General features: G+C 37.5%; 13 protein-coding genes across 24 annotated transcripts; 6 read left to right on the top strand and 7 right to left on the bottom strand.

Annotated features, from left to right (window-relative positions):
• Positions 1-75: 75 nt before the first annotated feature.
• LOC120766166 (xanthine dehydrogenase-like) lies at positions 76-4,571 on the top strand. The gene is made up of 7 exons (XM_040091513.1): positions 76-277; positions 352-524; positions 620-1,360; positions 1,421-1,654; positions 1,712-2,156; positions 2,215-3,567; positions 3,672-4,571. The coding sequence occupies exons 1-7, from the start codon at positions 238-240 to the stop codon at positions 4,475-4,477; spliced, it is 3,792 nt and encodes a 1,263-aa protein (XP_039947447.1). The 5' UTR covers positions 76-237; the 3' UTR covers positions 4,478-4,571.
• A 43,356-nt stretch (positions 4,572-47,927) lies between these two features.
• Positions 47,928-49,313, bottom strand: LOC120782343 (E3 ubiquitin-protein ligase RNF113A). The gene is made up of 3 exons (XM_040114576.1): positions 49,094-49,313; positions 48,315-49,029; positions 47,928-48,250 (listed from the first exon to the last, which is right to left on the bottom strand). Exons 1-3 carry the CDS (start codon positions 49,188-49,190, stop codon positions 48,079-48,081), a joined length of 984 nt encoding a protein of 327 aa, XP_039970510.1. The 5' UTR covers positions 49,191-49,313; the 3' UTR covers positions 47,928-48,078.
• A 204-nt stretch (positions 49,314-49,517) lies between these two features.
• Positions 49,518-50,818, top strand: LOC120782344 (S-formylglutathione hydrolase). Its single transcript, XM_040114577.1, has 2 exons — positions 49,518-49,679; positions 49,749-50,818. The coding sequence occupies exons 1-2, from the start codon at positions 49,628-49,630 to the stop codon at positions 50,612-50,614; spliced, it is 918 nt and encodes a 305-aa protein (XP_039970511.1). The 5' UTR covers positions 49,518-49,627; the 3' UTR covers positions 50,615-50,818.
• A 1,017-nt stretch (positions 50,819-51,835) lies between these two features.
• LOC120766205 (sodium-coupled monocarboxylate transporter 2-like) lies at positions 51,836-69,553 on the top strand. Of its 3 annotated transcripts, none has more exons than XM_040091574.1 (10): positions 51,836-51,889; positions 64,897-65,056; positions 65,902-66,019; positions 66,164-66,231; positions 66,339-66,490; positions 67,399-67,539; positions 67,610-67,718; positions 67,778-68,158; positions 68,233-68,390; positions 68,851-69,553. In XM_040091574.1, exons 2-10 carry the CDS (start codon positions 64,979-64,981, stop codon positions 69,218-69,220), a joined length of 1,575 nt encoding a protein of 524 aa, XP_039947508.1. In that variant the 5' UTR covers positions 51,836-51,889; positions 64,897-64,978; the 3' UTR covers positions 69,221-69,553. The 3 variants fall into 3 exon arrangements, with proteins under 3 accessions (XP_039947508.1, XP_039947507.1, XP_039947506.1); XM_040091573.1 differs by lacking the exon at positions 51,836-51,889 and adding an exon at positions 54,872-55,170; XM_040091572.1 differs by lacking the exon at positions 51,836-51,889 and adding an exon at positions 62,931-63,370.
• A 1,370-nt stretch (positions 69,554-70,923) lies between these two features.
• Positions 70,924-74,426, bottom strand: LOC120774930 (nucleolar and coiled-body phosphoprotein 1). The gene is made up of 4 exons (XM_040104810.1): positions 73,824-74,426; positions 72,314-72,652; positions 71,384-72,254; positions 70,924-71,312 (listed from the first exon to the last, which is right to left on the bottom strand). The coding sequence occupies exons 1-4, from the start codon at positions 74,076-74,078 to the stop codon at positions 71,242-71,244; spliced, it is 1,536 nt and encodes a 511-aa protein (XP_039960744.1). The 5' UTR covers positions 74,079-74,426; the 3' UTR covers positions 70,924-71,241.
• A 460-nt stretch (positions 74,427-74,886) lies between these two features.
• LOC120774939 (deoxyhypusine hydroxylase) lies at positions 74,887-76,141 on the top strand. Its single transcript, XM_040104821.1, has one exon. It carries the CDS (start codon positions 75,055-75,057, stop codon positions 75,955-75,957), a length of 903 nt encoding a protein of 300 aa, XP_039960755.1. The 5' UTR covers positions 74,887-75,054; the 3' UTR covers positions 75,958-76,141.
• Positions 76,142-76,549: 408 nt separating this feature from the next.
• LOC120778593 (nucleoside diphosphate kinase) lies at positions 76,550-77,418 on the top strand. Its single transcript, XM_040110468.1, has 2 exons — positions 76,550-76,753; positions 76,981-77,418. The coding sequence occupies exons 1-2, from the start codon at positions 76,580-76,582 to the stop codon at positions 77,311-77,313; spliced, it is 507 nt and encodes a 168-aa protein (XP_039966402.1). The 5' UTR covers positions 76,550-76,579; the 3' UTR covers positions 77,314-77,418.
• A 2-nt stretch (positions 77,419-77,420) lies between these two features.
• Positions 77,421-78,316, bottom strand: LOC120778585. Its single transcript, XM_040110455.1, has one exon. The coding sequence runs from the start codon at positions 78,297-78,299 to the stop codon at positions 77,514-77,516; it is 786 nt and encodes a 261-aa protein (XP_039966389.1). The 5' UTR covers positions 78,300-78,316; the 3' UTR covers positions 77,421-77,513.
• LOC120778603 (tubulin-specific chaperone A) lies at positions 78,309-79,001 on the bottom strand. Its single transcript, XM_040110480.1, has 2 exons — positions 78,605-79,001; positions 78,309-78,535 (listed from the first exon to the last, which is right to left on the bottom strand). The coding sequence occupies exons 1-2, from the start codon at positions 78,811-78,813 to the stop codon at positions 78,406-78,408; spliced, it is 339 nt and encodes a 112-aa protein (XP_039966414.1). The 5' UTR covers positions 78,814-79,001; the 3' UTR covers positions 78,309-78,405.
• A 2,010-nt stretch (positions 79,002-81,011) lies between these two features.
• On the bottom strand, positions 81,012-89,251 carry LOC120766448 (elongation factor 1-alpha 2). 6 transcript variants are annotated; one of them, XM_040091958.1, is made up of 5 exons: positions 89,163-89,251; positions 85,328-85,409; positions 84,092-85,010; positions 83,356-83,561; positions 81,012-83,278 (listed from the first exon to the last, which is right to left on the bottom strand). In XM_040091958.1, exons 3-5 carry the CDS (start codon positions 84,912-84,914, stop codon positions 82,919-82,921), a joined length of 1,389 nt encoding a protein of 462 aa, XP_039947892.1. In that variant the 5' UTR covers positions 84,915-85,010; positions 85,328-85,409; positions 89,163-89,251; the 3' UTR covers positions 81,012-82,918. The 6 variants fall into 6 exon arrangements, with proteins under 6 accessions (XP_039947892.1, XP_039947891.1, XP_039947890.1 ...); XM_040091957.1 differs by lacking the exon at positions 89,163-89,251 and adding an exon at positions 85,826-85,929 and having other exon boundaries at positions 84,092-85,015; XM_040091956.1 differs by lacking the exon at positions 89,163-89,251 and adding an exon at positions 85,826-85,929.
• Positions 89,252-89,904: 653 nt separating this feature from the next.
• Positions 89,905-90,807, bottom strand: LOC120779843 (nucleolar protein 16). 2 transcript variants are annotated; one of them, XM_040112210.1, is made up of 3 exons: positions 90,607-90,807; positions 90,283-90,536; positions 89,905-90,215 (listed from the first exon to the last, which is right to left on the bottom strand). In XM_040112210.1, the coding sequence occupies exons 1-3, from the start codon at positions 90,702-90,704 to the stop codon at positions 89,968-89,970; spliced, it is 600 nt and encodes a 199-aa protein (XP_039968144.1). In that variant the 5' UTR covers positions 90,705-90,807; the 3' UTR covers positions 89,905-89,967. The 2 variants fall into 2 exon arrangements, with proteins under 2 accessions (XP_039968144.1, XP_039968141.1); XM_040112207.1 differs by having other exon boundaries at positions 89,905-90,208; positions 90,276-90,536; positions 90,607-90,805.
• Positions 90,808-91,018: 211 nt separating this feature from the next.
• Positions 91,019-92,769, top strand: LOC120766534 (cleavage stimulation factor subunit 1). The gene is made up of 3 exons (XM_040092105.1): positions 91,019-91,278; positions 91,335-92,199; positions 92,359-92,769. Exons 1-3 carry the CDS (start codon positions 91,205-91,207, stop codon positions 92,695-92,697), a joined length of 1,278 nt encoding a protein of 425 aa, XP_039948039.1. The 5' UTR covers positions 91,019-91,204; the 3' UTR covers positions 92,698-92,769.
• An 843-nt stretch (positions 92,770-93,612) lies between these two features.
• LOC120768024 (protein tramtrack, beta isoform) lies at positions 93,613-140,131 on the bottom strand. 4 transcript variants are annotated; one of them, XM_040094508.1, is made up of 8 exons: positions 139,942-140,131; positions 138,359-138,564; positions 105,041-105,519; positions 104,404-104,934; positions 104,228-104,329; positions 103,920-104,007; positions 95,991-97,642; positions 93,613-93,640 (listed from the first exon to the last, which is right to left on the bottom strand). In XM_040094508.1, the coding sequence occupies exons 3-8, from the start codon at positions 105,182-105,184 to the stop codon at positions 93,620-93,622; spliced, it is 2,538 nt and encodes an 845-aa protein (XP_039950442.1). In that variant the 5' UTR covers positions 105,185-105,519; positions 138,359-138,564; positions 139,942-140,131; the 3' UTR covers positions 93,613-93,619. The 4 variants fall into 4 exon arrangements, with proteins under 4 accessions (XP_039950442.1, XP_039950433.1, XP_039950453.1 ...); XM_040094499.1 differs by lacking the exons at positions 138,359-138,564; positions 139,942-140,131 and adding an exon at positions 114,519-115,147; XM_040094519.1 differs by lacking the exons at positions 138,359-138,564; positions 139,942-140,131 and adding an exon at positions 112,884-112,972.
• Positions 140,132-143,334: the final 3,203 nt, after the last annotated feature.

Raw genomic sequence — 143,334 nt, 5'->3', positions numbered from 1 at the left:
TCGCGCCGATCGTATTGTGGCTGATAGCGATATATACGCGAGAGCGCCTGCTAGTCGCTCACCTAACGGCGAACAGTGCAGTTTGTCTCAACTAGTAGCGCTGCTTGAAAAAAGCTAACCACACAAAAAATTAAAAAAAAACTTAATTCTCCACTGCTTCAGCTTTCATCGCCTACTTCGCTTTGTGTGGAAATATTTTGACGCTAAACTGATTTGTTATTCGAATTCGGCTCTCAAATGACTACCAGTTTCGTTATCAATGGGACGCCTTATGATGGTAAGTTAGCGCAATGGCTTGTCTCTAGTTGGCTGCATTAAGCGGAGCTTTCGATTCTGTTTGGGCCGTTACAGTTGATTTGAGCAGCTTGCCGGTTGACATAACGCTGAACACCTTCCTGCGCGAGCATGCCCAGCTGACAGGAACGAAATTCATGTGCCTGGAGGGCGGCTGTGGCGTTTGTATCTGCGTCGTTAGAGGCAAGCATCCGGCGAGCGGCGAAACACGCACTTGGGCCGTCAACTCGGTAAGTGGATTCTGAGTGCACATTTGTACTTAGGTATATAAACACATATGTATGTATGTACTTTGCTGAATGCATTTGCCTACACTCGTTTGCAGTGCTTGACTCTGCTGAATACCTGTACGGATTGGCAAATCACCACCATCGAGGGCATTGGCAACAAACGCGATGGCTATCACCCGATTCAAAAGCGCTTGGCCAAACTGAATGGCTCTCAGTGTGGCTTTTGCTCGCCGGCCATGGTAATGAATATGTATGGATTGCTTGAATCTAAGGGCGGTAAGGTCATTTTGGAGGAAGTGGAGAACTCGTTTGGTGGCAACATTTGCCGCTGCACCGGTTATCGACCGATATTGGATGCCATGAAATCATTTGCCATCGATAGCAATACTAGGGTAGAGGGCGGCTGCTGCGACGACATTGAAGATTTCGAATTTGTCATTTGCCCAATGGCGGGTAGGCAGTGTGTGAGCAAGTGTGGCAAACCCCTAACTATGCTGGCTTATGAAAATGGCACTTATTGGTATTGGCCACATACACTTGCCGATGTTTTCCACGCGCTAGGTCAAGTGGGCAACGATCAGTACATGTTGGTGGGAGGAAATACCGCACATGGCGTCTACAGACGATCCCCGGACATCAAGCATTTCATCGACTTGCATGCGGTGCCGGAGTTAAAGCGGCATTCCATTGTCGGCGAAAAACTTACACTAGGTGGCAATTTGAGTCTCAACGAAGCAATTGAGATTTTCCAAAAGATTTCACAACGTCCCGGTTTCGAGTATTGCCAGCAATTGTGGCAGCATTTCGACATGATCGCTCATGTACCTGTGCGGAATGTGAGTGCCTAATTAGGCTTCGAAATACTAAACTCGTATTAACCGAGCACTATTTTACAGACAGGAACACTTGCCGGCAATATCAGTATTAAAAAGGCTCATCCGGAGTTCCCCTCAGACGTTTTCCTTACCTTCGAGGCACTCAATGCTCAGATTGTTATACAGGAGCTTTCAGCGCAGCCGAAGACCATATCCATACTGGACTATCTGAAATTGCCGTTTAATAAGGCGGTCATTCTTGCATTTGAGCTGAGAGCATATCTAAAGGGCCGATTCATTTACCACACTTACAAAGTAATTTAGTGCCTTAATTGAGTACTCATTATTCTACTTAATACGTATTAATTTCAGATCACACCGCGTGCACAAAATGCACACGCATTTGTAAATGCCGCATTTTTGCTCGATATGGACGTGACTTCTTGGGGCATAGTCAACGCCGCGCGCATTTGTTTCGGTAACATCAGTCCGGATTTCGTGCACGCCACTGCCACCGAAGCATACTTGGTAGGACAAAACTTATTTGATAAGGAGGTTATGGCCAAGATATTTGTGAGTTTAAATAACGAAGTGCAGCCTGATGATGTATTACCGGAGCCTTCACCGACCTACAGAAGAGCATTGGTATGTGGACTCTTTTACAAAACAATTCTAAAGCTTGCGCCAGCGGAGAAGGTAAGACCTGAGTACAGAAGTGGAGCGGACATATTAAGGCGACCGCTTTCATCCGGCACACAAACCTTCGAGACAATAGAGAAAAATTATCCGATCACACAGCCGGTGCAGAAACTTGATGGTATAGAAAATTACTTACACTTGATTTTATTCGTCAAAATAACAATTATTTTATTTAGCCTTGATTCAGTGTTCTGGAGAAGCCTTTTATATGGATGACACACTCACAAATTCACACGCCGTCTACTGTGCATTCGCTAATGCCACCAGAGTGGGTGCTCACATTGAACAGATCGACGCATCGGAAGCCTTGGATATGTCGGGCGTCATAGCCTTTTACACCGCTAAGGATATACCCGGCAACAATAGTTTTTGTGATGCGGCATTTCAATATGAACCCGAAGAAATATTCTGCAGTGATGTAGTTAAATACTATGATCAGCCATTAGGCGTTGTTGTCGCCCAGACTAGTGACATAGCCAAACTTGCGGCCACAAAGGTTAAGGTCATTTATAGCAATCGTCCAAAGACAACAATTCTTCCTACAATGACACACGTTTTTGAGGCAGACGCCAAGGAGCGGATCAAAGCAAGGACGGCTTCTCACTTGAATGACATACAACTCTCAGATCAGCCAGATATATCAGCGAGAGGTATTTTCGAAATGGGTGGGCAATATCATTTTACAATGGAGCCTCAAACCACCGTAGCTGTCCCATTTGAGGATGGGTTGCAAATTTGGAGCGCCACGCAATGGATGGACCAAACACAATGTGTCATTGCAAAAATGTTGGCGATTTCAGCTAATGCTGTGCAATTGAAGGTGCGCCGGCTCGGTGGTGCGTATGGCGCTAAAATCTCACGTGGTAACCAGGTCGCTTGTGCGGCCTCTCTAGCTGCGTACAAACTCAACCGACCAGCACGTTTCGTACAGTCCATTGAGTCGATGATGAATTCAAATGGCAAGCGTTGGGGTTGCCGCTCCGACTACGAGTTCCACATTAAAAATAATGGTAAGATTGTAGGCTTCACGAATACATATTACGAGGATGCAGGATGTACAACAAATGAGAATCCTATTGAGGATCTTACACCTTTAACAGCGAGAAATTGTTATGACCTCAACGACTCAAATTCAAGAGTGTCCGGACAGGCAGTCATCACCGATGCACCCAGTTCAGCCTGGTGTCGGGCACCAGGCTCAACAGAGGGAATAGCAATGATAGAAAATATGTTGGAGCACATGGCATTCGAGGCGAACTTAGATCCTGCGGACGTCCGACGGGTCAACTTAAAGCCGGGGAATAAAATGGTGGAACTATTACCGCGGTTTTTACAATCGACAGAGTACCAACAACGCCGAAAAGAAATCGCTGCATTCAATGATAGTAATCGTTGGGTTAAACGTGGACTTGGTCTAGCGATAATGGAGTATCCTGTCGATTTAGTTGGACAGTACGCTGCAACTGTAGCCATATATCATGTGGACGGAACGGTGGTCATAGCACACGGCGGTATCGAGATGGGACAAGGTGATTGAACACACACACACACATACACAGTTATATATACATATATATATATATACATATTTATTTAACCTAAACATAACGAATAACATTGCAATATTCTTTAGGTATGAACACGAAAATAGCGCAAGTTGCTGCGCACACACTTGGCATACCATTATCATTTGTAAAGCTCGAATACAGCGACACCATCAATGGCGCAAACTCAATCGTGACAGGTGGTTCATTGGGCAGTGAGAGCGTTTGTTACGCCGTACGCAAAGCTTGCGATACACTCAATGAGCGCTTGAAACCGGTAAGAGATGCACTCGGCAAAAACGCTAGTTGGCAAAAAGTAGTGACCGAAGCCTATGCTAGAACCATAAACATGATTGCCAGCGAACATTATAAGCAAGGCGATATGAAGAACTACTTCGTTTACGGTCTAGGATTAACTGAAATTAAGTTAGACATTTTAACCGGCAATCATTTAATTAAACGTGTGGACCTATTGGAAGATGCTGGTGAAAGTCTAAGCCCTTATATAGATGTTGGACAAGTTGAGGGCGCATTTGTTATGCTACTTGGTTACTGGTTAACGGAGCACTTGGTGTACGAACGTGAAACTGGACGACTAGTAACTAATCGTACCTGGACATACAAACCGCCCGGTGCAAAGGACATACCCATTGACTTCCGCATCGAACTGCTACAGAAGAATCCCAACCCTGCTGGCTTTATGCGTTCCAAAACTACTGGCGAGCCTCCAGCCTGTCTAGCAGTGAGCTCTATATTTGCCATACAGCACGCTCTGCAATCTGCTCGACAAGACGCTGGTATTCAGCATGAGTGGGTACGCTTAGGAGCGCCAACAACGCCAGAGACAATCGTCATGAATTCCGGCACTGACACGAGGACGTTTTCGTTGGAATAGTTTTTATCGTTTTAATCGAAATTTATCATAATATTTCTGCACATACATATATCCCAAATAAATGCAACAATCTAAAATATATGGCACTAATAGAGCCGCGTGTCATAGTCCTTATACTTCTTCTTTACTGGCCTAGACACCGCCTGAAGGGTTGAGTCGAGATTGCCTCAATTATCAATTTAATGGGCTGCTTGAATTCAGTCAAATTTCTAGGTTTTCTTTTGTTCACCTCTTGCTTGACATAACCCGACAAACAAAAGTCGAGGGCAGTGAGCTCTGGTGACCCTGGGGCCAGCGGAAAATGAAGTTTCTTAATATTAATTTGATTTCAAATATTCGTTGAAGCTTCACAATAAGCCGTCTAGCTATGTATGTACGTGTGCAGTTGCTTCATCTTGCTGGAACCAAACGCTATTGTAAGAGACACGTCTTCGACGCAGTTCTTAATAAAAAAAGCTCTGCAACCACTTTAAATCACGTTGCTTATTGACAGTTACTGTTACACCATTTTCTTCAAAGAAGTATGGCCCGACAATGCACCTGGATGAAACTGCGCACTGACTCAGTTCCATCGAGTGAATTAAATCTGGATTGGACTCACTCCATATATGATAGTTTTTCTTGTTAACATTTTCATTTAAATCAAAATGGGCCTCATCAGATTCCAAATTTGTGATCATTATATTTATGAAGTTATTGCCTTCTTCGGGCATTTCAATCATTTTGTGCCAACATTCCAGACGAATAGCTAATCTAAAGGCTTTAACCGGCTTTTTATTTGAACTTTGTACGAAAACAGGTTTAAGTCATCATATTTATCCATTGTAATTACCGTCTGCTAATTTCAAGTTGCGAGTCGAAACTCTTGAATGTGGCGGTCCAACAGCAGCGATTGCTTCTTGAACACGAACAGACGGGTCTCTAAGATATGGCCTTCTTATGATACTTCCAGCTTCGACAAGCATGTTTATCAACCTCATAATGGTCCAACCACACGGGGCTGCTGCCAAAATCTGCTGTGAATTCCCTTTGAACGGAAATGACGGGTCACAAAGCATGCTACCGCTGCACTATCAAATCCCTCTTTTCGGTATACCAAACTTCCATCTTAAAAAAATCTTAATAATAACCTGCCAAAAAAAAAACGTAAGTTGTGTTGTAATGTGATTCAATTATCTTTGAGTAAAATTCTTGCGCCACCCTGTACGCATGCAGTCGGAATTGTTGAGTCAAGTCTGCGTGGCAATTGGCAATGACGGAAGTGTGTCTTGCAAAACAACTCGTTACCATTAATTAGTGGTACCACGTAAAACTTATTTAGTTTTACTTACGAGCATTTTGACACCTTAAACATGTACGTTCGTAAAACCGTAGTCGGTCGGTATAATTATAAATAGATTCCAGCGTACAAAAAAAATAAGAAACTAAAACAGAAATATAGAAATTTAAGGCACATAAGATCCCTATCAGCTATGGTTAGTTGCCAAGCGGAATGGTGCACGGTTTCAAAGAGTAGGAAGCTTTAGGGGATGCAGTAACCAGTTATGGGAATACACTCTGTTTAGGAATAATTCTTACAGATTTAGGCAGCTATGTAAACGCCAAACCATTCCAACAAAGACTGATTATTCAAAAAATCTATTCATTTGCTTAATTGTGTTGGTTTTCTTCCCCTAGTTCAGAAGGAGACGACTCATTACATAAGTTATTGATTCCAAAACAATTAAGCAGCATTTCAACACACTAGTATTTTGATGGATTGTAGTATTCGGTTCATATGGATATCTTCTATTTTTAGATTGCTACCTTTAACCTTGTAGACATCCTCGTCATTTCGACATCCTTAGTCTTATTCGCGTAGTTGAGTTACTAAACGAATCTTCACTATGTACAGAATTCACATTTGGAACCCGTGCTTTTTATTTACGCTGCAGTTATTAAATCACCATTGCCTGACGGGGTCGTATGAGTCTATCGCTGGGCTCAATACTTCTACGCCTCTCAAAAATGCAAGGTATTATTTTCAATAATAATGAATATAGACAAAAACTACAAAATTAATAATGACAGTGTTTAACCTTTTTAGTTCCAATCTAATGCAGCTGGTGCTCGTTCCCTCAACATGCTTCGTGCAGCACTAAAGGGGGTTATAAACCGCATCATAATGCCGCAAAAGCATAAGGGAGCGCTGTGGTAGCGGTGAATGCAGAAAAGTTTTCCCATTATTATGTACAGCAAACTTTATGTTGCACAACAACGCGCGCTACTGCTAACAGAAGCGCACACCGACCCGCGAGCGGAGCACGGAACTCAGTAAGAGTTTAGTGGCGCGCACCTTGCGCAATATGTTTTCGCTTTGCTCTTTTCAGTGATTTTCTGAGCAATTTTCTTTTACTGCGTATATGTTCATACATATATATCTTATATATATATACATATGTACCTATATATTCATATATGTATATATATATTTACATATGTATGTATGCTCCTTCGTCACTTCGACACTTTATTTCTGTTCGGAAAATTGCGGTGTTTTTAAACTACATAGCATTGCGTAATTCGCGGAGAAAGATAAACACTAACAACATTAACCGTTGCAGCCACTGTTGCAACAAAGATTGGCTGCTTTGGATATGCAACTAGCTCCCGCTGTTTAAAAATCATACTAGGGCTGTTACAAAAATCCTAAAAAAAAGTCAGCCATTTACTCAAATGGGCAAACCCACTTTTACTGCGCTCCGGATCCCTTAAGAACTGGTACTTGTATTAATTATGAGAACGCGGTGAGTGTATGCGACACTTATTAGCGCTTTCGGACCATATCCACAGTTGCTCATAGGATACTAGAACTTGCACCAATCTGTCTGCTAACAATCTGCATAAACATCAACATCAACTGTTAAATAGTTTTTGGGTCACGGGGTTTACTAACGGCCTACTTAGGGTGAGTGGTGCTTCCAAAGCATTTGCATAAACATAAAGCTTTTCGTTTCACTGACATTGCTCTGCATTTCGCTTTTCTTTCACCATATTTAGTACGCACCGTCATGTCATCATGTCTAACTGAGAACCCATACGCTGCCTACCCAACTCAACTACATGAACGCTTCAGCATTGCTCTACGGAGTCGCGGACCTACAAACACTTTCATTGGCAATCTGCCAGGTGCGTAGTGCCCGTTTGCCTGTACTTTCGATCGCAGCGTAACTGCGTTTCTTTAAATTATTACCGCTATGCAGGAATAGCATAAAAAAAGAACGCCAATAACCGGTAGAAACGAAAATCGTTGCATATGCCACTTAACTTAAAATGCTCGGATGCGCAGAGAAAATCAGGAAGACGAAAAAGGGAAGTTGGAAGCCAGAAAGTGACGTAAATGCGTTTAAACAGGTAAATTGCTTTAGTTGTACGCTGTCAACGAGACCACCTGCAATCATCGCTGGCGTCCTAACGCCCGCCTTGCTTCCACCAGCGCCAGGCATTGCGCTCTTAGTCGCTCCCTTTTCAACGCTTTACCTCTTACAACTATTTTTACTGTTACGCGTAGCTGCTTGGTTGCCGTTCGTTCGTACGCATCGTTGTCTTTTCACTTTTATGGCTGTGTTCCCCCAGTTTATATTTCCGTTATGTTTAAAGTTGTTACGCTTTTTCACGCCTTTGATGTCGTAAGCTCCCGCACAACGTTAGTGGTGGTTGGTGTTTGGTGATGGTGTATGCTCTGCTAGCTTGTGATTTCACTTTATTTAATTTAATATTATAAAATTGGCAAGTTGCAAATGTTACCTGGACTCATCACCACTCCCAGGTCCTCCCCCAAAATTTCCTCAAACGTTTTCCACTGTTTCATTCCAAGCCACGCATACACCAGTTTGGTCCTTTGCGATATCAGATGTACTTCAATTGCTAAGTCCAAGAGGAGTAGTCATTCTTTAGGATACCTGCGCTTGACGTGAATTTTAACAGACTCTGCGGCTTCACTCGACTTCCTCCGGTGTATCATGCCATAGGGACCCCAGATGCTTGCAGCGCAGTCTTGCCAATGCGGGACAAGTACACAAGAGATGTTCTATTGTTTCCTTGGTACCCTGCTGTAGACATTTTTTGCAATCTTCTCGCTCTGTCAGCCCCATCCTGCGGGCGTGTGTCGCCACCAGACAGTGACCAGTTAGTATCTCCATAATGTTCCTACAGTCTCTTCTATTGACTGGCAATAGGATCGTCTACAGTATACATGACTTTTGCAGTTTTGCACCCATCGTTCCATCGGGTTTTGATTTTCTTTACCGTTAATGCTTATTAGAGCAAATACTGTTGAAATTGAGTTAATTACCGTCCCACTTAGTCTTTGCTAGGACACAAAGGGTCGCCGGGAACGAACAGTCTACGAGCTTGTCCGTTTTACAGCTGTGGTATTACCAGAACTCTGTATTGCGGTTGGTTCTCATACGATAAAGGAGCTGCTCCGTAAGGAGGAGAGAGTATTCAGAGATAGACATTTCCGGCTATTCGTGGCATTTTGCACTGAGCAGGCTCAAGAAGCCTTAGTTTAAGCATTAGTAGTGCCTCTTGTAAAGACTGTGACTTTTGCGACATGCAGCCGGAAACTTGCGAGCAGCTGATTCTAAACTGCACAACAGTCTGTAGACGCATCATCAAGTCCTTTGCTATATATTCAGACAGGGATCACATCGCGGCATAATACTGGAATTTATCAGACTGCTGAGCCTATGTGAGTCTGTGTGGCAGAGGGCAATGAAAGCCTCAATTTATTTCCATCCATCTATGAATACATGTTGTAATTCTTAATTACATCATCCAGCATACGTAATACTACACCATCATAAATTATTTAAAGTAAACGTATACTTTTCATAGTCCTGGAAATACCTTTTCATTCCTTCCTTATCTTCATTCACTGCATGTTCATCAAAACATTTTATTTATATCAAAGCCCTTCTAATGAAATCAATTCCAACGACAACAGCCAATTAAATAAGCAGCTTTTAGTTAGGGATTTGCCACAGTTTCGTTTTACATACATATTTATGTCGTCAACTTCAAGTCGAAGACTATTTATGCTTCTTAGGTATGTCTAATATGTATGTATATGTATGTATGTCTGTATGTATATATAGGTATATCAAATGTGTGAATCGTAATTATAAACTGTCGATGGAGAAGCCGCATAGTTTACAAGGGAAATATGTATAAAGATGGATTAGTATTATGCCGTTATTTCTCCAGATGACGGCAGAGAGCTTTAATTAAAATTTACCGTGAAAAGCAACAAATCTTTTTAGACAAAAAACGATAACACAAAACCAATAAAATGTACGGCTTTACACATACAAGCATTTTGATTAACATTACATATCGACTTACTACTCAGAGAGGCACTAGTATGTACATATGTATATACTATATGTATGCATGGATAAGCACTCATAGAAAATTTAGGGAAATGTAATGTTGCCGCGCTGCTTAATGACTCACTCTTAGTGCCGAGAAGCAATAACAAAGGCTACCCACTCCCCGATTTGCAGTGCGTTAGCCTTGCTGATGTAAAGCGCATCGTAATCTAGTCAACAGAATGTCATACGGCACTATCTGTAGGTCACTTACGCCGCAACAACTCGCAGCCGAACGAAATCTAAAAGAACAAAAAACCAATCAAACAACAACTAACAACCATTACATCAAGCTCAAAATTAAAGCCGAATATCTCGGCAAGCAACGGTACAAGAAAGTCAGCCATCAGCCAAATCAAAGTTCATCATCGAACAGCTACCGGCCGGCCAGTTAACGGCAGCTACAAAGCCGACAAAGTTGTGCAAATATCTCGAGCTAAGCTTTATTAAATCAACAAAATAAACGAGTATTTGGAGTGAAAGCTCACTCAATCGATAAAAGTATGGGTAGAAGGTGCTCAATTGGAAGTGGCACTGGAAATTTCCATGCAGAGAAAATTATTTTGTTAAGAAGTACGCACAATCTGTGAGTTGGAGAGAAATATGCTTGCGTTCCACAATCTACGAGCACTAGCATACTCAGTTCTTCTGTAGCAATATAGAGAGCGCTAACGCTCAGAATATACATATGATGACCTTTTCTTCTCTGCTCTGGAAGCACCATAATATACATTGTATATGATCCACATTTCATATTGCTCTGCTTTTCCTTTGATATACTTGTTTTATATAATTTTGTTATTGTTTTGAGAAAGCCTTTACGCTGCACTGCAACAGTGGTTTTTCCTTTCTCTTGCATCTGCTATGCTTTCAAAGTGGAACGGGCGTTAGTTGCTTTCAGCGCTGGCTGTCCTCAAGTGCCAGTGGTGTCCTTGCTTCCTTAATGAATCACTCAGCTGTCGCTTTGACAGTCATTAATTAATATAATTAGCCTTTTCGCTGCCTTTGTTTTAGTTATTATTATTAGTTGCTTTCTTTTGCCCGTGTCACTTTCGCCACTTTCGACACTTTCTTTTCAACACCTCATCAACGTTTATCATCATACCGAAAATAGACAGAAAATTTTTACCAATAAAGATAAACAAGTAGGAGAACAAGTAAAGTAAGAGTAAAAGTCAGCTTTAATCATCCAAGGTGACAGTAACTCGTACGCTGTCGTGAGTTACGAGCCTGATATCCTTAATTTTAAAAAGACTTTTCGCCAACATTCTTTAATATGGTTGAAATTCACCTGCGTTTTTATGTATGTCTATCCATAAAATCATATACTACATATGTACCTATGGGTATAATTTTCACCGATCGCCTTACTTTAAATTTCTCTTGTGGTAAGCTTTCATTTTGTTTATTTGTTCCTTCTCTTGCCTTCAGTTTTTTTGTGATTCTCCATTTTTCGCACGCACTGTGCTCTCGCCGCCTTTCCCTGACTGATTACATCTATCGCAAGCTGTACTATATGCTGTTTGTTATCTTATTAAGTGTCGTTGTACTCTTTTTTGTTTTCGTTTACTGGTTAATCCAAGCGTGCGCCCCTATGGATGTACCTGGCATCAATGAAAACAGCCAGCACTCGCTCCCACCAACCAAACAAGCAAGCGCACATCCAACGGTGACCGTTCGGCCAACAAGCCGGGTAAATATCCCACTGCGGCATCATTGTGTCTCGACTTGTTTGCAACACCGTACGCACTCGGTGGCACCTACGCAGCTTGACACATGTACGCACTCACGTTAATTGCCATGCTTGTCATTTGCTCGTCAATTTGCATTTAAATTACAAAATTTCCAACCACTTTCGTTTACGACATTAACGAAATGCCATTTATTTTCGGTTACCCTTGCCCCAGTTGTTCATAATACTCCAACACTAAATTCGAAACTAGAATTTAGTGTATCAAAAAAAGCAACACAATTTCATCAGAGACGTCACTTCAAAATAATTCAAATTCGCCATCAACAACGTTGCGAATCCATATGACGAGTGATATATCCAGTTTAGGGCGAACCCCTGTCAGCAATATGTACATATCAACTACGAAAATAGAAATACATATATCCATTTGTAGGGTATTTACAAGACTAACACTAAAAATAGCAAATGCGTCCAATGGATTTTGCTAAAGCCCCATTTCGCATTCACCTGACCCCGTTATGTTAGGTTTGGTTAGGTAAATCGGGTGATTACTCGGCCACGAATAATAGCAACTAGACAGTTAAAGAGGATTGTCCGTTGCCCGAACTCGAACCGTCGCATACCGACAAAACGCCTAGAACTTGTCACAAATTTAATCCGTATCAATTTGCCTTGGTGGAGAAAGTGTTTAGATATTTCCATATCATTGCAACGTTGACAAGTTGCGTCTCCCAAAATCTGTAGCCTCTCCGCACGAGTACAAAAGGGACAGTGTCCAGTTACGAAGCCTGTGATTGTGGCGATGTGAATCTTGCTAATCAATCACCTTTTATGTTCCACTCTGAACCAGAACGCTTTCGCAATCGCTCGTTGCTTACCAACGCTTGCTAAGCTCTTGTGAAACCCAGAAAAGGCAAGGGAACCCAGCTCTTTCCAATCCTGATGGAATTTGAGTATGATTGACTTTCTTGCAAGCTCAACGGCTGTAGAATTTCTGACGATTCTGCTGTGGCCAGACAACTTGAAAAGTTTAATATGAAAGTAGCTTGATGCCAATGCTACTGAGGTCATGCACATCTTGGCTAGCTTTGAGCTCACTGTCGGCGAACAGCTATGCAGAACTTTGTGGATGCTTACCCCACAAAAAGAACTCACACTTTGGAAAAGTACATGGCTGCCACTTCTCATTGAAAGACACTACAGTGACAGTCTGAAACAAAAGTTGATTGAGAGCTCCAGGCAGAAGTTTCTTCCTATAATATTCACCTTGAGCTTTGATCTATACGTGAAAAACCATATTGTGCATCCTCTACAGCAACGCCTCCCACCAACATACTTTTCTCTCAGAGATATGTGGGCGGAGAAGATGCGGCTAAGACAAGGTTTCGCGGCGCAGTGGTACTAGTTATCAGAAATGCAGTCGAAGTGAGAGAGGATTTCGGAATGTCTCTCTTTGGGATCTTTAATGTGCCCAGTTTATCGGAGTCTATTAAGAACTTTCGCAGTAATGCATCTGCCGGCTATGTCCATGTAAAATTATTGGCATTGCTGCCTTGATAAAATTACAAGAGAAATTACAAGATCGTCTTCATTGATATGTGGCACGGTGAGCCGGTAGATTAAGAGCTCGAGCGTCAATTATTATGTGCAGAGCTCGAATTTTTGTAACTGATCGGATCCACTTCATTTTAAGGTTATCCAAAGTCATTATGGGGTGCATATTTTTGATATTTTCGCCCATAGCAGTTTGGCCGTATCGCACACAAATGACGAATGGAATGACACTTACGAATATTATGCGCAAATTAAAACTTCTAACTATTTTGCATATTTTTTAGTAATTTTTGTATAGGCTTCACACTACTTCAAGTTAGCTATCCTTTAAATGCTCCGTCCACTTAACTGTTGCGTAACCAATTCCTTCATAATTAACTAGAAAGCATTTTTGCGTCGAAATATATCGGAAAAATGTCACAAATATCTCAACAATTAACATAAATTTTCCTATTCACCCCAACAGCTTTCCTACAGCCGCCACAAGAATTGTCAGACAACAAAGTATTTTAAAGCATCGAGTAAACCGCCAGAAGGTTAGGAGTGCGAAAAGCAAGCAATTGGGCGGAGTCCCTCAAGCAATCAGACACCGGCAATATGCCAATTCACGCCGTTGCGCTTAGAGACTTGCCACAGCGGGGTGATTTTATCGAAATAATTGAAATGAATGAACTTTTCATCAAATTTGCTACATTCTTGTGCAAAGTTATGAGCTCCAGCAAACGCTTTGACTCTGTCGGCAGCGCAGGAAGCAGCACAGGCAGCAGCAAATAAGAATACCAACACACAGCCACACATACTTTGAATTGCACAGAAACAATGAAATGAGTTGCAAGCATTTCATTTCATTTCATTTAAGTAAACTTTCGCGCCAATACGAAATATCACTCAACGAAACATGCAGCCTTCAAAACCAGCCATTAACACTGAAATCGTAGCATTCCGACTTGCCACACGCACAAATTTCGCAAATTTATTCATATGAAATGGCAGCCGTGCTTTTTCACAGCCATTAGTCACCGACAAATTACCGCCAAGCATTCCGCACGCCAACACCAGCGCTGCAGACTACCGTTATTTACAGCATACTTGATAAGACCCTATTGTTGTTGCTGGCCGTACAGAAATAATATACCGCTAAACGATTTCATCCAGCTGTGGCTAGAGTTGTTATTCCTTCAGCGTAAATTGATTGACATGCGCCCGCATTGGACGCTCGATTCAGGAGCAGTTTGCTTCGACATAACAAGTCAGCGAGGTGGCAGTTCTAATTAACGAGAATGCGTGAACTATTTAATTTGAAATTTGTTTGTCAGATAATGTGTTTAATAATTAATTTTTTCGGAGTGGAACAAACAAATAAGGCACAACTAAATTTAAGCGAAACGGTACACAGCAAAAACTGGAGGTTGGGAGTAGAAGTATACACGCGATATGAGTCGAAGACGACATAAGCTGAACTATGTCAATCTTGTCGTATAACTCGTACAGCTCGTTCCATCGACTGCGCTATTCGCCGCGGCCAATGCGCAAAGGATCATAAATCTTCCGCAAAACCTTTCTCTCGAAAACTAGAAAGTTTCACTCATCAATTGTTGTCATCGTCCCTGCCTCTGCACCATATAGCAGGACGGGAATAATGAGTGACTTATAGAGTTTAGTCTTTGTTCGTCGAGAGAGGACTTTACTTCTCATTTGCCTACACAGTCCGAAGTAGCACCTCTTGGCAATAGTTATCGATGCTGACGTTTTTGTTGGTGTTAACACTGGTTCCAAGATAGACGAAATTAACTACGAATTCAAAGTTATGACTCTCAACAGTGATATGACAGCCAAGTCGATAGTGCGACGACTGTTTGTTTTATGACAGGAGATATTATGTCTTGCCCTCGTTCACTTAGCTTTATTTACTAGATAACATAAAATCTCTTAAATCCTTGATATTCTTCAACCTGTGGACAGGGTATAGTAGTTTTGGATTGTCTTTGATAGGAAGCTTTCATGGAAGTCAAACATCAAGGAGAGAGTGAGCAAGACATCAGTCTCCTTATACTGTATATAGGTGGAATTGTTGCCAAGGGGAGTTCTACCTCTGCCTCTATGCAACCGTAGTTAAGCCAATATATTTGCTGTCTGGTGGAAGGCCCTCGGAACAACCACGCCAGCTAAGCAGCTGGGACGTGTTCAATGAGGGGCCCTTATCGGCATCTGTTCCGCACATCTTAAGCAGCTCCATTTTCAGACTACCAGACCACTGTAGCGTCTTTCAAGTGGAGGTGACTGCCGTCATTCACTCCGATAGATGAGCGGCTATACTGGCTACGAGCTCGCTAACTGTGCACTCTAAACTAATCAAGAAGTACACAGCTTCGTAAATAATAGCATCATGATTCTTGCATTTTAGATTTGTACGGAATTACCAGTAACTGCTAAACTGTTGAGCATGATAGACATCCTTACCTCAATTTCATCAAAATAGAAGTGAGTCGATTTTCCGATGTCCCCTCCCATTCTAGCGCTGGACCAATGGACCTTCTGTGAGCTCGGCAAGTACCGGCCAACAACCACAACTTTTGCGACTGCGAGATTCCACCCAGATAGCCAAAGTGCGCCATAAGACATCTTCCGAACTACTTAATCTCGATGCAACTGTAGGTGTTCTGACTGAACCCGGCTTTTGCCAAACTGAGGTTGAAATATCACAGGAGACACATCTTCAGCGAAGCTACTGAAGTGGAGATCTATGAAGTGATGACTTTTCCGAGTTTATGGGTAACACAAAGGACATACATTTGTCTATGTGAGATCCATCGTTTAGAATCAACCCTACGACCTAACCTAACATATCCTAATCCCAATTATTCCAAAAGCAGAAAAAAACGTTACCTTCGGCGACACGGAAGGTATAATATCCTTCACAGGTGCATTTCTATTTGGTATTAAAAATAGATATTCAAAAATCTTTGTCAATATGTTCGGTGATTGTAGCCTTGTTTCCAAAAATCCAAATGTCAGCTTTTTTGGGCAGAAAAGGGTGTGTATAAAATTTTAGATTTTTCGTATATAATATAAAGGCAGATGGACGACTCTGCTTGCCAGCTTTATCATTTATACATATGTATGTATATATTATATATTATTCCTCATAGAATCTCCGCCAAACACAACCGATTTCAGGGAAAGAAAACCAAGCTTAGCTCAAATAAATCTTACTGAACCGGCTCTCCAAAGACAGTATATCTTCAATAAAGTCCTTTACTTCATGATTGGGATTCTGTATGTAAAAAATATTTATTATAATTAATTTTACTTTGGTCTCTCTGCTTCAGTTCTTTTGAATTATGATCCCAAGCGTTCCAAAATACCGCAAATTATTTACGAGATTCTATAGAATACGAAGTGTGCGCCAATATCACATCTAATTAATTATAATTAATAATACCAAACACTCGCGATTGTGGGTCTTTTGTCAAAGCAACGTTTAAATTCAAACTTTTGCACAATAGCGGTCGACAATTTGCCCAAAATAACTTCGTCTCACCTCTGCACAGTCGGCATCATGCCCGGCACACTGCGCAGAGAATTTAATGCCATTGTTGAGACGCCTGCCACAAATGTCGACACTGCTAGGGCGCATTATTGATTTGTATACATATTTATTTTGCTGCCTTTGTTTGCCTAACTTTTTTGGGAACCAAATTATGGCGCCAGCCGTAAACTCACAAGCAGGCACCCAAGCACTTTTGCGAAATTTAACAAAAGCAAAGAAAATTAAATGAGTTCCCGAGCAGGCAATGACCCCTTCTGCTTTTTTTTAAGTAACACTTGAGACTTGATTTCAGATTTCTGTGGAAAGCACCGATTAGAAATTCAATGAAGCACAACAACTGCCAACTGAGTCATTGCGCTATAGCATTTTGCCGCCTGCTCCGGTTAGCAGCCACGCAGCCAGAAAATGTTTGTATATTGTTGCCGTCTTTTACTGTTGTTGATTTCGTGTGCTATGCAAATTCTATATTCAATTGTCACATTACATTTCCGAAACGTCACAGAACTTATTCACCGCCTTAATTCATTATTTCCTGCAGTAATTAAAAGGCCTTAAAGTATTAGGAACAGTTTTAAAGTCACAAAAGTGGCTATTAAAGCCATACAAGGAGTATGTAACAAATAAACGGAAATGTAACGGTTTGTGCAGCGTAGTAAAATTCAAATTCTGATTTTCGTGCGTTATAACTGTAAATTTATTGAGGCGTGCTGAGTACTTATGATGGGTAAACAGCTTCCCAGTTTACCACTTTGCCTTGCTTATTGCGCAACTTTTGAATTAAGAAATATAAACTATAATATAAATGTATTTATTAGCGGTTTGTTTGAATGTATTAATACAATAATATACTGAGAAAAGGCACTTAAGGGGTTATATCCACTTCAGAATTTTAATATATCGAATAGTCATATTTTTCAGAATATACTCCGCCAATTTGAAGTTGACGCATATTTGAAAGAATTTTTTAACTTAATGTAATCGAATCACAAAACTGTAAACGTCTTTTTTCGCTTTTTTCGCTGTTTAACGCTGTTTTCGGAGTTGGTGAGCAAAACTTCTCCGAGACGGCTGGACCGAACGTCTTGAAGTTTTCACATGACCTTCTTAGATATACTACATATTTGTTGTTTTTAAAGCCGGCATGGACGCGCCGCCAAAGTTTTTAATGTACATACATATATGCCAAACCGCTTAAGCTGAATCCACCAAACATGCTTAAAAGAAACCAGCCCTTCCTTACACAGTGTGATTATGGTTAAAATCGGGTAATAACCACACCCACCCCCATATAACGGCTATTTTCAAAACTACTAAAATTGAGATAACTCACTGAATAAATGTGCCACAAGCTTTAAATTTCACAAATAGGATGGTAGAGAAAAAACTTTTAGGAGCAGGTGTGAAAATTAGATAATAGACCACGCCTATCTTTACGTGAAATCAGATAGCTCATCCATTACTGAACCAATTTCAACCAAATTTGTTGTGTGAAATTATCCAAACATTCCAAGCACACACTGTGAAAATGGGCGAATCGTATAACAAAAACAAATCTAACATCAAAGATGTCATGGGCATCAAACTATGCAAAAGTAGGCAGAAGTATGTCCTTACTACCAAAAATTGTTGAAATCGGACTATAACTTTTCAAGAACCCAGTCACTAAATATGGGTACCCCAGTGCATTTAGCTCATATGCATATACCGAAGGCATTGGTATGAGCTCTTGTATAGAAATTTGGGGAAAATATCCACTTTCGTCTCCTGTTACCATTCGCTTCAGAAATAGTTCGATTTCATTTCGTTTCAGCAAAGAGTCGCAGATGAAAACTCAGTCCATTAAATTTTTCACAGACAATTCATGTGGTACCCAAACATCGAGCTTTTTTTTTGAAGCCAATCATTTTTAAATGGTTCAAAACTGTTTGATGATGAATGTTAAGTTCTTTAACGATGCCATGGCTGCTTATGTGACGGTCCTGGCCAATTTTTCCCATTATTGCATCGACTTTTTCAACGATAGGCTGACCAGAGCGAAGTGTATCTTTCACATTGAAATTTCCAGAACGGAAGCGAGCGAACCATTGTTGTGCTACACGAACTGATACAGCATTGCCTCCGTAAACTTCGCAAAATTCATTGGTGACATTCTTCCCTTTTTTGTACAAAAATTTCAAAATATAACGAATTTCTTCATTATTTTCACTCACTTTTGAGCAGCTGTAACTTTTTTCAACTTGCCCAAATTTAATTTTTTTTGTTTTTTTTGGTTAAAAGAAGCTTAAAATCTCACCTTTCCAACACTATATGGTATGACACAATGTGATTGGTAGCGCTGGAGATATGCGACTGCAACGACATCTATTGACAAAATACGAAAAGACTTTTTCGACCACCCTATATATTGGTCACTCTGTGCGGTTGGTTGATAATTTTAAGCAAAAAATCTTGCTCACCACCAAACAACTTTTCTCGGTAGTCCTTACGGGGGTCGACTACGAGAACAAGAGAATCCACCATTTTTAAATTCGCCAATTACTAAAGTACATACATATATAGAATTCTCTAAAATTTTATTTGTTATTAAATAAAATTCCTCTTAAAATAAATCACAAAAAAGCGAAAATTCTGACTGCAAATAACTCGTCCCACCAATGGTTGAAATTATCTACAATTCAACTTTTTCAATAATAAAACACAGTTAAATATTAATGTTTATATATAATAATAAAATCGCCATTTTATATAAACTTGTTGCAAGGATTTTCAGACTTCTTTCAACCCTCTCAGCACAACAACTGTCACATCAGCCAGCAACCGGAAAACAGCAAGCGACCTTTTCCTAACAAAAGCAATGTTCGTATTTTTTATATCCAATTAAAAAGTTTTATGAGTACACCAACAAAACTAACAACTAAATAGTCTGCAGGAAAACGTAAGCGTTTTTTGTTGTTTTTTTTTTTTGCTTTTTGTACTTGGAAAAACATGTTGCAGCCAAGCAAGTAGCAGCAATAATTCGATAACAAAATAACTGAGGAAAAAGCCGCAGCAGGAAAATGCAGCAAATTTCTTAACAAGCTACAGGTTGCGCGCGACTCAGTGGCATGAACTTGAAATTGGCTAACTTAGAGAAAATTTCACGCTCGAGGGCGACAGCTCGGCATGTGGGCGGTGTGCACAGTCTGCAGAGTGTCAGTGTCGAGCTGGTGCATTGCCAACAAACAAACAAAAAAATATACATAAAAGGATAATATTCCGTGGGCTAAAGGGATGCCGAAGGTTGAAAACCAACCGCGAAAAGTTGAATAAGAAATTATTGCGAAATTGCAAATACAAAAGTTTTATAAATTCACTTATATACCATAATGATGGAAAATAACAAATATATGTCAACAAAACTTATTGCATACATTTTTATTTCAAGCACCAAGCAAAGTTACAAAAACCGCTGTAGTACGTAATTTTTTAAATTTTTATTTTGCTAAAATGCAACTTAGAAAAGCAGCAGAAGAAGAATTGGCAATGTGAAATACTTTATGCCGCAGCAGCATCCTCCACTTGGCCCTTTAACATTTCGATAATGCTTTTCCTTTAAAGCTAAATTTATACGCTCTCTTTTTCTCAATATTACGTATACGCCCTGGAGGTGCCAACATACTGTGGCAAATCTTTTTGACGACTTTGGCAAAGTGTTGAATTGCTTATGCGGGGTCTATGTATATAGCAGTAGCATTACTGACGCCTGTGCTGAACTTAAGTCTTGCTTTTGTTACTGCTACGGCGCGCAAAACTGTGAGAAGTTGTTATTGATAAGGGCAAATAAACCAGGTTTTTTATGCTGTATTGCATAAAAGTTCTTTGATTTCGAACAGGTGTTGCTTATTACCATGAAGTACAAAACTAGGAGGCTCGAATAAACTGTATAAGTACATAAATATATTTCAAAACAAATAGGAAAGGGCTATGTTTGGGTATATCCCGGAACATTTTATACTTTCACAATCTGCACAGCGACCTATGATATCGTACATATTGACATATATCGTACAAAATAGTATAAAACAGTCTCATAGAAGTTATATTAGGGCTAGGGGATATTTTATCCCAATTTTATATAGTTTTGGTATAACAATGTATCATTACTAGGAACCTTCATTAAGAAACCTCTCAGATTTGAATAAAACAAAAACGGTTCGGGTTATCAATTAAATTTTTTATTCTTGTGAAAGTACATTCGATGCCATTATATATGGAACTCGATTTCTATTGCATGGCCATCACGCTTGCAGAAGTCCACACGCTGAACCCAATTTTCAACGATTTTCAAGCATAAATCGGCCAGTACTGCGCCAATTTCACGTTCGCTTGTTGGCATAGACCATAGACCTGACGTAGCCCCACAGGAAATTGTCTAACGGCGTCAAATCGAACGACCGAGACTACCACTTGACTGGGCCATTTCGTGAAATAACACGTTCGCCAAACTTGGTTTTCAATAAATCGATTGTGACATTCGCTGTGAGGCTTCTGGCGCTGACCTTTTGGAACCACATATTGTCTAAGTCCATATCATCCAATTCGGACCAAAAATATTCGGTTATCATTGAGCGGTGGTGATTCCCATTCACAGTAAAGTGTTGGTCTTGACCATCACGAAAAAAGTACGACCCAATGACAACGTGGGTACATAAACCACACCAAACCGTAATTCTTTCGTGAGCGAATTGTCACTCATTGAGTACGTGTGGATTGAACATTCGACGATTCTGGTTGTCAAACGACTTCAGTTCTTGCGTCAATTTGATCTTGTAAGGATGTAGGCCAAGATCTTTTCACAAAATTCGCCACAATGACGCCAGAGAAATGCCGAACGCTTGAAAACGACGTGGGAGAGACTGATTTGGGTCTTCCTCAATTGATGCGCCAGCGGCAGCAATACTCTCGACACTTCTTTGTCTCATTGGCCCGGGAACATTTTGTACTGTGCCTGTGAGTTCAAATTTTTCCAGTAGACGCTCAATTGTTGACCTGACAGGACGATTATGACGACCATAAATTGGACGTTACACTTTTAAAGTTGGCCACTGAGTTCTGCAGTAAATTTTAATACTTTCGACTCGTTGTCGAGTCGTATATCATTCCATGATGCAAACGACGCATAACACTCAAATATTTTGACAGTTTAGCCGGTCGGAAGGAATTCGCAGTGCACCATATCTCGATAGTCAAAGAAAACTGTCAACATAACCTTGTTTTTACCTGTTTTGATGTCATTTTTTCAGCTTCGGCTCACCGTTGCCGCGATATACGGGCGACATTTTTGCACTTTTAAGTTTTGTACTTTTACCCCTCCCATCATATACGCCAAGTTGTTTTTTTTTTTTAAATAAAATTGAGCCGGAAATCTGGCTTTTAATTTCCTTTCGATTCGTTCAAAAGAACAAAACTTCTCTTTTGACTGAAACCCAGCGCCACGCAAATGCCAGTGATGATGAAGTGCAAAACTCAGGCTGCGAAGAAGTTGTCATCCATCAGCAGCAAGGAAGAAGTCTAGTTGACAGCACATGTGGCATTCAAATTTCCATGACATCCGCCGTTGCTTGCAAACATTTGATTTGCCCATCTCACTCCCTAGACATTCACGCAGGCCCATGAGGCGCTGTCAAATTTAATTTTGACTTAAACAAAGCGCAACGTGGCTTTGCGCCAACAAGCAACCACTAAGACATCAAACAAAGCCAGCACCGCAATAAGTGACAACGCCTTAGCCACACTCTACTTGCCGCTTTGGCTGTCAATATCAGCATTAATAACAGACATGCCCACAAATGTTGACGCAATAATCGTACTGTGGAACCCTACAGCAACGCGACCCACTGAGAACCTGTGATAGAGGATGGAATTAATTAATTTGGAATTCAGTCAAGCTGAAGAGCTGAATCGCCCATATTTTATATTTTACTTGGTTAGTATTTAAATCGCAAACTATTTTCATACATGCCTACAACATGTTCGAACTGTAATGACACGAACTCCATTAAAGCAATGTCAAGGTTATATGATTTGGCTATCGTAAGCTTGTGATTTGGCAAACGTCACAACCTTTAGTCTTTCTCGTCACTCTAAGTGATCTTTATCGTGCAAACGGGATTCGCAGTGGCCAGCGTCTAAGAGTGTCGTGGTCCATGTCCAACCAGTGATTTGACGAGTTTTAATTCACTTAACAGGTTTACGCAAAAAACTTATTTATGCCGATGAATCTACAACTCCCACTTTCGTGGAGCTTGAGCTAAATTTATAACGAAAATTTAATTCTATTTAATTTCTCTTGCAGATTTGGATTTTACCGTGCAACGACCCACGGTTTACAACTCTGCGTCATATCACGTCGCCCGCAGCGCGAGAAAGTTACACTTAGCTGACAAACGCGAAAACTAATGCACGTAGCAAGAGCTCGACCCACACACAGCATAAGATACGAGTGCTTACCGTCGAGTTCTACTCTACGAACACGAGCTGTGAGCGCGGCATGCAGCTTCAACAACGGATCTCTCCTTAAGCCCTTAACTTGTTGTTGTTTACTTTATCTTCCATATGCAGCATATATTCCAACGTCTTTATCTTTAATCTGTTCGTCGTCTTCCTTCCCGTCTGCTTCTAACGTCGCTCCAGAGTTCACTTAAATATATGCCTTTTGCAATATTAAATATGTTTGAGCATCTTAAGCGCATACACATACATATCTGTGAAAGTATATTCATATCCCTACATACTTAGTTGTAGCATTTTTCTTATCTTTTTTTTAAGTTCTTCTTGCCAATCTGGAAAATTTAGCTTTATTTTGGTTCTTCCCCACTAAACATGTACGTATGTATGTATGTGTGCATTACCGCAAGTATATATTTGTGTGTACATAGCCACTGTAGAGTTTTGCGCCTCGCTGATGCCAACAGTTTTGAAAGTTCGCCGCCAATCTCACTTTTTGCCTTCGTTTACAAAGTGCTTTGCCTACTTCTCGCGCTTTCGTCGTCATCTAGAAAGTGTTTGCTCTAGACGCGCTAATTTCGCTGAATTGCTGGTTTAATCGATTTTCGTCTCGCCCTCAAATTTTCATAAATTTATAAAATGACAAGCACAGGCATATGTATGGTATATTATTTACAGTTATCGTTGAATACATAAGTACATTACATCATAATAACATAGACTACTCATATGATGCTGACGCTGGGGCAGACACTAAGTAGCGCTTCTTCTTCTTATTTATTTTTATACTCTCGTAGCTTATTGCAATAAAGTATAATAGTTTTGTTCAACTAACGGTTATTTGCGCCAAATAACACTAATTGAGATAGATATAGATCTATATAGTTTATAGTACTTTAGAAAGAAGTGGTGTGTTTCGGGGCACAAGGCCTTTTTGGAGGGCCGGGAAGGGGTCGCTGATGAATGAACAAATCCGAAGTGAAAACGATGCTCTTTGTCTTTTTGGACATCAAAGGCATCGTCCACCATGAATTTGTTCCTCCTGGACAAATCGTCAACGCTAAGTTTTACGTGGAAGTTCTCAAGAGACTCAAACGAAGGGTCAATCGGGTCTGACAAGACATCGCAGCTGATTGGATGATGCACCACGACAACGCCCCGGCTCACACCGCCTTTCTTGTGAGCAGCTACCTAATCAAGGCCGGCATCCCAATGCTTCCGCAGCCGCCCTGCAGCCCAGATGTGCCCCCGGACTTTTTTCTTTCTTTGCCTGAAAAGGCCGATGGAAGGCAAGCATTTTGAGACGACAGAAGGGATCCAAGCATCATGCACCTCGGCTCTCAAGGCTATTCCAGATCATGCCTTCAATGCTTTGTAACCGCACTGCCAGTTCTGCATCGACGGAGCAGGAGCCTAGTTTAAAAGTTTTTAAAGAATTGTAACGATTGGTTCAATAATTTTTTTTAAATCGACTCATTCCTATTACTTTCCGGACAAACCCTGTACTTTAGTTTTATGCCAAAATTGTGTAAAATTAGTCTACGAAATACTCCAACTCCCATATAATACCCATCGTTATTCTCGCAGGCTTTATGCCAAATATGTGAGTTATCTTCATAAAGTCTTGTGAAACATTTTCTCGAGTATAATTGGATAGAGTCAACAGGTAAGACAATTAGTCCAAACCTTTCCTTACCCCTAATACATCCGATATATAGTACTGGAAGTAAGTATAAAAGACTATATTCTTCTTCACATGTCTTACGAAAATTCTAGACAAAGTTGAAATTTTATAACCAAACTTGCGGAAAGATATTTTCACGAAAAATTGTACTCTTCTTGATTTTGACACATTTTTGAATTTGACCGACTTAGCTGTTATGAATCTATTCTTTGGATCAGCTACAGTAGATTTCGAGGAAAAAGAGACGTGTCTCTAGTCTTTCTGATTTCCCCCAAAATCAATGGTAATACAGTTAATGTCAAAAATAGTTTAATTTTTGGAGCCATCCTTATGTACTGCCCCTAATTCGCTGTTCTTGTTGCAGCAATGCAAATGGAAGGCTAAAGTTTTCAACACCCTCGGACATGAATAAAATCATTTGCAGAGCCGTAAATTCGCAATTCAATTGATTAAATGCGGAAAATTTCCGTAACTCTATAAAAACTCAATGCTGGATAGAAACTTTTTCCAACAACGTTAGCGTTCGCCACCTTTTCCGCCAATCAGATTACTGATGCGTTGGTACTTATAGGCGCCGATGCGATTTATATGGACTAATAGATATTTATGTGTATTCTCGGATTTATACGAACTCACACACACCTACGTGCATACGAATATACGGCGACCTACACCCCAGCATCATTCACAGTCCATGACCTTTCAAATACTTTATAAGCTCTACGTAGTAAATATATTCGTAACATGAATGTGGATCGATCGCTACCGCGACGTTCCAACACGGAAATGCGGGTCATGGTACGTCCATTTAAATGTAAAGTAATCATGTCACGTGCGAATTGATTGAATCTTTTTTTTTGTCACACCGTTAACGACTCACACTCCATTGGCTAGCTGGAGGTGGAGCATTCATTCTACTTCGGTTTTAGGTGCACACTTGCCGCCACAATTCATATGCAGCAAATACCGCTGAGCTTTTCGTGCGCGTGTGGCTGATTTAGCTTTCAACTATGCGAAAGCTCCTGCGTCAAATGCCGTTGTGCTTTACCGTAATTCGCACTCGACCGCCGACTTGGGTGAGCACTCGTATGCGCAGCTAAGAAAATGTGCGTGAAGGAGCGAAAATTGCTTTTGATTAGATTAATTAAAGCTGTTTGCCAGATTTTGCTCGCAAATTAGCTTTTCTGGCAATTAACGGCAAATCGGATATTTTATGTTGCATGAAATGGACTTCTGGTTTCGCACAAAACCAGGCATTTGATTTATATTGAGTGAGAATTTTAATTTGGCGCGTCATCATTAAGGGTAAGATAAGGTGTAATGGTGGCATCGAGTAATAGAAAGTCTAGAGATCCACAAATAATTAGTAGTTTTAGTGTTTTGAAGCGTTTAAGATTTTGTCTAAGGGAATATGTTAAGAAGGCCCTAGAAAATAGAGTACATAAATGATCATGATATCCATCTCCATATATAGCGAACTGGTCCCAGTTGGATTTGCAATTCTGCTCATTTGTCGGAATCGCCGATATTGTCCCACTATAGGATATAGTTTCCATACCAACTGACAAATCAAAAGCAGTTGCTTTTTCGAAAGCTTTTCTTGACAAATAATCTTCACAAAATTTCTTGTTCTACTTTATTTTGTTAGGTGAAGTTACACTGGCTGGCTGTCATGCCATACATAGGTCAGATGGATTTTCATTATTACTACCAACTGATTTTATGTAGTGCAGGACGTCAATGCTTTTTCCGAAGTTTAATAGCAACTTGATACCTAATACCACCAAGTTGTAACCTGTGACTAAGCCAACAACCGTCCTGCAGTCTTTTCGAAACCGTGTGAGCAGAAAGCGTGCGTGTTTTCATTCCGCTCTCTTGCATGTGATCTTGGCGTTCAGCACTTTCGTCATTCATTGTATATCGTTTTAAGCGACTTACATATTTCCAGAACTGCTCCGTAAGGATCAGGAAGAACATCTCCGAGCCATTCGATACCAAACAAGGTTTCAGACAAAGCGACTCCCTTTTGTGCGACTTCTTCAATTTGCTGCTGGAGAAAATAATTCGAGCTGCAGAACTTAATCCAGCAGGTACAATCTTTTATGAGAGTGTACAGGTGCTGGCGTACGCCGATGATATTGATATCATGGGACCCAACAATCGAGCCGTTAGTTCTGCTTTCCCCAGAATGGATAAGGAAGGGAATCAAATGGGTCTGATAGTGAACAAGGGCAAGACGAAATATTTCCTGTCATCAAACCAACAGTCCTCGCACTCGGGACATGGCTCTCACGTCACTGTTGACAGAATCCAATGCGGTTTAAAGTGGGTATCTGCCTAAGGAGGCTCAAATCCACGGTGTTTTCTATTACTAGAAACACACAGATCAAAACAATGCGTTGATCAGCGCCCCAAAGCGTAAGTGTGTGCACCCACACTACACTCTGGAAGAACCAAGGCATGAGTGACGCCACACACACATACACTTTGGTTCTAATTGGTAGGGTGAAAACCAAAGGAACACCCTTTCCACCTTGGTCGGGTTCGAGGGCCATCTAAAACCTCTGCCGTAACTTTGAAGTCGTAGATAATTTCGTCTATCTTGGAAACAGTATCAACACCAACAATAATGTCAGCCTCGAAATCCAACGCTGAATAACTCTTGCCAACAGGTGCTACTTCTGACTAAGTAGGCAATTGAAAAGTAATGTCCTCTCTTGACGAACAAAAACCAAACTCTATAGTCACTCATTATTCCCGTCCTGCTGTATGGTGGAGAGGTATGGACGATGACAACATCTGATTAGTCGACGAGTTTTGAGAGAAAGGTTCCGCGAAAGATTTATGGTCCTTTACGCATTGAATTACGATGGAACGATGAGCTGTACAAATTATACGTTGACATTCACATAGTGCAGCGAGTTAAGAGACAGCGGCTAGGTCATGTCATCCGTATCGATGAAAACATTCCAGCTCCGAAAGTATTCGACGCAGTACCCACCGGGGGAAGCAAAAGAAGAGGAACACCTCCACTCCGTTGAAGAGATCAGCTGAAGAAGGACCTGGCTGCGCTTGGAATCTCGAATCGGCGCCAATTTGCGAAAAGAAGAAACGACTGGAGCGCCCTTGTTAACTCGGCTATAGCCGCGTAAGCGGTGTCTACGCCACTAAAGAAGAAGAAGAAGCTTTATAAGTTTTTCTAGAGGTTCATTACAAAACCATTTCTAAAATGTAGGAAATATAATATTTAAATCCAAAACGGCCTAACTTTAATCTTTTCCCAGGAAAATTGGACAATTGGTCTTCAATTTGATAATGCATTCTTACAATTTGTGAACTTAATTGAATCTAGTCTAAATTCAGTGATCATTTTTTTACACACAAGCCAGATGAATATTGTTCCTTCAATCCTACATATATGTATATACTCTCCCAGAAGCACACACCAACTTGAGTAACAAAATAAGCGGCAATTTGTCATCACATGGCAGTTACATACTAATATATTTGTTTTGGCATTTGAGGGAAAAAAAAATTAAGTTATCTCCCAGAATTTTTCGCAACGTACTTCAAATAACACAAAAACCTCTGGCAACAGAATAGACTTGCCAATCGATGGCATTCCCGCAATCAGTAGAGCCAACCAATAACCAACTTTTATGACTTTCAGCAGTGACAAAAAAAGTGACTAAAAATACGAAAATAAACAATACGAAAATGTTTGTTTGAAATTATGAAAAGAAATGGCAGTAAAGCAAATAAACGAATATATCTAAGGGCAGCGACGCACCACACCTTGCGAGACCCTAATTGAATTGCTGAAACTTTAGACGAAACTCGAACATTTGCCATCGCCGAAAAGCGAACGACGCCACTTTTGTTGACTGGCCACCGTTTGGCAATTGCTGATAACGACATTCATCAGCAGCACCACTATGCCAAAGCACCCTCGCCCCATACGCAGCCATACCACAGGCACACTGGTGGCGACGCTGGTTTTCGCTTGCAACGATTGGCCCGTAAATTATTGTTTGCTGGCCTTTTCTTATTTCATCGACGTGCGTTCACCGTTATTGCTGCGTGCAACTCGTGCAAATGAAGTTTTTACAAACGTCCGCAGCCTCAATTCCATACCGCCACCCCCACAGCAAGCAAACACTGTTTGGCAATCACAAAGAAACGTAAACAAAAAAAACCACAATAATTTTGTTAGTGTCGCCATTGTTTGCATGTCGCATGACACAGCCACACACACACAAATACTCGCAAAAGTGTCATCATATTTTTGCAATTTCACACAATTTTTTAGGACTCCACCAAGCCTGGCCACCACCACTGGCCGAATGCCGCTGTTAAAAAATATTAGAATTTGGACTGTGGCGCTTGGCGTGGTCCGCAGAAAACCCGTTAGTTTTTCAATTACGCCATACGCAGATTACGTTGATAGTTGCCACATGACTGTGTTGGTGTCAGCTGCATGCTGCATTCCAAACCTAAATGCATTCAAGCGAGCCAGAGCGGCATTTACGTTAGGCGTTGCCTAGCGCCAATCACAAATATACGAATGGTTGTGTTTGTATGTAGAATTGCGCATCGAGTTGTGGTTGAGATTCAATCCAATAAAGCTAAAAATCCGATGGAGTAAAAGAGAATTCAAGAAATTTTAATCGAAATTCGTCGCTTTAAACATACCCCGTCGGTGAAGGGTATGGTTAGGTTAAGGTAAGAGGTGAATCCTAACAGCGTTCTCACTTGGTTAACCTAAAGCTTCTATGTAATAAATCATACGACCCTTGCAAATCGACAAAGCTCCTTGAGCCTATCACAATTTTGTTGAGTCAGCTACTGTCAATGTCGGCTATGTTTCCTGGTTCGTCGAAGCTAAGACTGCCGAGATATTTCAACCTCAGCTTGTAAAGCTGCTCAAAGGAGGAAAAAGTACTGGATGTTTCCACTCTCAATGGCACAGGAGCGGGTCGTCTACTAGCGTCTGCTAAGTGTACGTAAGATACATTGGTCCAGTGCTAGAACTTAAAAGGCCGCTTCAACTCGCGCTTCGGCTTTAGAGTTTACATCGACTCCGCTTTGACCAAGCGCTCAAACGAGTCTGATGACGTAGCTTGAGGCCATATCTAATGAATAGAGACACTCCTTAATTAGCTTTGAATGCAGAGTTAACGAGCTCAGCGCTAATATTGCCGCTTTGCTGTCAGAGTGAATGCACACCTCACCTGAAAGAGACCGCACATCGCAGCAGTACGTCTACCGTCAGCTTAATGCCAGCCGGTAGCCTAAAACTAGGATTTACGAAGAGCTCTTTGCAGAAAACTCTTCATCCAACTTCCTACCCAGCTTCGACTCATCCGTGAAAAAGCTCAATCCGCCTCTTCTCAAGTGACTCCTCCCCATCCACGTTTCCCTGATCGGTAAGTGAGCAGAGAAAAAGCCGCCAGGAAGAGCCTCTGAGACGCAGTGATGTACGTTTTCAAGAATGCATTTAAAGAAGGAGAGAATTTCGGAATAGTCGTTGTTCGTACCCTTTAATATGCTCAAGTTCCATGAGCCTTAAAGCCTTAGAGCGCACTTCACAACAATGCTTCTGTCAACAACTTCAGCGAGAGGGGACTAAATATAACGCATAAAATATCAAAGTATCCACCAAAATAGTCCCTACTTTACAATGCAGAAAATTCTATATCGAAATAATAGCAACATTACTCGTATAAACCGTTAGCATACTGCGTAGCCCCATTTCCTTCTCAAATCGAGAAAGTTTTAAAAGGTTCAAAATTTCAATGGATGCAAAATGATCTGTAACGTGAAACATAGATAAAGTTGTGGAGTCAAATGTTCTTCAAATAAATTAATACTAAAGAGTTCAATTCGGGAATTGCCTTGCTGACCCGGAACCCTGCAATGCCAATAACAATAGATTATTTAGAAAAATCAGGCGACTGGCTCTGCTCACAACGTGAATTTCAAGTAAGTAAAAATTTGCATTTCTAATGAAAAAATGAATTTTTGCAAATTCATTTAAAGGCAAGAGTCCATAATAATTTCAAGGCTACACTAAAGGCCGCGCTGCTCTTATTGTGCAACAAATGCGCTTGGTCTATCCCATTCGCTATAACTCATATTCATGCAAGTGGAAGCGCATCCCGAGTCTATTGTCTGAATTATTTAGTGCATATGTGAGGCTACGCCATTGCATTTACGACAATATATGATTAAGTGCATTGCGTTTGTATGGGCGAAGGCGCGCATCCGCAGAATGAAAGAGGCAAAACTTCCTTGAACAACTTATGCCATTTCCGTTTCCGTGAACAAACAACAAAGCCAAACCGGCGTGCAGGCGTCCAACAATAGACAACACAATCAAGGCGGCAAACGCGACAAGAACTTCCATAAATTATAGACACACACACGCATAAACACATACAGCAAACGAGGAGCCAGGAGGTTGAGAAATACGAGAAGCAAGTAGTGAAATAAAAGGGATACAACAACAGTAAGAATACCAAGGTAATGAATGGAGATGGAGATGGAGAGGCAAAGAGAAAAACACTTGAAGAAATTGGCGCTTTGTTGACCAAGAATAATGTTTCGAAGCATTATTTTCGTGTAAAGAAACTCGAAACTTTTCCTCAACTGCAACACCTAAATGAAGTTTTAGTAGACCCGCAAATATCGGCGTCAAGATGTCAACAGAACACGCCAAGCGAGACGATGGAAATCCGACGATGAAGAGGTGTATGCAAGTATGTTGTGCCAAGCAAATCGAGAAGAAGAAGCGACGCAAAACGAACGATGAAGTGGCAAGGAAGATGAGCGTAACTTTTTAAAAGTGCCAAAGTTTTATATTCGCCACAAATATTTGGATTACCAAAGCGGCACGCTGGCAGACTCGATCGCGCCAACCGCCATCAATACAAGAAAGTTTTTCTAATGTGTGTGGTGCATGTTGCAAATACAGAAGAGCATAAAAAATGTGCGCACACGTGCGCTCAATTCTTGTCTAACTCGCCTACGGGTTAATAAAGTAAGCGGCAAGTGGGCGATAAAGGCGAACCTAATAAGCGGCATTGAAGGAAAATAGAGATGTTTATGGCGACAGCAGATCCGAGAGAGTGCGAGGTATGTTAAAAAAAGAATGAAGTGAGGAAATGCGCAAATGAAGCGTAATGGCAGCTGAGGGTGCAACTGGAATGCGCCAGAAAGCAGCTTACTTTCAGCGCTTCTGTGTGTGTGTGGCTGCTGCTGTTGCACGCATAATGTAGCTGGACGCAAAATGCATGCAACTCATACAAGAATGGCGCACGTTAAGTAGCTTAACTTCATGGCTACTTTGGTCATTGCAAATGTTTTGCGACAAGTGACTCGTTGTAATATTTATGGTGTTTTCGCACAATAAGCTACTGCGTTAGCGTTAGTAGCAATAAGCGCGCCAAGCTGCTGCAAAAATGTGCCCCACAATTGCCATACACATAACTTCGCATATGAAATGCCTTACTTTATCAGACTTTACTTCCATTAGCCAGCTCTAATGAAGCGTTGCAGCAGGTGGCGAGAGGTGAACGAAAATCAACCAAAGCGGAAATGTTGTTGTGCGCAAGAAAACAACTCAAATTATAACTTAAAAAATAGGATATTATGGACTTACATACTATGTGTTACGCGCTTCAGGGTAGTAAATATACTCAATTTATAATAATTTATTTATATTATTGTTACCACTTAACTTATGTTCTGATGAACGATTCAGAGCGTCGTTAATTGAAAGGTGGGTTACGAGCCAGTTAGCAATATTTTAGGTACCCAATTATACCGTGGCTTGTTGCTTCTTTTCATTGGGAGTGTTTTTACGTGGCGGGTCCTAAACTCAGCGCACAACCCTATGTACTTTAGCTTGCCTTCAAACGGATGTTCTTAGGCTACCCAGAGGATACTTGGTCAAAGACCGGAAGTCGTGAGCTGCTTGAGCCATATGTAATAGAATCGTTTCTGGCCACTCCCATGTGAATGGCGACCAGAGAACTTTCCTCACTTGCGTGAACTTCACACACATGACTCCATCATCGACCTCAACACCCGCGCCGTTAGTTCTGCTTTCTCCAGACTGGACAAGGAAGCAAAGCAACTGGGTCTGGCAGTGAACGAGGGCAAGTCGAAATATCTCCTGTCATCAAACAAACAGTCGTCTGTTGACAGTCATAACTTTGAAGTTGTAGATAGTTTCGTATATTTGGGAACCAGTGTAAACACCACCAACAATGTCAGCCTGGAAATCCAACGCAGGATAACTCTTGCCAACAGGTGCTACTTCGGACTGAGTAGGCAATTGAGAAGTAAAGTCCTCTCTCGACGAACAAAAACCACACTCTAAAAATCACTCATTATTCCCGTCCTGTTATATGGTGCAGAGGCTTGGACGATGACAACAATTAATAAGTTGACGTTGCGAGTTTTGAGAGAAAAGTTCTGCAAAAGATTTATGGTCCTTTGCGCGTTTGCCACGGCGTATATCGCATTCCATGGAACGATGAGCTGTATATATATATGACGAAATTGACATAGTTCAGCAAATTAAAAGACAGCGGCTACTCTGGCTAGGTCATGTTGCCCGAATAGATGAAAACACTCCAGCTCTGAAAGTATTCGACGCCGTACCCCCCGGGGGAAGCAGAGGAATAGGAAGACCTCCACTCCGTTGGAAGGACCAGGTGGAGAAGGACCTGGCTACGCTTGGAATATCCAATTGGCGCCACGTAGCGAAAAGAAGAAACGACTGGCGCGCTGTTGTTAACTCGGCTATAATCGCATAAGCTGTGTCTACGCCAATTAAGAAGAAGAAGAATTATACCGTACCACAAAAAGGGAGACCCCACAATCTGCAACAGCTACTGTGGGATAAGACTCCTCAACATCGCTTATGAGGTTCTATGGAGCATAATGTGTGGAGGATTAAGGCCCACCGCCAACAAACTGATTGGACCTGAACAGTGTGGCTTTGGAAAAGACCCGTGAAGAGAGAATCGACACACACCGCCTTTTCGTCGATTTTAAAGCTGCTTTCGACGCATCCACCGTATTCTCCACATCCGGCCTCCAGCGACTATTTCCTATTCTCAGATCTCAAAAGAATGCTCACTGGGAAGACACTTTCGTCGAATGAAGAGATGATCGCCGAAACTGAGGCCTCTTTTAATGAAAACAACAAATCATAGTACAAAACTGGTATCAAAAAGATTGAGGGTCGCTATAATCAGTGTATCACCCTTTACTATGGTTGGATGTGCTTTTCAATTTACCGGATTTGACGAGTCGACAGGCCTTACTAAATCAACTCAGCCCTTCACGATGATCAATTTTTTAAATATATAATTAATAGAGTGATATATCCTTCTGGATGTTACAAACTTCATTAGATACCACCATTTCATATTGGATTGTTTAAATAACATATTTTGACCATAATATTACCTACATACCAACATCTATACAGATTATATTGACAGATGAATATGACAATATTTATCCCCTCCAACTTCTTACTGGTTGTTTATAACGTTTTATGCTTGAGACGTTCAAAAATACGTCGCAATTGTCAGTTAAACATTTTACCACAATCCAATGGACGAATAAAATCAAAACTCAACTAATGGAAACGGAAAATTTATGAAATAAAAATGTTCACAACACGAAAAAGATATAGTAACAGATATATAGTATAACAGCGACAACACCACAAATATCGATTAGAGCTTTCTTGGGTTTCACCTGAATATCAAATGAAAATATATTGTATTTTTCTGTTTCCTTTTCTTTTAAATTGTTTCGGCGTTGGATTTTCGTTGCTTAACCACCTGTGGTGTTTTACATTTGATTTGCAACACGTGGCCAAATCTTTTAAGGCAGCACGCTGGTTGGATTTACGCTTCGCTGAGCAAGTCGAGTTTATTAATGTTGCTTAATTTTGCTTTTATTGTTTTTACACTTCTTTATTTTTTGTTTTCGACAAACGCGGAATTCGATAAATTTCTACAAAGGGAATTGGTGTGCCGAAAAGTTTATTTTTTAGAATAACAGTAACTCGTCTAATTAATAAAACATTGCATAAATTTTCGAAAACATTTTGTAATATCGATAAAATCGAGATTTAACTGAGAAGTAACCGATGCAGCCATTCAAAAGACATCAACAATGCGATCAATTAAAGAGTTCTTCAAAATTAATCGAATTAAGGCTAGCTAGTATGTTTCCTGGTCACGTTGTGTCGTTCAGCAAGCAAAGAAACACAAACAAAAATGAAATTCCAATTCCAGCATGAATTAATTGAAAAATGCGGAACTCGCACTGGATATACAAAAAAATTCAATATGTGAGATGGCTGATTGAAAGGCCAATATCTTCTGATACATGCAATACAAAAGCATTAAGGCGCGCATAAAAGAACATACTACAAGAATTTACCTACTCTATTTTGGCGGAGCAGATGAACTGAGATGCTGGAGTTCAATATCACAAGCTCGCCTTTCAATGCATCACACACATAGCAAGGGAATAAACGGCCGCAGGCTGTCTTTCAGGGCGAAGGAGAAGTTCAAGGCTGCAACTAACAGCTGCCGCAAATTCATACAAGTTTAAGGAGACACACGCTTTATTGTGCCACAGCACTGGATCTGGTTTTACAGCAGTTTCACATCGGCAATGCAGTCACCAATATAACTTTCACAACTGTATTGCGTCGTGTACGCCGTGAAGCACAAGTGAAATCTAAGAAGCTACGCGTACAGTCATTGTGGACTACAAAGCTTACAAGGGCATTTGCATTGTTCAGCCTTCAGAGACAGTGCACAGGCGACACTGTAGAATCAATGCGGAGCAGAAGTAAACTGGAGGCGAAATTGAATATGATAAAGTCGTATTGAAGATAAAAGCAAGACCATCGACTCGATGTAGTATTGCAGTAAAATGATAAGCACCACATGCACACACACTCGCTGGAACAGTTCGTCTTACTTGTGCTTGTGGATCAAGGTTTTATTCCGTACAAATAAATGAGTTTGGTGATTTGTGGGCAGAATTATGCGCTGGATTTGCTGGATAGTGAGGCAGGAGGATGGAGTCATGTGTAGAAGTTCACGCAAGTGAGGAAAGTTCTCTGAATACCATTCACTTGGAAGTGGTCAGAAACGATTATTTTACATACGGCTCAGGCAGCTCACGACTTCCGGTCCTAGACCAAGTATCCTCTAGGTGGCCAGAGAGCATCCGTTGAAGGCGAGCTAAAGTGAGAAGGCGAAACATTCCTTCCGCAAGGTTGTGCGTAAGGTTTGGGACCCGCCACGAAAACACACTACCAATGAAAAGAAGAAAACAACCTCGGATGAGAGATCTTTTTTTAATGACGACCATGGCAAACGAATTAAGGATTACGATTTGAGGGCATGCACTTGGAATGTCCGATCCCTCAATTTGGAAGGTGCCGCTGCCCAGCTAGTTGATTTCCTCGTTAGTGTGAAGGCTGACATCACCGCCGACCAAGAAATGCGATGGACGGGACAAGACCTGAGACGAGTAGGTCCTTGTGGCATTCATCCACCCCGGTGGATGAACGTCTACCCACAGTCCACATCAAAGCGAAATTCTTCAACATATCGTTGATTTGCGCCCACGTCCCCGACGGAAGAGAAGGACGATGTGACCAAAAGTGCCTTTTATGAGCGCTTGGAGCGCACTTAAGTATGAGAGTTGCCCTCGCCACGATGTTAAAATGGTGCTTGGCGACTTTAATGCTATGGCGGGCAAAGAAGGTATCTTTGGCACAACAGTCGGTATATTCAGTCTCCACAAGGAAACGTCCCCAAATAGGTTGAATCGACGGCTATAATCGCTTAAGCGGTGTCTACGCTAGCAAATAAAAAAAGAGCCAGCTTCCAGCCAGCTTGTTTTTAATATGCTGCTTCAGCTTTTTCTTCTCTTTTTTTTTAAATAAGTTATATGGAAATCACAGCAAACTCGTATCGAGTCAGAAATAAAAAGTGTGTTTTAAAAGTATGTTCAGGGTACGACAAACATCAAAAATGATGTGCATACGTACTTGAGTGAGTCCTAAAAAAATTCAGTCGATCTAAAGAAATAACTCAATTATCAAGCAGCCACGCAGTCACGCAGGTTAAAGCTTGGCCCCGGGTAAGTAGTTAGTAGCACTCAAGACTGAGTAGAGTCCAAAATCACAGATATCATTCGATAAACGAAAATATAAATCCGTATTCATTCCCCCTCAGCGTGGCCGGTCGGTGGACATTTATACGCCTTTACACATTCAATAATAAATTCAATAAGCGAGTAGGGTTTATGGCTCGCGGTGAACGGCAACGCCCGCTTCGCCGCATTCGAGGATGGCACTCCAGAAACAACAACATTTGGACGAACAATAGCTGGACCGCCAAAATGCCCAGCAGAGCATGGCACAAACACGCGCACACGTCCAACACACAAAAGGCATATTTAAAATTCAAAAGTGCACTTTATTGCCTGTAAGTGTTGCCAATGTGCCGAACAGTGCGATTTGTGCATACCAATCTTATCGTAAATCGTAAAATGGTTAAATGGTAAATGCTAAATTGAACGTTCAAGCGTGCGCCGCCCATTTTGGCGGATCTTTAGGGCAACCCAAGTGCCCGCACGAGGGAAAACGCCCGCCAGAGATGGGTGTCGCACCGCAAGGGGAAGTACAAGGCGTACACAATGGACGACAATGATTTTTATGGCCAAACAAAAAGTCAAATCTATACCCGGGCGAACAATTGCTCTACATATAACAAATATGTATGTATGTATGTATATGGTATGTGTGTGTATTTGCCTATTGCTTTTTCCTTTTGTTGACGCGCTGCATATTGCTGGCAGCGCAGCGGGTGCACATCGAGCAGCTGCAGACGAGTGCTGAAAGAAAAACCAGCGCAAACGAAAGAAGCCCAACTGAGAAAGAGAAATATTTTCATATTGGATTAGCGCACACAAAGAACGCGGTCATGCAGAGCAGTCGGTAAGGATTCGCACCAAAGACCATACCGCTCAATTCACCCCGTGCAAATGAAAAAAAAACAACAACAACAGTGCAATGGCAGTATAACGGCAGTTCAGTTCACCCACATCCGTTAGGCGTATATTCAACACACAAACAAAGATGTGTGTGTGTGTGTGTTGGATGCAAGCTCATAGATTTGCGAATTGTTTGCTTTGGGGCATTTTGATGTGCCCCTCGATAGTGGGGCGGGAACGATTACAATGTGCTTGAGGTTGCTGGTACGCCACTTTGGGCATTTCGAATTATGAATAGTTCATCGGATAATGCGGTGGATAGTAAATGGCCTCTCGGGCGACACAAAGGAAGAGAGTAAAACCGAAAAAATAAGGAGCGAATATTAAAGCGATTTATTACGAAATCAGATGTTGCCAACAAATGCCGCTGCCGGTTGTGGAATGCTTGGAATGAAGGAATAGCAGCAATATTTAAGCCTTCGTTCAACTGAAATTTTACACGAATTAAAGTGAGTATCACTAAAGTAAGCTTTGAGATTGGAATGTAATTGTTTTAAAGCGCCAATATTTAATCTGTTATAAAGCTCAGAGATAGTTGTCAGGGAGTAGTAGAATTGGCATGCTATACTTATGAACTTAACATGAACACACCTATTTTGTTATATAGTATATGTCAGGAGCTCTCTATCAACTTCATGTCTCAGACTTCCTGACTTTTGTAATGTTCTTCAAGCCGATGTTTCTGCCATTAAGGTAGCGGTATATTTACTACTCCGCAGTGCAGTCTCCTTCTTAGAAATTACTACACAGTCTGACACTAGCCTTGACCTACCTCATTATGCATGGCATCGAATCACTTTGTCATAAGACTAATATGGGTGCCAGACCACAGCGGCCTATCAACAGAAACGGTTCCGTGTTCCACTCTTCTCGTGTATTCTACAGGACTTGGACTTCGCGGAAGCTTGGTCCCAAGATCGATCGCAAGAGATGCAGTGAGCTCTTTGCCCTAGCCTCTCCCTCGTTGTGGAGGTTCTATGCCCTTTCGACGTCCAAGCTATAAAGTTAAGAATCGGATACTAGCTACTGAAGTTGTATGAAAGAAGATGAGGAGAAAAAACCTCAACACTTTCAGAAATCCCATTGAACTGAAGAGAACAGAAATTAAATGCTTGAGCAAATTTGTATAGGTCACAAAGCGCTTGGTTAAAAATTTAGCTAAAAACTCACGAAGAATCAATGCAGTATCGGACGGTGCATTATCACGGTGCAAAAACCAAGCGTTGTCGGCCCATAATTCCGACCTCTATTTACGAATAGCAGCGCCTAAACGACGTATACCACTCAAATAGTATTCCTTGTTGACAGTTTGGCCGCTTGATAGGAATTCAAAGAGCACTACACCTCGATAATCGAAGATTGATCGTCTGTGTCCGGTTTTAAGCATACGTCCAAGAGTCATCGCCAGTAATAATACGTTTCATAACTTCCTGGAAGTCGGAAAGCATTGTTTCACAGACGTTAGCGCAACGCTATTTTTCGAAAAAATTTAGTGATTTCGCAACCAAACGTGCTTTCACTTTTCTTAGGCCCAAATTATCTTTCAATATGACTTTTAACTGATCCAATCTGATATTCCAAAGATGCCAGTAAGATCTCTGGCAGCAGAAATTTGATTCCGCACACAAAATTTAATGAAACGTCTTTGTTGGTTAATTTCAAAATTTGTGTTTCTAGCATTCTTACATCCTGTATTAAAACGTCGCAAAATTTCAATCTACCAAACTCACCTGAAGTCAATTTATCCGCACGATGAAAGTCCAGAAATTTTCAGTTAATGCAGCACGTTTCATGAGCTAAGCGCCTTCAACCATTCTATTCGGAGACAGTGGGTGCCTGGCCAACACCCAACTGTGACTGCCCATAACAAACACAAACGTCTGAAATGTTCCTTACACTTATTTCACACTTTTCCGTATTTGACAGCAAAGGATCAACTTGTCGTTTATTGTGTCAATTATCATTAATTCCATCCGCAAGACAACACTACGATACAAGTGTGTTGTTTTTATTGTAACGCTTGTAAATTATCGTTATTGTTATTATTGTGCCAGATTGACTGTACATAAGTATAGCTCGGCTTTGGTCTGCCAGGCATTTTGACACTTGGCTTGGCAGAATTTGTGGCTTGCGTTGAACGGAAGTTAAATACTGTTATTTACTTGCTCAATTTCAAGTAAAAGGTTTTCCGAACGAAGTTGTTATTGTTGTGGGTGCATGTTTTCTTAAATTAGAGTCTTTATTACATCGGATGTCACAGGTTCCGTAGAAATTGTTGTTATTAGTAAAGCTGAAACGCTTTCATTTCGGAAATACTAAAGACAATGAACACTCGTGCCAGTTACAGTTATTTTATTATTAGCCAAATATTACAATAAAACTGCTTACATTTTATAGTGTCAAATAGTTTTGTTGCGGTGTCTACGCCAGTAAAGAAAAAGAAGAAGAAGAAATAGTTTCGGAGATGTGAGCATGTTTGTAGGAATTTTTTAACTTAGTGAAATCGACTCCCCAAAAATATCAACGCTATTTTCAGAGTCGGTAAGCAAAATTTCTTCAAAACATCTAGATCCCATCGACTTTTTACACGACCATCTTCGATATATTTGTCCGGTATTGATCGAAGGAATACAATTTTCGATAATAATTTCGATTTTTTAAGGTATTCTAAGAGCCGATTTCTCAATGAGGCAGTTAGCAGCCATCTGCCAAATCACCGACTCCGGAAAGCAGAGCATAGCACAACTTCTTCGTCGATTTCAAAGCACACGAAAAGGAGCTGCCTTTATACCGCGATGTCTGAATTTGGTATACCCGCAAAACTAATACGGCTGTGCAAACTGACGTTGAGCAATACCAAAAGCTTCGTCAGGATCGGGAAGGACCTTTCCTTGCCGTCCGATACCAAACAAGGTTTCAGACAAGGCAACTTCCTTTCGTGGGTATTCTTCAATTTACTCTTGGAGAGAATAATTCGAGTTCCAGAACTAAATAGAGAAGGTACCATCTTCTACAAGAGTGTACAGCTGCTGGCCTACGCCGATGACATCGATATCATTGGCCTCAACAACCGCACCGTTAGTTCTGAGTCTGGTAATGGACGAGGGCAAGACGAAATATCTCCTGTCATCAAATAAGCAGTCGTCGCACTTGCAACTAGGCTCCCACGTCATTGTTGACAGTCACAGCTTAGCATTCGTAGATAATTTAGTCTATCTTGGAAACAGTATTAACAGAAATCACAATGTTAGTCTCGAAATCCAATGCCGAATAACTCTTGCCAACAGGGGCTACTCCGGACTGAATAGGCAATTGAGAAAGTAAAATCCTCTCTCGACAAACGAAGACCAAATTCTATAAGTCACTCATTATTCTCATCCTGCTATATAGTGCAGAGGCATGGACGATGACAGCATCTGATGAGTCGACGTTGCGAGTTTGCGAGAGAAAGGTTGTCCGAAAAATTAATGGAACTTTGCGCGTTGGCCATGACGAATATCGCATTTGATAGAACGTTGACGTCCGAATGGATGAAAACGCTACAGCTCTGAAAGTATTCGACGCAGTACCCGCCAGGGGAAGCAGAAGAAGAGGAAGACCTTCACTTCGTTGGAAAGACCAGGAGGCGAAGGACCTGCCTCCTCTTGAAATCTCCAATTGTCGTCAAACAGCGGAATAGCAGAACGATTTAACTGTTGTTAACTCGGCTATAACTGCGTAATCGCTGTCTACGCCAATAAACAAGAAGAAGAAGAAGGCAATAAAACTGATCGATATTTTCCGTTTATCGAAAGTGAAATACACTAAAAAATTGTAAATTGAGTCCCGTTACAATTCTCTAAAACGGTAAGCACCTACATATAGTTGATGCTATTTGGGACTTTGGTCTTCAGGTTTCAAAGGTCAACTAAAAAAAGTTTAAATTGGTGCATTGAATTGTTCCGAAAAGTTCTCCAACTCAAGCAGCGTGCGAGTCAAGCACTAAAAACGGCTATCCGCCCACATGGTTGCGCATCAAGAAAAAGTTCAAATACAGGCCGGCCAGACCAAACAGCGGATGAGGCAAACGGAAGCAAAGCCAAAACATGAATTTTATGTCATGCAAATTCTTGTTCTTTGTTTTTGTGTTTGTCTTTGTTTTACAAAAGCCACCGACACCGGAAAGCAGAGAAAAACAGTGTCAAAATAACACAAAAATATGAAAAACCCAGTGCCCTGTGAACGGTTGGCTGAAACGACACGCGAACTGACAACTGGACACGCAGCGGGCAGAAGAGGAGAGTGCTTCAGATTTGGGTTCATGGGTATTAGGTATGCATACATATATACGAATATGGGCCAAACCAAGTGACACAAACAACAAGTGCACGAGAAACGAATTTTGCAACAACTACAACAAATGAAGTAAAGAAACTATAACAATAAGCGAAAACAGCTAAACAACCGCCTGAGTGACTTTTGATGCCCACCGGAGAAGGCAACGGCAGCAGCAACGGCAAACAATAACCGGGACTTACGGTGGTAGCTGCAACGATAATAACAGAACGACGAGTAGCACAAGCGCAATTTGTTGCATGGCGTTGCTGCCGCAGACAACCAACACAACTTGAAGCACCCTACGTCGTCCACTCATAAACGACTGACTGTGGCGCTAATGGCGGCGTTGGTGGCGGGCACTATTGGCGGCAATGTTATGTCACACTGACTTCTCTTCGTTTTTGACATTTTTGATACAAATATTTTTACCGCATTGTTGCTGCTTAATCCTATTGCTCATTGCTTGCTGGCGGCTTTGTATGCTTTGTAAACTGTTTTTATGTTTCACAGACTGAGTTCAAGTCGTGTTGTTGCTTTTCGTTAAGTTTGTTTAAGTGTTTTGCCTTTGTTGTTGTGGCAAATGTCGTTATTACATAGTGTTGTGGCGTTGAATGAGTTTTGCGACAAAGTTTGCACACAACAATTTGGCTAATGTCCAATTTTCAGTTGATTTCCTTCTTTTCTTTTCATTTCTTTTCTTTACGTTCGCGTGGCGACATTTCTTAAGTATACAAGCGTTGAGAGCAAAGAGCGCTGTTCATTACATATTTAAGCATTTTCGTTGTTTGTTGTTTGTTGTTTGTAAATGCATAAATAAACGGATAAGGACCGGTGGATAAATCTAAATATTTTTATTAATTTAATAAATGAAAGCACAAATAAACAATGACAACAGTTAACAATTCCAAATCTTTGGCTAGCCCTCACAGTTTGCATTCCCACTAACATGGAACTAAAATCATGATAGTTTAGGCTGACGACGTTGCTATAATTACCGTCGTTCTTATTACCTTCTACGAACTAACTGAATAGTACCTCAAGATGGTATCCAACTGGGCGCATAGAAACCCAAGTAAACCTAACATCCCGTATTTACAAGGAGGTACAAAAACCCAGACGTTACTCTCCCCTCATTCGGAGGCTCACGCCTTCAACCTGTTGATAAGATGAAATACCTAGGACTTATCCGCGATAGAAATTTTTCTCTTAGGCCCAATATTAAGGCGATAGTAAAGAAGGCATCGAATGCCATCCTTTAGAGGAGCTATATGGAACCGTTGTCAAGCCAATAATGGTTTATGGTGTATTCGTCTATTATAAGGTGCTAAAAGGCTCCATTGTCGTCTACTGTTCTGGCGTGGGTCGACGACACGCAATTATTAGATTTTCTTCACCTAGAGTAGACCTACTGAACTACTTGCCCTTTGCAAAATTCATCTTGCCGCATTCGTAGGAGTTCTTACTGATCATTCTTGTCGGACCCAAGTTGTCCAGCTTATACAAGACTGAGGTTGAACCTTCACGGCAGCGATAACTTTGGCGAACCAGGTAACAAACCCAAAAGGCTTTGTCAGTTATTGAGGGTATTATGATCGAAATCGATTTTATTGGAGTTTTATGTACCACACGTACCGGCGATCTAAGCTGTCCAAGTAAGATTATTTAGTAATGTACAGCTACCTGGCTGTCTCCGGATCGAAAAGTCACCAACCAGATCAATCATGTTGTTGATACACGGAAAACACAACAGGTTTTAGACGTGCGTACGCTTCGAGAGCCTAACATTGACTCGGACCACTATCGTTTTGCATCCAAGATACGCACCCGCCTCTGTGCAGCAAAAAACGCAAGTCAACAAACACTGGAAAGGTTCGCGATTGTTGAAGCTTCTAGTTGTCGGCAGATTTGGCATGCAACTACATGGAGATCAATACCTTACGTCAATTATTTTCCCTGTATGCTAATTAGAAAAAAAGACGAGTATGTAGACATATCCAGTACAGCGATGATTTCAGGACGAACTTTAGCTTTAAGCCCAATACTGACACAATGAGCCAAAATGTAACCAATTCTCACAGTAGCCGGCTCTGCGTTACCGGAATTGATAGGCAATCTAACACGGTTTTGATGGGTAAGTGAAGCCACCGCGGTCCGCAGAGATGTGAAGCAGCCAGATGCATAATACCTTTGTCGCACGTTGAAGTTGTGTAGCTATAAAGCCGTCCGGGAGGCTTAAGCGGCCCACTTTAGACGACGCTCGTCCAAAAGGTCTGAGAAAGTTGTGTAGCCTCCTTGAAGCTTTTCAAGGAGTAATTCTTTCATAGATAGATCAAGCGAAAAGTGAGCGTTCAGGTGTAGCGGTAATGACTCCTCACTACTCACGGTCCAGATTCCAGCCTCATCTCTCAAATGCTCCAAGGGGATTGGATACTTTGCATGAATGCGTCTAAACCTTTAGGATTTATAACAGCCTTTCTCGCTTTTACAGAAGATTTTCCAATAAGACCTTTTGGACTTCCTAATCTTAGTCATATATACAGAGGGTCTCGCTTTATACAATGTCCTATATACATATGTTAAATCCGCTTCTGTGGATCTTATTGAACAGTATTCTGCTTGAAGATTTCAGTTCCGATAACTCCAGTGTCCAGCAAGAGGGTTTCACTTTCCTTTCTGAGTTTTCATTAGACCAGAGCTTTCAAGGGCAGCTCTACATACAGAACTGGAAACCTCGACGCGCTCACCATTCGCACTGGCAGATAGCAAAGAACCTCGACGTGACGCGACCAGAAGAGCTGATCGAAGTTTATTGCAGTTAAGGTCGAAATTAGTGTTTCTAAAGTTCCTATAAGGTTCACTAAAAAATCTTCTCTGGCCAGGTTAAAAGGAATATACCTGTGACTTGAGAAGAAATTGTCACCAAGAATCCTCCATTCCGAGATTAAGGGAACTCATTTTACTTGATGCCATAATGAGGTCAAGGATTTCTTCATTGCCTGCAGTTACAAAAGTGGGGGAGTTTCTTCTGTTATCAATAAATAGATCTTCACCACAGATGAACTCAAAAAGTGATTCACCGCTAGTGTTGATGTCCGAGTTTCTCCAGACAGTAAGCCTTGAGTTCGCGCCCCAGTCAATAATGACGCTGATTTTCTTTCGCCAGAATCTTCTAGCCGGAGTTCTCCGGTATCGCGTTCGAGACTGGTAGTCACAACGTCTTCGTTGCCAAAATTAGGTGAGATACAACTTTTTTTCGGACCAGCAAACAAGTTCGGATTGCAGTACACAACATTCCTTCTATCTCCTCGGCGGTGGAAGGTTTGGAAGGAAGGCAGACACGACCTCTCCTATCATCCCACACCTCCCACATGAACTTAATGATGACAGGAAAGGAAGGCGGTGGCAGTCTTGGCACAAATCCGACAGCGATTTCTGCAGAGCGTCATTCGCACACACTCAGGTGACGGAATTCCTTGACCTCCAGCCCAGAGTTTAACCAATTGCAAAAGTATCGAACCTAAAATATTAGTCCGAGTCGAATCAGAGGGAGATGCAAGTATATTTTTGGCGTTTGTGTAGCCAGCCTATTGCCCTCAAACGAGTTGTTTGTTCGATTCTCCACTCGCCAAATTCTCCCGAATCGAAAACACTTAACAGAACAATTGTACATACAAAAGTTGTCAGTTCCTTTGTATACGTTTGAACAAAAAACTTTATTATAACCCTGGAATAATAGCAAATACCCAGAAGTTATAATACCAAAGCTCTGCAGATGTGTATATTGGATAAAAAGAACGTCTTCCAGCAGCACAACAACGTAAGACTTAGCGAGAACAGAATAAAACACAAAAGCGGAAACAAGAAAAGCAATGAAGCATGACCCGAAGGCAACTGCTTATCCATCGATATCATCCCAAAAGATTTCAGTCGCTTCAGCTTAGCTAGCAGCCAATCAAATGTTGACGCACAAAATCGCAGGGTGGCAAGATTTCCGCATTGATTCGAGTTTTTATAGGAATACTGTAACGAAAAGTAAATAGTAAATGCATTTGGAATTAAATAAATTATAATGACATATATTGCTAATGGATCGTAAGTCATTAGAAATGTACTGGCTGTTATAAATTCTACCAAGAGAGATTTACCATTTGTTAATATGGATGACGTTAATACGAGTATCGATAAAGCGCAGGGTGTCACCCGAAAACTTTGTTTAGTTTGTTTTACAAAAAACAACAAAAATAAGAAAAAACACGATAACTTCGATTGCACCGAAGCTAAGATACCCTTAACAAATAAAAAAAATATTTTCTAGAAGAACTTGAATTTAATCGGTGGGTTTGTATGACAGTTATGTACATATGTGCTATAGTTGACTTCGACAAAACAAAATTAAAAATTAAAAAAAAAAATATTGTTGATGTTGTAGAAAACATTCCTGTTATAATTTCAAGTAATGGTGCCGAGTTGACAGTCCTTGGTCGGATAAAAATCCGGGTCAATTCCAATTTTTTTTTTTGATTTTTTCGGACATGGCTAAATCGACTCAAGTCATCACGCCGATCATTTATGTATGTATATACTTTAGAGGGTTTCTGATGTTCCCTTCCGGGTATTATTCGTGCCAAACTTAATATACACTGTTCGAGGTATAAAAGTCGTAATATGCGTCACAGATTTTGGAAAGCACACTTCCTTTTCACTTGCATAGATTTCGTTGATGTTGTAACGAATGCCATCGCCTGTGCTGTTTTGTATCGTAAGCATCAGCCATCAACTTGCAATCGCACAAAAATACTAGATACTTTATCAATGCACCAAGCTTATAGGATTTCATTGGATGTGCGTGTATGTGTACGCAGGCTGCGTATCGATAACAGAAACTGCAATTCTTCGTTATTGCCTTACTACCTAATATCCAATATTGGATGGCTTTTTTGACTTCTGCTTTGCTTTGCCGGAATCACTTATTTGACTTGGCATCTGTCTATTTGTCTACTTCGAATGTTGGCAATACGTGCATGCTTCATGCTGCTATATCCACTCTTCCTCTGACCTGATATTACATATTTATACAAATACCTACATACATATGTACATATATACTACACATGCTTGCATGTATATTTCAAACCCTACTAAATGTATATACATACATATGTATATGAATGTATTATATGTGGCAACAACCCTGACCTAGAGGATTGACATTGTAGAATACTTTTTACTCCATATTTTTAGTTTGGTGGAGCGTAATGAATTTCAGTTATGGCTTTCATATTCAATTTTGGGAGATTTTGAAAAAAAAAAAATTAAGGCTTTCGCTTTTAAATTCAATAATAGATTGCATATTCAGTGCGAGTAAATGAGGTTATATGCGCTGATATAAATATCCACAAAAATTATAATATTTTTATACGTTCATATAAGTTCACGATTATTTATAGTTGTATTTCAAATAGTATTTAAGCAAAGGAGAAACACATAGATACTTACATATGTATGTATATGCAGACAAGGGTTCCGTCGATACCTTGATAATCATTTGTAGTTCGCAGCTGGCATATTTTCTATATATAGCTTTTTCCATTTGCCCGATAAGCAACGTTCTGTGCATGCAAAAGTTAAAACTTGTAAAATTATTATAATTATTTTTGTTATGAAGTTTAATTAAAACTTTTAAAAATTATTACTGCTTACTTTGCCACAGAGCATAAAAAATCAAAGCTTTGTTATTTCCAATGACAACTTTATACACTAACAACTTAATATATATGTTAACTACGGTGTTTCTTAAGGCTAATCACTGTCAGATGAAACGCTTTTCCCAGTCTCGGGTTCATTCTTAAAACGCGCTATTAGCTCCTTCGCAGGATTAAAAATACCATTTGTCTGTTGTGAGCAAATTATGCACCGTTGAGACTTTTTATAATTTTCCAAAGCACATGTTTCGCAAAAATAATGCTTGCACCTAAAAATAAAAATATTTTGTAGTAATTTTTATCCACATGGATATGTGAGTGAATTACACTTACTTCGTCACCACTGGATTTACGAAGCTATTTCGACATATGAAACATTTAAACGGCAACGTTTCTTCATCTGAATGTATTTCATATTTCGCATCGTCCTCATCGGACTCCGCTTCACCACGTTGCTGTGCAGCATGATCGAGTTCCAATTGCCAACCAGCTTTATAATCACTTCGATCATGCAAAAATTTACAGCTATCGCCGAAACCGCAATAACCGGTCTCTTTATAATCTTTACATATATCCGGCTGATAGTCCCACCGCACAGTGGCACGTAAATGCGCTGGTGCACGAATCGGTCCTTTCCTAACCATTCCTGAACTGGCATTTCCTTGTGCTGTACCTTCTTTTTTATAGTATTGTGCGTAGTTATTAAGCCCGCGATAAACTTTATCATCTGCTTTGCCTTCAAGTTCTTTATTAATTTTCAACATTTTCTCATGTAAAGCTTGTGCATCACGATCCTGTGCTGTGTCTGTTTCATTTATAGAAGTAGCTCCCTGATCTTGGGGACCACTTGGCAAGGCACTTCGTTTGGACTTATAGGATACACTTATTTTGTAATCTTCTTCTTCATTCCCACTTTCCGAGGAAGCCTCAGTTTTGCGTCCCCTCTTGTGGATCAATTGTTTGGTACTTTGAAAATTGGGATTTGACCGTTTACGTGGATTATCACTACGCACAACAGCTGAGGTAGTTTCGCCATCGCTATTCTTCTCTGCAATTTATGCAATAAGAAATTTCATTACAAATTTATTAAAGTACAATTTATAGCTTATTACCTGATTCCGAACTACTTTGTTTACGACGTATGGTTGCTTGTTTCCTAATATTTCGTTTCTTAAATCCAAACGAAGACGTGCTGGCATCCTCCGACATAATGATAATGTTATAAATTATTCAAAAATTATCCAAATAACGATAAACGCAATAAAATAAAGCTATCCAAAGCGATTTATTTATCCTTACTGAAAGATTCCTGTTGTTATTTACAAAACGAAAATCAGCTGTTTACCCGCTAATAAGTGATGCCACACTTTATGAATATTGTGCAGCATGTTCATCTCAGAGTTGCATTCAACGATGTTGTAAAGTACAGTTAGATTTATAATAAATTGTTTTTGTTGAAATGGCCATAAAACTTTTATCTAAGTTTTTATAACGTTACATTGTTTAGCCAATATTAGTAAAAAAACGCCTGGTCAAATAAATTATTATAAAACTTCTAATCGATTTTTTAAAAGAAATCCAGGCAACACTACATAGTCCATAATTCATTTGCAAAATTCATTTTGGTTCATTTAACCGCCAATCAAATGCGATTCACCAACAATAATATCTTTAATAGGTTTTATAGAGCACAAGGAGGTGAGTTCAAAATCTGATAAGAAATGTCATTTTAATATTTTTGATATTTAAAACTTCTAATTTGTTTAGGACACAGTATGGCGCTGAAATTATTGTCGACCGTCAAATGCTTTGGTGGAGAGCAGCGGATTTATTCGCATGCATCTGAAGTTCTGGGATGCGAAATGAAATTTGGTGTTTACATGCCTCCGCTTGCTGTGGACGAAAATATGGAATGCCCTGTATTATATTTCCTCAGCGGACTAACCTGCACTCACGAAAATTTCATTCAAAAGTCTGGCTTTCAACAATATGCAGCAAAGCACGGCATTGTGGTTGTTAATCCAGACACCTCACCTCGTGGCTTAAGCCTGCCCGGAGAGGATGATAGTTGGGATTTTGGTAGTGGTGCCGGTTTCTATGTTGACTCTACAGAAGCGCCATGGTCTAAGAACTACAAAATGTACACTTACGTTACAAGCGAATTGGTCGAAATGGTGAATGCCAGTTTGCCGGTGCTACCTAACAAACGTGGTATATTCGGACACAGCATGGGTGGTCATGGTGCTTTAATATGTGCTTTGAAGAATCCAAGTGTTTACCAGTCAGTGTCTGCATTTGCACCCATATCAAACCCAATTGAATGTGCATGGGGTAAAAAAGCGTTCACAGGTTATTTAGGTGCAAATGAAGAGTCTTGGAAAGATTGGGATGCTACTGTGTTAGCTACTAAATATGCTGGTACACCTTTGGAAATATTAATCGATCAAGGCTCAGATGACAATTTCTTAAAAGAGAAACAGCTGTTACCTGAAAATCTTTTGAATGCCGCCGCCGAAAACGATCATTTGCAATTGATCTATAAAAAACGTGAAGGTTATGATCATAGCTACTTCTTCATTTCTACATTCATTGCTGAACATTTTGATCATCATGCCAAGTTCTTGAACGCATAACCTTTGGTAGCTTGTTACTAAATAATTACGGCCAAATCAAGTAACGTGTCAACGTGTGTACTATATAACTGCGAATTTATTAAAATCCAAATTATTTTAAATTGTTAAAAAATGTTATAAATTGTGTAAAATGTAAATGATATAAAATGTGTAATTTGTTGATCTTTAAAAGTGCTTATAAACAAAATATTAGTTTAAATAAAATACTTTTTTCAAATATACGGGTGTAGTTAGCGGAGTTGTATTTTGAAATGTGTTATAAATGATTGCTACCGATCGGGAACAATTTTATAGGCTGGAATTTAGAATAGCATTCCCGGATTTCGGGAATAAAATGGGTATCACTGGAAAAGTGACGTTCTCCAGATCACGAAAATATATATATAGTTGCCGCTGAATTAAAGTTTTAAAGATATTTGCATTTAAAGTTGAAAAATTGATAACTTTTACATTGGTAATTTGTATATTGTGAATATACTTTTAAGTTCTCTGACTTAAGCATTAACTTAACATATTTATATTTTCTCTGAATGAACAACGCTAATTCAGTGAACTTTTTTTTGATGGGTTGTGTAATTGACAGATAGATGGCGCTAAGAAATATAATTTTTTAACTATTATAGGAGAAACTGAGTACCGGATACGGTTTGTTATTAATTCGGCTTTTGAGAGTATTTACCGTGAGAAATTTATTTTATGCCAAAAATATTCTCTAAATTAATATAGTATACCAGCCAATACTTCAAATTGTGTTATTTATCGCAGTTATGCCTCCAGCTTCCTCACAAATTGGCGCATTAAGAGGTAAATATACTTAAGTTTAGATAGTAATGTTTCAGTTAGCAATCGTAGAAGTTAGTGCAGCTTTCTCTAATCAGATAATCTTATATGTGGCAGTAATCCTAGGCCAGCTATCAAATTTCAATGACCAGCTAAATACCTCAGCTTCAATATGTTATTGATATTCTAACAATATAATCACATTACACAGATGCATACCTACATATATACACAAAGCATTCAGGTATCGCTAACCCCAGCTTCCCTTGTATGGGATATAAACAATTCTGTGCCAGCAATTCCCTTCTGACTATCATTAGCTTTACGTAGTAAAAAAACACGTTTAAGTAATACAGACAAAGCAAATTATTCGTATACTCGAGTAGAGTAACAAATCAGTCGAAGACAGACAGTTGAATATACTGGAAGTGCTTGAAGTTTAACGCGCCCTGACTAGAACGACAAAGTCTCTACGCTTCTGTGTGATTGACCAAAGTACGTGTAGGTGTTTTACTAAGCCGAACATCAGCCAAACAAATTGCGCCAAATAAAAGATAATCATAACTGAAGCGATAGTCAGTTGCGATATTCGCGCGCATGTGATTTTTGTACAGAGGCACGGAAGTGAGATAATTAATAATAGCAGTAAAAAAAATGCAAAGAATTTTGGCACATCACTCATACGCAACGTCGTACCGCGTGCCGTGCGAAGCGGGAGAACGCGCGTTTTGTTTGCTTACCATGTCCATCCACTAAAGACGCCACAAGACATGTGTCAGCCTTTGGCGCCATACGAAATTAAGACAAATCGCGAGTGGTGCGGAGTTAACTGTGAACTAAGTCGAGGCAGCGGCGTCAACGACTGCAACATTACAAGTAAAGTGCTGAACACACAAACTGCAAACGACATCTGTCAAATATTAAAATACACAAGTTCTTAGGGACACAGTTAGTGAGGCAGCTGCACAACTACATAAGTCAGCACCACTAAAAACCACAACAAACTAACAATTTAGTTGAATATAATGGTTGTTCATGCGTAATTTGTAAATTTTCTTCGCACCAGAATCGACAGTTTTGTTTATTTGCCGCACCACTCGGATGAACTTCGTTAACATAATATTTTTGCAGTTCCAGTCTTTTAAACCTACCCAATCTATTCAACTTTCAAAGTTGGGCATATGATTTCTTCTTTACAGGCGTGGACACCGCTTACGTGGTTATAGCCGAGATTACAATAGCGCGCCAGTCGTTCTTCCTTTTCACTGTTTGGCGTCAATTCGAGATTCCAAGTGCCAGGTCCATCTCCACCTGGGCTTTTTAACGTAGTGGAGGACTTCATCATCCTCTGCTTCCCCCGACGGGTTCTGCATCGAATACTTTCAAAGCTGGAGTGTTTTCATCCATTCGGATGGCATGACCTAACTAGCGTAGCCACTGTCTCTTAATTCGCTGAACTACAAGTATGTCAATGTCGTCGTATATGTATCTCATACAGCTCATCGTAAGTTGGTCAAATGAATCGTTGGAGTAAGAAAGTTATATAAATCATATCTGACAAAACCCAACCCAAATCGTTCTCAGAGAGTAATGCGGCAGTCTTTTGATAATAGTGGACATGTCAATTGGGCCCTTATTTAGTATATTTATATGGTAATCGATTTTTTAAGCAAGAATGGCAAAGGCCAAAATAAATAACCACTAAAAATTATTTATTTTAACTTTAACCATCCCATACCCTGAATTTCGTAAAAGCTTTTTTCATCTCTTTCTCCATCCTGTTCAAATAATTTAAAAAATATTTAACTAGAATGGCACCCAATACAAAAAAAATTTCGACATTTTATTAAAAAGCTTAATTATTTTTGCCGGAAGTCGACAAATTAAAGAAACAATTGCTCAAAATTGAACATATTCATTGTTTATGCAATTTGTAATGGCTGCAGTGCAGCGGCCTATAAAAACAGCATCAACGGAATGCTGAGCAATGACGCGATCACTGTTGCCATATGGGTAGCCGTTGCTAACAGTTTCGCCTTTTTTGGTGCGAGACTCGAATTTTCTGCTGCTGGTGGTGTTGATGCTTCGGCTACCGTAGCATCATCGTTGTCATTTTGCGGTCGCCAAAAGTGAAAGGATTTTGATTTTATTGCCGAATTTTGTTATTTTAATGTTTCAGGTTTTTGTGCTGCTTACATTTTACAGTTGCAGACTTTTTAAGAAATCATTAATTTTTATTGTTTTGGCTTTTATTGTAACTGAAATCTTGCGCAGAAGCGCTTGTACACTTGCACGTATGCATGTCTGCATACATATATATATGTATGTATGTACATATGTTATGTGGTATAAAATATAAATGTAATCGCTTTTCTTTTTGTAATCATACTTGGCGGCTTGCAGCTGCAAATACCATAAATGAAACGAGATCGAAGCTAAAATCGAAGTTGAATGCAGCTCTGGCGATTTGTTGCTGTGCGAAATATTGCGTGAAAAAATAATGCTGGTAGTAGTGGTAGAGTACATTGTTTGTATGTATGTGAATTTTCTGCTAAATTAAGCTGTTCTAAATCTTTCGTATAATCGTGTAAGGCCATATTTTGTAGTGAAACACCAAAACACAAGAATTTATACAAGATACCAATTTCCTGATTTAAAATAGACTATTCGGCAAAATACCGAGTTTGTACCAGTTATGAAACGATTCATTTATAATTTTTTTTATTTGGCAAAAAACTAAGCCATCTTTTGGCAGTTGCAGTGGTGGTGGCGATGTCGAAAGTATAAGGAAGCCGATACGCTTTCAAGATAGCATTTTTTTCTTCGCCAAATTGAGGAGTTTTTCACAATTCAGCGTCAAATTGAGCCATAGTGCTTCTCCTAGTAGACGATGTCGCTTAGAGCGTGTAAATTCTAAAAAAAACGGTATCCACCAAATCACAAACTTCGCCTTTTTCGGAACAGTTTGGCAGGGTGAAGACCACTGTCTCGACTTTTTATTAGTTTCTGGTGTGTACTAATCGAACCATGTTTAGTCGTTGGTCACAAAATGATGCAGAAACTCCCCTCACTTAAACAACGTCAAGTGGCTTAAGTGGTCCGTTAGTTGTACTGATTGTCCGTCAAAATGTTCATATGTTCGTATGATGTTTGAAGCAGTTATTTTTTACTATAAGCCGTTACAATATAACACATGTATGCACACGTGTAGCATTTACAATTCCGATATGACATTATCATTATAGGTATAGAGGTATAGAGTAGCATTTACAATTCCGTTATAACATTATCTCGAAATTCTCTTCCAGTTGCCGCTTATGCAGTTTAATTGCACTTGAAGACTGAACGATTATTTATAAATAACTTTACAAGTCAAACGGCGAAATTCAAGTTTTACGATAATTGCTTTCTATCATAGAGGTTTTATAACTAAATTACGAAAGTAAAATTATTCATTAACTAAAAGCACCTAGACCGTGCAAGTAAAATCGGTTCATTAGAAATTCGCAAAATACGGAATAACGCCAGCAAAAGAAACGCATTGGTCCTGCCGAGATGTCCGTCGGAAATAACACATTGGGTGCTGTTATTCATCAGTTTAACCACTTTAGTTTTGGCACCATCGATTATGTCGTTTTCGTGTTGATGTTAGGTGCTTCGTTAATTATTGGTATCTATTTCGGCTTTTTCGGACATGGTGCGGATACTACCGACGAATATTTGCTCGGCGGTAGACGAATGAAAATAATTCCTATTGCGTTTTCACTTGTAGCAAGGTCGGTGTGAAGTCTTTCTTTGTGTTACGAATATCGTTGAATTAAATTGTGACAAAAAAACGTCCGGAAATTGTAACTAAATTCTTCGGGTAAATGATATTTCAAAAAAATATATATATTTTTTTAAGGACTGTCCTTAATTACTATGCCAAATATGAACGCGATCTGCCAACCAATTTGTACACACCCTGTTAAGAAAGTATCGGGAATTCATCATTTCCCCCTCTCATCTCTCGCTTATATGGAAGACAGGTACATTTCTTGTCCTAAATTATGATGCCAAAAATTAGCGCGATCTGTCAACCAGTGTGTTTACAGCAACTGTTTATGTCAGTCGACCTCAAAATTTTTTAAAGTATTTGTGTTAAATTTTGGCCAAACACTCAACAAATATCATTGAGCAAGCACCGTACTCACCTGACTTAGCTCTATGTGACTTCTGGCTATTCTTGTAACTCAAAGAACCGCTTCGGGGAAACCCGTTTGAGTTAATTGAAGACATCAAAACAAATTCGACGCGCGAGCTGAAGGCCATCTCGGTAAGTGCCTATAAAAAATGTTTTGACGATTGGAAGAAGCGTTGGCACATGTGCATCGCTTCAAATTGTTGTTACTTTGAAGGCGATTAAATAATGATGAGTGATGATTGAAAATTTTTCGTTTTATTCATAACCGATACTTTCTTGACACTTTTTCTAAATTTTGTGTTTCTAACTAAATTTCGTATGCCACAACCCTACATCGTGGTACAAAGCCTTGAAAAATGGTCGAGAGATGGTTGAATACATGCCTCGTTCTGGACGATCATCGACTCTTGAATCGATGAAAATATTAAAAAAGTGAAGGATATGGTGCTTGAAAATCGTCATGCACGTGTTAGAGAGATGGCAAGAGAGACATCACTAGCGAATCCGTTCGAATGATTTTGGTGGATATTTTGAGTATCATACCGTTGTGACGGAACTTAAAGTCGAAAACGCAACGTGTACCATCGATCAACCACCGCATTCACTAGATTTGACTCCGTGTGATTTTTTCTTGTTTTCCAAAAAGAAATTGCCGCTCCGTGGAACCCATTTTCAGTTGATCGAAGAGATAAAACAAAATTCGCTGAAGAGGCTAAAGGCCATCCCAAAAAGTGCTTATGAAAAGTGTTTCGTGGACTCGAAAAATCGTGGCATAAGTGTTTTACCCCTGTTGGGGATGAAGGCGAAAAAACAAATATTTATGAATAATAGTAAAATTAAATAGTTTGTGTTTTATTTACAATTTCCGGGTACTATTTTGTCACAAGGTATTTTTACAATTTATTCGAATTAAAATTTCCAAAAAAATCTGGACATTTTTCTTTAAAGTGTTTAGTTTGATGATCACATTGTAATATTCAATTTAATTTATCAATTCGTTTGCCGGAAAAAAGGCAACACTTTTCTAAGAATATTTTTTACTGAAAACAAAATTTACTGCCCTAGGCCCTACTCAGCCTTCTGATAATTCCGCCGCAGGCCAAAAGTGTATATTAAGTTTGCTACAAGGTTTGTTAATGTTTAACCATGTCCATCTGTCTATCTGCATATACGAAAACTAGTCTCTCAGAGTTGACGATATTTCACATACGTCCTTTGTTCCCAAGAAGTTGTTCTTTTATCAGAACCGGTGATATCAAACCACTATAGGATTCAGCTGCCATACAAACTGATCGATAAAAGGCAAATCCTTGTGTGGAAAAGTTTTTTATTTGACAAGATATTTTCATGAAAATTTTCACGTATTCTTTCCCAAAGCAACGATACAATCTTGTTATAACTTTTGTCACAGATTTTTGCCCAAAAACAAAGTTATATTAGATCCGGAAAATGGTTAAGATCGTACCTGTATATGTAGCATATATTTAAAGAAACATATGTATAAAATCGTATCCTTTTCATTAAAATTAATTTATAATTTTCTGGCAATCTATTGACGTTTGCTTATATCCTGACTCTATTTTTAATGATGCCGGTTTTCATATTTATACCCTCCCTCGCATTCGCTCAAGGTATGTTTAGACATACACCCAACTCTTTTTTTACACGGTAGATACGTTCCTCAGAAATCCGTGTAAAAAAAACCGTGTAAAAAGAGGCGTTTCCTATAGTAAATTGGGGGATACGTTCCATGTCATCTGAAAACCGTGTAGGATGAAATAAAGAATTATATTTACTTAGAAAAAACGTGTAAAAAATGTTGAAAACTGTAAAATTTCAGATATGCATACAAATTGTATGTATGTTCAAACGGCATTTTATTGAGCATTAAAACTTAAAATACATATGTAATTCATACAGGTGAAAAATTGGTAGAGCAAGCAAAAAACAAAATAAATCTGTTAATCCAGGTATTCTCTTTTGCAATAAATCCTCAATCCAAAACCCTACACGTTTTTCCATTTTTACTAACACTTCATCTTTAATATATGACAAAGTTTTGGAACTATGTCTTGTTGAACTGATGACAGATTTCCGTATTTCATTCTCATTTTTCTTAATGGTCCTGATAGTACATAGCTTCGTTTAAGGCAATATCCTTGCCCACAGATTTTGAACCTTTACCTCTTGCAAGACAGTCCAAGATTTTCAATTTAACTTGGAAATGGCTTGCCGAATCTATGATATATTTATGTTTTTATTAATGATTAAAGTTAGAACTCTGCATGTTTTTTTCTGCGTTCGTAATTTATTGGACAAGTACTGTATGTTTCTAGTCCGTCTAGTCAGTTGGCGCAATAATACTTAATCGCGTGAGGTGTGTTTGTTTTGCGTATTTTTGTTTATAATTCTTCTGTAAATATAGTCTTTCTGTGAATTTACACTTAACGTTCTTTTATAATTATCACATTATGTGTTCTTACATACTACGTAAATACAGTAATGCTATCTAAGCTAATTGAAAGTGTATACTTTGTTTAATATGCATTTGTTTATTAATCCTTTACTTTTCTTAAAATAGAGTGGAATCAAAGCTGTTGTATGAATGTGGTTCAGGGTGCAATAATGATTGGATCAGTGGCGCTCTTCTGTTTACTGGGAGCACAGAAAGTTCCTACGCCCAAAATTGTATTATTTGCGTTACATAAAATGTCATAACTAAATAAGACAATGAAGCCTTCATAACATTTTATAAAAGGTAAAATCGTACCGTGGCATCACCACGTCTAGCTGCTATATACTTAGAGATATTGATTTTTTTCCACCCACGACTAGAAAGCAAGCTTTGACTTGCATATATCGTTAGAATGCTCCACACATTCTCCTATCTCTTGTACTGAACCTAAAGATTTCCCAGTAAATGCTTAATTTTATGCAAATAAATTACTTCTCTTGTTTACGTTTTACCTAGGTGAATGACCCCTTTGTTAACATTTTAGGAGGTCAATGACCTTTTTGTTTACATTTAGCCATGTCCACAACCTTTGTTTACATTTGGAGTCGGTGACCCTTTTGTTTATTTTTCACGATGTCAGTGACCTCTTTGTTTACAGTTTGAGGTCAGTGACCTTTTTGTTTACAATTAGGTAAGCTCTCAACCTATGTTTACCAAGACAACCGCCTTTATTTACATTTGGGGTCAATGACCCTTTTGTTTACATTTTGAGGTCAATGACCTTATTGTTTACATTTTGCCGAGGTCAATGAACACTTTGCTTACATTTTTCAACTTTTGTTTACATTCAGCCAAGTCCACAATCTTGATTTACATTTAGGTCAACAACCATAGGGGTCATCTGAGCACATGCCAGTCATGATGCCTGCTTTACTTATATACAGGCAGCTTCTCCTGAGGTCACGTTGTGAGTTCCACATCAAATCACATCAAGGTACAAGGGTCACCTAAGTACTGGCCTGACACGGTGCCTGTTTCACTTATATAGAGCCATCTTCCGCGTGTGAGTCACGTTAGCACTGGGCAGGCACGGTAGTTGCTCTTCTTTTATACAGCCAACTGAATGCGCGATTTACCTTCGTGTAAATTTTGGCTATTCAGCAAATTCACTCCGAGAACACCGTTTTGACTCAATTGAGGATATAAAAGCTGAATAAAAGAAGGCTCTGATGTCCATCACGACGGAGGATTTTTCCAAGTGCTATGATGACTGGAAAATTCGTTGGCATCAGTGTATTGCAGCGGGTGGGGATTACTTTGAAGGAGATGAAATGGACAAAATTCAATTCTCAATTTGATCACAGTAAAGTTTATTAAAAATAATGAAATAAATAAATAAAGATATGTATAACTATTTATGTAGGAGTTAGTTTCAAAACAACGAAACGCCTATAGTCAAACATCAGTAAGAAAATATAGCAGTACAAAAAATGGCTAGTTTGGTTGTGAAGCAACAACTGGTCAAATGAAATAAATAGCTTATAATCGTAAATCTTTGTATATTTGCCAGAATGTTTTCCTCTAATTAGATTTATGAATTATATTAAAAAAAACTTATTTTGACAACTTAACATTGTAATTGCAACGTTAACTAGCAATCAAGGATTATTTATCTTTTAAGGTATGACCACGCTCATTTATTTATACTAGGGTGGGTTAAAAACATATCAAAAAAGTCTTTTCGTATTTCTAATCGAATTTCAACTTTTTTTTATATCTAAATTGATAATATTTTATATAAATATATTTTTATATTTATACTAATAAATAAATAAACAAATATGTACCATTTTGGTCGTCCATTTTTACCATTTTACCGCTAGAGACATTATTCCACCAGTGGACAACTTTCTTCAGTATTAAATCGAAATTTCAAAATTTCCAGAACGGAAGCGAGCGAACCATTGTTGTGCTGCATGAACTGTTACAGCATCTTCTCCGTAAACTTCACAAATTTTATTGGTGGCTTGCGTGGCATTCCTCTCTCTTTTATAGAAAAAATTTCAACTTATAGCGAATTTCTTCATTATTTTCACTCATTTTTGAACAGCTGTAACAGTTTTTCAACTTTCTCGAATTTAATCAATCTCACCTTTCCAACACTATATAGTATGGCCCAATGCGATTGGTAGCACTGGAGATATACGACTGCAACGACCTCTATTGACAAAATACGAAAGACTTTTTCAATTACTCAATATATGTACATACATGTGTCCTGGTCTACGGAAAGGGAGCTAACGTGCGAAAACTAGTTTTCCGGGAAACAGCTGTTAAAAATAAACAACTCGTTTCGTCAGTTTCTCGTTATCTCATTAATTGTTCTCCTTTCCAGAGGCTTCAAGGACGTCCAGTAAGTGGGAAATGATCGAGAGTACGCGGAACAATTGTTTAGAGATGTCGAAAAATGAACTTGATTTTTACGTTTCGTATTTTTACTCTTCTTTCTCTACATTTTTAGGGAACTTTCAAACAAGTTATAACTTTTTGGATTCTATCACGTGAAAAAGCATCTCATCTTCCATCCGAATCAACTAAAAAGTTAAAATTGATTTTTTGACACCTAAGCCCCCTTTCCGTAGACCAGGTCACATATATCCATTTTTTTTACTTTATTTTTGTAGACCAGTAAAGTTTGCCTGAAAATAACTAAACGTCAGCCGTTAATTACTTTTAACGGTTAGGATTGCGAAAAGATCATTAGAACCTTTTTTTGCAAAGCATTTAATCTCCTACAAAATCAATCAAACGTTACACTTAAGACCTCATACTTGGAGAAACTTTTGTAGAGTTGTCTAAGAACCTATTTTTCAGAGTACAAAGTGAAAAAATAATACTCGTTTTTTACGCACCCTAATGTTTACCTATTAAAAACTCAAAACATCAAACACGCGCTTAATAAATTCATCTATTGGAATATCCTCCAAATGGGTTAAGGAACTTTATTCACGATGCATCAGCATAATTATCGTATATAACTGTTTACAACCTCACTGGTTTAGTATTTTATTGACATAAAATAAATATGTACAAACATTTATAGGATTCAGCAAAAGTGCCAAGAGGTGTGATAATCTCTAACATTGTATGTGTTTATCTACATGTTAGATTATTTAAGCTAGTGTGTAAACATACATATCGTAAAATGCAAAATAAAGTAACAACATTTTCGAAAATTTAGAGTGGCCTGAATGAAATACGAAATAAAATGGAACGAGAGTGAAAAACATTTAATATTGGTTAAAACTGGTTTATATTTGAGCGCAGAACCTAAAAATGTTAGACAAATGTCATATTAAGAATTTAATTTGAAGTAGTGAATCGAAATCAATAAGATACTCAATTTCGAATTTTTTGATGATACGTTATTTTGCATTTTAGGTGACGATATACTTGTATGTTATCTTTTATAATACAGATAATAACGCTCACGTCTAGATTCCTTACCCCCTCAATGTCACTTTTCCAAAATTATTTCGTGCTTCAGGATATTACCCCGCTGCTTATATTGTGCGGCAATTAACACCTAAGAACATAAACATGAAAAGAATATAAAACGGTAGAATTGAAACAAACGATGCAATAGAATGACTTGCAAAAATAATTATTTATTTGCATACTACTGCGGCAACAAATAGTAAAAAACGTTCAGAATGTTGGAATAAGCTCTCGGTGATAATTGTTTGTCGCGAGCAAGTGTTTTTGATTGGTAGAAATTAGTCAAAGAGGGTCGAGAACGAGATAAAAGAATTGGTGCTTGAGAACCCATTTTGAAAAATGATTTAGTTCTAAGAAAAGTGAAATCGAGTTACGTCTGTGAAACGATGCTTCCCGACTACCAGCATTTCATGAAACGTATTATTACTGGCGATGAGTCTGGGATCTATGCTTACGATCCGGAAACAGACGATAAATAGGCTGAATATCGTGGCAAAGGTGAGCCCAAGCCGAAAAAACCACGTCAAAGCAGGTCAAAATTAAGATTACGTTAAGAGTTTTCTTCAATTATTGAGGTTAGGTGCACTCCGAATTTTCCACGACCGGCCAAACTCTCAACAAGGAATAGTATTTAAGTGTTATGTACGACCGCTCCGGGGAAACCGTTTTGAGTAAATTGAAGACTATTCCGGAAATTGAATTTAACAACTGTTTCGAGGATTGGAAAATACATTAGCACAAGTGTATTGAGACCAAGGGGTATTACTTTGAGGAGGACGACATAGATATTAAAGAATAAATTAAGAATTTTAAAATTATGCACAATGTGTTACTATTTTTTGCTCACAGCAGTACAACAAGCGAAATGCGAATAATTTACAAAAATAGAAACTGTTTCAATTCAAAAACTAAGAAGATTTCCGCCGACGTAGCTGAAGACCCTATCAGATCAGAAGGTACGCACACATAGGCTTTTAAGAATACCCAACAGATGTATATACTCGTAAAATGGGATTAAGATGAAATCATATTGCGCGAGTTTGCAATTTAATTCATAAGAAAGATTTTGCATTGTGATATGATAGCGTTTATATCACATACACACACATATGAAAACTTTACTATGCGTACGTGCTTATGTGTCTGCTAAATTTTCTCTAGTTGTGAAATGAGTAGCACTTTTGCATATTCTTGATTTATAAATACATATGTATATTGTATGTTAGTTTAAAGCTTTGCCTAAAAAGACCTTCTCGCATTCATTTAATTTGTATACAGATTTAGTACTCGTAAATATTGTGATAAGAACTCTTTCCAACAAGATAAGCTACAAATGTGTCAAGTATTTAAGGAATAGCCACGCACTTAATGTTCTTATGTTTAAATCGCACCATAACGGCTAAAAGTGCGCTCGGTAGTGCCAATTTTAACGAAAGTACAAACTTAAGAACATAAAATAACAAGCGGGAATGATAAAAGTGTATTTAAAGGACTTTGAATTTACTGACTTGGCCTTTTCTTCAAGGTGTTTCGCACCACAGTGTGAAGTGAAATATTTATGTATTTAAAAGAAAGCAAGGATAAAAATGTCTACCACCACTACTATTGCTGTTGAGATCACGAAGAGCGTGGCCGCCACAACCGCTGCTTCTCTGCCGTCTGGACGAAATTTCACTTTCGGTGGCGTAGATTATGTTGTCTTCAGTTTGATGTTGGCCGCCTCTGCCGCAGTTGGAATATACTTTGGTTTCTTTTCAAAGTCCAAAAATACCACAGATGAGTATCTCATGGGGGGCAAGCGTATGAAAGTCATACCCATTGCTATATCTTTGATCGCAAGGTGAGTTTCAAATATGCTATTGAAGAAATTAAACTCATGAAATATTTAAGAGCGAAAAAAAACCTGAATTTTAAAATCAGTTTTGCACTACCTGTGTTTTTAAGAGGTACATAAACTATAACTTGTGTTTCAAAGTATGTAGAGACAATTCAATGAAATTACGATGTAATGGCATCGGTAATATAAAAAAGTTATAAAACGGTACGAAATAATATGATCTGGGTGACCAACTGACATCCTTAAGAAAGTTTCGTTAACCAAAATTTTATTCATATAAAGTAAGAGAGAGTTTTCTCCAGACTGGATAAGAAAGCAAAGCCAATGTGTCTGGCAGTGAACGAGGGCAAGTCGAAATATCTCCTGTCATCAAACAAACAGTCGTCGCACTCTCTATTAGGCTTTCACGTCACTGTTGACAGTCATAACTTCGAAGTTGTAGATAATTTCGTATATCTTGGAACTAGCATTAACAGCAACTTTGGACTTAGTAAGCAATTGAGAAGGAAAGTCCTATCTCGACGAACAAAAACCAAACTCTATAAGTCACTCATTATTCCCGTCCTGCAATATGGTGCAGAGGCTTGGACGATGACAACATCTGATGAGTCGACGTTACGAGTTTTCGATAGAAAGGTTCTGCGAAAAATGTATGGTCCTTTGCGCGTTGGCCACGGCGAATATCGTATTCGATGGAATGATGAGCAGAATGAAATATGCGACGCCATTGACATAGTGCAGCGAATTAAGAGACAGCGGCTGTGCTGGTTAGGTCATGTAGTACGTATGGACGAAAACGCTCCAGCTCTGAAAGTATTCGACGCCGTACCCGCCGGGTGAAGCAGAGGAAGAGGAAGACCTCCACCCCGTTGAAAAGACCAGGTGGAGAAGGACTTGGCTTCGCTTGGAATTTCCAATTAGCGCCACGCTGCGAAAAGAAAAAACGACTGCGCTTTGTTGTTAACTCGGCTATAATCGCGTAAGCGGTGTCTACGCCAGTAAAGAAGAAGAAGAAAGTGAGAGTTTCGGGCGCAGTTTACCAAATTCCACCATTCTGCTTGTTAACATGAGATATCACCAAAAACATACTAATCATTCATATTTCACCTTTCATTCATATGCCATAATATGAATCGCTGACTTTAGCTTAATACTCTGTAAGTTTGGCACAGAACTCGAATTTTGAACATCGACAGCTATTCCTCTAAAGAATGGCTCTATATATGGTTGCTATGTTTCACCGGAGAACTAAGCACATGTTCTACGCTCTCTGGTTACACGTTGTCGGACTATTAGAAAATGGGTGTTAAGTGGGCATGTAAAAAGGTAACTACTTAATATCACGAAGAGTTACTACAGATGGTCCCTTTTACACTGAAGGAATTGTTTAATTATTGCGACTTCATAAACAAAAAACCAATTAATAATTCAATTATTACGTAATTACAAAATATTATTATTTTTTAATATATGTACATATACTTGTCTGCATATTTTTTAACTATTTATATGGTACTCTATTTTTACAGTCAGTTATCAGCCCTCTCCATAACATCACTTCCTGCCGAGAGTTATTCCTTTGGTATCAATCACTTCTTTATCATTTTATCCATGGTTTTCGTGGCTCCATTACTATGCTACGTTATTACTCCAGTCTTCTATGAGAACAACATTTTCAACTGTTATGAGGTAACAAAATATGTGGTGGATTCATTGTATATACTACATACATATGTATGTACATACAAATTTTTCAATTTCAAAACAAAAAGCATGGAGTTCTATAACTCAATCATTAATCATCATCATCATCAATTTATTTTGTTAAAAACATTTTATTGGGTAGACGAAAAAGTATTACGTATTTTGTCAATAGATGTCGTTGCAGTCGTATATCTCCAGTGCTACCAATTACATTTTTGATAGGTGAGATTTTAAGCTTTATTTAACCAAAAATAAAAATAAAAATTAAATTCGAGGTAGTTGAAAAAAATTTACAGCTGTTCAAAAATGAGTGAAAATAATGAAGAAATTCGCTATATTTTGAAATTTTTTCTATAAAAGAGAGAAGAATGCCACGCAAGCCACCAATGAAATTTGTGATGTTGCCGGAGACGGAGACTGACACAGCAGTATGTGTAGCACAACAATGGTTCGCTCGCTTCCGTTCTGGAAATTTCAAAATTTCGATTTACACTGATGGAATAATGTCTCTAGCGGAAAAATGGCAAAATGTGGTCGACCAAAATGGTACATATTTATTTACTAGTATAAATATAAAAAAGGTGAAGTTTGATTAGAAATACGAAACGACTTTTTTGACTACCCAATATATCGTTCAGTGCTTTCCCAAGCACTAATATCATCAATAAATATATTTCTGTTCGTTTTGATTCGTGATCTATAGCATAACTTAACATACTATAAAACTAATTATCTTAACCTTAAAGTCTTACCTACTATTTTTAAATTATCCTTTTCACATCGGCAATGAAATTTTTGTTAATTTCTTCCATATCCGTCAACCTTTTCAGTATTTGGAGAAGCGTTACAACAAACGCACGCGACAGCTGGTCACGAGCACATTTATCTTAAATGCCTTTCTGCTCTTACCAGTAATTATATTCATTCCCGCATTGGCTTTTGCACAAGGTATAAAATAAAGATAAATAAACAAAACAGTTCTAGCTTACTTGAATACTCTGCGTATAAGTAATTCTAAGAGTAAGCTAAGTATAAAAAAGTGGATACAACCTTTATTTCGTGCAACAAATAAATAACTAATTTCCATTACAGTGACTGGCTTGAATATCCACGTAGTCAATGGTGTGGTTTGCTCGATTTGTGTTTTCTACACAATGTTAGTAAGTAAATACAATTGTTTCCTGTTTACTTAAGAGAAATTATTTCATTCAAAATGTCTGCTATTTGTCATGAAACATTTGCTTTGATAGTTCTCTTTGTTGTATAGGGTGGCATCAAAGCTGTTGTGTGGACCGATGTGCTGCAGGGCGGCGTTATGCTTTTATCTGTGATATTGGTGGGGATCTTGGGCACCATGAAGACCGGAGGACTGAGTAAAGTTTTTGAATATGCTAGTGAAGGTGGACGTTTGGATTTAAAGTAAGTAAATAAGAAATGAGTAATAAATTGTTCGAATTACCACGAGTTTGCTCAAATTCATACAGTGAATTGGTGGCATGATTATCTTTTTTTACATGATGTAGATAAAAGTGCTTTCAAAATGTATGCTTTTATTTTTAAAATACCGAATTACGTTTAAATCAAGCTTGGTTTGAATATGCTAATCCTAACGAATCGTTGAATCAATTGAATTGTTTCGGGAGTCTACTTTATCACGAACCGTACAAATGCGTAGGTTTGAATGGCACAAAGCATTCACTGAAGGTTGTGAAGCCATCGAAAACTTGACTCATACAAGGGGTCCAGCCACCTCTGTTGATGATAACAACATTGAGTAAAAAAAAGAGAGATAGCAGAGGATCTCTTCTGTATCGACTCAACACATTTAAGTTATGAATCGTGCCAATGTTAGACTCGTCTCAGAAAACCTGAATATGCCGTCACATTTTAGCATGATTGTCACCGATTTTTGCCAAGCACTGCTATTCAATTAGAGATTAAACTTCACACAAACATAGAAAAGGGTTGTACCAATCCAAAAAAGAAAAAATGCACTCTAGAAGTGACTCTAGAAGTCACTATATGATATTCTCTTCTTATTTGTGCTTTTATTTGATGTTAAGTTAACCGTTCAATTAAAGGTACGAACAATCACTGATGGATTTTATGGAATATCTTTCCGTTTAACAGACATAAGCTCTGAAATTTGCATTGTCTATTTTCATTTTATAAGCACCAACCCGGCACTGGTAACCAGTCATCATTATCATATTAGATTTCTTTTGTTTTTATTAATGTGTTGACCTTTTCTAAAGTGTTGCAAGTACGCATGTACTTTTACTCACTTATATACCAAATTATTGATACTGATATTATCTCTCTCGTAGCTTTTCTATCGATCCACGCATGCGTATCACGGTATGGAATTCAATGATATGTGGCTTTATGATGTGGACTGGTCATGTGGGCCTAAATCAGAGCTGTGTGCAACGTATAGTCTCACTGCCTTCCTTAAAGCATGCTCAAAAGTAAGTTTAACTTTATACAAAGAATAGACAACAACTAACAGTTTGCACTTCATATATATTTACCATACAGAGCGCTCTGGTTAAGTTGCCTTGGTTTCTTAGTCATAATGACCATAAATTGTTTTATTGGCATTGTGATGTATTCTTACTATCATGACTGTGATCCAATCAAAGCAGGGGTAAGGTTAAACTTTATTAAAACAAATTTGTATTGTACATACTCTGGTTTGATATTTAGTTGGTCAATAAACCTGATAAAATGGTGCCGTTCTTTGTGCAAGATATCATAGGTCATCTAATTGGTATGCCTGGTTTATTCATATCTTGCGTCTTCAGCGCCGCGCTCAGCTCCATGTCCGCCATGTTGAACTCCCTGGCCGGTGTGATGTACTTCGATTACATTAAGCCCCGCATTAAGAAATACCACACAGAAGAGCGTGCCAATTTCATAATGAAGCTCATTATTGTCGCTATGGGTTGCTATTGTGTGGCTGGTGGCATGATGGTGGAACGTTTCGATTCCATACTACAGCTGGTAATAACAATTACCGGTATCAATACCGGGTCTGTAGTCGGTGTTTTCTTGCTGGGCATGCTTGTACCCCGCACCAATGGTAAGGTACGTAGAAGAGTTTTTTGAATCATTAAGTTTTATTGTAAATTTATTAATTGTGTTTCTTTGTGTTGGAAAAGGTGGCCGTGGCTTCAATTATTTTCAGCATTTTAAGCATGTTTTGGATTATCATTAATGGACAGATGCGTGCTAGGGAAGGTGCCATTCGTTATATCCCGCTACCCTCAAACATTGAAGGATGTGCAGCACACAATTTACAAGTCTTGACTAAATCTATGTAAGTTGACTTTCAATCATAAAATAACATATTTATAAGTACTAGATGGTTAGTACGGACATTTCTTCAAAAACCTTGCATTAGTATTCGAAGGTCTTACCGTTTCTTGCCCCACCTCTCAAGTGGTTTGCGTGATATATATGTACATATGTACATCTTAAGAACTTAAAGTTTCCTTAACAAAAAAAGTTTTTACAACTGATAGATTGCTAAGTACCTGAAGATTTGATCTTACTCATTTATATATAATATATGGATATCTCACTACAATTATGTCAGCCAAAATACAATAATATTTAAGAAATATCAAAATAAAAATATGAAAACAATTTTGCGCACAAGATCTACAGATTTCTAAACCGAACTGATTGATATAGAACCGTTCCTTGCTAATCTTTTGATAATTAAAAAAATGTTCTCTGAGCACACTTTACAGTTTGTTTGTTTTTTTTATTTTCAGCTCGAACACTACGAACGCCGTTAACTTACAAATGCTCGCACAAGGAGTGGAGGAGCCAAAGGTCACCACAGCTTTTGGTAGTAATCGTGAATTTTCTATTTACGAAATATCCTTTTACTGGTACAAAGTTATTGGAGTTTCACTTGTCTGGCTGTTGGCCATTCCACTAAGCTATATTTGGCGGCGAGATGAAGCCGATAAAATTAATCCACATCTCTTCGCGCCTTTCGTGCAGCGTTTCTTAAAAGTAAGTAAGCCTTTGGAAATGGAAGAGTACCCACTGAAAACAACCACTACAGCAGCAGATGAGAAGGAAACCGATGGCGGTACAACAATTCCGATGCCGGAAAAAATCGAAAATAGCAACTAATAAAACTAAATAGTATAATTAATTATCGTTTTAATGTTAAATATTTCACTCTACCATTTCAAGTAGAATGATATCGAAGTAAGAGTAGTCTTAATAGTCTAAAGTTATGGTCAGTAGTTAAAAACGGTAATAGATAAGTTTACACTCTGTGAATCCAGATTTACAGCTGCTATATTTGGATTTCTTAATGAGAAGATTCTGGGCAGCTTTATTCGTGATCCAAACATCAGTCGTGTACACGCTAATGTTATTCATAGATAGATAGATTTCGAATAAAAGGCGTCTATTGTGTACCAAGTAGTCCAGTTTCGGCTTGGGTGTCTGTCAATTTAATATGATCATTCTCTCTGCACTAAACAAGGTTAGTGCGCGGAAACACTCTTTGTGCGCATAATTCGGACTGCAATTGTTGAATACTGATATTAGCTAACCTCACTTCTTCAGTGTGATTTCATATACACACAGAGGCTCTAGATTTACTTATCAACTATTTAAGCTGCATATATCTAATTGGAGAGTTGTTGATATAAAAAATACAAAATTTAAATAAAATTCCTTTTTCTTTTTCTCTTTTGTATATTTAAACTCTTTATTTACAAAAGAAAGAAATGTGTATATTGTATATGTATAATTAAATTGTACAGATATCTTATGTGATACGTTTGTTTACATCTAAGCTAAATTTAGTTGTTTTTGTTGTAGTTGTTACGGCTTAGTAGTTTTGACGAAATTTGTTTTCTCACTTCGGATAAAATTGTTTTCGAAAAAAATAGACTATACCAAATCCCATACGAGAATTAAGTTTATTTTGCTGGTGGATTTTATTTTTTTTTATTGTTTTTCCGTTCATATACATTTTACCAGCACTACTAACAATTGTGCCACTTTGAAAATGTAAAGATTATTTTGCCTTGCAAAAAATTTATTATATAAGAATGTGTCGAATGCTTTTTAATTGGAAACACCATTTAAATTTTCACTGAAAGGAAAAAATTATTAAAATTTTTAAATTATTTCGTTGCACATTTCATTCTGTAAAAATGTACACTTTATACATATGTATGTACATATATTGAAATGTAGTAAACATACAATTTAAGCGGTGTTATTCTTTGTAACACTTTCAAGAATAAACTTTCAAAAGCACTATTAACCTAAAATACCACTCTTTAGCAGTTCCAAACAAAAACATTACAATTTGTTTACGGTAGAAACTTTTGTTGAAAGTAGTAAGCTTTCCGAAACTTTTTACACATGCATATATTTATTCTAATGTTAATATATTATTGCTCTTGATATTCACCTTTTACTATACAGCATTACCTTACATTTTATTTATATAGAAATTCATTTTCTTTGCAAAAAATTTTGAGTCATAATTAAAAAAAAATTTCACATACACACATATTTGTCCACTGTTACATACACAGTTATATATATATATATTATTATTTTTTTTTTTTTGATTTTTATCGATTTTATAAAATGTACTGCATTTTGTAAACTTTGCAATAAAAACAATAAATGATTGTTTATGTTTTTTATTGTTTTGAATTGTTATCATAATCTAAATTAGTTGTAGATTTTTATTTTTGCATATAATTATATATATAATATATTATTATACATTGTGTTTCTGTAGTCCAATTAAAAAAATGTATATGTAGCGCGACATATTAATTAAATCTTATCCGTTGATGCTTAAAATTTGTCCATTTAAATTTCTGCAGTGAAAATAGAGAAGTAAATCTAAGAAAAGTATGAAAACAAATACAAAACTAAACGTCCATAAATATATTTCAGGCGGGTTGTGTGGTAGACATTCGTGCATAACTAAATGGCTTGTCAACTCGGCAACTATTACTCCTCATCTTTTTGTATACTTCTCCACTCCACAATTGCAAATATATTCATGCTGCGTTCATATTGTGGTGGTTTAACGGTGTTTGCCTTTTGTGGCATTATAACGGTTAACTATTGTAATAAATGTTGAAGTCGATGTTTGTATATGTATTTCACATTTACAAAATCGTGGCCACGGTGCTATCCGTATTTGCATTAGTTATTGATGGCGACACGACTTTTGGTACACCTGCATGCAGCCAATAAAAAAAAAACATTATCTGTTGAAATATTATACATTTTTTAAAAATGCTAACTTACACAACTCATTTTCTGGCTTTACACCATCATCATTGTTGGCATTTACTTCTATTGCTGAATTTTCAACTTCAACAGTAGCGGGGTTTTCGACAGCCACATCTTCTTTTACGTTATTGGCACAAGCTTCATTGTTTGCAGTTAACGCGTTTGTATTCGGTGCTAAGCTCCCCACTTCACAAGCAACCGGCGCTTGTGGAGCAACTTCTGCATTGACGACTACCACATCCTCAACGTCATTAGCTTTAACTGCAGGCTCTTGGACTATTGTGTTTTCTTCTACAGTTACCGTTTCCTGGCTAATTTTGGCTTCGTCAAGCGGCGCAGAAGTTTCTTCCGCATTTGAGGTTGGTTCGATTGTAGCAGGTGTAGATTCAATTAGCTCGACATCACTGCTTTTTGAATTAGAATCGACTTCCATTGCTTCAGAGGGTAAATCTTTTGTTTCCATGACTGTTGCTGTTTCTTCGGTGGTTGATTCTGTGGTTTCTTCTGCAACAATTTCAACATCTGTAGTTTCTTTTGGCTTAATTGGCTCCGTATCTACGGCTGCATCTATTGGGTTTTCTACCACTACAGGCTCACTTGTGTCCATTGCTGTTTCACTATCGTTAGGTATAGCTGATACCTCTTGTTCCGCTTCTACAGCGATAACGTCTTGGTCTTTGCTCTGTTGATCTTCTGCAATAGTTTCTGATTCGATTTTACCATCTGTTTGCTCCTCAGAGGGCTCCACACTTGATAAGGATTCCACTACGTCTTCTTCTTTGTTTTCGGTAGTCTTTTCAGCAACCTCTACTGACACAGATAATTCAGCCACAGGCTCAGGCTCAGCTGAATCTTTCGATGTGTTGTTGTGTTTGTCTGCAGGAGCCTAGAGTTAAAAAAAAATATTTATAATCAAATTAATTGCGATTATATTTAATAACTAACTTGTTTCTTTTTAGGCGATTTTGATTTTTCTGGTGTTTTAATCGCTTTCGGCTCCGCTACCTCTTTGGCATCTTCTGATTCTTCGGATGTTTCAATTTTTCTCCCACGTCCACGACCACGGGACGGAGTGCTGCTGGCATTTGCCGGAGACGTACGCGCCTTTTTCGCAGGAGGCGGAGTGGACGCTGCTGAAGATCGGGTTGGTGTACCACGTGTGCTTGATCGTGTGCGTCGACCACCATCTAACTCCAAACTGCCGCCCATATTTTTAACAAGCTCTTCACTTTCTTTTTGCGCCCGCTCTATGAAAGACATCCGCTTTGAAGGTGTCCGTTTCACCTTAAAAAGTGTAACAAATAAAATTTGTGTATGCAAGTCATAGTTACGAAAGAAAACGGTAACCAAAACAAAACAGAAAAAAACAATGGTTAATCTTATCAGCAATTTCGTATTAATTAAATTATGGTGTACTTCTTGCCTTTAGTTCGACCTATTGGATTATCTAATACATAATATAGAAAAGAAAATATCCTAATATCCAGAGATAGGAAAAAATAATTCTGCTAAGTGAAATCACTTTTTGAGTCTATCATATCACCATGTTATACAAATTGGCAAACAATAATTGAATCCTTCAAAAAAGAAAAGAAAGTATGTCACAAAACAAGCAAAGGAATATATCAGGAATTACAAAATTGAAATCAACCGACCGTACGTAAACTGAAACGCGCGCAAAATCCAAAAGAATCATAGGAATGGGTATGAAGTACAGCAAACCTCAGAAAACACAATACATGTATACAACAAACACGCTTTGAAGCGTATAATTCAGCTCGTTCGTTGCATTGAGGAACAAGTAACGAGTATAAACAGAAAAAGAGGGAAAACTAATAAAAAAAAAACACAATGCAAAGTAACGAAAATTTAACTACACGAAACGTAATGTTAAGAGCCGAGTTATAGGTGGAATATTAAAAAAAAATGTTATAGTTGTATGACAACGTAAGGCAGCGCAGTAGCTGCGAAGTTAATGTGTTTCATACGTCACAAAAGTATGTGACAACAGAGAGGAAAATATTGGGAGGGGGCGCTGCGGAAACATTAAATGAGGTAACAACTTGAACACAAGTATTAAAGACATAAGGGGAAAAATGCGCGCTTTTTATGCCACGAGCAATATTTTCGTTTTTAGTACAAATATATGATAAGTTGGAGTTATCTCTTTCATCTACATATTTTCATAAAAAACTTACGCCTATAACGTTTAGATATATATTTCATTACTGCAATAAACGTCATAATTGTGAAACTAATTGGATCTACATTGGAACTATTTCTGGATATTTTCCAGAGGTTTCTGTGAAGACTTGTAGAACTTTGTTTGCACAATGCTTCTATTTGATTTTATCGCATCGTATCGCTAATTACTGCAACCCCCCGCATACAAAATGCATGAACAGAATTTATGCACATACATTGAGCGTTAATGCACCAATTGACTTATACTTACGGGTGTCTTCTTGCTTTCCACTTTTGGTGAGGACTCCGTTGGTTTCGTCGCCTCCACAGAGCTGGTGCCCGCATCGCCTGACGCACATTCAGCTTCAATGCTGTCGTTGACCACTTGCTTTTCGGTCGCAGTTGATATCTCTGCCTCAGTCGACGTGGGCGCGCTTGCCGACACCGTTTCCCCCGTTTCAACAATCGTCTGTTCAACTGGTACAGTGTTCTGCTGAATTTCACTATTATTCGCAACTTCAGACATTGTTATTTATTTGTTTAAGAAATAGCTAGTATTAAATTCTCCGCAATTCTGATATTCCGAACTAATACGTCAAATTTATTTTGCGCTTTCAATGCTATTCTATATACGTGATTCACAACAACGCGCACAACGAAAATTTTTCCACTGCACCGTATTACTATATTTTTGCGAGATAGAATTTTAAATATTCATATAATTTTATTGTTTGCACGATTAAAACTTATCAAATTCACTTATTCCGGTAATTTGTAAATTATTTGTACACGAAAACATGTAAATTTAATGAAATAAATTTTCCACTTCACAACGTAACGCCGCGCATCCGTTTAACTTATTTACTCGTTTATTTTCAACGAATAACTCAAATCCTCAGTGTTGCATTTTCTTAGCGTAAACTAGTGGTGCCATCTTGAAAACTCGTTCTCGTTAAGTGTAACTAATCAAAATTCCTAATTACAATTAAGGATCTATAAATACTGGATACATTTTCAAGTATCAATTTTTGTTGGAAATAGTGAGAAGTTTTAAAAGTTACATTTATCTCTCAAAGCACGTGCTTTACAACTGCACTCGTTGAAGAACTCCGAAATGTGATTTTTGAATAAATGTCATTAACGAACGAGTCAGATGTTGGTACTTCTGTTAAGAAATAACAGAGTTGTTTTTGATATTTCAATCGCGTTTCCAGTTACTTTTTACATAAATTAATTTGATTTCATAATTTTAATCTGAGTTCACTTAATTTCCGTACGGTAAAGTGGTGTATTTGAATGTGTTGAAAATTTAATGTATTATGCAAGAACACATCAGTTTATATGGAATAAAATTTGTATTGAAAAATATATTTATAGACCACAGCAACCCTATACCACATCTGTAATAAATGTCATTTCGAATTGAGATTGTAAATACTTCATGCACATTTATTTTCTTCATCCTATAACTTGGAAATTTCTGTCTTAGTAAAAACTAGAGCATGGTTACTCAGGAGCAGCTGAAAGCCATTGGTGCTGTCCTAAATAATAAGGAACGCCCTTTAAAGGAACGTTTTCGAGCTTTATTCACTCTAAAAAATCTTGGAGGAGCTGAAGCGATTGAAGAAATTAGTCGTGGGTTTTCCGATGAATCAGCTTTGTTAAAACATGAACTAGCCTATTGTCTGGGACAGATGCAGGATAAAAGAGCCATAGACATTCTAACAAATGTACTCGCTGATACGATGCAAGAACCTATGGTAAGGCATGAAGCCGGTGAAGCGCTTGGCGCCATTGGTGCACCAGAGGTCATTCCAATTCTAGAACAATACAAGGAAGACCCTATAGTGGAAGTGGCGGAAACGTGTTCAATCGCATTAGATCGTGTTCGTTGGCTGCAGAGTGGTCAAACAGTAGATGACAAAAATCCCTACGCATCAGTAGATCCTTCGCCTCCAATTAGCGGAAATAAAAACGTCGAAGATTTGAAAACTATTTACTTAGATCCTAATCAAAGCTTATTTGACCGATATCGTGCTATGTTCAGTTTACGTAATTTGGGTACCACGGAAAGTGTTTTAGCTATCGCAAAAGGTTTAAAGGATCGCTCGGCACTATTTCGCCATGAGGTCGCTTTTGTATTGGGCCAAATTCAAGAACCATGCAGTATTTCTTATTTGAAGGACAACTTGGAAGATCAAAGTGAAAATGAAATGGTGCGTCATGAATGCGCAGAAGCTCTTGGAGCGATCGCTACGGAGGAATGTGTCAGCATATTAAGTCGTTATGCGTTGGATGAAAAAAGAGTTGTAAAGGAGAGTTGCGAAATAGCTTTGGATATGTGCGAGTACGAGAACAGCCCTGAATTCCAATATGCCGATAGTTTGGGCAAATTAAGCACATAAGATATACATATGTATATATTAGTCCGTGATTTATGTGTATATATATTCCTTGTAAACTCAATTAACTTTTTTATATATTTAGAACAGTAATATATGATATGTATGTACAAGAAAACTATATTGAAACTCCAAAAATAATAGATGAAAATTTCAGTAAAACTGAATTAATAATGTATGTAACGAAGTTAAAACAAGTTTTCTTATTGCCAATAATATTAAGCAACAGTTTTTTTCTTGTTGACTAATTATATTAAAAATGCTATGTATCTTTGTTAGGATCACAAAATTTTTTTTTCTGTAAGTAATGTAGCTGAAGCTGGTAGAATGTTAGACATCTCTTCTAAATAATGAGACATTTATTTATCCACAAAATATTTAAATGAGATTTTAGTAAATGTATGTATTTATTTTTTGTAAAATTCTATGATATTTCATAATTGTATTTACTGTGCAATCTTTTTGTAATCGAATGGAAATTCAATTGTGTTTGCAACACTGGTTAACGCCGGCTTTTATTTTTCGAATTTCCAATATGATTTCTGCGCAACAGCACGAAAATATGTCTTCCCGCTCTTTCAACCGGTCGTTTTCGCTAATCAATTTGCTAGGTAAAAAAGCCGTCATGATTGGTACGATTTTGGCATTCTTCTCTTTGTTCTCGTACGCAATGGCAGCAAATAAGGAGCGCACTTTCATCATGGTGAAACCCGATGGAGTCCAACGTGGACTCGTCGGCAAGATCATCGAGCGCTTTGAGCAGAAGGGCTTCAAATTGGTGGCCATGAAATTCACATGGGTGAGTAGATAGGCCAGTGAAAATGGGCTAATCAAATTTACTGTGTCTAGGGTTGATTGGAATTTCGGACTTTCCAGTGTAAATCTTTTTCCCACCGAGGGATAAAAGTGTGGTTAGGTTTGTCCAGTGAATTTTGCCACATGTGTACTTTTTTTATTTCAAAGAAAAACAACGGAAACAATATGGAAGGTCAGTTTTAAAACATGTTATTTAATTTATATTTCCAGGCATCAAAGGATCTTTTGGAGAAGCACTATGCCGATTTGTCTGCTCGTCCCTTCTTCCCCGGTTTGGTCAACTACATGAGCTCTGGCCCAGTGGTTCCCATGGTTTGGGAGGGTTTGAATGTTGTGAAGACTGGTCGTCAAATGTTGGGAGCTACTAACCCAGCTGACTCCTTGCCTGGTACCATCCGCGGTGATTTCTGTATTCAAGTCGGTCGTAATATTATCCACGGCTCGGACGCTGTTGAATCGGCAAATAAGGAAATCGCTCTTTGGTTCAATGAGAAGGAGCTGGTTTCATGGCAGCCAGCTGCTGAAGGTTGGGTATATGAATAATTTCCAACTCAATGGTCAGCATGACCATTCGCTCATACGTTAAAAGTTAAGAAAAAAGTTCTCTGTTGCAACTGAATTCCAATAAAAGTGATTTACATAATTTAACGTTTTGTTAGAGATATTTCCTTTGAAAAGTAGTGAAAGTTTATTAATTTAAAAAGTATTACATAAAAAACAGGTAAACGCAACAATTCAGATGGTCAAATGACCTGGTATTGCTGCCATTCTGAACTGGCGTTTCCACTGGGAAGAATCCAACCACCAGGCATAGAAGAGCCATTTTTACTACGCGTCAAGTAGCTATCCCAAATGTGCCGTATTCGTATGAAGTCACTCATTTTTTGGTCACCGTTATAGCAGGAATGTTCAACCGGTCCAAAAATTGTCTCATTCCATTGATCCTCTACGTGCCGTTCTTGTGTACATTCTGTGTTATTTTCATCAAATATTTTTCCCCAATATATTCGTAAATCACGTAGTTGTTCAGCAAATTCCTTTGTATTATGAACGTTCTGACCACGTGAAAAATGTAACTCTTTTAATAACTCAAAGGTTCGGAGAAAACGTTGAGCATCATGTTGCTTCAGCAAACGAATATGATGACACTTTTTTACGGAAGATATGTGTGTAACATGAGACGGACTCGAAGGATATTTATTACTCTGTTGAATGTTTGAGATTTTCTGTGATATCAGGTCTTGGGGTGTAATTCTATTTTTAGCATCCGCTTTGATTTGTTTTAATTTATATTTCTTTCGTTGACGTTTTAGTTTTTTTTTCTTCAACACCTTAGTTAAGTGTTCTAACGGCGCACTTTCCACTTTCTGGATTAACTTTTCTGTTTGTTGCTTCAATCTATTGACATGTATTCCCCAATCTCCGTTGTCGGATTTAATCCTTTCTAATTCCTCGATATTTCTAAGTATAGTTTCAATACTGTTTTTTAACAGCGAGATACTTAAAATTGTATCATTAGTTTTAGACATTACGATTAATTCAATTAAATAAAAATAGTGTTTATATTAAGAGTTGGTGAATTATGCTTGTGCACTTATAAAATTAGACTTAATATTTTTTTGTACATCGAATTGGTTAATCCTTTTTCGCAAGCACTTCCTTGGCATCATTTACAACCTGTATTGCCGTTTCGTACTCTTTTGCTTCCTTCAGTTCTTCTTCCTCTGACAAGAATTTTTCAAGGGTTTCTAACTCTTTTCTTAATCTGAAAATATAAGTAAACATCTGTTCAAGAAAACCTTTTCAGCCAGACCATCTGTTTAATAATTCCCACCTGCGTAATGTATCTGGAAGCATCATAAGACACTCAGCTATTACTTCTTCTTGTTTTTTTAGAACGTGCTCATCAGCACCTTCACCCTTGAATCTTTCCAAACGGTTCTGCTCTGTAACCACTTCCTTTTCACAAACTGTTTTCTCCTTTGTCAAACGTTTCACAACGCCCGTTTTAATTGTCAATTGTCGTAAACGTGGATCGGCCATGAAGTCTGATAATTTGTATTCTGGTAACAATGTAAATATTGGCAAGTTCTAACGGTTTGCATCAAAGCCAGCGTTTAATATAAGTTATACCTTGACAAAACTTACAACGCCTGTTTTGTACGATTTCTCTTGGTCACAAAGAGTGAGTCAGAAATTCTGCCGGCATTTTCTGCAATTTACAGACATTGTTTTTGTTTGTACCAAAGCTGTGGAACTTGTGCTTCATTTTAATATCATTCACGATAGATTACGGCGAAATTGTTTATCGTTCACAAATGCAAAAGCAATCGGTTATTTTTTATTTCCGTATTCCGTGGATCATTTCATTTCATCAAACATTTATTTGAAATAGCATAGGCATGATAAATACCGCATTAAGTTTAAATAATATTGTTCAAATATATTAATATATTCACTATTGTTTGTTTAGAGGTGAGTTTATGCATTGCTATTGATATAATTTACTATAGCTCCCGAAAGAAAGGAATTTTGTTTAATCCAAACGGTATTTGGGGAGAATGCCAAGGTTATTGTGGCTGCTAATTGTTAAATGCAGAACCTATCATTTGCATGGGAGAGTATAAATAAGTGAGTAAATAATTTAAAATATAAGTATCGTAGTTTTTGTCTACAAGTATTGAGCATTGGCAAACGTTGACCCAATGGTCGGAAATTTTGACAGATTTCCGCTTTTCTTGCAGGTGGAGGGAGAGCATTGTGAAAAATTTAGTAAATTAAATTATACTTATTTGTAGAAATAAAGTGGTTTTTATCAATCGAATATATTGCGGGTAAGGAGAAAATCTAACGCCAAATTTTGCGCGTCGCTGAGTTATTATACTATTCCTTTTCACGAGTTTTCTCACTATCAGTACATTCGAAATTTTGAAAATGCAGCATTTGGGCTTTCTATTGGTACTAATTACTATTACACCCGATTACGGGGTGAAATGAAATATCTCTCTGAATACAGTTTGGAAATGTGGTGAAATTCCCCAATACGGACACCTCCCATAAATAGACGAATTTCATGAACACAAGATTTATTCTCGAAATTTGGTATAGATTATTTTATAAGGCAACACTGTAATCTCCGAAGAAATTGTTCAGATCGGTTAACTATAGCATATAGCTTCCATACAAACTGGATAAGCTTCGGTGCAAAAGTTAACGTTTTTTCTTGTTTTAATTCTTATTAATTTGTGGAGTTTTATGACAGTTTTGTGAAGAACAAATGCATAATGATTGCAGTAAACAAATTGACTTGCACTGGAGTCTCCTACAAGCGGCGTTTCAACGGAAAAAACTAATGTAAATTTTGAAAATATCACATATATGTATATAATGTATTGTATGTATACAACATTTAAAAAATTATAACTTCAGATCATTTTGTGACTGTAAGAAAATATATTTAATTAGAAGCTTTTCCCACACTCGTATATGTGGACAGCTTCCATAGCCGGACATTAGCAACATCATTGCGGTGACTCTTGAACAAAAAAATACAGTATTTCTCGAACAACTCCTGTAAAGTAAAAATAGAAAATTTACCAAGTGTCGATGTATTCAAATATCACATATATATATATTTTATTTTTGCTAGCGGGCTACACAATTATGTCAAAAACTTTAAAATTTTTATTTTAAATTTTTTCCTCAAAAAATAATCGTTATTTTTGTACATTTTTTTTTTTGCTTACTCACACACAGAATAATAACTATGCAAGAGAAAAAGCTTACTCTTCAACTCCTATTGCGTTATAGTTATTTAAAATTTTGTAAGCGAAAAATAAAAATAAAAAATTACGATTATTTTGTGAGGAAAAAATATAAAGTTATGAAATAATTATTAAACTTAATTTTTTGAATATTTCCTCATAACTGGTACGGCCCCTGGTTATCTTTATGTATGTATATTAGCTATTTATGTATCTATACAACTATATCCAGTCACGCTTTGCTGTGGCCATGGTATACTACATAAAATTAAATTAAACTATTCCCAAACCTAATAAAACTTCCCAAACTGAAATAAAATACTTTTTAAACTTTAATTAAAAAAAAAAACTATTTTGTACTGAGACAATGTTTAGCAACACTTACCTATTATGAATTATTATTGCCGTAACAAGCGGTCCACATATTTTTGTTTTTGTTGGTCAAGCCTTCTTTATTTCTCAATTCGAATTTTAAAATTGTTGATTTCAATCATACCATTGAAATGTTTCATCTTTATTTAAGCAACTCCAGCTTTTACATTTATTTATATTTATTTTCATATATGTATGTATTTTTGGGATTTTCGTTTATTAATTTTAATTAGTACACATTCACTGTCTATTCATGCTTTGCATTTATGCATTCAAGTGATTAGTTGTATTGTATGTCTGTATGTGTGTGTGTGTGTGCATCCATTGAGGTGTGTTTGTGTATGTGTCTTTGCATTTTATGCTTTCTTTGCATGTTTTGATTACATATGTATGTATGTATATGTATGACCTTGACAACAAGTTTGCGGAATAACAGAACTTGATGACAGGCGCAACAAAACTATTTGGCCTTTAATTTTCGCGAGTTGCATGTCAGTTTTGGGGTTTTTGCTTATTTGCACACAGTTTGATTGGTCCAAATAAGCAGGTTGTAAAGTGTTAATGGCGTGTAAATTGATACTTTTGCATTTGTATGATGTCCAAGTGGTTGGAGTGTATTGCATAAAATGGCTAATCTGTAAAAGTTTATGTTGTTGTAATTGGAGTGCGTGTGTTTGTTGTTTATGTTGGATAGGGCGATTAAGAGTATTACCAACTTTGGTTGGGTTTCACAATACCATATATAAAAAACTTAATAATAATTATATGAATTAATAACAAAATGAATTCAATTCGATTGAGTCTCACAGTTTGGTGTTGAAATACATCTACAATACAATACAAACGTATGCATTCATATCGGTAATAGGAAATTTATGAATTCGCATACATTCAAATGTACACTTGTGATCACTAATATAATGAGGGAATACGATAAGGGATAAGCTGACATTGTTTGCTGCATAAATCGTGATGAGCGTGCATCATCTATGAAACTTATTGGTTGGACATTCTAATTATGAAATGTATGACCACTTGCTAAGTGCGTTAATGTCGATATTGTATGGGATAGTTGTGGACATTGGGTTTGTTTTCAACAAAACGTTATAACCAGATTTCCTGCGAAACGATTTGCGATGACGGTATAGATTAAGAAAGTTATAAATATAGTATACAATTGAAAATAATAACATAATTAGTTTGGTATTGATTGCTAAATGAGCTGCTTCACGTATGGCTATAAACTGTGTGGAAGAAATTGGCGTAATTGAAGTAGTGATTGGGCATGGAATAGCACATGAAGGAGTTTTTGTTGCAAATTGTGGTGTTTCTATGTTATCAGTGTCTTTTATTTTGTTATTGACTACTTGCATGGGGGGTGATGCCTTCTCAATTATGCCAGAGCCAACCGATGTCTGCGGGAAGGCCGATTTGTTGCTAATCATTTCTGATGAGCAGATATTTACTTTTGTTGTTGAAATTTCACTACTATAGGTGACGGGGGGAATGGGTTTGGTGTTTATGTTTATGCTCTCGGTATTGTTATTGTTGTAGTAATTGTAGCATGAAGCATGTCTATAATAATTGATGTAGTCATACATAAATGGGTGTTCAATGGTGTGCTTTGTGTTGATGTTTGTTTTGTTGTTGATGTTGTTGCTCACATTGAATGTCATAGCATTACTATCATAATAATTGCTTATCATATTCATATTCATATCATTGATAATAGTAAATTGTAGTATTCTTTTAAATTTATGCTTATTAAATGTTTTCTTTTGAGATTTATGTAGTATTTTTGCTGTTGTTGCTTTTGGAGTAATTGCGGTTGTCGTTGTTAACCACGACATCGATATTGCATTCGACAGCGGTAATAAAAATGACAACTCCAACGACTCTGATGGCAACGACATTATTGATGACGATGACGATAATACAAATTGTATTTGTATTTGCTTTAATTGCTGCATACTTATTAGTTGTTGTGATTTAATGTTCTGCTGGCACTCTAGTTATTTCTTCTTCTGTGCCTTCTCGGCGGCTTTTGTGACTTTACCCGAGGTTGTCTCTTTAAAGGTGACCGACTTAATGACCCCCACAGCGACCGTTTGCCTCATGTCGCGTACAGCGAACCGCCCGAGCGGTGGAAACTCTTGGAAACTTTCAACGCATAACGGCTTGGTTGGCACAAGCATAATAATGGCCGCATCACCGGATTTGATAGCTTTCGGATCAGTTTCGGTGGTCTTGCCAGTACGACGATCGCATTTCTCTTTGATTTCAGCGAATTTGCAAGCAATATGAGCGGTGTGACAATCCAAAACCGGAGTATAACCATTGGCAATTTGGCCAGGATGATTAAGAACAATCACCTGTAACATACAATAAATATCAATAGGTATTTATTCAAATGATCACGCGACATAAACAGAATTTAAAAATAATTCACCTGAGCTGTAAAGTCAGCGGCGCCCTTCGGGGGGCAATTTTTAGAATCACCAGCTACGTAGCCACGACGCAACTCCTTAACGGAAACGTTCTTCACATTGAAGCCCACATTGTCACCGGGCAAAGCTTCGGAGAGTGCCTCGTGATGCATCTCAACAGACTTTACTTCAGTTACCAAATTGACCGGTGCGAAATTCACCACCATACCTGTGAAAAATTTGAAAAGTTGCATCATATAGCTTCGGTACTTGCTGAAAATCGAAATTCAAATATGAAATTTATGAAATACGCTAACTATTCGCTGAGTACATACACACGCAAGCGTATCAGTTAGCAAGTGAACGCAAATGAGAGCATTTGCGGTTGCTTCGGCGTTGCCCGGACACGGAACCTGCATACTTCCAGCAACTATCGGACCAGCACAAAAATATGCAACGAAATGTACCGAGTTATGCAACAAAAGAAAGTACAGAATATATGTATGAATGTGTGTAAGAAACGAGCACCAGCGACCCACTTTTGCAACTTCGGTTGCGCTCTCGACAGTTGCAGCAACAGCTTTCATACTCAATTTCGCACCCACACAACTCAGTCCACACATATACACACATATGTTGTTTGTATAAACATGTGGCAACCATATCCGGTGCCTGCGCTTGCCTGCAAATTAACACATACGCACACACATACACTCTTTCGCTTAGCCAATGTGGCTCAACTACGCTGCTCTCATTTACCTGGTTTCAGTATACCAGTTTCCACACGTCCCACTGGTACCGTGCCGATACCGCCAATCTTGTAGACGTCTTGCAATGGCAAACGCAATGGCTTGTCGGTGGGCCGCTGCGGTGGCATTATTGCGTCCAACGCATCAATCAAGCACTTGCCCTCCACTTTACCCTCTTTGCGTTCCACAGTCCAACCCTTGAACCAAGGCATCTTCTCAGATGGTTCAAGCATATTGTCGCCATGCCAACCGGAAATCGGTACAAAAGCCACCGATGCTGGGTTATAGCCGATCTTCTTGATGTACGATGAAACCTCTTTTTTGATTTCCTCATAGCGTGCCTCGCTGTACGGCGGCTCGGTGGAATCCATCTTATTCACACCAACAATCAATTGCTTAACACCCAAAGTGAATGCCAATAGTGCATGTTCACGCGTCTGACCATTCTTGGAAATGCCAGCTTCGAATTCGCCGGTACCGGCCGCCACAATCAATACCGCACAATCGGCTTGCGAAGTACCAGTAATCATGTTCTTGATGAAATCACGATGTCCAGGCGCATCAATGATGGTCACATAGTATTTTTGCGTCTCAAATTTCCACAAAGCAATATCAATGGTTATGCCACGCTCACGCTCGGCTTTCAGTTTATCTAAAACCCAGGCATACTTAAATGAGCCCTTACCCATTTCCTGAGCTTCCTTCTCGAATTTCTCAATCGTACGCTTATCAATGCCGCCACACTTGTAAATCAAATGACCGGTGGTGGTGGACTTACCCGAGTCGACGTGACCAATCACGACAATATTAATATGAGTCTTCTCCTTACCCATCTTGTAAATTTAGGCTACAAACACGCTGATAGTCTCAATGCCGGCGAGATTTCGTTCTGTTTAGCTGTGATTTGACCGATTACACTGTGAACGCTACTACGCTTCAGGCGGAAAAAATGTGCGAATAAAAAGTGAAATATAAATCGTAAGTAAGTGACGGCATTCGCTAAGGTATGAGTATGAAGTATGCGAGTACACTTGTCGTTGAATCGGCAAGTTGAAATGAAAGGGTCATTGAAGAGTGTTTGGGAGTTTTGTTGGTGAGATGGTGAGTTGAGAATTGAGTGCACACCGGATAGTGGACGGGAGAGGGTGTAGGCGGGGACATGAATATGCATACATATATATATATAGGTATATACATAAGTTAGATATACAAATATATACTTCAGAAAGTTCTTATGCAGACTTACTTGTTTGATGCCGGCTTTTAAGGAAGCAAATCGAATTTCCTTTGTCCGTACAAAAGTCGAAAGTCAAAGATTAAAGAAAACTCTGCAAAAAAGTGTAAATTTTTAGTTTTCAACAAAAAATTGAACACGCAATGCGTTGAGCTGAAGTGAGTTGGGGTAGGTTGGGCTGAGGGTGTGGGCTGAGTGTTGGTGTAGGTTGAAATTTCATATGTATGTATGTCTATATTTTAATTATTACGCATTTTTTAATTTTCTATCTTTACACACACTCGTCTAACGGTACAGCTTTAAAAGTTCATTTTCCCAGCGATTTATTAAATGCAATCACGGCTTTAGACTATCACCTCACCACCCACTGCATATACCGCACAATTTCCAAATGGAAAATTGCTTCAACAAACATTAATAAACACATTAAATTGTTTTTCAATAAATTTTTGCATTTTTTGCAATAAATTAGCAATAAATTTGAATTTTTTAACTACAAATCGTCCGTACTTGCTTGTGACGTAGTGCAATTTTCGCTGCCTGCACGTCTATGCACCGCTACAACACAATCGAATGTGCAAAAGTTTCGTCTTTTCTCTATATGAAAAATCAATAACCATCTCTGGCGATGGAGTCATATGTCTGTACTCCAACCAATCGGCCGCCAGACGCGACCACCGCAAACGTTACCCGGCCCAATTGCACATCCCCAAAAATATGCATAGCATGTGGACGTTGGCTGGTTTGAGTGCAGCGAAATATGAAAGAAATGCCAGCAGGAGCGTAAGTTTTTGCCGGCGGTAGGGGTATGTAGTGTTTGTGCGGTTGACGGGAAGTCGTGTTGCGGCATCGGCAGCTGGGCTGCAATGGATTCGTATCTGCATTGGAAAGTACGTTCGCAGTCGTGCCATCCAGTTGTTCGTCGGTTTGTCTGTCTGTATGTCTGTATGTCTATTTAACCAACATTTTGCAGTCGGGAATGCTTTCGACCGCATGCTCTCAGCTTTTCACTTGCAGCACGAGCTGTGCAGTAGATTAGGTTGTTGGGGCATTATGAATCAGATGACTACTCAGTTGCGTTCGACTAGACAAATATATTTACTTGTAGTATAAGTTATAGGTATAGGTATATTTGTGCGCCTATTATAATATATATTTTTGCATTTTTCTTGCTTTTTTCAATATTTTCTTTCCGTGGATTTGTTTCAAAAATCAATTCAAGTGCTAAGTGGATGTAATATGGGTTTGCACGAGTGTACCACATATGTATGTATAGAGAAACACGTATGTACATATGTTTGAAATTTGAGACCCAAGCAGAAAAAGTTAAGTGTGGAGTAGCTGTGCCGCTAATATGTTTGGTCGCGCTTGTTCTTGCATTTACAAGTATGTTGTGCTACAGATGTTTTCCGGAAAATAAGGGATCTAGAAGTTTTAGATAGACCTAATCGGCTCATGTGTTTTATGAGAAGCTTTCTCATTTCAGAATATTGCACAGGTTTTTCATGTTTCAGCCCGGTAACCTACTACAGATCTAACTTTTTAAGGTTATAGGCATAAGAAAGTCGGATAAGGTAGAATCATGTAGGACTGAAAATATCAAGTTCTAAGTAAATTAATAATAATCTTGAATGCTTTGACGTGGGGGTCCGTATTTGGTAGAGTACAGGTTTACCTTCAAGCTTCTTGTAAACCTCATGGGCCTACAAATTGAACCTGGAAGTCTGACCTGCTATACAATCTGACGAACCAAGGTGTAAATTCATTAAAGCTTATTTACATAATGCAATTTTTACATGGAACAGCTAATGATGTGGTGTGAAAAATATTCCAATAAGCACCTATGGTTTTGCTTGCAAATTGCTGTTGTAATGGCAACTGCATTCCTGTGATAGCTAGTGCCTTGAACGTAAAAAGTAACTTGGTAGTTAGTACCAGTATGTAAATATATACATATACATACATACATACATACATATGTATATATATAACTGAGAAAATAAGGCGAAAAATATAAAGCTAAACATTGTTGAGCTCAGTTCAGAGGAGCTCGATGCTTTCTACCGTAAAGAAGTATGTACTTGTACGTACTTATTTAAAAAATGAACAACTTAAAAAAAAGAGCTTAAAATTTCCGCAAATTTTGCTCGCATGGCCTGTATGAATACACGTGAAGAATGTTTTACTCTTAAAATTCTTATATGTATGTACATATGTATGTATATATGCATTGTATGTAGTATTGCTGTTTTGTCGCTGTTTTTTCAATAATGATGTGTAGATATGTTTCACTGTGGTGACATTTTCTCTATTTAGTGCAAATTACTGGGCGTCAGTAGCAGTTTGTTCCCTCCTGACGGTTTCATTGCATTGAACTGCGTAGATTTTCAAGAATTGTGGGAATAATTGCATGCAACGAGGATGTTTCTTTTTTATATACAGAATTAACTGTAATCGCATATGTGTATGTGTGACCATATGGTGTAACGCATAATCACATACATATGCACATGTAATGCATTTGTTGCACCACCAACCGGCCGGTCAAAAGAATTATTAAAGATTTTCCCACAGAAGGTTAGGAACTACAATTAAGAGAACTTAGTTAATCCTTTTTGTTACTAAAATATTCATGAGCTTGCGATATTACGCTAGGCGGTTGCAATATTATTAAAAACTTAATTACTCGCATCAGCGAAATGCTTAATAAATTCTGTAATTGTATAATATATGTACATACATATCTGGATGTACATATGTACATATATTAAAACCAAGACGTGGTTGTACATATGTACATACTATATACATACATACGTACTTACATAGATGAGTCATAATTTCGCATGTGTGTGTGAGTGTTTAAGTTATTTTAGTCGATACATATATGAGCCTTTTTCCAATTTAAAAAAAACTCTGTTTCTGTTGGGATAAATTCTGTTTCTGCTTATACCAACAGAAACAGATTTTAAATGTTGTTCTTTGGCTCTTCCTTTTCTCCATCCATTTCTTTTTCGTGCAAAATTATATTAAAAAATTGCTTTTAGAGATTTTTAAAATCTGCTTTTGGAGTACACCAACTGAGTTCTTATGCAATTTGATTTCCGTGTCCAGAAGAGTTGGTTTTAAGTTACAGGAAAGGACACAAATTTTTATTCGACAAAGACTGCCAACTCAATAGCTTCTTCCTGAGATATTTGGGTAAAGTTTTTTGTTGCTACAACAACACTTTTTTTATTTGAAATTCTGCAACTTAAAAAAGCAAAATGATTCATGCATTTTTACTACACATAAATAAATGCATGTACAGTTAAATATGTACATACGCCTTATGTACATAAATATGTATGCACTCAAGTTTTGGGTTATAATTTATGCAATTGACTAACGTAATTTAAGTAGCTTAATAAGGGTATATAATAAAGTCAACGATTTTCCGCATTTTTTAATGTTTAAAAATTAGTTATTTCATACTTTTTGAAGTTGTATGTCACGCTTTAGTTAAATAAACAATTTTAACGGAAACTGTGGTGAATTGCGGTGCTGCAGATCGATGTGAGGAGTTAACCACTCTATACAATATTTTATGCACTAACATCTAATGTGAGCCGCTTGGTACAAAAAAATTTTGGTTCCATTGCTGCGGAATTCTCGAATGTCCTCATTGGAGTGGCTTTGAGGAAAACTTGATAGCTGCACCGGCCGGCGTTGGGATTATCATTTTTCAAATTGATATAACGCTTTACTTATAGCAGCGTGATACACATTTTTGTAGACGATTTTTCAAACACAGATTTTCACAAACATTTTGAATTGAGTAAAGAAAATAATACCGTTTTCAACTTACCCAATATATGTTTGCTATTTTTTTGCACAATTTTTGGAATGATGTTCAAGGTTTTGAATGTAATTTTCAGATTTTCACAAAACGTTAAAAATTACCTGCCACTTACCTCGAGCACAAAAGACGGAAAGGCCGATTTTCACAATGGCCCTGATGCACATGCGCTGGAATAGTGCCACCACTACCATTACCAATCTCTTCACCACCATAATCACAGGCCATAGCACATTTGGCTAACCAAATCACAGTTTGTGACTGTATGTGGTGCATATACCCTTACAATAGACAATGCTGGGCCCAACGTCATCCTCATTCGAGTGGGGCACGTTAGATGAGTGCATATGTAGACATGATATACGTCGGTAGGCAGCATGCAACGAGTGAGTGCACTAGCTAGTGCATATTGCGCCCTTTCACTAGTGCAAGCGGGAACAAGGCCGGTTTCCCCCCCATATATTAGATTATCGACATACATGTCTCATATCTGTTATTCGAGTGTGTTGCACAGAAGAGACTGCAAAGTAAGTTTGTAAGGTTCTTGGCGGGTAATGCGCAGCGGTGAGAGAAATATTCGCATTTGCTGCTAAAAATATGCAGATTGCATCAAGCACCTACCAAAAAGAGATGCTAATTCACAATACACCCTCCTTTCATAGTAGGGTATCTTAAGAGGGTAACATTACAGCAAAATACATAAATATAAGTCGCTTAAACTATAATTTAAAATCGAATTATATCTATTTTGAGTTATTATAAAATTTATTTAAAACTAACCCTTATTTTACTAAAAAATAACTGTATTTTACAATTACTTCCATTCACTGTCTGAATCATATTCATCCCACGCCGGTTTTACACCTGGCTTTAAATTTCTTTGTTTCAAATATTTATCAAACTGTTCAGGTATAGACATAAATTTTTTTATTTTCATCCGGAACTGTTTCCATGTCCATTGTAAGTAATTTCGTCTATCTGCCACCATATCTTTGTAGTTGAATTTATACTTGTCCAGAAAGTAACTCAAATGGTCTACAGAGTTTTTAGGCAACCTAAGAAAAAATCAAAATTAGAAGTATATATCAGTAAAACGTGAGTGCAAATATATATTTAAATTACCTTAGGAGCTTTTCTCTAGGCGCGGCTGCGTCCGCTTCTAATTGTTCTATGGCATAGCCTCTTGGCCGATCTGTTATTTTTTCATTCAGTTCTTCATCATCTATTTCTTCTTCAATAAAACCGTTTACTATTTTCATGGTTTTAAGACGGTGTTGTTTGAAATTTGGAATTGGTACCGCTTTATTGGGATCAGAAGAAAGACCCAATTCGTGGAAGTTTTTATTACGCTTTGTTTCAATCCAAAGTTTCTTCATTTCAGGGCTGTAAAAAAAAATTTTGTTTTGATTATAGCACAGAGGAAAATTACAAATTAACACATTATTATACATACTCTTTTATTTTCCCTGTGGATTCCCGAGTTTTTCTCATAGTTTTTCTATTGACATTGTAGCGATAACGCTTACGTTGATGATTTTTGCGAATTTTCATTATTTTCTTCTAATCAGAATGTTTATTTTTATTAATAAAAAAAATTAAAGCACGACTATTAACTACACGTGTTTATTCCCAAAAGTTTTTTTTTGACATTTAACCGTAGTAAACAAAAATAAAGGATTGATCACAGTATCTTGTCATATCATGCTATTGTGAATGAAATAACAATTATTTCAGTGCTGCCTTTCAAATTAAACTCATTTCTTGATTTAACCCAATTGCTAAACCAAATATAGCCTTAATAATAATAATATCTTTAACTATAAAATTAATGATATTGCCATCACCAAGATAAGTTTATAACATTGGAATATTGGTTTGTTTCATATCTTAAGGAATAATATAACTGAGGTTGTACAATAGTTGCAATAAGTATTCTACTTCAATTGTGAACTGCTCCTAGGCCGCCGGCTTTGTAAAACAGCTGTACAAGCTAAAACTACAAACAATTGTATTTTCTAGTTATCTTCGAGAATTGTGAAAAATTAGGAAACATGCGTGATATTGAGATTTTAGATCCCAGAAATCTAGTGAAGAATCGTGAGATACTTTACAGACTTATTATAAGGTAAGTAAAGAAAGTTTTACACAACTTTGGCATTTACATTTGTATTTCCCATTCAGTCAGTTGATGTACGATGGACTGGAGAAGTTTGCAATGGAACTTTCCATGTTAGTAAAAGCAGATGAATGCGCCCCCAGTGAACGCTTATTACATGTTATGATCGCCGGCATGCAGGCTACTACCGAAAAACCAATTGCACCCAAGGACGACGTTCTACCTGGAATTGATTTAGAATTTGAGCCCGAGGCATCCGCACTTGCGCCCGAACCGGCTTCATATGAAACTGCTTACGTTACTTCACATAAGCAGTCTTGTCGTGCTGGTGCATTTAGTCACGATGGTACACTCGTTGCCACAGGCAGTGTAGACGCAAGTATAAAAATTTTAGATGTTGAGCGCATGTTGGCTAAATCGGCACCAGAAGACATAGAACCTGGTCGTGAACAACAAGGACATCCCGTTATACGTACGCTATATGACCACACAGACGAAGTAGCTTATTTGGAGTTCCATCCCAAAGAACATATACTTGCATCCGGTTCAAGAGATGGTACCGTAAAACTTTTTGATATTGCCAAACCTTCAGTGAAAAAGGCGCATAAAGTCTTCACTGATTGCGAACCTGTAACCTGCTTGTCATTTCATCCCACCGGTGATTATATGGCAATTGGCACAGAACACTTTGTTTTGCGTGTCTATGATGTACACACATCACAATGTTTTGTGAGTGCCATACCGTCGCAGCAACATAAAGCAGCGGTAACCTGTGTGAAATTTGCACCAACGGCGAAGTTATATGCCACCGGCAGTTTAGATGGTGCAATAAAAATATGGGACGGAGTCAGCGGACGCTGTATTAATACCATACCCGAGGCACATGCGGGCGCAGAAATTTGTTCATTGGAATTCACCAGGAATGGAAAGGTAATGACAATAAAGCTGAACTGTAGACGTTAACAGCTAATAACTAACGAAAAATCTAAATTCAAACCTAAAACGAGCTTTGATAAAATACCGTTTATCACAAAATGTGTTATAATTGCAACAAAACTGTATTAGCTGTATCGAATCTTTTCTCCACAGTATTTACTTTCATCTGGAAAAGACTCACTGGTCTATTTATGGGAGTTGTGCACCAGTCGCCCAGTACAAACATACACCGGTGCTGGTACTACTGGCAAACAGGAACACAATACACAGGCAGTATTCAATCACACCGAAGATTACGTGCTCTTTCCCGATGAAGCCACCACTTCTTTATGTTCGTGGAATTCTCGCAACGGTGGTCGCTTGAATTTAATGTCACTCGGCCATAATGGTCCAGTACGTTTTATAACACATTCACCTAACTCCCCGGCATTTTTAACATGCTCAGATGATTTCCGTGCACGCTTTTGGTATCGCCGTTCAACGAATCAGTAGTTTGTTTTAATAAATTAGTTTTTGCAATTCTTTCCGTTAATGTTCGGATATATATTATATAAGAATTTCATTTATAAAAATATAAATAATAATGAAAAATTTCACAAAAAATATGTTTTCAATCACCGTTTAAAAAAAACGATTAGTGGACAACTTATACGATTTTGAGATAATTTGCTTACAATATAAAAAAATCGCAGCGAATTATTTCCTTTTTTACTCACACCCATGGCTTTTTTAGCCATACCGTTAATAAAGAAAAATGAAATAATTATGTATGCTTGAAATAGGTATGAAGGCATAAATTTTTATTATGTATGCAAAAGTCTTGCAATTTCTCAGCCCTAAACTACATTAGGTGACAAAGATTAGTTACAATATTAAATAAATCTAATGTACATAGGTAGATACATTTTGATATTTTCGTGCTGGCTTAAGCCTTGAATTGCCTAATTAATTGAAAGTGAGTTGGAAACTAGCTTTTTGCTAATAAAACTATCACTGGAAAAAGTCTTGAGCATCTATTTTATCATACATACTAAAAAACTTTTAAAATATAACTTCCAGTGAATAGTACATACATACAACTTTCGATGAAAATGAAATATGTGTTTTTTACATGTTTCACAATTGAGCGTGGCGTAAATCTATAAAATTTGTAGCATAAGTCTTGCGTTTTAACTTAATCTATTTATGTGTAAAACATATGCGATATTAGCTGTTGAGTATTAACTTAAATACATGAAAAATAATATTTACAAATAATAAAGTTAAATAAAAATACAATATATTAAGTAAGTTTCAAGTAGCTTGAGAAAAGATCACAAATAACAAACATTATCCGGAAAATTTGCTAATAATATAAAATTTGGTTTAAAAATAAATAATATGTGTAAAAAAACATACAATTTTATAGCCCAATTTAATTTTTTGTATTCCCAATCTGCAATTATAAATTCAAAAATGAAATTTTAATAAATTTGCTTTAACGAATGGTGGCAAAAATACAAAAATGGTTTATTTTATTTTGCCAGCTTTTATGAGTTTCGTTGATTTATTATTATAATTCACAAAGACTGTACAATTTCTTTTCATATTTTATAGTTAAAAGCAAATGTCAGTAATAATCAAAACGTTTTTAAAAAGTTATATATGTAACTTGGTATGTTAATATATCCAGCAAAAATCTGAAAACTATTATTTTTTAAAAGATTTCGGTTGGTGTTTAATCATATATGTACATATATGTACTCAAAAGAAATATTCAAATTAAGAGGTATAACTATTGGAGAATTTTCGAAAAATCGTTTTTTGCGCTTAACCATTACTACTTCACTGTTTTATGTTGATTCGTGGTAAGGAAAATTGCAAAGGATATTAAAGGTATACAGCAAGTCAAATTCCAGGTCAACTCGCATTTCTCAAAACTTATTTTTTGCCATAGGCGAGACAAATAACTTCGTCAATTTTTTTCGTTCGACTTCAAATTTTAGGAGTATTATTATTTTTAGAATTAGATTTTGCATAAAAGTACATACGCAGGGTAATTTCGATTGATTCAAAACTTTTTTATGGCTTTTTTATTATGAAATTGACTAAAAATTTAATTTTTATGTTCAAATGCCTATAATTTTTGAAGGAATCAATATTTAAAAATTTCCCTATGTATTATACTTCTATGAATATTCTTAGGAAGATAACCGAGGTTTTTTTATTTGCTTCAAGATGACAATTGTGTTTTATTATATTCCACAAAATTAACTGAAAAACATAAATTTTCATCAGCTGGAGGTTGAAACTTGATAGTGCTTCATTAGTTCTGTGACTAAATGAGTATATCAACGAAAAAAATTAATGAAACTGCACACGATTTTATAACCGCTGGAGTGGCCATAACGCTTAAATTAAAACAGGTAATTCATCATAATCAAAGAATTTTTGTATTTCTTGGTAATGAAATACAAACATATTAACAAGGCTGCGCCAATAAGTAATTACATAATAAAAATAAAAAAAATAGCACGAGTTGAATAAAATATAAATATTCAACAGAAATTGTTTAAGAATAAAAAAATATACTGACACTTCTCAGACTCAAATTTCTAGAAAAATACATGTAATGTAATTCGGGTCCTTTTATATATAAAAACGCGTTTTCGTAAGTGTGTAGTGATGTTCAATCCTTTTTCAGAGTGTTTTTCAGAAATCAACAAACCTAAAAATGTATGTATGTACATATACTTGTGAAAATATGCATATATGTATAATATCAGCTAATATTTCTGTAGAATAATATTTACTATGAACTTGATTAAGACTAAAACTCGTATTTTAAGGCTTTTAAGACTAGGCATAAGAAAATAAGGAGCAGTCATTGTCAAACGAAACTATTTAAACCACTAGCTTAGCAGTCTGCCAACGGCAATCGACTATTTTAGTGTTGAAAATTTTCAACACAATACAAAAGACAACTTTTCATATAATAAATTAAATAAACTGAGTTAAATAAAATAAATAAAAGTGCATGAAAATTAAATTTGTAAGTATAAATTACAATTTAAGCTAATAATTGCAACAATATATGTATGTATGTACATACATATATGCGCACGCACATACATTCACATGCATGTATGCGCCTAATTTGAGGGATAAAAATGGACGGCTCTTAGAATATTTACAAATTAAATGCTTGTAAAATGTTTAAACTTATGACTAAATATTGCTTAAAGTTTTCATATGAATATAATTCTTTAAATTTGTATATAATAATAGGTATATGCATCAAGTAAATGTATGCATAATGGTTTTAAGGCCTTGTTTGTGCGCTTCATAATTTTTGTTTAGATAAAATATTCAAAATATTTAAATTAATATGTACATACATATATATATATATAGCATATGTACGCAAACTTGTAATCTCATATTTGTGCCAAGTTAATTGCTTGTGTATTTTATCAACATTTTCTTCTACTCTAGCTATTATCACTAGTATTTCGCTTTTAAATTAGCATATATGTAAACTAGTTAACTACATTAATAATATTTATGTATCTAAGTATTTAAGTAAATGAGTCGATTTTTGTGCATTATTTTATAGATAAGTCAGACTTTTCAGTTGCGCGTCCATATCGACACAACCATTAAAGTTATTATTGTATACTATTTCTTGCACTTTGCGGCCTACCAAAAAAAATAAAAGTTTGAAACTTAATAAACATTAATGTGTTTTTAAACACATTGATTAATAACTATTTAGTGGCATTTTAGTTAATTTAAACTTAATTCACCTCTTCCAGTCTTTGCGTTATGCGTTTCGCCTGCAAAACGGACATATTTGTCGATTTTGTTACTACAGCAAGTGCCGATGGCGCTGTGCCATTTCTTGGCACGGACATGATTGGTTCGGGTGAGGGTGAAGGTGAGATCACAATCTCGTTCTTGATGGTCAATTCATTCTGCGATTTCAGCAGGGCCGCTGCTGCGTTTGGCGATGTCGACCGCGAATTGCCACGATCCCGCGGCGTTGTATTGACAGTACTAACACCATTGCCCAAGTAATCCTCCTGACCGATTGCTCTTTGTTGTTGTTGCTGCTGCTGTTGCTGTTGTTGCGCTGCGGCGCTTGCGGTAAATATAGCTGTTTGCATTTCTTCGGCCGTTGCCGCCGTTATTAAATAGTTTAGTGGATTAAAGCTACTGGTGTCGCGTGCAACGAAATTCTCATGCGCCATCTTTAGATGGTTTTTCATCTTATCCGGACGTGAAAACTCCTTGCCACACAACGTGCAAGGAAACACCTTGCGCACCTTACCCTCGTGATACAGAAAGGCATGCCGCTGGAAGCTGTATTTGTTCTTGAAAGTCTTTTGCAAATCCTCTTTAGCACACTCGGTGCACTGGTAGACGCCCTCATTGATGCGTGCATAACGGAACAGATCGAGTCCACGGACCGACATCTCTGTCAAGTGCTCGGCTTGATCGTCGATTGTGGATTGTGCTTTTCGTCGTATGCGCCGTCGCTGCGCCGGACGACGTGTTGTGGTGCCTGTACGCGCATTTGTTGCTGTTATTGCTGTTGTGGTGGTTTGTGCGCTCACGGTCTCATTATCAGGTCCATCGCCGATTGTTATTGTTGTTATAGCGACAGCATCATCGTTGTTTTCATGCGATATGTCATTGTTTTTGTATTCTAGACCGGCCGTTTCATCCGCTAACGTTAATTCCGGCTCCGATTTATCAGTTTGATCGAGTATGAGATCCATATTTGTGGGCGACATGCTGTCTTCACGTTGCAATTCTTGCTCGAGTAATTGTGTGGGCTGTGCGGCTGCTGTATGTTGCAGCAGTTGGGATTGTGTTTGCGACTGTTTGCCTTGTGATTGCTGTTGCTCTTGCGTGGTTGTTTGTTCTTGCTGTTGTGGCTGTCGAAAGAAATCAGCAGTGGGCTTTAGCATCGGGTTCGCGGCCATGTGTAACAAGAACTGGTGGTGCAAATTATTGGCAGACGGTGGCTGTATTGCATTCGGCGTTTGACGTTCGGCGACACTTGCCAGCGATTGTAGTGCCGAACAGCTAAAATCGGCGCTACTAGTGGCCATTGCTTCGTTTGATGCATTATTCGATATTTCCTTTAAACCAGCGCGCAATTGCTGCTTCAACAGTGAATTGGAGTTCTGAGTGCTACTCTGCTGTTGCTGCTGTTGTTGTAGCGGTGAAGCAGTTAATTGCAGTGCATTACGTACTTTCAGTCCCAAAGCAGTGGGCAGATGCGTTGCCACCTCTTGTGGTTCATTAAATTGTAGCAGCGATGTTTGTGTGACGACAGATTCATTTGCATCCTTTTGTGCTGGTTGTTGCTGTTGCGGTTGGACAGTAACTGCTGGTTTCATCAAGCCAAAGAGTCTTTGTGATAATTCGGGCGATGCATTTATAAGTTGCACTAAAAGAAGACAAAAAATAGAAGAAATATTAAGAAAAATACTCATATATGTATTTAAAAGTATTGTTTTTTGTTAAGAAACCATTTAAAGAATATTCAAGTAGTTTAAATATTTTCATTAATTATAAAATTAAAAAAATATTTTTATCTTTTTATATTTATAAATAATAAGAAATTAAATTATAAATAAATGAAAAATTAAAAATTACCGAGTCAACTACCTGAAAATTGCCTCATATTTAAATTAGCACGGTAAAACAAAACTCAAAAACCAACCATATCTGCTATAAATTTTAAAACTCATTCGTTTGTTTGTGTTTTTCTTTTTTAGTGCAACAAAATTCTTTATTAATTATTATATTAATATACATATGTATACATATATGTATGTATGTATTTATATCTCATTTCATTCTATAGTAAATGTATGTATGCATATGCTACAATATAGCAATAAAAATAGGTTTTAACCATTGAAGGAGCTGACGTTGTGAGGTTTTTTTTTATTCATTATCATTGATTATATTAGTTTTTAATATTTGTTATTAATTAACTTGTTATGAAATTATATACTAAATTGCACTAGCTACCTCTAAAAACGATGAAGATATATAGTAAATATTAAATATAAGATAAATAAAAACTAAGTATTTTGTAAATGTTTGAATATTTTGTATTTAGAATGTTAAAAGATTACTCTTTAAAGTTCGTAATATTATAATTGTCTTACGTTGATTTGTATGCCAAAAGAGAAATGTTTCGTATTTAAACAAATATTACTATTTTAAAGCATTTTTTGCAAAACAAGATTAGAAAGGTTGAAAGGTTTTAGCATGTATATAAATAGATTTTACTACTGTTTTGTTGGAGATCGTTCGCTACTACGTTATGCGGTTATTAAACATTTTTCCGTACTTCAAAGTTGCTTCCGCTTATATGGATACGCGCATACAAATTGAAGAACATTTTAGGAAAAGGCCTCAGTTGTGTTTTTAAGTTCACATTTTTATTGCAATTAACATTTGATATTGGTTTTATTTTTTGTAAATATTTATGTAGTATATTTTCGTTTGCAATATAAGTGCACTTTTTGTTCGAGAGCCGACTACTGTTTATATTGTCTTTATAACAGCAAAAAAAAGGATATTCACATTGTGAGCGTTCAGCTGCTGGTTTTTATTCGCTTTGTGTGTTTATGTGCATAAAAATGTACTCTTTAGTTTAAATATTTAAATTATTAATTATTGTATTTGTAGTTCTTTGGCGATAATTTAAGCCTCCGATTTAACTGTATACATATTATATGCAATACAATACATATTTAATATTATATATATAAGTTATATACATTTATACGCTAAATATTTGCTCTCTAATTTTTTCGTTTAATTATAATGTTTTATTGCTGTTTGTTTATAAATAAGATATTTTTTATATTTTGACATATTTTAGTGTGAATAAAAATACAAATATTTATAGTAAATTAATGTTCTAAACATAAATAATTGTTTTTATTAACAAAAATTGCGTGAATCCCCTTACAGAATTCGCATTAATGCTACATTTTAATGTATTTTATTTTAAATTAGTTTTTTACCTCAAAAGGTAAATTTATTAAATATAGTATTAAACTAGCTTCATTTGAAGGCAACAAGGTAGTTTTTTTTTTGTTTTTTTTTATTCATATAATATTTAATATTAATTTATTTTTACATTTAATATTCATTGTAAATATTTTAGCGTTAACAACACGTAAAATTAACTAAGTGTGTAAAATGTGAATTTATTTATTAGGCTTATGTGTATGTGTCTATCGGTGCTATTAGTTGGTTAGCGTCGAGTGACATGTAGTCGCTAACATGCGGTCCGATTTATATATGTATATATATGTATATACATATATATGCAATTATGTATATTACTAAACTAAAAAAAGGCCACTTGCATTTGAATGCCACCAAACAATTGTATTATTGTGAAATATTTTATTTTAAATAAACTAAAATTACAATAAACCATTTAAATAAATAATAAAGAAAAATATATTAATAATAATAAATTGCACAACTTATGTTTAGCAAAGAATCATACAAAGAGCGAATGGCTTAAATATCCAAAATTTTATTTGGCCGTTGGAAAAATCAAATGCAGATAACGGTCAAAAGTTCGATAAAAAACAGAATCTGTGAAGTTTTGGAGAGCAATTTTGTGAAAAATAATTGTAAGCCAAACATACAAAATAATAATTTAAATATTTCTCTTTAAATGAAAATCTTACAAGTGCTGCGTTTTGGTATCTTTAAGATGAATTTCCCAAGCAAGCATAATTTTACGGTGGCTCAAAAGCCTTCTCTAATTGTGCATAAAAACTTTAAACTCTTTCGGTGCTTTTGTTCACTTCAACTAGCATTAAACTAAAGTTCTTCTTTTAAATTCATGTAAGTGTGTATGTTTGAAATTTTTGGGTTACGCTCAAAAATTAAAAAAAAGTCAATTAGAAACAAATAATTGTAACTAAATTAATAAAACAAAAAATAAATTGCCATTGCAGTTAAAATTACAGCTAAAGAAAATATAATTACAAACAACAAAATATTACATTTTGTCAACGTTTAGAACGTTGTCAACTGCATTTTAAGCAGTTTGGAAATCAACGAATAAAAAAATGCGCAAAATCTTATGATTTGCTTTGACCATAGAAAATATTTCACGCATTTTGGAAGCCTATTTATTAGCCCAATTTGTCCTTGACATACCTCAAATATTTTGTATTGCATTTACGTACTACTTGTGTCCATAGCATTTACAATTCCAACTTTGCGGTTTGTAAAGCCGACCTTTGTATAAAGATGTCGGTGTTTTAGCCTAGTCACAATCATTGCTTTAATTTTTCCAGCAACGTATACAGTCCGCATTGAACAAATGGATTTATACAAATTTATTTGTATGTAAGAGTACCCCAACACCCTTTGTTATTGCTAGTCCGGTTGTTTTTTTTTTTATTTTATATTTAATAGTCTCTAACAAGCTTTAGGCGTGTTTATTGCGCAGTCGCCGCCTCAGGCAGACGTCCAGCACCTAACGCTAACGATGTTGTCGACGATGTCGACGAAGATGAGGTTGACGATGCTGCCGATGCGATCGCTGTGGACACGCCTGTTGCCGATTGATTTGAACATTGCGTAGACAAATCGGGTGGCGTGGGTGTAGACGCTGTCGACGCAGCTGCCGATTGTGGTGCTGATGAAGGAGTTATGCCCACGGCGGCTGCTGCTGCCACTACTGCCGAAGCGTTGGCCAACGCTGTTGAGGGATTCTCGATTTTATGTATGATCTTCACGTGCGCCGTCATATTATCCTTGCGTGTGAATTCCTTGTAGCAGAAGGGGCAGGGATACACTTTCACGTTGCGTTTATGTGATGTCACATAGTGGCGACAGAAGTTGCTAATGTGTGTGTAGACGCGAGAGCATACCTTACAACGATATGTATGCTCGCCCTCTTTGGTGCAGTAATCGCGGACGGAGCCTTCCGTTTCGCCTGCTGGCAGCGCACCACCCGATGTATTCAGTTTGGTTTTAGCCGAAGGTGAGGAAACGTTGGCGGATGTGGTAGAGTTGCCGCTCAAAGCGCCCTTCAATTTATTCGATTGGCTGGGTGTTTGAGGTGCATTCGAATTGGCGCCAATGTAATTGACATTGAACATATCCACATAATCGCTGGGGTAATTCTAAAAAAAAAGTTAACAAAATACGCTCATTAAACTCCTTTCTGCAATTTAATTTCGATTAAGTTAAACTTACTTTGCCATCAGTGCCAGTCATATTGCCACCGCTAACGCCATTCTGCTTCAATTTGGTGCGCTTATTCACTTTTAACTTTGACACTTTGCCGATGGGTGTCAGTTTCGGTATGCTGACCATTGAGTTAAGCAGAGTTACGGTGCCTGGCACGCCGCTGGCAGAAGCCTCCGAAAATTTCAGGGCAGCAGCTTCCATTAACTGTTGTTTCTTTTGTTGGGCGAGCAGTAATTGGCGTTCCACTTGCTGTTGTTGCGATTGCGCAGCCAAAACCATGGCGTTATTCTGTTGCGATGGTGAGCTAGTGGCATTAGGATCAAACTTAAATTCGACCGGTTCATCGTATTCGTCGAGCATTAATTGGGGTTCCATGTAAGACGTGTCCATTTGATCATCGCAGTCGCTATCGTTGCCATCTAAAATTTGCGGAATTGTTTAGTTGTTGGCGTGTATAAGAAATCTGTTAGCTTAAGATAGACGAAGACACACACAAACATACAACAATCGACACCATTTTGTTGCTCAATTAAAGAGCAATTAGAATAGTTAGGCTTAAAAAGAAAACCTTAGTATTTCAAATTGTATATGTATAGTCTCCTGACGTTCAGTTACTTTTGAAAACGAAAGTTTTATCGGTAATTATCGGAGACGAATACTTATTTTCCAATTTAAGGGTCTCTTATCTAATTTTTTATTAGATGGTCCATAAATGTGTCAAATTGTACATCTTCATTCTTTATATTTATTTTTCATTTTGAATGGATGTGATTTTGTGCATATGTATGTATGCGTATGGGTTATATTTGTATGTGTGTGCTCTCTTCGCCTAATGGTATGAATGTATAATGCAACGTAAAAGCAAACAAAAACGGAAAGGAAATTCGTTTTGCTGTAAAAAAATCTTAACAATTTAAAATTGTTTTTGGTTTTGTCACACGCACGCGTTCCAATGAAGAAGAATAAAAACGTTTCGGAAAAGCTATAGGGATTTCAAGCCATTCTCAGTTGTTTGTTTTTGTATTTCTTTTTTACTGAGTATCGGAATTGCATTTTCGCATTTACACAAATCGATGCATCTGACGCTTGTAAAAATGCAGCGAAACATGACTGTTCCACTTATTGTAAAATAACGGTCGTCAAGAAAAAAAAATCGTAAATCAATGAGTGCAGCAGCAAAATAAAACGTTACATAAAAGTGTTTTGTAACAGAACAATTTGGTAATAGCAAAAAAAAAAATATATAAAACGCTTTAAATTTTTTCTTAATGTCAATTATGTTTTTCTCTTTCTTTTTATAATGCAATATACATATGTAGGTAAAAATAAGTATTATGAAATGTTTGAGACAATTTTAATACGCACTTTATTAACATATTCATTACGTCGGCCATGAATCCCTAAGCTCTGCCAGTTCGAATTAACTCAAGCTACAATTTTAACTTTCCTTTTCGCTTTATTTGCGTTTCTTGCATCATACTTTCATTACGTTCTCTTAGCTTTTCATAAAACTTTGAAACTCACCTGCCGACGAAATGAGTCGCGGCCTTTGAACTGTTCTCTTACATTGTTTACACTACGCGAAAAGATCGACGGCAAAATACTACGCGTAGTTACGAGTTTTATGAATTATTTCCTTATTTACACTTTTTTTAATTTCACTCATATTTTGCTTTATGTTCAATTCGCACATATGGCCTACGATTTTACAGCCCCGACAACAAAATGGGTTTTGTCAGGGCATAAATTTCTATGTATTTCGAAATAGTTTCGTAAATCCCTTTTAGCTTTTCCGATGCGATTTTCAAACCCCTTCTTTAGTTCGCCTTTTTCATTTAATTGTTTTCACGATATACACATATATTTTTAATGAATGTCTTCGATTTTGTTTTTTGTTTTAAATAAATGCAGTTTTGTTAACAGTTATGATTAGCGGCTGCTAACAACTGTCTAATAGATTTCAATTGCTATGCTGGTGAATTTATTTTAATTATTAATTTTATGGTTTATGAAAAAAACAATGATTGGCTTGCAAGAGAAAATAATTTTTAGAAAACTATTTTATGTATATAAGAAGCACACTTATGCATGTAATCATATGTGTAAATATAAAAATTACTTTACAAAAATTTAACACAGCTGTTCTAAAAATCTCGTTACTTTTCATGGCTAAGCCAAAAACGTAAAAAAGTGAAGTTCGATAACAAAAATGTATATATGTATGTAAGTATTGCTTAATAGTTTGTGGTTAGTTCCAAACAGTTACCAAATAAATAATAAATATCCCCACATGGGTTTTTTTAGGAATGGTTAAGAGTTAATTTTGCTGAGCTTAATGAAATCTTTACCAAATCTGATAATCTTAGCAAATACGCAGATACATTTATGTTATCGAATTCGTACTTTAAACTTAATTGTAATTTTCAAAATGCGAATGCTTGTTTATAGTTAAATTTTATAAAATGTAATGCCGAACTTACCAGAGGTGCTGTTATCATTTTCATTTTGCTTAGATTTGTTGTCTTTTGATTTGAATTTCTTACTGTGGGAAACAGAGTCTCGGCTCTCCTATAAGAAGAAAGATAAACGCAAAGTTATAAATATATAATGAACTTTATAATACTACTAAACACTAAAATATTTTGTTTTAACAAGTTTTTGACTACTTGTAAAAACGATTAAACAACCATTTAGTAATTGAAAAATTAATCATTTTGATTAGACAGCTAATTTAAGTTAGTATAAAAACAATGTTTGTACAAAAATTAAAATAAGATAGTTTACTTACGCTTGGATCGCGCATATCGCCGCCGTCACGTTGATTGTCATCTGAAGCATCATCATTGCCCGAATAAGAATCGCCCATTTTGCAATCGCCCATCTCAGAGTCCTATAGAGTATAAAAATAATTGAATTTTAGTGTTTCACATCAACAACAGCGGTTTATATGCTGCAATTACTTACATTCATCATGCCGTCACGTTCAAATTCATCATAATCATTTCCGGTACCATTGGAGCTGCCCGACAATTTCCGTGGCCTACCACGTTTTCTTTTCGGCATCGATGCAAGTGCTGAACTCAACAGCGACTGTTGTTGTTGTTGGCCGCCAGCCATTGTTTGGGCACCAGCCATGCCACCACCACCGGCGTTTGAACCAGCCAATAGACTATTCTGTGATTTACTACGTTGATGTTGCTGTTGTTGTACCAAATACGGTTGAATACGTTGTAGTTGTGGTGGTGGTGGCGTCGGCGCAACCGGTGATGGTTTATCATCATTCACTTCGGTTAAACCTTTAATACGTAATGATTCGGCGACACGCAAGAAAGCAGTAAGACGTTCCTGATCCACAGAAACTTCACCGCGATACATAAAGTCGAGCAGAGATTTCATGTCGGAGTATGGTACATCCTTTAAAATGACAATTGGATGCTTTTCGGGATGGTGTACGAAGAGCGCATTAAAATACGGACTACAGGCAGATAGAACCATCTGTTGGTGGAGAAGAAGCAACAAAATGCAACAATACATGTAATAATTTGTATGTAGGCGAGTGTGAAGAGCAATCCGATTAGATGTATGTGCGTACGACACTTACCTTGTGTGCTTTTAAGTATTGTCCATCGACGGCCAGCGTGACATCCGTAAATGTCTCAGCGTGTAGCAACTGATCGAACACAGATAATAAGTTGCTTTGATGGTTATTCCATCGTAGGCAAAATCTTTGGGATGCCATCTTCATTTGTAGGCTTTTTTCTTTGGCTGTGATACGCTCACAACCCTTTAACGTTGAGGAGTATAAATTTGTTGTTAAATTAAATTATTTATGCCAGACTAAGCTAGCTAGCACAAATTATGATTAGCCACCGTGTAAAATTTGTAGCTGCAAAAGTTTCTTAATTGGATCCTTTTAGGTTTAAAAGTCATACAGATGCGTCTCAACAATTTCTAGAAAAATTGCGAAATTACAAAGCGTTTGTGTGTCGCGTTGTTGTTCCTTGTAAATTTCTCGGTGAATGAAAAATAATGCGCATTCCTTTTTTCCTTTCAAACGTTGAACAAGTTTTTCAAAAACTCCTGCAATGTGAAGAAAAGGAAACTGTAAATTAGTTTTACATGTTTGAAGAGGTGGTTTTGTAATGTGCATTCAGAAAGGAAGCAAAGTACTTTTTAAAATTTTTATTAAATATTTCAACAGCAAATCCATGAACTGTATTCAATTCAGTTGAGTGCCAAACACATATTAAACTTATAATAATAATATATAGTATATGAACTATAGTTAAAATCAATAATAACTAAATAACGCCTGCCTTATCGCAGCAAGCAGACGTACTAATCTCAGAATAGGCAAAAGGACGAAACCACATGTGTGACCACCCCCTCTAAAGTAAACACTAGAAGCATATTGAATATGGCGAAACACAACGATCAAACTATTAATACACAAAACAACAACAAAAATAAGTAAAAAAAAGAAAAAAGTTAACTTCGGTTAAGGTTCGGTCAGTTTGGGTGGCCGCTATACGCTATCGGCTATTCCGACAAATGAGTAGCTTCTTGGAGAGAAAAGAACGTGTACAAAATTTCAGAACGATATCACAAAAACTGAGGGGCTAATTTGCGCATATACAGACGGACATTGCTAAATGACTGAGCTCCTCACGTTGAGCATTCATATACACTTTTTATTGGGTCTCCGACGTTTGCTTCTAGGTGTTTCAAACTCCGTGGCAAATTGAATATACCTTGTTGTAATTAATATCTGTATGGAAAACCCATGAGCCCAAATTGACGTTCATCGCCCGATGAGTAATACAGGACGCATGTGCATACGTCAACGAAATAACAAATTCGATATGTGTGAACATAAAAGCAAATAAGGAAGACTGAGCTACTAGTGGTAAGTGACTCAATGGAGTGAAGGGTGGACAAAATGCACATACAAAGACACATATACATACATATATGTATGTAGTGCTGTATAGTGCCGCAGAACTGATAAGAGGTTAAACAATAACAAACTGTATTGAAAGGTATCAACTTGTGTTGTTTTACAGAAATAGATAGAAGAATATAAAGAAGGCATGCAAAACGTGGAAAGCAAATATAAAAAATTAGCAGACAACGCTCTCTACAGAACAATTGAAAGTAGAGAGCAGAGCATAAATAAGCAACACATAATTGAGAGTAATGAACTGATAATGCAGAGGTGAAAGTCATAAAGCACACACACATAAACGAAACATACATATTTACACGCTCTGACTCAGTTGGCAAGCAAAGCGATAAGCGCCAACGATTTTTGGAGAAATTGAGTAAGCATGAGAGAGATTACAATACACATGAGCGAACCGCGAGCACACGATCAGCTAATAATTTGCCAGTAATCAACTATTTAAAGAGAATACGAATGAATTCGCGAAAAATCGTGATTGCTGCAGATATTTCTTAGTAAGAAAGCAACAATACAAATAACAAATAAATAGATTTGTTGTTAAATGCACATGCACTATAATTGCAAAGCATGTAAAATGAAATAAAAAATAAATGAAAATATGCAACTGATAATGCGAAGGAATGTTAGGGGAGAACGTGGAAGATATGTTATGCACATAAACTATACATACATATATTCTACATAACCAAACAAATAGCAACAGGTGAGCGGTGCATTGATATTTGCTGAACGCTTGGCATTAAATTTCATAGATACATATGTATGTATGTATATGACAACACTGCCACCTACAGTCTCCCACAATTATATTTATAAAATGTATCAACGTACTGTGAAACTTATGATTACTTAGCGATCATCGAAATCGTTTATCGTTTTTCTAATTAACAATAAACCACACACAGACATACACAGACAAACGCTATGATTTTAATTGCAATCCCGCGGTAACTGCCACCAATATCCGTATCATTCAATTTTAGCTAAATTAGAAAAATGATCGTAACTTTATATAACTGTTATTCAATTATGATTTTTGTGGTTGTCTCCTTTTCCTTATGTATCTGTCTAATGATTCTAACAAATTCGCTAGAGCTTACAAAAGCTATTAATAGAGTGTTTTTGCCTCGTAGTTATATTTATATGAATAATTGATTCGAATACTGGACGGTTTATGCCATCATAAAGTTTCTTAGTCAATTAGGAAAACCTTTCATAGCTTCGTTTGATGCTGTTTTTGTTATGAGTCATTGCAAATGAGTCAGATTGAAGAAAATGCTAAATTATTAAGATGTTTTGTTAAAGGATGACATTATATAGTTGCCAATAACAAATATTTTAAATATTAGTATGTTAAAAAAGTGAACTAGTCATAAATTATATTTGATACCGTTAACAATATTCGAATTTAATACATAAATAAACTGGAGCCCCTCAGCTGATGATGGTGGAAAATAAAATCTAACTTCAACCATCACGCTCCTTAAACAAATGCCTACCCATAAAGTCATAGATTACACAAATAAAGTGGTTGCAGATAGAAACGTCAAGGAATCACATAGTCAGGAATTAAAAATAACTTAGAACATTATTATTATCTCCACAAGTAATTTTCTTCAACGAGCGATTTGTTGTGAATATGCGATTCCTAGAAGCACGAGCAAGTGTTTCACCATGTGAAGTGATTTTTATTTTCATATATATTATTAATATTTTGCTTTTGTATAAAAGGTCTGTATTCGTAGTACACGGCGGCGGCAAAAGCCTGCGAACAAGTGTGTCACGTCAGCGTTGTTGGTGTAGCTATGGCTGCGGTCTTGGAACATTGAACGGTGATCGGCTATCGACGAAGCAAACAACGTAACACATACGAAACAGTGGAGTGGTGAGAGAGGTGGCAGCTAAGCTTAAAGGCGAGTGTATCGAAAGCTTCGTAGAACTGGTTTTAGAGCTATTAATTTAATGTTGTGTGAGTACTCGTATTAGAAGTCCATTTGACATTTTAGAATATATCAAATTAGGGAGCAGTTGTGTTGAGCAACAAAAACAACTTATACAGCGTAGATACAACTTTACATAGACGTAGATAAATTGTTTATATCTAACTGTTGTTGGTTTTGAGCCAATGGTGGGAATTTCTTATAGCATGTAGGTGAAATATGCCAAAGCAGTGACTCAAAGCGGAAATCTGTTGTGCGCATTCTTAAATCTATACAATATGAATTTGTATTTGTTGCAGGTTTAAGCGTTAGCTGTTAGTTAATGGTACGAGAATGTATTGGTTTCAAATTAGCATTTATAGTGAATCTCGACTACGGCTATATTATTTAAATGATTTCTTTTTTTATAAAAAAAAGTAGAGAGATAGTAAAAACAGTGTTCAAAAATTGATCAGCTGCTCGTGGAACGACAAGCAGTCTCATAACATATGACAGAGAACGCTTTATTTATTTACTTTTTAACAAAAAAATATTCGGAGTTTATTAAAAATTTTACTGTAGAACATTTAAATATTACATAGCTTTTTGAAGCGTAAAAAGATTTTTTTCGGCTACTAGATACATACATATGTATGTGCAATATAGATGTACATACACTAAATGATCTTTTTAAATATGTAAATTGACGAGGAACTTTTAGGAACGCTTCTAAATGGTCAACCTTTATTTGGATCCGCCCAACTCTCGAACCGAAACGGAATTTTATTTTTATTTACATATATAAACATACGCACATACATTTATATAAATATTCATTCATAAACACATACATTATAAACATACATATATACCCACAAACCCCGATTGGATTTTCCCAGCGATACGTAGCAAATGTCCATCATATACATACATATGTATGTAACCACACAAACGATGTGAGGGTGTGGAGCTTTGGTTTTGGAATAAAGCTGAAAATGGTAACCAGACAAATGGCAATAGAAAATTATAACAAATAAAGGAATACATAAACAACAACCACACGCATATGTAGTACATATATATGTATGTATGTAGGTGAATGACGACAGTGAAGCCCAACGGAGTTAATGCAAACAATTTTTTTATGGTTTGTTGCAGCGAAGAGTCGACAAAAAGCAGGGGGAGCAAAGCTGTAACCAGTGATCGTGTGGTTACTTGCCTATTCCCCAGTTAATGAACGTTGTAGGCTGACAATTCGCCTAGCGAGCAAAGCAGAAGAGAAAAGCACACTCAAATAGAATGTTAAATAAACAGTTGGGGCAAAAGTTATGAATTGACAAAGGAAAATCCGAACGACAAGTGAACAGTGTGGCTGTAAAATAATGCAACTTTGTTGCTGATGAAAATTGTCTAAAAACACTTACTAATCCTAGAGTGAAGCTTCAGTGTGTTTGTGTGTGTGTGGTGGTAGACGTGGCAAAAGCAGAAGTAAATAAGCTGAAAGCTGAAAATTTAGTAAATGTTGAAGGCAAATATATGTATGTATGTATACTTATCGATGTATGTACATACAAATGTATATGCACAGGCAAGTGTTTTTAAGCACTTGGCGGCAGACAGTGGAGCCGCTTTGCTGAGCTCATGCTGGCGGTACGTGAGACCCCACTGACGACGTGATTTCAGCGCTGAGGATATGCCTTAGGGCAAGTTTGGGGGTGATCGTGCACAAAGCCATTTATACACATGCGCACACAAGTTGATTTTCATAAACCAAAGCGAAATGAGGGCGTCGTGCTAGTTACGCATACAGGCATAATATACATGCATATGTATAGCATATGTATGTATGTATGTATTTCTATTATATGGGGAGCTTGGTAAGGACATGGATATTTGGGAATCATATCGAATGAAATGGGTAGCGCCCGACCGCCGTTCCACATACATATACACGTGCGTAAGGCACATACATGCATATCTACATATATACATTTATATATGTATGTATACTTTCGAGTGCTGTAAAGCCATCGCAAGGCATCAGGAATGATCACTAAAGTCAACACAAAGTACACAGTTGTTAAATATTATCTTATCTCATTTCTCGAAGTGTATTGCGTTCAGTCTTTCAATTACTCTCTTATATCTGTACATACATACATATGCTTGTGTATATTCCTTATTATGCCTTATGAAGAGCAACAGTCAACCTGGTTTACTTCACGCCATGCCACGCCACGACATTTACAAGAAAGAAAGTAAATAATTCACAGATACGCATGCGTTTTACTTTCCGTTTATTTAGCTTTCCTGTTGCTTTCGCATATACGCATAAGCATATATTCTATAAATGTGCGTATGTATAGTTTTTATGACAGAACGCCCCAAAATTCCAGGCAATGCAAGCACAGTCGCAGGCATTTATTTGTAGATACTTTGCGCACAAGTGGCTCGGTGGGATGTTGCTGTTGTTGTCGAGTATAAGAATATTGCTATAAATGTTAAGTTATGATAAGGCTTTTCTGTCGCTATAGCCGACATCGTCGCCAGGCTGTGGAATATGGCATATATGTACATACATACATTCATCTAAATATAACAAGTTAATGCACAAACACACAAATGTTGTGAAATATGAAACTTTATGATCCGCTTGGCACTGCCAGCAAAGGGACACAGCATTTTTTAAATAAATAATACATACATATGTGGTATATTTTGCTTGTGTAATTTATAAATACGCTGTGATAAGACGTTTGATTCCTTTGGCGTAAGCGCGTAGATTGAAATACATAAAGTATTGTGTAGTTTTGGTTAGTATGGGATTTAATTTGAGAATATTTTTGTCACGTAAGTCGATTTTATCGATTCAATATTAAAAGAAATTAATTGCATAAAAAATCGTAAAAGAGTTAAATAAGAAATAAAAAATATTATTATTAATTGCTATTTTTTAGAATCAAAATTCCTCATATCTTTTAATATTTGTATGAACGCAACCAATTAGAAAACACAGACTAACTTCAATAATTTTAAGTTCGATAATTTGTTTTTGCTTACACTCATATACATATATTTCCTTACAAAATTAATTTATAGTAAAAATATAAATATTTACATAAAGGTGAGTTAACTGCAAATATGTAAATCGGGCCGATACAAAGTGAAATTTCATAGCGAACGGGACAAAATCCAATGAATGTTATAGTGGGAATAGAAAAGGAAATACAAAATACTAATGTACCTAAACAAAAAAGGCGAAATGTGACGACAAAATGTTAAAACCGCCAATTCTATGCTCGATTGATAATTTTGAATAGCTGATCAAAATTACGCTGAATGAGAGTATAAATAAGGGGGATTGTTGTCGCATAAGAGAGAACTTGCTGATCGCATGGAACGTGTAAATTAGTTTCTGCGTGAACTCAAGTAAAACAAAAATATAAAATATATTTTGGGGAAAATTTTTTTACATTAACTCGCTTGGCTGTAGTATTTACAATTCATACTTTATTTTTGCAATAAGAAGGGTATTTGTGACACGTGACACGTACATATGTATATTTCGAATGTATGTAAATATTAGTTCATATGATCTTTATATACAAATATCGTTAATTATATTTATACCTCAATCTCATTAGGGTACTCCTGACGCAATAGACTTAAGGGATAGGTTTGACGTAATTTTGATTTATAAAAAGGAGTGCTCCAAAGGCAATACATTGAAAAAGAGAACAAAAATTAAAAAAATACAAATACTATATGTATTTGGTATTTGATTTATTATATTATAATTTTTTTTTTAATGTTTGAACTTTTTAATTTTCGAAAAAATTAAAATAAATAACCTTTTTATCAAAATAAAGGCTCCAACAGTATTTCGCCATTAATAAAAAAAATATATTTTTTAATCCAAATCAGAGTAATATCACCATAAAAATGTGTTTTAACGCCATACTTCTTTGACATAGAATCTATTTTTGTGAATAATCGTGGTTTAAAAGAGTTCTTAAATAATTGAATAAACAAATTTTTTTGAGCAATTCGTTTTTGTTTTCTTTTCAATATTTACTTACTAAATCGTAGTGTTCTCAATAAAATTTTCTTTGCCTTTGTTTTTTGTTCATATTTTTATTATATTTTCTTAGTATTTCTTTTATAATATCAATTATATCTTTATAATATAAAGTGTTTTTAAAGTTGATTGTTTAAGTTACATGAGGTTTTTGCACTCTTCACTTTTTAGTAACAAATGATTTTCTACAAAAAGCAATCAGCAGTTTTTTTAACTTAACGAGTTTTTCAATTGTAAGAGTTCACAGTTTTATAACGATTATAATATATTTTCATTTTGAAAACATGCTTTCGGTGTTTATGTTATGATTTGTATAAAACTTGTATTGTAAATATAATAAAAACAGCTGAAATTTGTTTATATTTTCAATTAATGCACTTGATTCTAAGTAACTATTCTTCAATTGCACGTAAACCCAAGTGACATTTGTTTTTAATATTCTTATGGAAATTTATTATTTTTCAAATATTTTTTGCAGATTTACCTTTTGCTTTAAAAACACGACCCCACTTAAAAATTCACACTTATTTTATCCATATGCTTTTTTTTTGAAACAGTTGCACATTTATTTCATATTTTACACTTTGAATTGTAATTTATCGTACATTAAAATATAATATATTTACACGAAAAAATTGTGTCGTTCTAAAGTATCTGCATTTACACAAAATTTCATTTAATTAAAATTCCTTTATCAGCAAATGTATTTTTTTAAATATTCACTTCAATTAATATTCACATTTGTTGTTGGTTTAAAAGCTCTAAATGATTTTGCTTATATGCGCTGCAAATCATACAAGTTGACGAGGAGTAAAAATAAAAATACGTCCTTTCACACGCAGCCACCAATTGTGAATGCCGAATGCCTGTTGGTCACGGCTCTCCTGCGCTGCTTACCACTACCACAAAAAGCAGCGCCGACAACAGCGCTGCCATCAGCACAACCGCCAACCACTAGCCAACAAAACGACTCAATATATTCAGCGATGCTCGTCGACGTCCCAATTTGCCGACGTGTGCACGAAGGGGAATTACCGAAGCGGCACGAACAACGAAAAAAGGCGAGGCGAATAAGCTGATCATTCGTACACCCATTCATAGCTATACATGCATGCAAGTGCTATGTTTGTGTGTGTATAGCAACGTCCTACAGGCGAAGGAGACGTAAAAGCAAACAAAAAATTGATCTTTCCAACCACCACTGCCACCGCCCCTATAGCTTGGTTGGTATTATTGTGCTCGTTTAGCAACTGGGACTCGTCCGTTTAATTTTTGCTTGCTGATCGTGAGTTACTCATACGCGCAGGCTACAAAAGCGCTTGGCAATCAGACATAAACTTGTAGTCACACACATTCAGGTTCACACACACATAGTCACACATACAATAATACAAGCTGTGGACTCATTATTTAAATATACATATGTATATGTATATGCATTTGTACATAAGGTTGTTGTGTATATACAACCCCTTTAGAGGATAAACGTAGGGGGTATGTTGGGGGCGACTTTTAACTTTCTCACCATTCAGGTGTTTGTGCGGCAGTATGTGAGCGCAAGAACAACAAACGAAACTATCGCACCTCTCATTACAGAGATTTATTGAAGAGGGTAAAGGCTGATGGTTTTGTTGGTGTTCGCTGCATTCGTCAGCAGCGCTGCTTTTGCCTGTTGCTTTCGAGTATCAGAAAAAAGGGCGACCCTATGTAAGATTTACATGTGTGCGTGTTTTCCCATGTGAGGGAAATGATTCGTGTGCTTTTGTGAAGGGAGTGACACGCAGGCACTTTGAAAGGTGAAAATGTATCACAGAATATAATAAAATCTATTATAATAGTTTTGATAAGCGGAAGTGTGAAATTTATAAAGAAGTTTATGTATATTTTATTTTAATTCTCCTTTTCATGACATTTTAGTCTATTTATATTTGTTGGAATATGCGAAATATTTATAAACAATTTATGCACAAAGTTATATACAGTCAAGCACTCATGTGCATTTATATGTACATAAGCATATTATTTAAGCACTTATAAGGGTAGCCTACTTTTAGAAACCGTAAATATTTAACTTTGGCTTCATTTTTTGTCCCTTGACTGCGATACTTTTTTAACTTACGTTGTAGCAATATTTTCGTCGAAATGTTGACATTCACCAAACAGCAAAGCACTTCATAAATCTCTCACTTTCAGAAAACACCAATAATTCTGTGACTTTTCAGCTTCTTTGAGGCCTTTTCAAAATCACTTGAACAAAATTTGGTTTTTAATATTTTTGTTTATTTTTCACAACACACTTTTACTTAGAATTCATGCAACATGTTGTTGTAACGTTATCGTATTGCGTAAAATTGCATATGCAATAATAATATCTAAGCAGAAGTTACGTTTTTTTGCTTTCTCTTAATCACTAACTTTACTGCTCTTCCCCTTAATTAGACAACACACGCGCGTATACTGGACCAACAACACCACTATGACACACGGCGACTAAATTCATACTGCTTAGTGAGCCTGGCGAACAAGCGCAACGGAGCAGCAGTGACGATGTCAGCCAGCAGCAGCGGTAGCGACCAACACAGCAACAGATGACGAAACTTTACGAAACGGAAAGAGGAGAAAGAAGCGGTAGGCTATACCGGCGGCAATAGCACGATCCTCATTCCTCTCAAAAAGGGAAATTAATGCAAGCACACAAGCTCACGAGTTCACCAAACACACACATTTATACGAATTGCCACGCAAGCAACAAGGCATATTCGTAAGCGCCAATGAGTGTCGAAGTCAAAAAGTCACTTCTGCTGTCTTGAATGCCAGCAAACAACTGCCTTTTGCCTTTTGTTGTTCTCCTTCGCAGCAGCGGCTGCGGCAGCGGCAGCGGCGCAGCTACAACGCCAGTAATCAATCCTACGCGTTTTCATTTCAACGCTGCCGCTCTCTCTCTACGCCTTCGTCCAGTCTTTCGAAATAGTAAAGCAGTTAAACAAATAAGTACGTAGCATACGGCTGACATAGCGACGCATAGACATCCTACAAAGCGTACACACCAACAACAGTAATATAAATAATAGCCAAGCAGAATCCCAATACGAAGCACAACAATAATTGCGTTAACATTTTAGCGTGTTGCTCTGCTTTTCCTGCTGTGTATGCGGACGAAGGAGAGGTGGCTGAGAAGTAACACGACGCTAGCTGAAGCGTGGCATTCCCTATGCTCTCCCAATTTTGTTGTGTATAGAGGGCTGTAGTGTTTTTACTTTATTTTCTCGCTCGCAATGTGAGAATCACCCAAGAGAAGGGTGGTATATACTAGAGAACTGAGAAGAGTGCAAGCCCAATCATTCTTATTAGTTTTTATACTATATGCTGTGCTTTGCTATTGCTATACCGCTAACGCTCTGCGCTCATTATCCCACTAGCTCTCTCTCAATTTTGCTGCATCTCTGTTTTACCCTTAATACCCTCCGTACCGTTAACTACTCAACAATATACACATTCGTTTGCACATGTGCATTTGTAGCTATCGCATTCTTTTAATGTGTTGTCATTATTTGTTTCTTTTTTAACCCCATTCGCATGCACTTGCCGCAGAGAACATATAATCTGGTTTATACATTCATATGTACACGTGTATGTACGTTCTCAGCTAACGTTACGCCTGAAAGCTCCGCATGAAGACCACAATTGAGTTTCGATTGCTAGCCAATCACTCTCGCTCCCGTATTTGTGTCTCTGATTTTTTGTAGAGTTTCTCATTTTGCCACACCATTCATAATTTAATTAAATTCTTCAGAAGGTAGGTGCGTTGTAAGCTGACCTTTCCTATACATTTTTTAACCTTTCTCTGACAATTTCACACATTAACTCTGCCGTTGTGTGAGTGTAATTTGTAAACGAAAAGCTCTTGAGCGAAAAGTCTCCATTTTACCTATCGCTTCACTTCTAGGATCATTTCTCCACGGCTTGCCTGAAGGTGCATATACATGTGTTCATTTTAATCTACATACTTATATAATATGTTTTATGTATGTATATAATAAGACTTATTACGAAGTGTAATGCTATTGTGGTAATTACTTTCGGGATTACTTGACAGGAAATGAAATGGACAAAATTCACCTTTCAATTTGATCACCGTAGTATATAATTTTTATCTATTTTCAATTGCAAAGTTGCTACTAATCATGCCAGGCAGGCAGCTGATGCCTGATATAACGAAACATCAAAGAAAGATGTGCGCCAAAATGTACACTCATCACATTTCAGTTCCTTCTTCGAAAAAAAAGCATTTTAATATTAAAAGTTGAAAAATATGGTTCGCTTTTGTAATAGAAGCAATGCGAAACGAAACGGACGTGGGAAAGGCAAATTAGTATTAAATTGTAGAAAGGTGGTCAAAATTACCGCTAAATAGCAGTTCAGAAAGTAATCCGAAACTTTGTAAACACAAGAATAATCATTACGAAGCCAAGATCTGAACGTCCTCCTAAGCTTACACAAGGAGAAGCTAAATGCCAGGATCTTCAACGACGGTTTCAGTAATTCAATGACCCCAAACATATGGCGGAAATTGTCAGGCTGTGGTTTCTTTACAACGTTCCCAAACAGCTTCAACAACTCCAAAATTATGCCGTTTGAAGCTTAAGTCGAATTAACTTCTCTATTACTTTCATAAAAAAATATATGTAGCTGTTGTTGTAATGATCTCAAAAATATGTTGAAAGAGTGCCTTGAATCTGGTTTGAATATAAATTCTCGTTTCCATTTGGTAGACCCATAATAACTTGGATTACTTCTATAGTAACTTAAATCACACATATGTACAAATGTACATATCTATGTGTGTAGATATGTACATAACTAAATTGTGATCGAAATTTACTCAGACGAAACTTGAAAGCTTCCATTCTCAGTCACATATTTAAATCTTTGAAGTAATTTTCTAATGCCCTCGCTTTTAAGGCTTGCTGCCTACATCAGTTTGTATTTTATTTTAGCTTCCCCACTTCCTTTTCTAATGGCCTTAAGAAATAGATACATATACACCTGTATAAACGTATATAAACGTCAACAAATAAAACGGTACACCAAAAAGCTAGTTGACTTATTGACGCTCAGCCTTTTGTGGCTCAAATGCGCTGGTGGATCACGAGAGCGCCAAAATTACTCTCTCCGCGGCGCTCATTGCTGCTGAGTATATAGTTTTGGCGGATAAACATCGCTTGCTTGGCGGGAGCGTGAGCATAGATATGTTTCTACTCTAAAGGTTGGACTATTATTGGGGCGCTTGTGTCTCATGTTATTGTAATCGTTTATTGAAATGTATTGAGTGTGTGTATGTTTGTGTTGCTTCAACTATTTATGAGGAAAAATTCCTTTACACGTAGGCAGCGATCAACAGGCGTATTTGAGCCAGAAAAAGCTCCGAATGAAGGCAAAGTATAAGCTGGAACATTCAAGTGCTCATTAATACACCTACATACATATGTACATATGTACGTGGAATATGTATCTGTGTGTGTTTGAGTGTAAGCATGTGGTTAGTCACAAGTATCTAATATCCGTCAGGTACTAATGACATTGTTGTTTTGAAGACATTTCTCACTTATAGTTGCTGCTTTTGCTATTGTCAGTCTTACATGGCCATCATACTACAATCATTACGGTTTTGGTTTACCTTTTCGCGCCGGCATACAGTTTTGGCATCTATTCGTCTATCTTTCGTCTATTGTATTCTGCATTCGCCGTAGACTGCAGAGTGCAAGGCACTCAAGGCAAACTTACACACTTGCAAGCACATGACATACATATATGTATGTACATATCCACATATGTATGTATGTATGTGGGAAAATATGTAAGTATGTAAATAGCTTTTCGTGGAGGATGAGTATCGTAAACAACGAGAGCCAGTCACACATACACGCATAAACAGACACATTTGCTGGATCGTGAAAGCTCGAGGATGACGAGGGCTATTGGAGCGGCATAGCCAGGCGTATTAGATGTTTGGAGTGTCATACACACCCCGTCATATACATAAAGAAGTACATGCACACGTGCACACACAGCATAGGCAAAGTCATGAGCTGATTCTTTCCTTCTATTCTCTAGCTTACGAGGGACAACAACGACGGCAACGATAAATTCGGACGATCGCCACGGTGCCTAGGAACTTTGTGACGGCAGCAACAGCAACAGCGACGGCGACTGAGACGAAACCAATGCGTTTGCCGACGACACAACTCAATTCGTTTGTCGCATTCGTTTAGCTTTCGTGGCTCCTCCCGCCCCCTGCTCGTTGCTTGCGCTAGTATTTGTTATGAATGTTGATAAAAACAGGCGTTCGTAGATATTTGTATGTATACTTGTGTATGCACATTAGTATTAGTCTAACCAACGGACGAGAGGAAGTAATTGAGAAGATGCAAGAGTGGAATGTGAGGCGAAAAACAGACTCGAAAAACAGCACGCAATAGGGCAAGGCAAACAGGCAGATCGGTAGATAGCTAGAGCTGGATTGCTAGATCGGCACAATGGTGTAACGTGGGCTGAGTGGTGAAGAGGCAGGCGGCATGCCAAACTAACAACTAGCCAGCCAGCTAGTCAACAAGGCAGGCAAGCAGGCTGGCGTGCGAGATTGCACAGGCTAGGCCGCCAGCACGGAATTCACGATACGACTCAGTGACTACGCGATTTAACGAGCGGAGAGTGTAATAGAGGCGCTCAAAGCAACAAAGTGGCGGCAACGGCAATAGCACCACCGCCAACAAAAATTATAGCAACAATTCACATACACAAATAAACATATAGTTGTATGCACTACCACTCACTACATGTATCCATACATATGTACATACAGCAGCGAGTGATGGCTGTAGCCGGTACCAGATCCCCAGCAGTACTTTGAGCTGGTGCAAGCGCTTACATGGATACGGTTGTAGGCCAGAGCAGTCCCCAGCAGTCAATCAGGCCGCTGTTGTAGTCAAAGTTTCCACATTAGTCCATATATATGTATGTATGTGTGGCGTGTGTACACGCTAAATATTGAATAATTTGCCTGGCGGGTATAAATTTTCGAATGCGCCTTGCTTTCCGTTTCAGAGATTGTCACGATCACTGGATGAGCGCGTGCGAGTGTGTATGTGTGCCTGTGATAATTAGAAAATAGTGATCTTTGTACATATGCATGTATGGCTGTGTGTAAGGGCGAAGGGGGTGCAAGGAAATATCCAACAAATATACACAGTGTATTATTTTTATAGAAAGAGGGAAGTGAATGCAGGAAGTGACGAAATAGAGTACTTTTACCGGTAATATGAAATAAGCAAAACTCGATTGCTTTGCTTGGAATTGAAAACAATTTAATTTATATTAAGCAATATCGAACTGAATTGGTTGTCGTGCGATCATTTGTGTCCATAACAATTCTAAAGGAAGTTAAAGAATAGTATAAGCTTAGAAAAGCGGTATTTGTGGATAGTAATGTATTAAAAGACTTAAATTTCTAATGATATCTCACTATAGTTGGAACTAACCTTCTAACATTCATACCAGGGATAATATTGAAAGGATGTTTGCAAAAATTGTAGCATTAATCACACTACTGTATATAATAAACTCATACGTATATTTGTTTAGGCAATTTTCGATCTTGTTGTGTTCGAATCTCACATCCAATATCCAACATCCGACATCTCCATTCAATCCATAAAAGCTTTTAAAAGCTTTTTTAGTTATGTATAAATATTTTGATTTTTTCTCCCAACAATATTTCTCTTTTTCCAAGAGATGACATCAGTAATTGAAGGACCCGCGACTAGGTCTTGAATAAGTTAGTATTGCCACTAATAACTTAGCTCTTCCTACATACATATTTACACACAAATGTCAAAGTGAATAACAAGATGACTTCATCTTAGATAATTTTCGTGTGTAAACGGATATTGGATGGCCACATTTGGATATAAATGTGACATGCAAACATACATACATATGTATACTCGTATATGTACATAAATGCATATATGTATATACATATGTTTGTGTGAATGAGGGTAAGTACATACAGACATTCATGTATGTATCCACGCTTATGAACAGGCACCTACATGTTTATACATATGTATGTATGTATATCTAAATATGTAACCATCTGTACGTAGGCGCACTGTAAGGCAAAGTTCGCTTGAGCAGCGCCTCGCTCCAGCCTTGTTTTCAATTAGTATCTATGTTCATTTCACGTATACAAATGCATACATACACACATACTTATGTATATACATACGTGTGTATGCATGTAAGCTGCTGTAGTTTTATGCCATATTCTATGCTTTATATGGTTAGGTGGGGCTAAAGGGTATCTACGCAACTGCCGAGGGTACAGCCCGCAGCACATAGCATCGCCTCGGTTCGCTGGACAGCTTCGCCTGTTTTTCTAACTGCTCTTAGGAAATCCACACACTCGCAACGCATTCATGTATACATAGTTGGAAATATTTTTCTAATTTCATTTCTATTTCTGGTATTGAACTATGGCTTTGGAGCTTTTTTCCATCATAACCGACGAGGTATCTGAACACATGTGTGTGTGTGCGCTTAGGTTGTGCGTGTTTGTGTGCTTGCATGGCTGGCGCTGCCAGGCTGGCGATGTGGCATTCGCTAGCTCAGCCAACAAAACATACATCTGTCCATATGTACATATGTATGTACTTAGAAAAAGGCATTAATAACAATAGCAAAACTTTGACGCTTTGAGCGTAGTCGTATCGACAACAAGGCTGGGTTCTGTTTTTTCGTTCAACCTGTTTGCTTCTTTTTGTATTCATACAAACATACATATGTATGTATGTAATATGTATCCATCCATATGTACAAACATACAACGTAGTCGTTTGTTGTTTTTATTGCGTTCTTCCTTCATGCTTTCTGCCTTCTGCAGTGAGCGAGGCATCTATTTCTAATATTTCTAGTATTTACTGACTTCCAGCGCTGCCGTTTTATGCCTGTTTATTTATAACTTTGTTTTAGCTTTTGATATACTATATTTCCAGGCTTTTCGTTAGGCAAGTCTTTACATTCTTCAATAAGTTTATAAGTATATAAAAATATTTTTATAAATGTGTGGAAAAAACTTGATAAGAGGAATCGTAAATGTTCCTTTGGTTCAATTATTCAACTATTTAACATAATAGTTTAATAAAACCTTTCTCGCTTTTCATTAATATAGAAGAGTCTTAGTAAAAATTAAATTTATGGCTGAAAAAAGGGTTTTAATTTGTTCCCTCTCCGTTCTTAAATCCTTTCTGTACATAATTTCAAAACATAACTTTGGAAACATAATTTCGAGGAACACGCGTTTAAAGTTTTAGTGACTGTATACCTGGTCTGGAGCGCGCAACTTTTCAAGGCTGTATCTCAGAAACTATTACACGATTCACTTGAGAATTTATAATAAATATAATAATTATTATAATTTTTTTTGCAGCCTTGAAACCCATGTAATCCATTAAGATCACCAGTGTATACAACATAATTCTTCTATAGATTACCTACATATGTATGTATATAAGCTAAAGATCGAATTTGACCCGGACTGGTACATTTAAGCCTTCACTAAATGTTTTGGCCCACGCAAAAAGACTTCTTCAACAACAACATAGCCGTGATTTGATTGAAAACACACAATTTTAAGCAAACTCGTTCTGCAATCTTATTTTCTATGGTAAATTTCGCCAGACAAATCTTTTGCGTATATATTGACATATGGAGACCAAACTTCACAGGAACTTAAATAAAAAACATAATAAATCTAGCAAAAACATCTTTATTAATTTGTTTTGCGCGCGCAATTTAAAGGGACCAGTCCGGGTCAAATTTGATCCTGAGTTTACATCCCCTATACGAATAAAGTATTTAGTGTCCAACAGCCTTAAAAGTCATTCCGAATTATTTACTAAAAAATGTCTATTAAATGTATTTATCCGAAATGAAATGAACTTTGCTCTAATTGAATTTTTCAATTGGAAAAGACAATTTAGAGCGCAACTATATATGGGGTTGTTATGCGCATGGTACATATCATATGTACATACCTATGTATGTATGTATCTGCTACACTCATTAGCACTCATGTGTGCTAAAAAGGCTTATCATGAAAACTTTCTCAACTATTATTTTGTTGAAGAAAATGTATAAGATTTTCCGAGACGTTAATGAAGTGCGCGCTAGGCAAGATATGTACATATGTATATGCTTAATTAAGGACAAACACACATACTTGTACATACATAGTACGTACTTCCTAAGTTTCGGCCTTACAGCGCAATCGCGTGTTGCCTGGTTTTGATTGGCACTGCTACTTATGTACATATGTAGGTACATATGTCTGTGAAGCTCAGTGTAGTTTGCGTATTACTTATATTTCCCATATTTCGCTGTTGCTTTATATCTTAAGGCTTTTTGGGGTGGTCGTTCTGATTTGCCGAATTACTTGGTTTCCTATTGGCTTGTTGATAAACGGTGGTTGGGAAGTGAAGTTTTTGGGTGAATACCTTTAAGGGTGTATTAAGAAAGTTGAATATAATTAATGCTTAGATGAGATATTTTATAAAATCATACGATAAATATGAATGGTACAGATTTACACCTACCAACTCTCTCAAGTCACTCATGTACATACTTATATTGCCTCTGAAAGCTTACACTCTTTAAAGAAATCCTCACTGAAGCAACATTAGAGCACCAAATAGAAAAATGATAGGGTCGGTCACTGGATAAATTTCACATTCATATATTGTCAACTATTGGATTTGGTGCAACTGAGTACTAGTTTGGAACTGCAGACATAGTACAAAATAAAGGAGCGTATTTCGGACAACAAACAGGCCTCATGTGTCGTCTACGTAATTTTAAAGACTATCTAAAAAGTAAATGAAAGAAAACATCCGACGTGTCACAGAAAGCTCATTTAAATAATTAAGATGAATTTAATCTCAACAACAATCAATTGTGGCTCCTTATAAAATTGGACTTGTGACTAATTTACATACATACATGAATTTAAATGCGATATATACATATGTATGTGTGTATGAATAAATGTATGTACATACAAATGTGTAAAATCATACATATACAATATTTTTATTTTTAAGCGATGACCTAGATCCGTGCAGACAACGGACGAACAACTAACACCGATCGACAATCCTCTAGCTGAGAACAACAAACAATGTAACGCATTCATATTTGCTTTTGAATGTACATACGCATCTCACAATCATCACATTCTGCGCCTACACCTTCTATATTTATACGCACGCATACCACGTCCACCAAGTTTATTTGAAATTCCTCTCGTCGGCACAGCTGTTCGCATTTACATTCACATTGTGACTTCCTCAGCGCACTATCGACATCATCCTGTTGAATGATACTCGAGTGAACGCTGAAATTCCGTATACATATGTATATAATATATCAGCAGTACATCCACACTTAACCACACACACCCTCGCGTACATACATACATATGTATATATGTATACACATTCATAAGTGCACATACTCAACTTAATGCTTCCTGCTCTTCAAACAATCGTCTGATGCAGAAACAGCGAACGCGGATCTTTATTGCATATCCAGTCACCCCACCCATTCTTTTTGTTTTTTTTTTGCTTCTCTCACTTAACTGTATCTTTATTGACTTGCCTTTCCTTCTTTTGGAACTGCTTGAGAAACCATGTGACCACTCGAGTGCACAGCACGAATAAGGAATTGCAAGCAATAAAGTGAACGACGATTACCAGGCGCGTTTGCCAACCGAGCGAGGATCGTGCCGAGAGAGAGTTACACAAGCTTTTCTCTTGACCGCCAATACCACCCATTTCGTTGATGGGGCGCAAATCCTCTCCCGTGTCACTTAAGGCATGTGAAAGTATGTGTTGTATATGTGTATGTACATATGTATGTATATCAAAAGTGAGTGTCTTTCTGTGATACACTCCTTCTGTTTCGCAGAGTGGGCGCAATATTTATTCTTTACTACCTTAGTTTTCCACTTAAATTTGAATATAAGCAAATACATTTTATAAAAATAACGGTACTGTTAAAAATACTTAAAGCGCTATAAATCAATAACTGAAAACGACAGAGACCTAATATAAAACCGGGTGATCCTCTTCAACAAATTTGAAAGTCGGCATATATGTATCTATGTGTGTACATTTATTCATACAATTCTGTAGAATTTCATTCCATAGTCCGTTGGCTTCTTTCTTGATAAGTTTGATGTGCCAGCAGTTCGCTATTTGCTCGTCTCATGCTTGCTCTCGCTGTTGCCTTGCAGCGAATACGAAAGTATGTATTTCCTGCGATCTCTTCGTAGAAATTCATCGCCATTTTCCCTCCATACGATGTCCTCCTTTTCGCACAATTCTCTATACTTATAGTGCTTATCACCATTACCTGCCCGCATAGCTATAATCGAAAAAGCAACAAACCTCCCCAATTTGCCTCCCACGCTCCTCTCTTTGCTTCATCATGCTCGCCACTTTCACCAGCATAAACACTTCGTCCTCTTCACCAGGCGGCGGTCGGCCTGTGGCAGTGCCTGTTTGCGCCTTCTCTTCGTTGAACATATACACATACACATATGTACATGTAGATATTTTGATGCCTTCATTGGGGCTTTTACTCTTTTTTCAATTTTTTTGTTTTGCCGCCCTCATTGTTGTTGTTATTTGCCTTTCTGTATAGTAGAAAATTTATTTCGAGGTGACTTTCCTGCATTCTCCTTGAACGCTATTTATTCATGAGTGTTGCGTGCATGTGCATACACATATATTTATGTATGCATAAGTAAGCATATGTGTATGTGTGCATGCATTTGTAGTTGTATAAATTTTCGTAGCATTCGCTAGCTGCTGGCATTCTTGTTGTCTTCTACATACTTACATTGTATGTATGTGTGTGCATGCTTTCAAAAGGCTGTTGTTATCGTCGCTCGAATACTTTGTTGTTTGTGGTTGTTGTTGTCCCTGCACTCGTGTGCTTTTTCCGCTTAGTCAATTTACATACAATTAGCTTATTGGTGCCGTGTGCAAAAAAGCGAATAGAAATCCTCTTTGGGAGGATTAATTGTGGGCAAGCAAATAAACGCTAGCGGTTGTTGTTGTTGCCTTTTTCGTTGGCTTTTTCCCTCTGCCTTGTTGCAGGGCGCGCATAGGTTGTGTTGTTTGTGTATACGACGAGCAAATTTGGTGAGAGTTTTACGTAAAGATAAGTATATGGATTCGACGTGTTCGACAATCATTGCTCTGCGAGTTACTATATTTGTATGTATGTACAAACATATATACATATAACCTTTGTTAGAGGATTAATCTAGATTTCTTTACTATTTATAGTGGGTTTAGGGTTTCAAAAAAAAAATAAAAATAAAATAAATTGCCACACCCAAGAACCTCTAAAAATGAACCAAAAAATTCGTATTCAATCTTTTAGTGAACCACGCCTTGGTCCCTCGAAAAGACCGCCAGAAAGGATTTAGTGACAAAAGACCATAGATTGAACTTGTGCGAGATAGCTGAGACAATATATATTCAAAAGATCGCGATGATCATACAGGGTTTGTCCTGAAAGTAAAAGGACTGATTTTCTTCCACCGCGAATGTACCTCGGAGCGTGTGCGCGCCGACTGCATTCGGTAGAGGGCGTTCCTAGCCCTCTATTCCATGAATTTGTTCCTCCTGGACAAACCGTCAACGCCAAGTTTTACGTGGAAGTCCTCAAGAGACTCAAACGAAGGGTTAATCGGGTCGACAAGACCTCGCAGCCGATTGGAAGTTGTACCACGACAACGCCCCGGCTCACACCGCCTTTCTTGTGAACAGCTACCTAACCAAGGACGGCATCCCAATGCTTCCTCAGCTGCTCTACAGCCCAAATGTGGCAAGCAGCATGCATCTCAGCTCTCAATGCTATTCCGGAGAGTGACTTCCATGGTGCCTTCTATGCTTGGAAATGGCGCTGGCAGCGTTGCACTGACGCAGAAGGAGCCTATTTTGAAGTTTCTAAAGAATTGTAACGATTGATGCAATACATTTTTTAAGTCGACTCAGTCCTATTACTTTCCGGATAAACCCTGTATACTGCAAGCAATACTGAACAAGGGAAAGCTGCCTGTACTCCGAGTTTTGCATTTGTCCATTACAGAAACCGGGGCGTCTGTGTGTCTACTTCACATCAGTATTTGACGCCTTGACCTGTGATTATACTGATGTACACTAGAGACTAAGTAAGAATCGAAAGTGGACTTGATCCAGCGATCCAGCTCCAAAGAAGGAGAAAACTGTCCTATCGTTTGGAATGATGACGGCCACTGTTTTTTGGAATTCACAAGATCGCACTAAAAATCGCTGCCTCGAAATGGGTTTTAGACCCATAGTCTCTTAGGCAAAGTTGTCCAGAATGATCAGTAGAGCATTTCCCGCATACGCGATTTAAAAAAAGAATCGACCCGCTTTATTTATACAAGTTATATGCATGTGCAAAAATTAGATATTTCTGTGCAATTATATTTCTGGTAGATAAGAACATTATGTATGTATATGTATGTACATATACCAATGTATGTAAACACTTGTGTTAAATAAAGTCACACTTATCTCAGCGCGCACATAACAGAACGTAATGACATTACATTCAGCCTTTTTCCTGTGCTGTGGCGGTCGCCTTTATCAGCGCATCCGACCATAGAATGGCCTACAACAGAGGGAATTTTGCATGCAACTATAGCACACACACATATACACATGTGCCTTGAGTCGGCAAGCACATTCATGCAAACATACGTTATTCTATAAGTTTGTAAATAGGAAGTGGCAATTTCCATTCTTGCTGCTTTTCTATGCCTTTTACGTGTCACTGCGCGCCGAACATACATACACATATGTACATATTTTTGCATATGCTTATTATAGAGTCACAAATACACCCACCCATATTGGCATTCCTACCAGCACGGTGGTCACGGCACACTCATTGAGACATTGAGCTTTGGCTGTTTGCACTATTCTCTGCCTTTTTGGCCTGTCGGCCTTTGCCGCTGACGGTTGAGCAGCCAGTCGTTTGTGTGCCTCACAAAACCATGCCACATGCCTTGACGCATACGTATGCAGCGCTAATTGAATTAAGTGCATCATCTTGTGGATGCCACACGATGGCGTCGGTGCGGTTGCCTGCGGAAGGCTTAAGTGCAAAAAGGCGTTTGCTGCAACCGTACATCCACATACAGTACATATTAACCAACATATGTACATATACACACATACATATGTACGATATACTTAAGAAGGAAGCCGCGAAGCTGTTGTTTCTATTGACTCAACTAGAAAATCCAATTCAGGTGCTTCCATATTGAACAGAAAAAAAACGAAGTGCAAAAACTGCACAAATCCTTATTGGCTCATGCGGCTATTAGGGTCATACGATTCTTCATGTATTTGTATGTGTGTGATTTAAAAATCAATAACCTGTGCAGAATACCGGAACTACATTTAGTTTCCAGCAGTAATCTGTTAAAGGTTCATTTACACCGAAAGCTCTTCCAGGAGTTATGTATGATGAAAGAATGGCTGCGCAACATGAAAATAATATATAATCATGACTCAGTAGCAAGAACGGTTCGATGAGTACTTAGCCTAGTCGATTACGCAATTCGGAGCACTTTCTGCTTCGCTTTTTGGCCGTCGATAAACAAGGATTAAATGGAGCAGTTCAGAGACTCGCTGTGCTGTGCATAACGGGAGCTTTAAGAACAACTCCAACGGCAATTCTTGAACTGGTAATAAACCTGCATGGCACTTTACATATAGAACCTTCGGGCTTAGCTCAATGGATAATGGCGGTTGGGTAAACACCGACTACATGACCCCACTTTTCAATTGGGAAAGAAGATTCAAAGTAAACACAGGAAAATAAGGCTGGCGTAAAGGTATGTTAGCTACGCGCAACATTCTATACTGATGGCTCGAAAATGGAGGATATCCAGAGTTAGGCATAAGGCAACCTTCAAGCTGCCGCACCACTGCAGTATTTTTAAGTTGAGGTGTTTGCTATTGCGAAAGCAGCGGAGCTGGCTTCTAATACACCTGCAGGCAACTCCAGAGTCAACATCTACGTAGACAGCCAATCAGCAATCAAAGCAGTAATCTCGTACCGCTTATCGGTCACAATCTTGATCTTGGAAAGCAGGCCGCTGTGGAAAGTTTTGCCAGAAGTAAGCAACTTCTCTTCTATTTCTACGATCTCGACAGAAGCATGGTAAAGAAAATCAAAACACGATGGAACGAGCTACCTGGGTGTAATACTGCAAAAATTATGTGCAAAACGGTAGATCGAGAGCACACAATATTCCTATTGGCACTCGATAGAAGAGACTGTACTGTTTAACCTAACCTAATCTAACCTAATTGAAGCAGTCGAATCAGATGATTTTACCAGGTGAACCTATTTTGAATAAGGCGAAAATCGACGACCGGAAGGTTGATGTTCGACTGCCTGGAGATGAGCTTGGCCCCATTTGGGAAAGGAGAAAATATTTTTATGCCATGACTGCACACATATTGGGTCATCCCGTCACCGTCGCCACGGCCAAATACTTAGGTGGCTTTAGGCGAACTTGTTTTGTTGACCTTCAGAAACGGTACTTTTCAGACAGGTTAAAGAGCTAGAAGAATCACATAGATGAATCTTTACTTTAATTCTTTTGTGTTTTTTTTTTGGCTATGATTTTATGATCCGTCTTCATAAGAAGAAAAAAAGTTCTGATAGCGTCCTAAAGAATTATGCTTAACCTTCATTGATTAAACTTTTAGATACCAAAAATAATTCGAATTTAGTGTACACTTATAACACAGATATTATAATATAAGCTCGCAAGCTATAGGTAACGGTGATAAATACATACATCGGTAATATTCAGTTATATGACTTTATATATTTTAAGGGAGACTCATCAGAATACTCCAGAAACTAATAAAAAGTCAAAGAAGGGGATTCCACTTCATGGATGCACAGCTTAGGCATACCAAATCTAAAGGTAAGTCTCTCAGCAGATTCCTAGCGGTAGAAAAGGTGGCAGTCAGCTGTTTGACTCATTCCATATGGATCAAAGAATTAAGACTTCAACGCTGATCTAAGCAAAGTTTTTTAAAAACATAAAATTTTTTCGCGAAACAAAATATGTACATATGTACATATATATATCTAAAGGTCACAAGAGTCAACATTTCCCATAAATTCTTTCTTACTCATGCGCTATATATAATACAAAATGAGTGCTCGCTAACACATTACCTCATACTGTTCTTTACATTCTTTTTTTGTATATAATTGCTAGTCCTTAACCCGCGTAATCAAATTGTGCCAATCTGTAACCATTCCGATTGTGGACGACGCACATATGTAATTTGCGGTTCTGCTTGCTGTCAACACTTGCGTGCGTTTGCGTATATGTGTGTAAAAACCCAACGCGCTTTCACCAGTTCTTCAAAAGCTGTCGACAGATCGTAGATGACAACAGCACACTTAAGGATTCCGCAATGGGGTAACGGGTAAAAGATAATTCTTTCGTCAAAAATCACACTGCAAGAATTATAATCACGACAAAGAAACAACAACAATGTATGTACATATGTACATAACAAAAACACAATCTACAAAAGGCCAAACTGTGCAAACATATACAAAAATAGCCCAACAACAAAGAAGTGAATGTATGTAAGAATTGTAAACAGGCAAGAAAATTAGTAGTAAGTACCGGTAGTGTAGAGCGCATGGAAGGCGACAAGGTGGCAACAACACACATGCATAAAAAGTGGAACGCACACAAAATGTGGAGACAACACGTCGCGCCGCTACATTGCTGAAGGCAGAAGCGTATGCGCTGCGCTGTTGTTGTGAAGAAATGAAGCAAAAAAGGTCACTGACCAACTTATATTTTGTTAAGAAAATGCGAGTAAGAGATAAAAGTAGAGAATGTTGACGACGTAGACGATGGCACGCACACTCCGTAAGAGTGTGTGGAAAGTTGACTGATTGCAAGAAAGGTGAGTTTTGCTGAGCGCGGGAGGAGGTACGCAAGTTAGGACGTTCGTTTAACAAGCAGGTAGGAATAAATAGTACGAAAAGCTCGATGGCGCAATACGCGGGAAGTATGACTTAAAGTAGAGGACGTGACGCTGCTGATAAGTGAGCGTAACATAAAATACAATTATTAAAAAAAAATATGTTTCCATCAACAAGTGACAACAGCGGCAGATAAATCGTCTGAGGTCTGTTTTCTCAATGTCTGGTTGGCAGCCATTTGTCAGTTAAGTTCTGGTTATACAAGGTTCTTTACCGTAAGAAGGAATCTTGGTAAAGTTAACCAGAACTTAGCTGATAGTTTACTTAATCAGACAATGAGAAAACGCCCCTAAATAAGTGACTAACTTATGGCTGACTGGATGAAATTTGCTGGAAAAGCAAAGGAAGATGTTGTATTTGAGAAAAAAACACGACTGCCAAATATCCAACGCAAAAAAAAAGAGAATGATGAATAAATATAGTGTGTTGAACTCACGCGCTATCAATGCATGAGCAGTAAACTGAGAGATTCGATAGGTTCGCATAATAATTTTTATCGCTATATAATTCTGAAGAACTCGCCGTCTTGGTATCGGGAAAAAAACAATTCAATTTATACTTTTTTCTGACCAAATTGCTGAATTTTTATCATTTTCCGCGACAGTAGACACAACAAATTGTCCACTTTAAAAATGGTTTTGTCTATGGCTATACCGAAGCTTTACGAGTTTTTTGCAGTGTTTCATTGCAAATATCGTAACTTAAGGATGTATTTATGTAGAAAAGTACATCAGAATCAAAGAAAGGTCATATCAGTGTTGGTTCAAGTCTGGTTACCTAGAAAAAAGTAGAATAAATCTCACACATTACAATTTAAAAATTTAAAGCTTGTTCTTCAAATTCAGATATCTTAAAAGGTTGTCCTCCCAAACTTCAAAAAATATTTAAAGGTAAGAGATTCCGATTGAATAATACTTTTATCGAATAGTTATACTATTATGTAAATTGCTTTTACTCACACATTCCATAGTCAAGTTTTGTGAATTACTTGTCTCTTTCACACATATTCAAGAATACTCCTCTCCGCCTTTCATAAATAATACCATCTCTATTGTTTTTGAAAAACCGTTTCTTGGTTTCATTTGAGCTTTCAATGTGTGTAGTAGGTATATGTATATGTATGTATGTACTTTTGTGCGTATGTAGATTTCTTAACAACTGATTATGTGTGTTGCACGCGCCAACGACAATGTGGCGCATGCGCAGAGGAGTTGTGTGTCTCGGTGAAGAAAGCGAGCTGCCGAACAGTTAACAGCTAGCAATTGGCCGGCTAGTTTGCTGACTGCTCATAAATATGAGTTTGCAAGTGTTTATGCGCATGCGTAAATACTGTAGTATTTGTGACTTCCCGTCTGCTTATCACGACCAGCAAAGTATGGCTATATACATACATATGTATGTGTACACACATACATATATGTATATTATATATTCACTTGACGGATAGCTCAATACACGCAGTTTACCAGTTTGCCAGTCTGTCCGTCAATCAGAAAGTCAGTAAAAGTTAAATCACAACTTTTCTTGAAATCATTGAGCCCAATGCCTGGCTAGTGGCCAATGACTATTGTAAATAATAATGAAAATTACCGCAAAGCCAAGGAATTTCGGCATTAAAATTTTGTTAATACCTTTCACTATGTACTGTTATGTGTTTATGCATTTCGGATTGAAAGTGTAGCAAATGTACGAGTCATCTTATGGTGATACGAGTATGTAGATATGTACATATGTACATAAGTACGTTATCAGTTTTTCAATAAGAGCGTTTTTTTTTTAAATAAAACATAAACGGTGTAGGATATCAATGAAATTCTTTACTGCCGTGAAAGTACTTTCGATTCCATTATGTATGGAACTCGATTTCTTTATCATGACCACCACGGATACGCTTCCAAAAGTCCAGACATTGAACCTAATTTTCGATGATTTTCAAGCATAAATCGGCCGATTTTACTTCAATTTCACGTTCGATATTCGTACAAAGTTCATCAATCGTCGATGGCTTGTTGACATAGACTACAGACTAGACGTAACCTCATAGGAAATATTCTAACGGCGTCAAATCGCACGACCGAGGCGACCAATTGACTGGGCCATTTCGTGAGATAACACGTTCACCAAACTTGGTTTTCAATACATCAGTGAATGTAACTGTGTGGATTGTGGTGCCGTACTGTGGGAACCACATATTGTCCGAGTCCATACCATCCAATGCGCGCCAAAAATATTCGGTTATTATTGAGCGGTGGCGATTCCCATTCACAGTAACGTGTCGGTCTAGATCATCACAGAAGAAGTACGGCCCAATGACGCCGCTGGCCCATAAACCACACCAAACCGTAATTTTTTCGGCATACAAAAGTGACTAAAGAAGTACGTGTGGATTGCTGCCCGACTAATAATGCATATTTTGCTTATTGACGAAGCCTTTCAACTACAAATGAGCCTCATAGCTGAAGATGATTTTTCAATGAAAATGCGGATCATTTTCAAGTTGTTGCTCCGTCCAATTCACGAACATAAGGCACGAACATAAGTTCGATCCTGGTGGTCAAGCGGCTTCAGTTCTTTCGTCAATTTGGTTTTGAAAGGATTTAGGCCAAGATCTTTTAGCAAAATTCGCCACAACGACGTCACAGAGATGCTCAAGACTGATTTGGATCCTTCTAGCTAGCTAGCGGCAGCAATACTCTCGACACTACGGGCACTTCTTTGTCTCACTGGCACGGGAACATTTTGTACTGTGCCTGTGGATTCAAATTTTTCCACCATCCTCTGGCAGGACTTTTATGACGACCATAAATTAAACATAGCGCTCCCAAAGTTGCGGCCATTGACTCCGAATTTCGGTAGTAAATATTAATAATTTCGACTCGTTGTTGGATCGTATATCTTCCATGATGAAATGCCAAACCTTACTGAACAGAAATTTTAAATTTTTGGTCTATTTTTTTTAGTGTCCCTATTGAAAAACCGGGGGTATATTTACATATATGATAAAGATATGGTGAATATTTAAATAGCTTCAGTAAATCATAAAAATAGGATGTAAATTTTCATGCTTTGAAAAGGTAAATAACTAAAAAAATTGTCTTAAAACTGCATTAATTTAAGTTTATTCTTAACCGTTTATGTCGCTTTTAAGAACTAAAGATTGGTCGGTTTTTTAATAACGTATGCTGAGCCGAGTTCGCATCGTTGGTCCAGCCTCCTATACTGTTAATGGGTTTATTCGATAATCCAGTATAGCATACGAAGTTTTCGTCGTTTTTTCTAAAAATCTGCTATGCAATTACTCATTCACAAAAATGTTTATTTTCTTTTCTCTTATTGTTTTCTTGCTTTTCAGTTGTCATTCAGTAATTTGCATTGGATTTCATTTAAGTTTGGTTTTGTCAACAAAAAAGGTAGGCATAAATAATTGTTTATTTCTCACTCACAGTTATAACGTTGCTATTTAGTATAGAAGTATGCTTGAATAAAAATCTTAACTAATATCTAATACGAAGATATTTTCAAGAGGCACACAGCGAAGAGCGTGAATGAATTATAATTGCTATTGGCGCGCTCAGTTCTCTTGTCGTCCACTTTTATTAATACTATATGTAAATGGCTTCCGCACATGCCTGATTGTTTTGAAAGCACATAACTACATATGTATATATGTATGTATGTATGTGTATATTTGCAATTTCACTCATACTTTTCTCCTAGCAATTAGTGCAAGTGCTAATGTGTTTATGCTCATGATCGCTCTTCACCAAGTGAGCAAAGCGATCGACTCTGTTTATCGATTTTTAACCACATTTACTTAAGAGCACAAGGCACAAACGTGTGAGCAGTATTACCGTTATGCGAGGCTTCTAAGCAAGCTATCTTCAAGATAAAAGTATTTGATGGTTTGAGGTTGTCGTGCGGTTCTCGAATTCGATGACGTAATCGATGAGTGAAGATAGCGGGTAGCCTTCCGCTGCTATTATCTGGCATAAGGTTAGGCTATTCATTAGTTATAGAGTACAAGTAGTTAAAATTTTTTTTAACGTCTTCGTAACAGTGGGTTCTAAGGCTTATATGTATAGTTGCAACATATTAGAAACTATTAGATAAAAAATAGTTATATGTATGTACATATGTGTACTATGTGGAAAAATTCCAAGAATAGAGATTCAGAGGAGATTAAATTAAATGTATTTTGAGCGGAGTTGCAATTTAATTGCAAGTTTTGAGTAAACAATAAAATTGATAAGATAACTAACAGAAATACATACATAAGTCTATGCAAAATTTAAAAAGGTCGGTTAGAAAGTATAACAATTGATGATATTTTTGACACATTTTTCTTTTTTCTAAATCTGGATTCATGTTTAAATTTAATTGAATCTGGCAATACTTCGTGGCAAATTGAAGCCTAAAAATACGCGCCATAACAACAAAAAATTAAAAAGGCTATAAGAAAAATGCAAATTTTATCTAACAACACTATTTTGTTTTCGTATTTTTGCAATCATAAGTTAAGCAAGTTGGCCACTAAACCAGTTTGTAATTATTAATTATTATTTGTCGTGTTTGTTTCCGATTTTTTTTTTGTTAAGTGTTTTATTTGTTGCGAACTCTACGCAGCGCGATGAGAAGTGGGTTAAACGTGGAACAATAAGAAAATAAATTGTTTTAAGAAAATGCAACTAAAGCAAAAACTAAAAGAATACTTAGTCGGCGATTTATATTTTTAACCGGATTGCAAATTATTGTTTTAATATGTCAGTGATTTTATGAACCTTTTTCGCAACAGGTGGCAAAGTCATTTTTTCTGTGTAAAGAAAAAATACACAAAAAAAGCGAAAATTTACGGAAGCGACTTCGTTTGTGAAAAATGTTGATCTTTATTTTAATTTTGTTCTTACAGACGAGTTCTTGTCTTGTTGTAATATACGTACATATTATATAGTCACAAAAGTATTGAGGATTGATCATATGCATAAAATAACTTGATTTTGTAAATTAGGGCTTAGTTTGTCGTAATCGACTCAACTCGTCAGGATGATAGAGTCTCCGACGCTTATTTTATTTAATAAGACTTCATACGAAACTTAATATATGTAGGGTAAAAGTGTATAAAGATTCAGAGCGGACTTTATGGATGGATGTTTGTTAAATAATCTTGAAATTTGTCTTAATTCCCCGGACTTTATATACCCGCTTTTAAAAGGGTGCGCATATCCTCAATGTCTATGCTTTTATCCACCGTATGTTCTTTACGTCTGTCGTATTAAAATTATGCTTCGAAAGTCTATATTGAGCTCGCCCAGGAAATCTATAGACCCTTATTCTTCAAAATACATACATATGTACATACATAAGTGTGCAAACTAACAATATTTAGCTAAATATGTACATATATACTAGGCAAAAAGAAGCGCATTTGAATGAGCCAGACTTCATTGAGCTCTCACACTGAACACAGCTCCCAATCTATGCATCTCAAACGTCAGCAGCGAATTTATCTGTTTTTCAAAGCGTAGACAAACCAGATGTGGCTTCATTTTCCGCATAACGATGCAATCCGATACACAGACACCTTACATGTCTATGTACATATGTATACATAAGTATTAACACTACGATCGAGAGCTTTTGGAAGACAACTATTGTCCAACACAGCCTGGGTTAGATAAGATCCAGCAGCTTGCAAGCGGCGACAAGGCGACGCAATGTCGTGCAAGCTGTTTGTGGGCGAGATTTCATTCGTCATGCTGAAATACATTTGTACATACATGTATGTAATACGTATGTATGTATGTACATACATACAGATGGATTTTTCAATATTTTATTATATATGTAACTATGTATATATCGGTTTTATTATCTATGTCTTTGTATGTACGAGCGTGTTGTCGTTGTGCCTGTTTTGCGTTGCATTTGTGTTATTGTTGTTGTTATTGTTGTTGTTATTATTTCTGTTATGCTTCAACGATGATTTTCAATTGTCTCCACCCTCTGTTCTTGGGGTTAAACTTTATGAACAGCCGCTAAAGCGCACCCATCAAACGACCAAAACAGAATTGTGAAATTTAGAAAAAGGCATAAAAGTGCACAAACTTAGTTCTTATTTGATATGTTGTTGATAGATGCAATTGCGGCTTTCTTTGGCGCTGTAACCTTACACAGATGTTGCCACTATTGCCTATTCTTGATTGTCACAATGGTGATGCTCTGTTGACAGTAGTAACCCTAGTAATAATGACATAAAGTATTATTATTTGTTGCCTTTGATGTCGGAAGGCATATGCCAATGTCATAGAACCTAGTTTTTTAAGATTTAGGTTAAGCAAGATTTTTCTTAGTTCTAATGCGTTTTAAAAGAGAAACAGGCTACTCTACGAGTAGTAGGATGGGGGAAGACGGTCGGCAACCGACGTGGGTAGAACCTTCATACGCGGTGTAATCGCCAGCATTAGCAAAGGAACCTCTGGTAGACTCATGAAGGGTTCTACAAGGGGTAGAAGAAGAAGGACAGCGACAGCTGGCAAGCTGAAGGTAGACCGCCGCTTGACAGCCAAAATGGGGCAACGAATGCTGGTCAGGTGTCTGAGCAGCATGCTAATATACTCGAGTGGGCCAGAAGGGTGCTGAGAGCGAAGACTTTAGAGCAAGACCGGACGTAACCGGAACTAAGCCCGTGGTCAAGCGACAAAGGTCGCATGAGTGGAATGCCACCATCTGCGAACGGAGGCTGCGCCAACCTTTAGCAAAATTGTTAAAAACGCTGGCTCAATAGAGCTAGGCGTGTTCAACCGCAGCAGGGCGGATGGTGCCATTTCCAGCGATAAATGGAAGAGTGTGGCGGCGGCTATCTCCTCAGTTTTTCTAAAGGTAGTTAGAGGAAACCCTGGGCCACCTCGAAGGCGTGAGAGTACTGGATAGCACCATGGGCTTCCAACGTTCATTAGGTGTGCCAATGAGCCATCGGCTGTCCTAAGGCGAGGTTTAAAAGGGAGCCAGGTTAGAAGCTGTGGACAAAGCGGACCTTCCGTTTCACCTCGCGTTTGGCTGTCAACTGAATCTTCATTTTTCTCTCCGAGTGAGATTGAGTAAATCTTCAGATACTCCAACCCGTTACAAACCACGCATGACTGGAGGGTAATAAGGCTGGAGAGAACCGAGGAACCATATCGGCAAGTGCTGATTCTGTTAAATGCACAGTCCGTCGGTGTTCTCAGCAAAACCAAAGGAGCCATAAGCTATGGGTTCGAAAGGGTTGTCCTCAGGATACTCTCGACGGTTCCTCAGATGTCGGACGACTATAGCATATATCTGATATAAAAACTGAACGATCGGAATCAATTTCTTGTAAGTAAAACTTTTTTTGGACAAGATATCTTCAGAAAATTTAGCACAGAGTGTTGCCCAAGGCAACGCTACAATCTCCAAACAATGTGTTTAGATCGGGCCATTAAAACTGATCGATTAAAAGTTAGCTAAAGATAGTTTTTTAATAAAATGTCATACATTCAAGTCCACAATTTAACTGACAAGATTAAAAGAGGCTCAATTAAAGTTTTGGATATTCGTAAAAATAGTAGTGTCTGATTGAACAAGGCTGTAAAAATTATTATTGTATATAATTTTTCCGAAAATCTCTCGTGATTAGTTAACATTTTTTAAAATTATTATAATTTATGTATATATGTATATACTTATGTATATTTATTATAATTTATAAAAAAATTTTGTTTTATAACATTGTTTTTCAATTTTTCTTACCTTGTTACGGATATTATAATTGCACTCAGTCCTGTCAGAGGTGAAGAAGTTTTTAGCATATGGCATGAATTTTGAAACGTATGTATGTAATTTAATTGTGTTCCAAGCTTTCTATTTTTCCAATTTTTGTAATAGCGCCTTTTGGTTATATTATTTCATTATTTTTGAAAAGTACCAAATAGTTTCCTTTAAGTTAGTTTTTTAAACTTTTTGTTTTGCAAATATTAAGTAAATTTATCTTATGATTTATTTAAACTTTTCTCCATTAAAAAAAAACTGCTTGTGAAATAAATACAGTTAGTTCTATTACAATTCTTGTCTAGTATTTTAGTGACTTAATTTCTATGGCTTGTACACAACAATTACACATGCATGTAAATTTCATTACAGTTTCTTTCCAATGCGTTACGGAATCTTATTTTTTACGGGCTAAACGCTAATTTGTGTGTTGTTCTTTTTCATAACTTATTTAATTGCACGACCGGCGCTCATTTAACTCGGAATAAATTTTATTTGCACATAGCTCAAAGTACATAAGTATATACAATAATACCTTTGTATTTGTATTTAATTTCTCAGTTTCCTTCACGTTTTTACACTTATTCACAGTTTTTTTCCAAGCGGTAACACTTAATTTTATCAAATTATTTGCTGTTTGTTTTTTTTTGTATGGGGTATACGTGGACGATTCGCTCTTAATTTAACAACACAAAACTTGTAATAAATATGCAAATAAATGTTTTAAAAAGCATCCTTAAGCAAAACAACTTAAGCATAAAATGAAACGGAAGAATCAAAGCTTGTAGCTTTCGAAACAGTCAAGAGAATAGAAACCACCGCAGCACAACCGTGAAACAGTACTGACAACTAGCTGAGGATACGAGTGAATCCGTACCAATCGGGGCGCACTTGGCTGATGAATGTGTGTCCCTGCCACCGCAGTGGTCGGTTGCTGCTGCAGCGACGATTTCGAATTGTGCCGGTAGTGAGCGCCTAGCGAGTCTTGGTTGGACACCTTGGTTTGCCGATTTTCTTTATTGGCTTTCGTGTTGGTGCTTGTTGCAATGTGTGTGTGTGTGTGGTGTTTGTTTGTTTGCTCGGGTAACTGGCATATGACTAGCTACACTCTTACTAACGCTGTTAATTGGCTGATGGAGTCCCCGGTCGGTCAGAGACGCTGCCCACTGCGATTACAACAACCACATCTATTGTTGGCATCTATATTTGTGAAGTTCGTAGGTAAGTGGAAAATGTGTAGGTGAATGTACCACAACACTATCCTATAACTGTGTTGTAACTTTTGGTTTGAGTAAAGAACCGTAGTGAAGGGACACACTCACGGATACATTTGCACAGCAGATTACACAACACGTGTTGAAGGAAAATTACAAAATATACATATACAGCCGTTCTTTAAGTTGTTGGTCTTTTTCATAAACAATTATCACTTTTATATTATTACTTTTTATATTATTTTTATTTTAATACTTCACTTTGTATGTATGAATATTTACACTAAATTATTCAACAATACAATTCAGTCCTTTTTGGTTAGTAATTAATAAATATATTTGTTATTGTACTGCTGGATGTTTTGCCATGGGCGTTGGACGGATAAGAATGGGCTCGCGGCAAACACACACGGATGGTAGTGATTGCTTGCTTGGGGTTGCGACACGAATATGGATGGATAAATGGATCGCAGTGAAATGTAATGCAGTGCAGCACGAGTATGCTGCCACTACATGTCGGCGACATTAATACGACAACGTCGACGACACCGCTGACGCGCACGAATCGCATGTGAGCACAAGTGGGAGCGTTATTCAGTGGGAGCTTTACATTTCGCACAGACAATTCGCACACATTAGCCCCACTTGCTTTATTGTTACTTCTGTATATATGTATGTAGCTTGGAGAATGTAAAGAGAGAGAGAGAGAGAGGAAGAGTTACAGTGTTCTAAGGCACTGAAAAGTGGAACTAAGGTACGGATATTAAGAACTATTGGAAAATTTCGAATTTAAGAAAGTTCAATATGAAAATTCTGGGTTGGTAATGATTCGTCTTGCTCGGCAAACAAACAAAATGTTTAAATATGAAAAATTCCGACAGCGGAAATATCTCGAATCATATTTCGGGTAAAAAAAAAGCGGCGAAAAGATTCTAGAACTGAATTATCCGCATTCATCTATGAGCCATGATGAAATTTCGTATTTCGAGAAGGGCAATGCAATGGTGACCGATGTAGATTGGTCTATTAAGTGTCCAATAACGTTAAAAGTGATGATCAATTTTGACTTTAATGACTAAAAAGGGTATATAACACACTTTGGGCATATGTATTTACGAAAGAATATTAATGAATAATAAAATAGTACCCATATAGGAACCACCGTATTACAAATTTTCATTTCGTTTAAGAAGAAGGTTGAAAGATTGTGAAATTTAACCAATGTATGTATGTACATATATGTATGCCTGCAAGTGTTCATAATCTCTCTCACCTGTGCTCTTACTCGCAAACTACTATACTCTCAGAGCTAACATGGAAGCGATGCTCAACTTGACACTTTGACAACAAGTATAAACATTGTTGTTGTTAAATTTAATTCATATTTTTGTCTTTTTCGCTTCGAATGCAATAAGTAATTGCAGAAACCAAACTTCTTACTTACAAAATATATACATACATTTATACATTGTACTGACTGCTCTTGCTAAAGTTTTTGTAAGAATTCTAAAAGATTTCGTAACCACTTCGTTTGGGCTCCATTGATTCACATACCGCACGCTGACAGTTGACAAAGTTAAAAGTAGCAAAGTGCAGCGGAAGGCATGCATTCGGCTTCCATTCCGCTTGAGCAAAACTTCACCAACACTTAGCCAAATACTCGTGCGCTCGCTGCTCCAATGAAATGCAATTAAATTTGCCGCCTCAGCGTTTAGCGCTCAGCTCAGCGCTGCTCGGTTCGCCTCAATACGAACAAGGCTAAAACAGCGCCGGCAGCGTTAATGGCAAATGCATGGGGTTTGCTCGATTGGGGTGCGTTGCGAAATATGGCAATAATGCAATGGTATTGCCGCGATCGTTATTCCTCGCTAACATTGTTGTTGTGACGAATGTTGGCAGAGCTGCCGCCGTCAGTGTCCTCGTTTGACTTCAGCTACCTCAGCGTTTTTGCCGCTGGAAAAATTGACTGTCCAAAGTGCCGAAATGGCGAGTTCTGCTTTGGTTGCATAAAGGTGCGCATGTATGTACATATGTATATACGTATGTATGCATGCATGTGTGTATGCAACAGGTTAAAATTGCAGCAACAGCGTCGAAGAGTTGGTTTCTCCTGATTGCAATTCTTTTGATTTGAGTTAATTTAGTTGTTTTTTTCTTGCATTTTTTGTTGAGCTCTGTAGCTTTGTGGTGTATTGCGTAAGGGCGGCAATCGTAATTCTCTTCACTCAATGTTGTTGTTGGGATTTTTTTCCTTTCGAATGAGTCCAAGAAATTATCAAGCAGAATGTGGTTGCAATGCAAGAAGGGTAATCTCGGGTTACATAGAAGGGTAAATGATCCAAAGGTCATACGTTAGTCCATAGAGTATAGGATTTGAAGTTTATTATATGAGTAGAAACTTCTTCGAAAATGTACTTAATATAGTGAAATATTTTGTTAGGTAATCGAGTGTGCTATGTGTTATAGTGGGATTTAATATATCGGATTTTTGGACAATGTAAGATAAATGTCGTTGCTAGCATTGTGGGGAATCTACTATTCGAAATTCAGCAGTTGAGTTGTAGCTTAGAGAATTCAAGGTTCTTTGAGTACTTACGCCATCCCATTCGAGGCTGTCATGTCAGAAATCAATTATGCTCTAGGGATTATGATGAGTTTAGACGTGTGCGTCAACCAAGAAAATTAAGAACAGTCTCTTGAAAAACACGTGCTAAGGGCAGTAACACCGTAATAAAACGGTAAAGATCTAAAATTCCATAGTTCTCGATAAAAATTGAGACTTTTTTCGAAACAATTTGTTGATTTTCCGAAGTATTCCTCACTAACATTGTGTGTGTAGTTGGATCAGCTGACGAAAATCCCATTTCAAAATTTTCTTTAAATTACGCTATACAATATATTAAATTATCCATAAAGTTATACTGCTGATACATACATATGCATGTATATCTTATTTCGAAGTTGCATGCAGTTTCAATACAAATAAACGCGCCTTGGACCACCGGTGTCTTTACTTGAACTTCTACTGATCAGTGTTCCTATCTTCTAGCACTTGATAAAATATATTTTAATACACTACAACATTAAGGGGGCGTTGCCCAACAAACCAAAACTCATTATTAATAAACACACACTTTCAAGATCATTAGAGAAGTACTGGTGCGTGAGGCTCATTAAGTCGAAAACTAATGCTGCGTAATTAATCAAAACAAGTGTTGGAGATGTGTGAAGAAAGCAGATGAACACACTTGTGCGGAATATTGAAAGAGACATTAAGATATGGAGATAAATGCTGAAAAAAGGGTGTGAAGAAACGATAGACCAGGAGCCATATCTATTAAATAAATAATTTCTTGTAAAGCCTGTGTCTCATATTTCACTAAAACATATCAATATTAAGTCGATTGCGTTTTTTCAGAATAGATAAGGCAAACGATTTCGGTCTCCTGATAAGTTAGCATCGCAAACAAATTGTGTACGTGAATTTGTTCAGTAAGATTTCAGTAAACTGCTTTTTTATCATTACTATTAAAGAACGAAATACCAACAGAAGTATAAAATAGCTCTGATATATCATTTGTATTACCAGTTGATGATTTAAAACAAATGAATTGACTGATTTACATATTTTTTGCACAAAAAATTTCACTTCGAACAAAATATCCAAATTACATTCAAGTGAAAGGCTTTAGTACGGCAACAACGAAGCTGTGTTTATAAGCTGTTTGATCTGTCACTGCCGTC

This window comes from Bactrocera tryoni, chromosome 1 (genome assembly GCF_016617805.1).
Source record: "Bactrocera tryoni isolate S06 chromosome 1, CSIRO_BtryS06_freeze2, whole genome shotgun sequence".
Lineage (NCBI taxonomy): Eukaryota > Metazoa > Arthropoda > Insecta > Diptera > Tephritidae > Bactrocera > Bactrocera tryoni.
Note: the sequence above shows the minus strand (reverse complement) of the source record. Positions and strands in the feature narration are given on the sequence as shown.

Bases quoted from the DNA above. Each gene is read 5' to 3' on its own strand.
- LOC120766166 (XM_040091513.1), top strand. From the start codon at position 238: ATGACTACCAGTTTCGTTATCAATGGGACGCCTTATGATG. The intron at 525-619 runs GTAAGTGGATTC...ACTCGTTTGCAG, and splicing joins GCACTTGGGCCGTCAACTCG to TGCTTGACTCTGCTGAATAC. The intron at 1,361-1,420 runs GTGAGTGCCTAA...ACTATTTTACAG, and splicing joins CTCATGTACCTGTGCGGAAT to ACAGGAACACTTGCCGGCAA.
- LOC120782343 (XM_040114576.1), bottom strand. From the start codon at position 49,190: ATGTCGGAGGATGCCAGCACGTCTTCGTTTGGATTTAAGAAACGAAAT. The intron at 49,030-49,093 runs GTAATAAGCTAT...CATAAATTGCAG, and splicing joins ACAAAGTAGTTCGGAATCAG to AGAAGAATAGCGATGGCGAA. The intron at 48,251-48,314 runs GTAAGTGTAATT...TTTTATTTTTAG, and splicing joins GTAAATCCAGTGGTGACGAA to GTGCAAGCATTATTTTTGCG.
- LOC120782344 (XM_040114577.1), top strand. From the start codon at position 49,628: ATGCGATTCACCAACAATAATATCTTTAATAGGTTTTATAGAGCACAA. The intron at 49,680-49,748 runs GTGAGTTCAAAA...TAATTTGTTTAG, and splicing joins GTTTTATAGAGCACAAGGAG to GACACAGTATGGCGCTGAAA.
- LOC120766205 (XM_040091572.1), top strand. From the start codon at position 63,117: ATGTCTACCACCACTACTATTGCTGTTGAGATCACGAAGAGCGTGGCC. The intron at 63,371-64,896 runs GTGAGTTTCAAA...CTATTTTTACAG, and splicing joins GCTATATCTTTGATCGCAAG to TCAGTTATCAGCCCTCTCCA. The intron at 67,540-67,609 runs GTAAGTTTAACT...TTTACCATACAG, and splicing joins TCCTTAAAGCATGCTCAAAA to AGCGCTCTGGTTAAGTTGCC.
- LOC120774930 (XM_040104810.1), bottom strand. From the start codon at position 74,078: ATGTCTGAAGTTGCGAATAATAGTGAAATTCAGCAGAACACTGTACCA. The intron at 72,653-73,823 runs GTAAGTATAAGT...ACACTTTTTAAG, and splicing joins TGGAAAGCAAGAAGACACCC to GTGAAACGGACACCTTCAAA. The intron at 71,313-71,383 runs GTAAGTTAGCAT...GGCTGCATGCAG, and splicing joins AAAGCCAGAAAATGAGTTGT to GTGTACCAAAAGTCGTGTCG.
- LOC120774939 (XM_040104821.1), top strand. From the start codon at position 75,055: ATGGTTACTCAGGAGCAGCTGAAAGCCATTGGTGCTGTCCTAAATAAT.
- LOC120778593 (XM_040110468.1), top strand. From the start codon at position 76,580: ATGATTGGTACGATTTTGGCATTCTTCTCTTTGTTCTCGTACGCAATG. The intron at 76,754-76,980 runs GTGAGTAGATAG...TTATATTTCCAG, and splicing joins TGGCCATGAAATTCACATGG to GCATCAAAGGATCTTTTGGA.
- LOC120778585 (XM_040110455.1), bottom strand. From the start codon at position 78,299: ATGTCTAAAACTAATGATACAATTTTAAGTATCTCGCTGTTAAAAAAC.
- LOC120778603 (XM_040110480.1), bottom strand. From the start codon at position 78,813: ATGGCCGATCCACGTTTACGACAATTGACAATTAAAACGGGCGTTGTG. The intron at 78,536-78,604 runs GTGGGAATTATT...TTATATTTTCAG, and splicing joins CTTCCAGATACATTACGCAG to ATTAAGAAAAGAGTTAGAAA.
- LOC120766448 (XM_040091958.1), bottom strand. From the start codon at position 84,914: ATGGGTAAGGAGAAGACTCATATTAATATTGTCGTGATTGGTCACGTC. The intron at 83,562-84,091 runs GTAAATGAGAGC...AATTTTTCACAG, and splicing joins AACTGGTATACTGAAACCAG to GTATGGTGGTGAATTTCGCA. The intron at 83,279-83,355 runs GTGAATTATTTT...TGTATGTTACAG, and splicing joins CCGCTGACTTTACAGCTCAG to GTGATTGTTCTTAATCATCC.
- LOC120779843 (XM_040112210.1), bottom strand. From the start codon at position 90,704: ATGAAAATTCGCAAAAATCATCAACGTAAGCGTTATCGCTACAATGTC. The intron at 90,537-90,606 runs GTATGTATAATA...TTTTTTTTACAG, and splicing joins TCCACAGGGAAAATAAAAGA to CCCTGAAATGAAGAAACTTT. The intron at 90,216-90,282 runs TCCTAAGGTAAT...AATTTTGATTTT, and splicing joins AGCCGCGCCTAGAGAAAAGC to TTCTTAGGTTGCCTAAAAAC.
- LOC120766534 (XM_040092105.1), top strand. From the start codon at position 91,205: ATGCGTGATATTGAGATTTTAGATCCCAGAAATCTAGTGAAGAATCGT. The intron at 91,279-91,334 runs GTAAGTAAAGAA...TTTCCCATTCAG, and splicing joins CTTTACAGACTTATTATAAG to TCAGTTGATGTACGATGGAC. The intron at 92,200-92,358 runs GTAATGACAATA...TTTTCTCCACAG, and splicing joins AATTCACCAGGAATGGAAAG to TATTTACTTTCATCTGGAAA.
- LOC120768024 (XM_040094508.1), bottom strand. From the start codon at position 105,184: ATGAAGATGGCATCCCAAAGATTTTGCCTACGATGGAATAACCATCAA. The intron at 104,935-105,040 runs GTAAGTGTCGTA...CTCCACCAACAG, and splicing joins AATACTTAAAAGCACACAAG to ATGGTTCTATCTGCCTGTAG. The intron at 104,330-104,403 runs GTAAGTAATTGC...TATACTCTATAG, and splicing joins AACGTGACGGCATGATGAAT to GACTCTGAGATGGGCGATTG.